The sequence below is a fragment of the Misgurnus anguillicaudatus genome, unplaced genomic scaffold (assembly GCF_027580225.2).
Source record: "Misgurnus anguillicaudatus unplaced genomic scaffold, ASM2758022v2 HiC_scaffold_29, whole genome shotgun sequence".
In the NCBI taxonomy this organism is placed as follows: Eukaryota; Metazoa; Chordata; class Actinopteri; order Cypriniformes; family Cobitidae; genus Misgurnus; species Misgurnus anguillicaudatus.
The window spans coordinates 1185191-1329369 of NW_027395279.1; the positions used below are offsets into that span (position 1 = coordinate 1185191).

At 36.4% G+C, this 144179-nt stretch overlaps 5 protein-coding genes and 1 long non-coding RNA gene across 7 annotated transcripts; 3 read left to right on the plus strand and 3 right to left on the minus strand.

Annotated features, from left to right (window-relative positions):
* Positions 1 to 15884: 15884 nt before the first annotated feature.
* On the minus strand, positions 15885 to 29837 carry LOC129436736 (phosphatidylcholine transfer protein). Its single transcript, XM_055194975.2, has 6 exons — positions 29668 to 29837; positions 29254 to 29371; positions 20316 to 20395; positions 19705 to 19876; positions 18091 to 18158; positions 15885 to 17984 (listed from the first exon to the last, which is right to left on the minus strand). Exons 1-6 carry the CDS (start codon positions 29791 to 29793, stop codon positions 17907 to 17909), a joined length of 642 nt encoding a protein of 213 aa, XP_055050950.2. The 5' UTR covers positions 29794 to 29837; the 3' UTR covers positions 15885 to 17906.
* Positions 29838 to 32389: 2552 nt separating this feature from the next.
* Positions 32390 to 34983, plus strand: LOC141362884 (transmembrane protein 100-like). The gene is made up of 2 exons (XM_073865148.1): positions 32390 to 32547; positions 33484 to 34983. Exon 2 carries the CDS (start codon positions 33537 to 33539, stop codon positions 33993 to 33995), a length of 459 nt encoding a protein of 152 aa, XP_073721249.1. The 5' UTR covers positions 32390 to 32547; positions 33484 to 33536; the 3' UTR covers positions 33996 to 34983.
* Positions 34984 to 56667: 21684 nt separating this feature from the next.
* Positions 56668 to 57233, plus strand: LOC129436734 (small integral membrane protein 36-like). Its single transcript, XM_055194973.2, has one exon. It carries the CDS (start codon positions 56815 to 56817, stop codon positions 57106 to 57108), a length of 294 nt encoding a protein of 97 aa, XP_055050948.1. The 5' UTR covers positions 56668 to 56814; the 3' UTR covers positions 57109 to 57233.
* On the plus strand, positions 57129 to 83557 carry LOC141362881 (monocyte to macrophage differentiation factor-like). Of its 2 annotated transcripts, none has more exons than XM_073865144.1 (7): positions 57129 to 57280; positions 71705 to 71786; positions 72020 to 72180; positions 73825 to 73899; positions 75396 to 75497; positions 75660 to 75729; positions 81925 to 83557. In XM_073865144.1, the coding sequence occupies exons 1-7, from the start codon at positions 57243 to 57245 to the stop codon at positions 82126 to 82128; spliced, it is 732 nt and encodes a 243-aa protein (XP_073721245.1). In that variant the 5' UTR covers positions 57129 to 57242; the 3' UTR covers positions 82129 to 83557. The 2 variants fall into 2 exon arrangements, with proteins under 2 accessions (XP_073721245.1, XP_073721246.1); XM_073865145.1 differs by lacking the exon at positions 57129 to 57280 and adding an exon at positions 65728 to 66088.
* Positions 83558 to 86976: 3419 nt separating this feature from the next.
* Positions 86977 to 104950, minus strand: LOC129436732 (hepatic leukemia factor). Its single transcript, XM_055194970.2, has 4 exons — positions 104626 to 104950; positions 103334 to 103660; positions 89721 to 89935; positions 86977 to 89613 (listed from the first exon to the last, which is right to left on the minus strand). Exons 1-4 carry the CDS (start codon positions 104738 to 104740, stop codon positions 89398 to 89400), a joined length of 873 nt encoding a protein of 290 aa, XP_055050945.1. The 5' UTR covers positions 104741 to 104950; the 3' UTR covers positions 86977 to 89397.
* On the minus strand, positions 99263 to 101699 carry LOC129418259 (uncharacterized). Its single transcript, XR_012368442.1, has 3 exons — positions 101568 to 101699; positions 101118 to 101166; positions 99263 to 99431 (listed from the first exon to the last, which is right to left on the minus strand). It is a non-coding gene; the product is annotated as an uncharacterized lncRNA (long non-coding RNA).
* Positions 104951 to 144179: the final 39229 nt, after the last annotated feature.

Genomic DNA, 144179 nt, shown 5'->3' on the forward strand with positions numbered 1-144179 from the left:
GTTAGGTCGGGAACACAGTTGAATGTAGGCTGTAGGCTTTTGTAGACTGCATACATCATCAAGTCTTATTTTAGAAAATTAACTATTATAAAGTTGACTATTATTCTTAGTTAGTCGTTAATTTTTGTAAAATGCTTATGATTTGCGGATGTAATGCTCAGTTAACTTAAATTAACCAGACGTGATGACTTATGCAGCCTGCATATGCGACCTCCGGAGGCTGCAGCCTTCCGATTGAGGAACGGGCATTGTTGACAGTTGTCAATAATTCTTTACTAGGAATTCTCTTAATACACTTTGTGGTAAGGTATGTCAAGGTTAATATTTGTCAAATTAAATTGTTTAAAACCGGTTTTTAGCAGTAGTTTACTCCACACGTGGCTTTTTGGTTCCTTCTGTTGCCGTGTTGGTTTGTTTCCTGGCTGACAGTAACTAAGTTTAGCATTTTGTAAATTTTGTTAATATAGCATATAGCCTTTCTTGAAATAATTCGGCTACAATCTTAAAGACGTCTTGGTTTCAATTTTGCTAATCCCTTATGTAATATCAAACTCCTGTTCTCAGGTAATTTTAATCCTTTTAAGGTTCCATTTTAATGTGAGGTGGAAATTGGAAAGGCTTGTATAGTTTGGTCTGTTCCTGATTATTTATATTATTTGACTAAATTATCAATAGTTGAAGAACAAAATACTGTTTTATTTGATTATAATCTATAGTTTGGAATAATACCATATAACCCATTATATTTACTATTAATTTAGTAATTTCCCTGGTTTTTCTTCTTTCTTGTAAAGCTGTTTTGAAGCAATGCAACTTTGTAAAAAAAAACCCTATATAAATAAATCTGGCTTGGCTTAACTTAAAATTAAATTTACACCCCATTTAGAAATTACAGATGTGTGTGTGTGTTTGTTTACATTTAATTTACTTAAGATAAGATATTGTGTTCTATATAAATCTGTACTACTTATTTCAGCACACTCTAACAAATGTCTGCATCTAAGCTTACACAAAGGATTAGCTTATTTATTTATTCCTTCAAATTATTGATTCATAAATGAGTTCATTACACATTTCATTCATTCACTCCTGTCTACTGCAATTGCTGATTGAGAAACATGGCATTGACCTTCAGGCCTTGTTCATTAACACAGTATGACAAAAAAAATTCAATATCCTCTTGAACTTGAAATATGAACACAAATTCATCCTTTACTTCAGAGAATTCCCCGCTCAGGACCTTCCAGAGGGCATTTTGTTGATCATCTGTAACACCTGGTCAAGTAAAGATGCAAGTCGTAAAACATATAAAAATTACATGAAATGATATGTAGCGTCTGTCATATCCCTTTTAGGCAAACATCTACATCAGCTGAATGCACCCCCACTCCTAAAAAACACACACAATAAAAAACAAATAACATACCAGTTGTTTGATTGCATATTTGTGTAAAAATCCAGCTTACTTTTATGAATTTGACTGTTAATGACAGTAAGAGCATAAGCTTGTTCAGAGCATAAAGGGAAAATAAAAACAACACTGTAAGACTATCTAACAGCTTTGACATATTAAACCTTCTTGACATTAAGATGTAGACACCACAGGAATGTCTTGTTCATTTAAAAGATACCATAACGCATAATGTGTAATTAAATGATCAGTTCTGTAGTAGGAGACGAGGTAAAACACATTTGTTTTGTCATGTCATAATAAAATGTACCACGTTAGATACAAACTATCTGTAAGCAAATGTCACTACATAACTATAATGGTAGCGAAGACTACTCTGAAGTGTAGGGGGCTAGTTACGAATGAATATAGCAGTGTACCAGGGTGTCTGTCAGAACACAATAGAGAGCGTTGAACCAACTTGAGCTGTTTATTAGGCACACAAGAGAACATACATTAGATAGGAAAGAGCCAGCATTCAGTATTTATGAGGTAGCACACACCGCACAGAACTCTGAATGAGAGGCACAACTTGGATAGCAGAGCAGTCGTTGATGAAGGTAATGGTGAATATTGGTAGTAGTCCTTTAATGAAGCTCTGCACAGGATGAGGGTATGCTCCTTTAAGAGAGATAGACCAGAGCTGTATTTATGAGCTTGGTTGCATGGCATGTGAATGAAGATGCATGAGTGCCTGGCTATATTTGAGAGCTTAGCCAGATCATAGACAGGTGGAGATGTGGTTTCCCTGCAACAGATAACAACAGGATTCCCAAAGTAACACTTATGCTAATAAACATACATAACATTGACAAATTAGCTACAGCTTCTCCCCTCATACGTTATTAAAATAACATAAACAGACGTGTCTCAAATGACACATTTTACACCATTATCAGTGTTTACACAACGTATGTAGTATAACTGACATTATTACAGGATAAACACATTGATGAACAGCAAAAGAAAGTGATTTATATAACGATACAGCGTAGTAGATTCACAGTTTAGCTAATAACATGTTAGCGCTATTAATAACGGAAATTTTAACACAAAAAAAAACATGCAAATTTAACTGTACACTCTTAAAAAAAATGGTTCTATATCGAACCAGAAATGGTTCTATCACCCGCTTCATATATGGAACCCCTAAATGGTTCAATATAGAACCACTTTAATGGGTTCATTAAAAAGAACCCCAAATGGTTCTTTGAATCAAAGTTAGATGGTTCTATTTAGAACCATTAAAGGTTCTTTATTATTATGAGTAATTTATTATTGATAAGAAATTATAACCGATCTAGAAAATTATAAAAGTTTACTATTTATTAATTGTATTATACAGAAATATAAATCTATAATCACATCTCTTTATTCTGTATTAGACAGCAAAACTTTAGTTTACATTTAAAATGTCTCATTACATTCAACCATTTAGTTATTTAATTATTTCCATTAAGCATTTTCACTTTTTAATAAACATACATACGTTTATATATAAATAATATATATAAATAAATTACATCTCTGTATTAAACAGCTAAACTCTTAATTACACTATACATTAAAAATTTTGTTTAAGTTATTTCCCTTACGCATAGATACTGTACAGTATATGCAGTATTAATTTTTAGTAACTTTTACATGTGTCTGAAATGATGAAAAGAAATCACGGTAACACTTTACAATAAGGTTCATTAGTTAACATTAGTTAGCTACATTAGTTAACATGAACTAATAATGAACTGCACTTATACAGCCTTTATTAATCTTTGTTAATGTTAATTTCAACAATTACTTTATTAAAATCTTGTTAACATTAGTTAATGCACTCTGAACTAACATGAACAAGCAATTAAAGCTTAAATTTTTATTAACTAACATTAACAAAGATGAATAAATACTGTAACAAATGTATTGCTTATGGTTTGTTCAATTTGGTAATTACAAAGGAACTTTATTGTAAAGTGTTACCGAAATCACAATGCATTTAAAGACAATTCATGAACAATCTATTAAATAGAATGACAATTTACACAAGTTGATTGTACATTTGTTTTGTACAGGTATTAAAACTTAAGCATATATTTTATAAATTAAAGTCACTGTGTGCTTAATGGCAAAAGGGTATTGAACATTGAGGAGAAAAAAAAACGCAAACAGTTGTCACGGAGTGACTATGCGGGGCGGAACCAAAAGGAGAGTGAAGAGGTTCCGCCCGGACCGGTTTGTACAGACACCGGCACTTCAGGGTTCCCCGGGAATCCCCGCACTCGCTGAAACAAGGCACAGCTGTGTAAGTGACGTGGCGAGCGATGGTTGGGCGAGCCACGCCTGGGAGGAGGATATAAAGAGAGAAGGTAGAAGTTACTGGAAGGGTCGATTTTCGGGCGAGTCAACTTCCGCCTTGGGCAGCACAACGAAGACCAGCCTCCGAAGAGTCCGCAGGCTCTGCTGATCCGGCGACCGCTAGGTAGCGGGCGGAAAGAGTGCGGGGCTGGTCCGGGCGAAAGGACGGCGTGGTTGTGTATAGGAAGTTACTTGTCAGAGTGAAGTTTGATCGCGTTGGATATACGCTGCAGATGCCGGCTGGGTTGTTAGTCCTTCGGGTGCTGAAATACGTAGTTCTGCTACGGCTAGGAGCTGTGGAGAGAGAAGAAACACTGTTCAACAGTCAAGTAAGAACCTCTTGAAACGGAAATACACAAAGCTTTATTGAAGTGTTGTGCTGTGTCCTTGTCGTCCGTACTCACCTTAGGAGGGTCTTGGACCCTTGTGGATGCCATCAGGGGCCGCCGCGACGGTGTGTGCCCAACCCACCCAGATACGCTCTGTAGCGGTGTTCCAGCTGGAGTCACGTGGAAACCCCTCCAACGTCCCTGGCCCCGTAATACTCCCCCTGAGGGCGAGAAGCGAGATTTTTAGATTCCCTTTCCCATTCCCCACTTTAGTTTTAAATAATTTAAATAAAGTTTCTATTTCTATATTTTACTTACCTCTGGTTTGTCTGGTCATTGGGGTGCTTTGGGACCTCCTCGAGGTGGAACTAGGAGGAGCGTGATCCGCGACAGGGGCGGTCCGCTTCTCCGACCTGTGACACAGTCATTCCACAGCCTGTGATGTCAATGTCTTCCACATATTAAGTTCACATTGTCCATTATAAAGTTGATACATTCAGATTTGAAAAGATCAGGAGAGCCGTTGAACACTATGGTTGGTGTGGGACCTTTGGGTTCCTGTAAAACAAACATTTCACCTTTTAAGTGCTTTTTACCAATTAACAGAAGCCATCAAATAGACTTAAAATTATCCCATAATAACACAAATAAAGTATGACAACTAGGCAAGCGACACTCACGAACCAACAAGACTCATAATAATTGATGTAGAGCTGTATGCTATTTAAGGGTAAACAGAGTAATAGTTTTATATTTGCATTGAATGTTACTTTAAATAAAGTGCCTCAAATGCTAACTAAATTACAGAAGACTATACTTACACTATTTACACAGTAAAGGAAGCTGGGATTTTCTTGAAATAATGCTTGCAATAACATAAGTGCAGCATTCCTCACCAGACCTACAAAGATACAAATTATTGTACATTAGGTACAGATATCAATTACAGGGACATTTTACTCAAAAAAAGAAAACTCATTCACTCACTCGTTATTTCAACAATTCACAGCTTTCTTTCTTCAGCAGAACACTAACACAAAAAAGATTTTGAAGAATGTCTGTAACCGAACAACTCTGCTAGCAATTTAATGGACACAAAACCAATGCAGGTCAATGGGCACCATTGTTGTTCGATTACCATACTTTTTCAAAATTTCTTCTGTTGTGTTCTGCTGAAGAAAGTGACGACAATTTTAATTTGTGGGTAAACTTTAACTCTTTCTCAGCCAGCGTCTCTTAATTAACAAGTTTACTCTTCGATGGCAAGGAAAAAGTTTATACTAACATTATTTTCATATTTTCACTTATACAATTTATAGGTGCTAGAACCTTTACATTGACTATGCAAATAAGGCTACTTTACACTGGACAAAGAACAAGCACCTTCTGTGGTTTTCTCTCCAATGAGATTGGCGTAGAGATGTTTTTACTTTCTTCTTTTGCACTCCTGATGATGTTTGGGGCCATTTTATTAAGAGATGTTTCCATGTTCTTCACCAAGTCTGTTCCAAACCACATTGTCATTCCATGCAGCATCTTAAAACAATAAATCTTTATATATACACTTTCAGACAAACAAGTTCCTTAAAGTCTACATTAACTTGAGGTTGCAATTGACTAGTGATGTATTTTTCAAAACACAATGTTCAATAAAAAAATAGTGTGAAATATACAGAATTTAAATTAAATCCTCAAACACTTTACAGTCTTTAATGCTAAATTCTAAATGAAATACATACAGTAAGAATTATCATTAAAGCTACAAAACACAGATTTCTTTTTATTTTCTCTTTAATGAACATTAGTGACGAAGTCTTACAAGGTCCTTTTAAGCACCTTACCTTTTTGCATCAATGGGGTTTATATTTTAAAGCCAGTGACGTGTCTGACCATTTATTAACCATGGTTATCTGTGAGGGAGAGGAAAAAAAATTACACTTCACAAACCAAATACACATAAAAACCTGAACACGTTTGGTTTATAAAACATTTGAATGTTAAATGTAAGTGTCTTAACAGCTACCATCACATTAATTAATTGTGTGCATCACAGAAAACATGCATATCTAGACTTGCGGATACAAACGCTGCACTGCAATCGTGCATTTATAATACAGACCAGCAGAAAGTTCTTAACTGTGGCCAGCAGTTTCCACTTTCCTTCAAGGTTTAGCTCCAACCCTGATAAAACACTCGTGAACAAGCGAAAAATACTCACGGAATATGTGTAAAACTGCGACAAACATTTACATATAATTTCCCTTCCACCGTCTTCCACCCGGTTCCTTTGACCACGCGCTTCATTGAAATAACACCCCTGTCTCGAATTTCGTCTCCTTACAACACAGCTGTCTTATTGAGCTTGGCAATTTAATTGAAAATGACAAAGAAATAAAGCAGGACTGTAACGTAATTCATTAAAACCAGGAACAAAATGTATTTAACTGAGCTTTTATAACTGACGGTTGACGAAGCCCGTCAGTGCTTTAACGTTACCAGCAGTATTTTTTAACTGAGGTAAATATTATAAATGTAGCTTCTAGTATCACTATTTAGCACAAGACCTACTCTAACAAAATAAATATTAACTAATTATACGAAATATTTCAGTAATATCGTTTCAAAAATGTAGAAAGTTTACTTACCTCAGGGTACAAACAAGCAGAAATGACGGTCCGGAGTCCGAACTCCTCAGTTTGAAAAAATAACTGTAAAGCCTCGAGGCTCATCTTCGCGTCTGTTAATAAACAGAGGAATATAAACACACACACATACATAAATAACATGTTTAATATAATAAAGCTTGACGGTGAAAGATTTTATACCCTAAAATTGCCAAGTTTCCCTCAGACATCACACGTAATTGAATTAAACACTATTGGGCGGTTTTCTCGGACAGGACTTATCACTGACTAAAATACTTACATCTGTTAACATATGAGTGCTATTGTTTTGTCTCAAAATGCACACTAGTATTGTATTTTATAAGGTTTGTTTGTAAAAATGTCCCAATTATAATTAAGACGGAGTCGTAAACCCTGTCCGGTATTATCTTAACTAAAATAGCTCCACTTTAACTCGGACACATAACGTAACACACACTTTAAGTCGGTCACATAACATAACACACCTTTATATAACTTATATGTTTACAAAAACGTCGAGTATTTGCGTCTTTGCCAATTAATATAGTCTAAAATTAACATTTATTTACAAACACTTACCTGACGTGACCTTGAGGAAACGGCTGATGACTCGTGTCGTTGTGGGAAACAGTGAGTGATTCCGGCTGTTACATGCGGAATGATCTCAGATGAAATGACCTGTGATTCAGATCCTTCCGAGTTAAGTTAAGACATTTTAAATTAAAAACTCACGCACATACTGTACATACACACGCGCGCGTGAGCGGGTCGCGCGCACGCGCGCGCGCACACGGGTACACACACGGGCATATTTAGAAGTTTTATTTAAGATTGTTATGATATTGGGACTATTTCTCCACCCGCTTCCTCAGCTCTGAAGTTCAAATTCGCATGCAGTCCGGTTATAACAAATGTAAAAGATATGAAACATCACTCAACAGCAATATCAATTAAGTGCAATCCTAAAATATGATTTAAAACATAACCCTTTTATTGTTAAGTATGAGAAATCAAAATGAATTAAATCACATGTTTAAACGCCACAGAGATATCAGAGCCAGCAGTCTGATGGGCTTGCCGAGGAGAGGCTGCGCTGGGCGGGGTGTGAGCGCTTAGTGTCTGTGATTTTCTGGAGCTCATATGGAGCTCATCTACGTCCGAAAGTGTCCGAGCACATTTTTAAATAGACGCTATCTTTATTAACCGACCGCATATTTAAAATTTAAGCACATACATTCACGCCTGAACAACTCTTACAATTACATTTTGTGACCAAATAACAGTAATATTATGAGCATTTTGTTGTCAGGAAACATAGCTGTCATAAGTCCACATATTTACCTGATTTGTCTTAATTAGTTCAGTCAACACTAGCCATTCTGAATTTTGACTGGATTTGAAAATAACCATTCATTTAATATTTTAAACACAGATCTTCTCAACTAGCTCAAACAAAAAAATTGGTTTAACTTATATATTTTTGCCCGTCCAACATTTCATTAGTTGGATTTTTTACAGTGTACACTAAATATTAGTAGCCTATTTGTTGACTCTCTCTTTATTTGACCACAACCTATTGACACAAAAAGGTTTGTGAATGAGTTGTGTAGGTTTGTAAATGAGTTGTGTAGGTCTGCAATTATTGTGTAATCTTTAGTTTACACTTCAGTCACAAAACGTGAATTATAGAACCATTTTAATAAAAATGGTTCTTTGCCTTCCAAGGGATCTATATGGAACCCGTTTTTTGGTAAAAGGTTCTATTGGCCAAGTATAGAACCCCACGGTTCTATATAGAACCTCAAGGAACCTTTTTTTTTTAGAGTGTACTCACTCTAATGACGCACATGAACACACCGCGTAACAATCTGGTGCTATTAATTGTCTCCACAACAACACGATTCATGCCTCACACAGCGAGACACTTGTACAAAACTAGCGCTCTTCCGCCATTGCTTTGAGTGAGCGATACTCGCTGTCATAATAAAAGTCCTCCTCCGTCTGGGTCTTTTGCACAATGTTTCTAGAAAAGACTCTGTGATTGGTTGAAGGGAGATCGTGCCACGATTGGTCAGCACATTGTGCTTGTTGTCTGATTGGCTGGAGTAGACGGTGGGCGGAGTCCACCTATTTGTGGATTCTTGTGCACGTCTTGACGTTAGAAATGTTTCAAATCCACAAATGCACAGAACGCGATCCACAAATGAGTGCAGCAATTCACAAATGCACAGAAAGCGATCCACTAATGTGTGCAGCGAATCACAGATGCACAGAAAGCGATCCACAAATGCGCAGGAAGACATTCACATATAAATAAAATAAAAATATATATTTATAAATATTTTTTCATTTGCAAATCCCATTTTATTTATTTGTGAATTTCCTTCCTTTTTATTAAATGTCTAACATATATTTATGGTTCGCTTATTGTGCATTTGTGGATTTAAAAAATATTTATGAAACTCTCTATATTTATTTGTAGATCATAGTATATTTATTCAGAAATACGAAACAAATCTGACCCCATACTTTTGTAATATTTCAAATACATAAAGTGGGGTCTGAAATTCTGAGACAACTTTAAAAATCTAAATGATAAAAAAGATGCATGATTCTTTGTCCTTTAGACCCCAATGTAATTCAGGAAAATAAGACTGCTATTTCCTAAAGGTATAGTTTATCCAAAAATTCTGTCATGTATTTTTCCTGAAGCTGTTACAAACCTGTATAGATTTCTTTGTTTTGCTGGACTGAAAGGAAGATATTTGTTTTCAAGTGGGAAACAGTAGTAGAATTGACTTCCACAATAGAAAATGTAAATACTATGTGGAAGTCAAAATATCTTCCCCTTTGGTCAGCAGAATAAAGGAAATGTATACAGGTTTTTAACAAGTTGAGGGTTTAATAAATGACGACAGAATTTTTTTATTTTTTTGTGAACTATCGCATGCTGATTTATATTAAAAAAAAGCTGTTTGACTGTAGGGATTGGGATGAAGTGGTGAAACTGTTTGTGAAACAGATGCAGTTATTTAAAACAATGACAATAAAAACTACAGTATATTAAAATAATCCTTTAAGACCCAGGTGTCTATGTTTATAGATCAATCAATCAATTTTATTTATATATAGCACACTTAAAACAACCATGGTTGACCAAGGTGCTTCACAGGTTCAATTTGACCAACAACAAATTACTACTACTACATTTACAACAATAAAACGCACGTAATATACATTAAATAAGATAAAATTCCCAGGAAATTAACAAGCCTAACTCGAAGAAAAAGCCAAAGAAAAATAATGAGTTTTTAACAATGATTTAAAAGATTCCAGAGTTTGGCAAGTTCTAATATGGACTGGCAAGTTGTTCCATAAGTTAGGGGCAGCTACACTGAAGGCTCGATCACCTCTGGTTTTTAGTCTGCTTCTCGGTACATCCAAGAGGGCAAGATTAGCAGATCTTAGCACTCTAGCAGGGATATGGGCGCACAAAAGCTCCGTTAAATATAGTGGAGCCAAGCCATTTAGACATTTAAAAGTCAGAAATAAAATTTTAAAATCGATCCTATAATGAACAGGGAGCCAGAGGAGGTGACGCAACACAGGTGTAATATGGTCCCTCTTTCTCGTTCCTGTCAAAAGACGAGCAGCCGCATTCTGGACTAATTGTAGACGCTGAATCGATGACTTATCTAATCCCACACTCTAAAAAACAAACGGTGCTATATAGAACCAAAACAGTTGCTTTGGATCGTAACGATAGAAGAACCATTTTTAGTGCCATATAGCACCGGTGAAGAACCAGTGAAGCACCAGTGAAGCACCTGGGTAGAACCATATAGTGCTATGTAGAACCATATGTGGTGCTATATGGCCCCTATATGGTTCTACACTGGTGCTTCACTGGTGCTTCACTGGTGCTTTACTGGTTCTTCACCGGTGCTATATGGCACTAAAATGGTTCTTCTATCGTTACGATCCAAAGCAATTGTTTTGGTTCTATATAGCACCGTTTGTTTTTTTAGAGTGCACGTATAGCGAGTTACAGTAGTCAAGGCGAGATGTTATAAGGGCATTTATCACCCTTTCTAGATCTTTAGGATGGAGATATGCCTTTACCTTGGCTATAGTTCTCAACTGGAAAAAACATGATCTGACAGTGGCGGATATTTGTTTATCAAACTTAAAAGCACTATCTAACACAACACCAAGACTCCTCACAGTTGAACGACTGTTTGAAGCCAAGGGGCCAAGATCATTTAAATCAAGAGGTTTAGGGTTTCCAAATACTATAATCTCTGTCTTGTCTCCATTTAAATTTAAAAGTTTAAATTCATCCATGTTTTAATGTCTTTCATACAACCAAACAGAGACTGCAGGTTTTTTACATTCAAGGGCAGATAAATTTGAATGTCGTCAGCATAACAGTGAAAGGAGACCTCGTACCTTTCAAAAATGGAGGCCAGGGGCAGCATATACAAAAAAAATAAAATAGGGCCTAAGACGGAACCTTGAGGGACACCGCATAAAAATGGAGCCGTCTCAGATAAAAAATCACCGAGTTGGACAGAGAAGCTCCTATCGGTTAGATAAGATTCAAACCACCTCAGTGCAGTACCTTTGATTCCCACACAACTCTCCAAACGTGCCAGGAGAATTGAGTGGTCCACGGTGTCAAAGGCCGCAGTAAGGTCAGTAAGGTCTCTCGTTTGATTAGAGAAGTCTTTGATACTGTTTGATACTGTTGGACCGTATATTTTATTATTGATAAATACTTGTCTTGTCTCTGGTCAGGTTCCGTTAGTTTTTAAACATGCTTTTGTGCAACCGCTTTTAAAAAAAGAAAATCTTAATCCTGCTGTTCTTTCAAATTGCAGGCCTATTTCAAAACTGTCCTTCCTTTCTAAAGTTTTAGAGAAAGTAGTTTCTATGCAGCTGCAAACTTTTCTAATTAGTAATAATATTTATGAAAAGTTCCAGTCCGGCTTTAAAAAACTTTTAGGGTTTTTCCAAATGATAAACCTTGGGTAAATAAAGAATTAAAAGTTGCACTGCACAGGAAAAGGAAAGCTTTCGAACAGGGAGACAGGCTTAAAATGAAAGAAATGCAGAAGGAGATTAGACAAATAACAAATGACTGTAAACAGAAATATAAACGGCATATAGAGGCGGAAATGAGGGGGAATAACCTGAAACATGCATGGCAAGGGATGTATACAATGATAGGGAAGGAAGAGAAGAAAAGGCACATAGATACAAAGGGACATGATCAAGCATTTGCAAATGAACTAAATGTTTTTTATTCACGGTTTGAAACATCAGACTTTCTTCTGGAGCGTGATGCTATTAGACAGCAGCTACAGTGTGGTACTCCGCCAATTATTACAGCAGATGAGGTGCGTAGAGTTTTTAATAAAATTGATTTCAAAAAAGCATCGGGCCCTGATCAAATAAGTGGAAGGGTTCTGCAGAAGTGTAGTGAACAACTTAGTACAATTTTCTGCCAACTTTTTCAGAAGTCTTTATGTACACACTATATTCCGAAAGCTTGGAAGTCATCGCTCATAGTGCCAATTCCTAAGGTAGCAAGACCAGTTGATTTGAATGATTATCGTCCAATTGCCCTCACATCAATTGTGATGAAGAGCCTAGAAAAAATAATTCTGAGACATATTCTGCATGATGTGCAATGTAATATTGACCCCTTACAGTTTGCCTATAGAACTAAGCGGAGCACAGATGATGCCCTCCTGTATATGCTCCATAATATCTATTGCCATCTGGATAAGCCTAAACGATATGCACGGGTTCTCTTTATAGACTTTTCATCCGCCTTTAATACAATCAGACCCCACATTATGATGGAGAGGTTGGGGCAGTTAGGGGTGAATCCTAACATGATTAGGTGGGTTGAGTCCTTTTTGACGGAGAGAACACAGTGTGTTAGGGTGAATGAAGCTGTGTCCTCTCCAATTAACACCAATACAGGATCGCCACAAGGCAGTGTCATCTCACCAGTATTATTTACTCTTTACACTAATGAATGTAGAAGTGATACATCTGAGCATCTTACTATAAAATTTGCAGATGACACAGCAATAGTGGGGCTAATACAGAATAATGATGAGACCAACTATAGGGCTTGGGTAGACCGATTCGTAGATTGGTGTAGGTCCAGCTGTCTTCTTCTAAATGTAAACAAAACAAAGGAAATAATAATAGATTACAGAACTGGGAGCCAGTCCCACCAGTGTTTGAGACTAAATGGAGAGGAAGTTGCGATAGTAACTGAGCATAAGTACTTAGGCACAATAGTAGACAATAAGCTGAAATGGAACAGCAATATTGACACCATCTATAAAAAGGGGATGCAAAGGCTGCATTTCATGAGGAGGTTGAGACAATTTAGAGTGGATAGAGAAATTATGCTACTTTTCTACCATTCATTTGTGGAGAGCACGCTACTTTTTTGTTGTGTAGCCTGGTATTTCTCCTTGTCTGTAATCAACAAAAACAGACTGAGGAAGATAGTTAATTTGGCCAGTAAGGTTGCAGGAATAGAATTAGAAAGCATGGCTAGTACCTGTGCAAGAAGGGTGTTGAAGAAAGGTCAAGTAATACATAAAGATGAGTCACATCCCCTATATCAGGCATATGAGATGTTGCCATCAAGGAGGAGATTTAGGCTACCTTATTTTCAAACAAATCGAGCTAGTAAGTCTTTTATACCAACTAGCATTGTATTGATGAATAAGGAGGGGTACCTGGAGGACAGCACTTTACAATAGCACCATGCACTTTCTCCCTTGTGGGACTATCATGGCATGCAAAACTGCACTTTGTCCTTGTTATGTAGTGGGGGTCTTTTGTCCTGATGTTTTGTATATGAGTGAGGGGTTGTTGGGGCGAGGGGAACTCTTTTGTATATTTTGTGTTGTGTTTGTTCTGTTATTTGTTTAATTGTCATTATGTATAGATGTATCAGGCATGCTTTATGGTGCAGAACAAGTTTCCAAAAGGATAAATAAATAAATCTCTCAGCACTAAGACAGCAGAGGCTCCTGAATCAACAGTTAAAATCAAATCATTAAAAACTCTCAACAGTGCAGTTTCAGTACTATGACGGGATCTAAAGCCGGACTGGAACTTTTCATAAATATTATTACTAATTAGAAAAGTTTGCAGCTGCATAGAAACTACTTTCTCTAAAACTTTAGAAAGGAAGGACAGTTTTGAAATAGGCCTGCAATTTGAAAGAACAGCAGGATTAAGATTTTCTTTTTTTAAAAGCGGTTGCACAAAAGCATGTTTAAAAACTAACGGAACCTGACCAGAGACAAGACAAGTATTTATCAATAATAAAATATACGGTCCAACAGTATCAAAGACTTCTCTAATCAAACGAGAGGGGATGCTATCTGAGGGACAATTTGTAGGCCGTAGTTTATGCACCACCTCAGATAGAGATAAGATTGATATGGGCTCAAACTGATCTAGTACCGCAAAGCATACCGGAGGAGCAGAGGGATCAGGATCACAGGATATGATTACAGAAGATCGAAGAACAGAAATCTTCTCAATAAAAAATTCTAAAAAAGAATTACAAAGATCCAGCGTAGGTGTAACAGGAAAGGATTTACGAGGATTTGTAATATTATTAAAAATATTGAACAGAACTTGCGGCTTGTGACGGTTATTTGCAACCAGTTTAGAGAAATAATCAGATTTTGCCAATTTTACAGCACTTTGATAATCAGATAGATGTTGCTGTAGAATTTCATAAGAAACTCTAAGTTGATCTTTTTTCCACCTTCTCTCAGCTTGCCGACATGCACATCTGACCGCTCGGGTAGTGTCATTTAACCAAGGCTCTGAAAACGATTTTATAGATATTTATAACCAAAGGGATTATGAATGTAGGTTTCAATCACCCCAACTTTATTCGCATTTTGAAGTATCGCATAAGAAACGAGTGATGGAAACACCACATTTGAATAACAATACCTTAATTTGCAAAAAAGTTTTTATGCTCACTTGTGGTGTTTTTTGACTGGTGTGATAAAGAGTAAATGCGAATAATGGGAGATGGAAATATATTTGATGATTAAATTTTGACGTAGCTAACATTAAACACAAGTGACTGATCATCTAGCTGTTTCTGCGGTCGTTGTCTTTATCATATATGGGGCTCGACATCATCGTCATGCCCTTGCTGCTAGTGCCTGCATCCAAAATTCTGCATTTCTTCTTCTGTGCACAGCATTTAGTTTGGCAATTACAAGCTGTACTGCTAGTAAATCCATTTTCTAAGCATGCCTTGCTTTATTTATTGTTGGTTACCAATACCACTGTTATTCGCTCTAACAACTTAATGAAAACGCATCTAATTTTTGAAATGTGAACTTTGGAAGACATTTGCACTGCATTAAGCATTCAGGAGCTTGTTCTAGTAGTGATGTGATTATGACGTACCGAGATGGAGGCAGAAATACGAAACAACAATGGAAAAAATCATCATCGCTGTAACACCCGGAGCTGTATGACACATCTTTTTACTTTTATAAGTGAGTGAGGAGGTCGGACAATCTGGTAAGTTAAAAAAAGTTAAAAACGCTCTTTACTCAATTTGAGCTATATACAAACATATTGAGACTAAAGTGCACTCAAAATAATTCAAAATGCACAAGCTTCCAACTATGCATGATTTTTTCACTTCATTTGCGTCTGGTGCAAACACACAATTATTAAAAATTATGTTTTAGAACAAGACAACATCATCAGGTCAACACATGAAAGCCCATCCTCATAAGTATTATTCTGTCAACATACGTCTGTGATCATTTGTTTTTTAATCCTTAAGACTCATTGCTTTGCACATGTTCTCATTTATTTAACAAATGCCGTCATGGATATAATGTGCAGTACTGTGTGTCAAGACCACAACTAAAATCTACAAATGTTGGGTGTCAAATGTCCTACAGACCTGCAGTGGTGACCCAACAGTGAATAACTTTAGTTTATAATCATCTAGATGCTTTTAGTCAAACTAGGTAAACAATCATCTTGAAAGATATTTTAACAGTGATTCGTAACTCATATTCAACGGTCTTAAAAGGCAGAGCGAGTTTTTTATTGCAAGAAAACTTAACGACCAATAATGGACAGTTTGAGGAAAAACATACAAATGATTTTACAGCACTGCAAGTTTAAGAGGTAGATGTCACAAAACCAAAACAAAATGACAGAAAATATGATTAAAACAATCAACATATTTTCAAAACTTAAAAAGAGGTATAAAGAACATCATTGTATAAGTTTCCTATTAAAAATCTTTATTTCCTATAACATATAAACCCACGAAGTGCTGCTTTAAACATATCAACTTCCCACACATCACACATTTATCATCATATCCAGTGTTGCTGCAAAGTGCAATACAAAATTTTTCATTTTGAACATCTGTACTGTAGAAATCAACACATCATTACTCATTCTTAGAAAGGTTTTTAGTAGGGCTGTCAAACGATTAATCGCGATTAATCGCATACAAAATAAAATATTATGTTTGCATAATATATGTATGCGTTGTTTGAGTAATTATTATGTATTTATAAATACACACACATTCATGTATGCATTTAAGAAACATTAACATGTGAATTTATATTAATTTATAGTTTTATATATATTATATATACATGCGATTAATCGCGATTAATCGTTTGACAGCACTAGTTTTTAGCAGTTTTAAAATGCATTACAGGTTTTTTAAATTATTGTGCTGGTGTCCGAGTTTCTTAAACCTCACAATCTATAGGGACAGATTCCCAGATAGGGTTTAGTTTAATCCAGGACTTGGTTACACTAAGACATTTAAGTAATTTTTAGAAACACACCTAACAAAAAACAATACTGGCGTGCATCTTGAGACAAAACAATGGCACTGATGCATGTTAAGATATGTCAGTGCAAGACTTTTTTTAAATTAAGGCAGCTCAAACATGCCGGGATTAAACTAAAACCTGTCTGGAAAACCAACCCTAGTGTTGTAAAATGAAGGTGATAAACTGAAGCGTTTAATAAACTCAGATTTGATCAGTATTGACTTACTGTGCTTGTGATTCATTTGTAAACAGCATGCATTCATGATGCTAACAGGTTCAAAAGTGCATACAGTCATAATATTCTCAGTGACGTTATTTGATTTATGGATTTTCTTGATAGTCACACTACGAAACATAAATTTAGATAAAACAGGCATTAAATCATTGTTTAAATTAATTTTTGACTTTGTTGAGTTTAAAACAGCAGGTAAAAGAGCTCAAGGAGCCCAGACGTCAGATGTAACACATTGGTCGGCTTGATTTAAGATAAATGCATGTGTTCCTACACCCCAAATCATAGGACCATACACATCTCAGCACATTCACCACCAGAGGTCACTAAATGATCACAGTACAAACATCACACATTGTCTACAAACACTCGTGAGAACTGCTGTTTTATGCACAACATCTGACATATCAGTGCATGATTGTATTCAGTTCAAGTTTAACGATGAAAACAAAGAGTTAGAAATAACTTTGCATTAAATTACAAAATACCAAAGCAAACCATCCAATAAATAAGGCTGGAAATTTTCTCACAACTTAATTTTTGCAATGATTACGTCATTTGACTTTAAAGTGATTTGTAGTGCATGTATAAAGTCCATTTTTCATTCACACAGATGTCAAAAGATCATCGTCATCTCATCGAAACTAAATGCTTTAAAAGTGGTTAAAAACTTTCTTTGATATTTTGTTATTTAATACAATAACATTTTTAGTGACTTGAGGTTCTAAATATTTTTAGGGCAACTGCATGTGACCCTACAACAGCTCTGTGATCTCAAGGCTCAATGGTTGCGTGTGATATATAACACATATATAACAAAATCTGGGGAACCTGAAATCATTTGATTCTGTGACTCAAGAGCAGATAAGTAAGATTATTAAGACTGAATGCTCGTGAAGGATTCCTGATGTTGGCCACAATAAAACAGCAATAATTCGACCCACAACCCACCAAATGCCCTTCTGACACCAAACAAAACAATGCAAGAGAAAATGAAAGACGATCATACATGCATCACTTGTTAGTTTTGCAGTAGCTGGAATAGTTGGAGCAGGCTTTCTTCATGTCCGTCAGAAAAGCCGGAACGCCCGTCTGGATAAAAAACACAGATTGATCAACGGAGCATTGCACCACACGCTCGGCTTATCATAGTTTTCCTGATGTAATAATAAATCAAGCACATCCCAAACTCGCTTACCTTTGCCACCCAGTTCACAAGCCATGTTGGAATCATGCCGCCAGGATTATCAAAGTAGTTCAAAAACACTAAAACATAAGATTCACATAAACACACAGTTCATATCGAACGGTCGGCTACTGAGACATAATGAATCTGATGACTCTTGCTGCAGTTGTGTTTGTTTGGTCTATTTAAAATTGGTATGAAGCAAACGGGAGAGAAATCCTATTCAGTTTCTTCATTAAAAAAATATTTTTAATAATATCTTTAAGCTTTCAAAACATGAGGCCATCTAGCCAGAACCACAATTTTCATCCTAATCCTAGCCCCAAACCCAACATTTCAAAGCATTTAGGTCGTAGATGTATCCCATCTAGCCAGAACTGCTGTTTTCATTCTATTCTTACCCCATAACCCAACTTTTCACTGCATGTAGGTCATAGCTGTATCCCATCTAGACAGAACCGCGATTTTTATTCCCAATCCTACCCCAACATTTCACAGCATTTAGGTCGTAGCTGTATCCCATCTAGCCAGAACTGCTGTTTTCACCCTATTCTTAACCCCTAATCCTACCCCCTAACCCAACATTTCACTGCATTTAGGTCATAGCTGTATCCTATCTAGCCAGAACCGTGATTTTAATCCCAATCCCACCCCCTAACCCAACATTTCACAGCATTTAGGTCGTAGCTGTATCCCATCTAGCCAGAACTGCTGTTTTCATCCTAATCCTACCCCCTAACCCAACATTTCACTGCATTTAGGTCATAGCTGTATCCCATCTAGCCAGAACTGCAATTTTAATCCCAATCCTACCCCCTAACCCAACATTTCACGGCATTTAGGTCTTAGCTGTATACCATCTAGCCAGAACCACAATTTTCATCCTAACCCTACCCCCTAACCCAACATTTCACAGCATTTAGGTCGTAGCTGTATCCCATCTAGCCAGAACCACAATTTTCATCCCAATCCTACCCCCTAACCCAACATTTCACTGCATTTAGGTCATAGCTGTATCCCATCTAGCCAGAACTGCGATTTTAATCCCAATCCTACCCCCTAACCCAACATTTCACGGCATTTAGGTCGTAGCTGTATCCCATCTAGCCAGAACTGCTGTTTTCATCCTATTCTTACCCCCTAATCCTACCCCCTAACCCAACATTTCACTGCATTTAGGTCATAGCTGTATCCCATCTAGGCAGAACCACAATTTTCATCCTAATCCTACACCCTAACCCAACATTTCACTGCATTTAGGTCATAGCTGTATCCCATCTAGCCAGAACAGCGGTTTTCATCCCAATCCTACCCCCTAACCCAACATTTCACGGCATTTAGGTCATAGCTGTATCCCATCTAGCCAGAACCCCTTTTTCATCCCAATCCTACCCCCAAACCCAACATTTCACAGCATTTGGGTCGTAGCTGTATCCCATCTAGCCTGAACCGCTGTTTTCATCCTAATCCCAAACCTAACCATAACCCAACATTCTCTAGAGATTTTTGTTTGTTGTGTCCCGTCTAACCAAAACCCATTTCAGCCCCTTATAGCTCCTGTTACAGAGATAAACTCAGGTTTAGATCAAGTTCTTAAACAGTTTGTTATCTGTAATGTGTGTGCACCTTTGGTTCCGCCCGATCCGTCGTTCTCTATGGTCAGAGTCTGTTTGTAATCCTTCACCCGGATCACACCTTTCTTCTCAGGACACTGAGACACAGAAGTGCTCTTGGCTAAAATCACCCAAATTTTACGGCCGTCCTTTTCCAGAACCCGACGTTCCCGCATGTACACATACTGAAGAGAGTTAAGGGCTAACCGTTCTGTGTTTACTGGATCTATAGACACTCAACAATATGTACAATATAAGAATAACTTCAAAACCTTTAAAGAGATGATATGCATGCAAATGACAAGATATTTGTAAAGTTGGTAACAATTTACAATACGATTACATTTATATTTAGGCATTTGGTAAACGCTTTTATACAGTGCATTACAAGGTATACCGTTTTTATCAATGTGTGGTCTTCTGGGTTCAAACCCAAAACCGTTTTGTGCTCAACCACTGAAGCACTATTATTATGATTTTTTTGTTAATAAAAAATACACATTATATGTCTTTTAATATAAAATAATTGTAATTTACAGAATCTAAACAGCACTTGATGAGCATATACTGTATATGAGTCTGTTTCTTCCTGCACATGAGTATGATGTCGATGTTTAAGGATACATCCCTGTTAGAAAGAGGAGTTGGATATTTCACCTCCCAGTAAATCACTTTCTGTCCGCTGAAGTCTTTCTCCTCCAGTTCTGTGTGAGGACCAAACACACAAACACAAACAATGAGTTTCATACACACACAAAGATCCAGGTCAGAGTTCACAACGGACTAATAATGAACATTATGGCTTTTCCAGATGACCATAAAACACTGGAAGAAGATTTATGAGATAAGATATATGCAGGTGTAGGGGGTTATGACAAAAATCATAAATTAAACTAAGTATCTCCTGTACGAATGTATTTAAATAAACTATGTCAAAGTTATTTAATTACATTATGCATTAGATAAATTATTGTTAAACATTTACCTAAATTGACATTAAATCTTCACTTTGACAATTATTTGCTCTATCAAAGCATTTCCGTGTCTATTTTCGACTGCATTTGCACTAAAACTGAGACGCGTCCGTTTTCTCCAGATAAAATCTGAGACGCGTCCATTTTCATCAGATGGAAACTGTGATGCGTCCGTTTTCGTCAGATGGAAACTGTGATGCGTCCGTTTTCGTCAGATGGAAACTGTGAAGCGTCCGTTTTCGTCAGATGGAAACTGTGAAGCGTCCGTTTTCGTCAGATTGAAACTGTGAGGCGTCTGTTTTTGTCAGATTAAAACTGCGAGGCGTCCGTTTTCGTCAGATTAAAACTGCGAGGCGTCCGTTTTCGTCAGACATAAACTGCGAGGCGTCCGTTTTCGTCAGACATAAACTGCGAGGCGTCCGTTTTCGTCAGACATAAACTGCGAGGCGTCCGTTTTCGTCAGACATAAACTGCGAGGCGTCCGTTTTCGACAGACATAAACTGTGAGGCGTCCGTTTTCGTCAGACATAAACTGTGAGGCGTCTGTTTTCGTCAGACATAAACTGTGAGGCGTCCCTTTTCGTCAGACATAAACTGTGAGGCGTCCGTTTTCGTCAGATTAAAACTGTGAGGCGTCCCTTTTCGTCAGATTAAAACTGTGAGGCGTCCGTTTTCGTCAGATTAAAACTGTGACACGTCCGTTTTCGTCAGATATAAGCTGTGACGCGTCCGTTTTCGTCAGATTAAAACTGTGAGGCGTCCGTTTTCGTCAGATATAAGCTGTGACGCGTCCGTTTTCGTCAGATATAAGCTGTGACGCGTCCGTTTTCGTCATATATAATCTGCAAGGCGTCCGTTTTCGTCAGATATAAGCTGCGACGCGTCCGTTTTCTTCAGATATAAACTGGGACGTGTCCGTTTTCGTCAGATATAAGATGCGACGCGTCCGTTTTCGTCAGATATAAGCTGCGACGCGTGCGTTTTCGTCAGATATAAGCTGCGACGCGTCCGTTTTCGTCAGATATAAGCTGCGACGCGTCCGTTTTCGTCAGATATAAGCTGCGACGCGTCCGTTTTCGTCAGATATAAGCTGCGACGCGTCCGTTTTCGTCAGATATAAGCTGCGACGCGTCCGTTTTCGTCAGATATAAGCTGCGACGCGTCCGTTTTCGTCAGATATAAGCTGCGACGCGTCCGTTTTCGTCAGATATAAGCTTTGACGCGTCCGTTTTCGTCAGATAAAAATTAAAATGCATTTTTGCATTAGTGTAAATGCATTTTTGTTTCTGCATTTACACTAAAACTGTGACTTTTCCTCAGTTTTATTCTTTAATTTTTGTCAATATGTAAATATAATTGAATGACAGTAAAGCACATTCAACGCTGTGTAGGGCCATTTGTGATCTGATCGGTACAAACAAATATAAATATCAAATATAAAACAGGCAAATTATTGAGACACCATCAATTTCAGATTTGAAACTCAAACTGAAAGCTTTATTTCAGCACTGGGTGTAAATAAATCCCAAACACAGATGATGTAATAAGTCAGAGGTGATGGCAAATGTGTTGATGTGTGACTGTAATTCTTGTTTTATTCCTGACTGATATAACAATAATAACATTTCAGCTCTCTGGTGGTCCAATACAACGATCATGCCGGGAAAATCACAGCTAACATTACACAACACCATTCTGATGAGATTAAAATGTGTTTCATTTGTTTCCAGCCAGGAACTTCAGAGAGAAGAGAAAAAACTTCTCTGCGTTATTTGGTATTAAATCAAGATGTTCAGATAAAAGAATAAAAACTAGTTTGACTGAACTCTTGTCATCTCTTTAACTTTCTTTGTAAGATGTTGAAGCAACAGTTCACCCATAACTTTAATCACCCTCGTGCAGCGTTTCAAATATCCACAAATGCACATGACATTTTTTTAATGGTAGTTATGGGGATTAATGGATTTATTAATGGGTTTTCAGCCACACAAAGCAGTGTGACACAAATATCTAATTTATCAGATTCGATGTGTTGAATGCTTTATTCTGATTGGTTGAGAAACTTCCTACGGGTGTGCATAATTTTTCAGTAAACGCACACCTATGAAGTAGTTCCAGGTCTGTGAAATGCATTACAGTTCCATATCACTACGCCAAGTTTATTTGATGGGATTTATTTATTTCATGCTCCATTACAATTTACTTATAATAATAAATAAATTGACGACGAGCCATTTAAAGCTTACATAACACAAGCTGTTTGTGCTCATCTCATGTGAGTACCTATAGAGTTGTATTGCATCCTTCATATCTCCAAAGAGTTTTTGTCAGAAAACAGATCATCTTTATGCGATTGTTTCCAGAAAAATCCAGGCATCCAGCGGGAGGGGCGAGTCACAAGCAGGCAACACACAAGATATTATCCCACTTTCTCTGGATAACTTATGATTCACTACATGTCCGTGTCATTTACATTATATGCACTTACACGCCGATTGCCAACAAAACAGACATTTGATGCAGTTTTACTTACCGCCTGCGACCCATTTCAACGAAATCCAACATTTATCAAACACACACGGACAACTCCGGTGCTACCCCAGAAAAACTATATCCATTGTTTCTATACAGGCTGGCTTACTTATAAAGCTGAACAATACAAAAAAGCGTGCAGTGATTTCTACTTGAAGGAAAACTGCTAATGAACGTTCTCATTCTCACTCTGATTGACGCGTGGGCGTGTTTTTCCGGGGGAAGTGCCCATAAAAGGAATATGGGGTCACTGATACGTAACAGCTACCCATGTTCGAAAAAACTTTCTGAAACTTATAGAAAAGAGGCGGCATGAGTTTGACCAAGAAATACTTTGTCACACGCTCAACTGCTTTTTTGACACTTTGCATTTGGTTAGCATGAGAATTACAACTCTTTAACTGCATTAATAATTCAGAATGCACCCCCCGCACCCCTTAAGTATCTAAGGAATAATTGATGGCGGGCCATTGAATTATAAGAAATAATGCACACCCAAGGTGGTACACCTAAATAATTCAAAGGACCAGAGTCAATTATTCTGCTTATACCACGGTTACCACAGACATTGCTCTGCTGCCTATTTTTTAGACATGTAAGAAGTAAGGTGTGCAGTTATCGAAAAATAATGCATACCCGTGAAACATTTCTCAACCAATCAGAATGAAGCATTCAAAAGACCCGTGGTGTAATCGGAAATAAAGCACACATGCGGTGTCATTGCCACTCCCCTTCGTGTCACAGACTGCATTGACACATTGAGTATGCATTATTTCAGAAAAAAAATCAACGGCTGTCGTCAATTAGTTATTACGTTAATCATAACAGAGCATTAATCTCTGCTGTAATTGACGGTCTTAATAAAACATGAAGTTTAGTGTTCATGACAGAGCTCAGAGTTTGGGTGAGAAATCTAAGTGGTTTTGAATGTTGGATGGTGCGGCTGATCGGCTTCAACCCCACCTTCATCCGCACAAACAAACGCCCGGATCAAATATTTAGAAACACCATGAGACGCACGAGAGAACGCTATAGAGAACATAAATCAGACTTCAACCACAAACGCTGTCTGAACCGTGAGGTTCTTTATGAAAGATCTGCTCAAAACACACACATGTACACGTACACATGGGGCCTGACTGGAGCCAAAGTGTGTTTCTAATAAAACACAACTCCACCCACATATACACACACACATAAACACACACATACACATGAACACACACACAAACATACAAAGCTATTCTCAGTCTGTTTGTGTTTGAGGGAAATACACCACCCTACCACCTTATGTCTTAAAACAAGAGAAAAATTAAACATAGTGTGACATCACAGGAAATATGATACTCACATATAAATATAAGACTTACACTTTAACTATTTAACTTTAACTACAGGAAAAAATGAAATGTTGAAGTTTAAAGGAATAGTCTACTCATTTTCAATATTAAAATATGTTATTACCTTAACTAAGAATTGTTGATACATCCCTCTATCATCTGTGTGTGTGCACGTAAGCGCTGGAGCGCGCTGCGACGCTTCGATAGCATTTAGCTTAGCCCCATTCATTCAATGGTACCATTTAGAGATAAAGTTAGAAGTGACCAAACACATCAACGTTTTTCCTATTTAAGACGAGTAGTTATACGAGCAAGTTTGGTGGTACAAAATAAAACGTAGTGCTTTTCTAAGCGGATTTAAAAGAGGAACTATATTTTATGGCGTAATAGCACTTTTGGGAGTACTTCGACTCGCCTGAAAAGTCCGCTCCCCTTCTCACTCTCATAATGGGAGAGGGAGGGTGTTACTGCGCCGAGTCGAAGTACTCACAAAAGTGCTATTACGCCATAAAATATAGTTCCTCTTTTAAATCCGCTTAGAAAAGCGCTACCTTTTATTTTGTACCACCAAACTTGCTCGTATAACTACTCGTCTTAAATAGGAAAAACGTTGATGTGTTTGGTCACTTCTAACTTTATCTCTAAATGGTACCATTGAATGAATGGGGCTAAGCTAAATGCTATCGAATCAAAGCGTCGCAGCGCGCTCCAGCGCTTACGTGCACGCACACAGATGATAGAGATGAACAGAAATATTTATCACTGAAAATGGACTTACATGTGTTTATTTTTGTTTCTGCCATCCTGGAGGGATGTATTAACTCTTCTTAGTTAAGGTAATAACATATTTTATTATTGAAAATGAGTAGACTATTCCTTTAAGACAGAAAAAGACATTTCTACAGTAAGATTTCATTTCATGGACACTCAATTATATTTAGACATTTTAAAAAGGACATATCATGAAAACCTGACTTTTTTATGTTTAATGGCTATAATTGGGTCCCCAGTGCTTCTATTAACCTAGAAATTGTGAAAAATAACCCAATAACTTAGTTTTGGTAAACCATTCTCTGCAAGCATGGGAAAAAGTAACTCATTGAAATTTGGCTCCCCTTGTGATGTCACTATAAAATCTACAGTAAAAAACAGCATATTTGATGATATTTCATACAAGTTATTTGTTTACTCTAAAATTTAGTTTTCCCAGTAATGTACATTAGAGGGGTTTTATGTTACCTTTTGTGCTGTATAATTAATATTTATTTTCATGTGACTTGTGTTACCATGATTGTGTTTTGTGTTTGTGTGAATGACACTATGCCCCAACTATCTCTACACGTTTTGGCAACGATATATGGAAAGGCATCTTGTGATAAGCTTTGGTTTAGTGTAGATCAGCTTCTTGGCGTGGGAGACTTTATAAGCTATACTGTATAAACCACAATACTAACAAACAACATCACGTTCCACACAAACTACTTAATAAATACAACAGCACGCTCTAGATCTACTGGGATTTCATTACGACACATCAGTCCGGTTACCTGCACATCGGAAAGTTTTTCACCATCAGCACATGGAAAATCTTCAGGATTAGAAAAACAAAAACATTTAAATAAAACCCTGTGATGAATAAACATCCTCTACACTGCAAACAACATTCTGTGAGAGAGCAAATCACAACTTCAGCAAGATCCGCGCATAATAAAAACCTATGCAATATAACTGTTTCAATGGATAGAGATGCACCGATTGCCTTGCAATAAATTGAATTTTTGTTTTATTTCGTCCGATCTTTTTCCGCACACAAATAAATGTCTTGAGAAAAGTCTTTATAATTTTACAATATAAGTGTATTGTCTTTACAATATAAGTATATTTGCTGATAAAGCGCTGTTTATTATTGCGTAAAGGTGGTCGCATAACGGGCGAGAAGCGAAGCGCTACATCGCGTGTAAGAAAATTCGCAGGTATTGCACACCGGACGTGCAGATTAAATAGCACTAGCTTAGTCAGACAGAGTCTACTTCAAGATGCAAAATATGCGTTGGCAGCCTATGTTAATCGTTAACAATTTGGGACAAATATGATGTTATTTAATGTTAAACTATGAGAGTGGCACAGCAGGGATTTTATCATCGTCGGGAGTCACAGCAGACAGCCACCGCCATTGTGTGTACTTTCATAGAAAATAATGTGTTATATTTTAGATAGATGGCGCGACATGGCGCTACTTGTCTGGTGCACAACCCCCTTAAGGCTGTGTTGTTTATATGAGTAACAATGGTAACCACTGTATTTCTGCTCTACAAGCGCCATCTACTGTCAAAGAGTGAATTTGCACTTTTATTCAGCCCATCTGGTGTTTTTGTGTTCAGGTGATCTGTTTAATTTAGCTTAATGCTGCGTTTACACCACCCGCGGTAGAGGCGTGAAGCGTGAGTGATTTCATTGTTAAGTCAATGTGAAGACGCGTTGACGCGCGTCTGAGGCGTTTGGCGCGGAAGACGCGTTTCCGCTTCATTCGCGCGTCGCTTTCCGTGCGAATTGAGCGCCTGGCGCGGTATGCAGTAATGGTGCTTATGTGAATTTTGTGTATGACGCGAATTGCCGGCTGACGCCCGAGTTGAAAATTTTGAACTTTGGCGGAATTTCACGCCGCGTTAACCAATCAGGAGCCTGCTTGCTGCTGTGGAGTCACTCATTCAACATGAAGAAATGCTTGATATTGTCCGAAGCAGTCACCCGGAGCTAAATAAAAATGACCTCGCTTGGAAGAGTGTCAGTGAGGACATCGGGCAACCAGGTAAGTTGTAAATACAAATTTCCCTTTTGAGTCACGGGACGTTTATCGACCCGGCGCCATTTATTTTCCCCCTATAGTAAGGTTACAAAATACAAACTGGTAACTCTCTCGATAAATGCACAATCAACATCAGTCATCTTGCAAACAGACAACCGCATAGCACTTGCCCCTCCCACAAGAAACGGATTTTGCCTCGGACGCGCATCAAATGCTTGCTTTTTCCGCGCGTCTACTTCGCTCTACACGCGCGAATGCATCCAAACTGTTCAAACGGCAAACCACGCGCGGTAGACGTGATTTTGAAGCCTCAAACGCAATTGGTGTAAACGCAGCATAACTCCACTATACTGAAGTCAGACCATTAAATCTTGAAATAATAGAACAATTATAGTTATGATATCTATGCATTATAGAACAATTTCTGCATTAAAACAAAAACAACTTCTGATCCAACAAATATATTTGCTTACTTTAACTCTTTCCCTACCATTGACGAGCTATCTCGTCAATTAAGAGAAAACATTTGCATGAAAAAATGTGTTCTAGATGAGTTTTTATGATAATCTGTAATACCACGATTATCCACTACATGGCACACTTACCCAATTTATAAAAAACTAAAGTAAAAAATTACGTTAAAAGCGGAGTCCACGATGTTTGAAAGCCAATGTTGATATTTGAAATCACCTAAACAAACACACCCCTACCCCAATAGAATCTGGACCTTCTGTTGATAGACCCGCCCCACACATACGCAACCCGGCAAGGATGTCGGTTAGTAGACACGCTCCTTACTGCTGATTGGCTATAAGTGTGTTTTGGTAGTCGGCCCGTCTCCTTTTTCAAAGCGTTTTTCAAACATCGTGGACTCCGCCTTTAATTACTAATTTTAAACTCTGTTTGTATTATTAATGGTTCTGATTCTGATCTCTAACCAAATTTCTTCACAAAAATGCAATTATTTCAGCTTTTTGCTAAAAAATATATTTTTTAAAGAAAAATACCCATATTTAAAAGTTTATAAGAATAAAAAATAAAGATAGGATGAAACTTTTTTCCTATTTTGTTTGTTTGTTTATTTGAAAGCAGAGGGTCTGTTCTTTCATTTGTTATATTTGTATGTTTATATATTTTTAGAAGAAAATTTTCCCAGAAGGCATTTTGTGAAAATCACAAAAATGCTGTCGGGCAACTTAAAAAAGAAGCTGTCGGGGAATAAGTTAAGATGCAGTTTTTGTCTCTTATTTAAAATAGCTAGAATTTTTGTTTGTTTGTTTAAGACCAGTTTGACCTGTTAACAAGCAATTTAACTACTTGTTTATCTTTCTCGTCTGTTGCTTAACCGATTGGCCCATTTCCTTCTGCAATTGGAATAAACCTTGACAAATCCTAATCTGTGCATCAAACAAATCCAAATTCATCAGTGCCCATACTGTATCATATGAAGAGCTCAAATGCAAAACCCTTAGTGGTCTGACATGTTTTCTGAATGGTCTGAGGCCGATATTAAGCATATTTTAAGTGAAAGTATAAAATACTTGATTTTTGACGGAGGCGGCGTTTAGTGGGTTTTGCATCTGAGCTACTCGAATGTCATTTTCAATTATTTCATTTACAGAAGTAGTTAAACAGACACAAATGGATCAGTTGGTGTAAATACAGTGTTTTACAGCAAACAAATCAAGTACAGCCTGTTTGAGGAGTTATTGAATATGTGAATCACCCATAACATCTACATTGAGGACTAACACCCTAACACATTTCTGCATTAAACCTGTAGTACTGGTAATACTGGGGTTTTAAGTACAACTCCACAACTAGTTTACTGTAGCTTAACACAGTGACATTAAGAATCAAAGTGCTTTCTAAAATAAGTTTGAGACGATGTTTGATTTCATTATTATTACCTTTGACATAACTGTCCCACTGTTTCCTGTAGTTCAGATCCATGTAAACATCTGCACAGATTTCAGAAGAGCAGCCGGTCAGGGAGCCAAATGCTTTATATTCATACAGACCGGAATCCTGTTAAACATCACAGTACAAATAAATTTAAAGATAACTGCTACACACATAGTTAGCTTTTACTGATGTTATTATATTATAACATATAGGGTTAAATGCACAGATACATGCAAACAGATCCCAATGCATAAAAACAACAGACCCAAGACGACATTTCAAACCAAAATGTCACTTACAGGACTATGTTATGGTACATAACATTTATGTTATATAAACTATAAGAAACATACTGTTCATTGAACTCCACACACCTTACATTTTGCATTGTTTGAGCATGCGCATGATGTATTGTTTACCTTATGATACAGTCGGTATACTTTGACGCCCATGGTCTCAGTAAAGAAGTCCCAGCCGTCCAGCCGCGGCTCGTCCAGTTCGATCCACGCCAGCTGGAACTCATCATCACTGAACACCACCGCCATCGCGCTTCTGGATCCACAGTCGTCACGTGATCAAAGGAGAACAGCAGCTGATCAGGGCGCCACGTGATCCCGCGCGAGACGTCACTAGAGGCTTGTTCGATTTCATGCCGCGCCGCAAGAACTGGCATGCAGATGACGTGGAAGTACCGCGAACGCGATTGGAGAAATCATATGGAGAAATCTAATTTCGACTCGCTCTCGCGGTACTTTGACGTCATCTGCCTGTCAGTTCTAGCAGCGCCTCATGAACTCGAACAAGCCTACTGACAACGTACAAACGTGTTCGATTTCACGCAGCGCTGCGCAGACCAATTGGAAAGTATCGCGAGAGCTATTCAAAAGCTGTGACGTGAAAGTGCGCGGTTTTTATCATTAAAAAAAAAAAACATTACCAAATTCAAGAATGCTCTTTTGGTAATAGCAGTGAGGAGTCTTTATGTCATTTGGTTTTTGATTGCCAAAATGTACAGGGCAGGCATTTTGGAAAGATTGTTTTTCTGTATTTTCATCTAAAATTAGTTCATTTATAACATTTAATGTGACAGATGTTATTTTAAGTATGATGATAAAACTATTTACAATTTGGTCATTTTCTTTATCTTGTATAGCAATTTTTTATTCATAAATGTAGATTGTTAAAATCACCTCCTTTACACAAGGTTTTCTTAAAAGAAATTACTATTTTAATGAAGTCTCTAAACGTTTTGAAAAATGTAAAAGGTACATTTCTTACATTTTTTTATATTTTATATAATTTTATATGTTATTTTATATTATTATATTTTATTTTATTTTATTTCATTTTATATTTTATTTTATATTATATTTCATTTCATTTTATTTTATATTTAATTTTATTTTATATTTTTTATTTTATTTTATATATATTTTTATTTTATTTTATTCTTTAATTTTTGAAGTTTCTGTGTTTGATGCCTGTTTTCCTGTAACAATGTTTATATGTTCTCTAATAAAAAAAATTGCTAAATTATTCATCTCATCCAAATATCTTCTGGATATCTGCACAATGCACAGTATTTTACAGTATTTGCATAATGTAAAGTGAACAAACATTTCATCTGGTTAATGTTTAATACCCCTCAAATCCTGTGTTTCTAATTAACCTATAAAATCAGCGTATATTGTTTTGTTCAACTCTGTTTTTGAGGCAATTTGTCTTAGAGGATTGTGTGTCTGTTATTGAAACTTAACTCCATAAGCTTTGTCACCAGATACCAACAGCATAACAGTAGTGTAAACTGTTCCCAGACCAGCTGAAATATTTATACTCATATATAACATATTCATACCAATATCAATTATTCAGGCGTGATAGTCTGTGTGATAATGGTCTGAGATAATGTATAACTTTGCAATAAGAATCAGAAAGAAGTTACAGCATACTGTCATAAGAAAGCTTTTTATACCCTTTTCTATATCATTTATCTGTATTTTTAAAATCTATTAAAAAGGCAGAAGTCTTGGTGCACTATAAAAATAATTAATTAACAAATTAAGTTAAATAATTTCAACTTGTTTATGTCAACTATACTAGTCAAAACCTAAAATAGTAGGTTCAATTGACTTGCGTAACCAATGTAATTAAACAAGCATGCAGCATTGCACCATCTTTTATAGTGTGTCAGTCAGAGAGATCTGAGCGATGTTGCCTCACTGTTTGGCTCGTTTCGAGAAAGATTTCCTCTGGGAAGGAAGACTGTCGACAACACCCTGTATCACATTACAAGTCAAGCGCAGGGAAGAAACCGGGCTGGATGTTGGAGTCTCTTATGGATGCATTCGATGGGCAGAGTGTGATTAAGCAAATCTTTACGCACAATTCAAATCACACATTTAGATTCAATTAAACATATTTCAATTGGGTTTCGCAAACAGGCGGGCAGAGTTTGTGAGTGGTTTAAAAACAGCTGCTAGACACATGTGAAGATCTTTGTGTTTGTAAGTGTTTATGGTGATTGTATGTGGATGATGTTTATGTGATTTTATTTGACTGTAGATTTTTAAATAGTATTACTTTTATTTTGTACAATGTTGAATTTCAATGTTGAATGTTTAAATTTTGAAAAAAAAAAACACAAAACACTGCTTTCAGGAAATATGTGAAATACAATTTCTGAGAAATCTTGACACTGTAAAAAATACTTTGCTGCCTTAAAATTTTTTTGTTAAATCAACTCAGATTTACAAGTCATGTCAACAGAGATGAGTTGTCACAACTTATAAAATATAGTTGAGAAAAGTCAACCTAATTTTATAAGTTATAACAACTCACCTGTAATTATAATAACTCATCTCTAGTCAAGATAAATAATAGTAAGTTGAAATGACTTGTAAATCCGAGTTGATTCAACAAAAAAATGTAAAGTATTTTTTACAGTGTACCAACCATAATCAGAAATAGAAAAGTAAGTGTATATATTATAATAAAATAAAATAATAAAATAATATATAATAAATATTAAACTTCGTCTGCAAAACTAACTTTAGAACAAATGTGAGACTGGGGAACTGGGGAAACCTGTATCTATATTTCACTCCACCCCCAGACACACACATTTAGTGAATGAGACACGCTCAGTGAGAGAGCGAGTGAGCGAGCGATAGAGAGAGAGAGAGAGAGAGACTCTCCATGTGTCACTGGCAGACCTTATTCACTCTGGATCATTGCTAAACCTTAAAGTCTTTGGTTTTACACAGAAGATCTTGGAGTTGAAGATGAAGCACAAATGTGAGGTAAAAAACTTTAAACCATCTCACTTTATCTTTTTATATGACTAAAATACGCATCAGTGTTCTTATGTTTATCATGCATGATTAGTTTCATAATATTTTGCATGATATACTAATAAATAACATTTTTATAGTGGCACTACATTTGGTGAAATACAACTTGTTTTTTTGTTTGTTATATAAAAATACTTTTAGTTTTCATAGAATGCATAGAATCAAACTGCATGCATTTTTAAACATAAAAAGTTTAAAAGAAAAATGCATAAAAATAATATTTATTAAATTTATTAATTGTAAAACAGGGTATTGATATCCTAATACGAGTATCATGTTTAATATATTCATATAGTAAATATAAACAATACATATTCACATTTATATCTGTTGCCAGTGCATTAATGTGTCAAATTTATGTCTAATGTCTTATTTAAACACTCAAATCATACATAACTATAATATAAGACTGATTTTTTTTATACATTTATGAGACTTACATATTAAACATCCATTTTTTCAATAAAATGACTGATGATGAGATATTACTTTTATACTGACATCATAGAGCGCCATGGGACCTCAAAGAGAAATGATTTCAACATGAGGGTTACAAAGCGAGCTGAACTTTGCAGATGTAGTGTTTAGCGGTCAGAGAGAAGTGCCTCGGGCGTTTGGCAGTTGTCCTCATAAGAACAAGCCCCCTGTGAAACGACTGTTAATTTATATAGCGCTCGGGTTTCGTGCCGGGGTTTGTAATGTCATATCCCGAGCTCTCCAGGGAATGTGGCAGCTCTCTCTGCGTCATTCAGGCGGTGGTCAGTCTCATAAACTAGATCAAGGGGCTCTTCCCATCTGAAAAACCAAAACAACTCCTGCCCTGCTGTCTGTAAAATGCACATGACTTTAGTGAGTTTTCATGCATATACATTTCTTTATTTTTAGGTGTGGAGGGTCTGTAAGCAGATGCTGTAGAGAAACGAGCCACGCTGTGGCTGATGCCCCGAAACAATCTGACCCTTGACCCTGCAATGCCCGGCGAGCCTGTTAAAGACATCATGACGATCCCCGGAAGCCCACAGCGTATCTCGATCGATAAAACCAACAACAACGAAGCTCCTCGGCCACCTCCACCAGCAACAGAGATCACCGTTCCTCTGGTCAATGAGGTGCAGCTGACGGCGGCCACCGGCGGGGCCGAGTTGTCCTGCTACCGCTGCACCGTGCCGTTCGGCGTAGTGGTTCTGATCGCCGGGATCGTTGTGACCGCCGTCGCCTACAGCTTCAACTCTCACGGCTCCACCATCTCGTACTTCGGACTGGTGTTGCTCTCGGCCGGCCTGGTGCTGCTCGCCCTGAGCGCCGTTTGCTGGAAAGTACGGATGGAGAGGAAGAAAGAAAGGAGGAGAGAGAGTCAAACGGCTCTCATGGCGCACCAGAGGAGCATCTTCGCTTGAAAAAGGAGATCCAATTTTGACGAGGCCAATCGCTGATCCCCAAACGTGCGATTTCTGTGAATAAGGCGCAATTTATACCAATCCTAAGTTGCATGGAAATGAAATGCACTTTTGCACAATATAGCATCTGGTTAGTGAAGAATAAGAGTTTTGCATAACTCAAGCGTCACCCTACCCGCGTTTCAAACAGAAAATCTCATGCAGCTGCATGGGTCCAGATGTCGAGACACAGCTGGGACAACGTCTACACTTTTGTTGACCTTTACTGCAAACACTCACAGTTAGTGATGGACAGACCGCAAACTTTAAAGTGGCTCGTAAGCGCTTTCTATCTTTCTTTCTCTTTGTTTTCTTCTCCGTCTCTGGGATGTGAGCCAAGAGGAACGCATCAATATGAAGACAAGTGACCGCGGTCACGGGGTGCTCACCCAAAGACAGGAAGTGTTGTATTAATCCACGGCTGCTTCCTGTCCCGTAGGATTAATGGAAAGACGGTTCGAGACATAAAGGAAAAGGGCGGAAAAGAGGAAATAAAGGACAAGGATTTTTCCTCATTGACACTCAGCTACTTATATGTCAGTAAATGATATACGTATAACTGCACGGTACTTATATTACTTGTATTATGATATATAGACACCACATGGCTGGAAAACCAGATACATTTATTGATTTATATTTGTTATACTGTACTTGGATTAAGAGGACAGACATACGACACGCTCTTATTTGAGTCGTGGTTTTTATTAATTATTCATCACATACATGAGAGTATAAAACTGATGGTTGTGTATTCAAGCACTTTCAACTCAAGCATTTGAATGAAATGCAAACAGTAATGAATTGTTGATGTTTGTAGCTGCTTAGAAGGTAAAATGAATGTCTTAATGCAGATTTATGATGATGTAATCGTCTTATAGTTCTGTTTGTGACAATGTTATCCATAAGCTGCTGAACAAAACATTTTTAATAAACTCATGTGAAATGATGAATGCTTTATGTCGTGGCATTTCTTGGAAGGTTTAGAAAACTTGGAGGTTGAATTATGAAAAGATACCTGATAGTCTTGTATAGTACCACCCTGCTGAAGTTTATTTTTCAATAATCCCTATCTTAGCAAAGAAAGTATCAGATTATTTAGGAAATAAATAAATACATGCATATGAAATATTGAATTGAAATGAATTCATTGTGTTTTAGCTTCGTTATAAAACCATTTGATTGTGTTTGATCAGATCACGGGGTTTTGGGGTCTGTCATTGGTTAAAGCAGACTGGTTTTGATTATTTCTCCAGTCACTCATGCTGTGTGTGTTTGAAGTGAAGTTTGGGTTGGGTACGTAAGGAACTCTCTCATGTGAGTTGCTGTGATTAAAACCATTCAGTAATGAATGGAAGGAAATGTTGATTTTCGTTCACAGTGCGTTGTGTGGCGCCGTGTCTGCACTTGTGTGCATGCGAACGCAGAGTCCCTAGATGAGTTTGGACTGTACGGCACGTGTGGTTTGAAGTGCAGATCTGCCCTAGATTTCGTTTAAATGAGTTCAACATTTTAAAAGCCAAGGGAATTTCTATGGTTAACAGAAAAACAAAAATGCATTTTCTTTACATAAAAGAGAAATGAATGGGTCTTAAAGCAAGCCTCAATACTGTGAAATTTAGAGTAAGTGATTTCTACAAACACATTACTTATAAAAAAATGTTTTTGATGAAGTAGGATTTATTTATTTCATCTGGTGTTGCTTAAAACATATTACTTACATTAAAAACCAGAGCAGTATTTAGTGAACAAAATATCTATTTATTATAGAAAAACTACTCAGAACATGCTAAAATACCAAGAACAGCATAGCAACCACACAAAACCCTAGCAACCATCTAGTGCCGTCAATCAGTATACCCTGGCAATTGCAAAGCAACATGATATAACCACTAAGAACACCCTAGCGCCCACTTGGCACCCGAATGCCCTAACAACCACCAAGAGCACCTTGGCAACTGCACAGGAACACAGTAACACAAAAACACCCTAGCAACCACCCAACAAATTAGCAACCATATCAACCTCCAAGAACACCCTGCCAATCCTACACCAACATGATAAAACCACTAAGAACACCCTAGCAACCACTTGGCACCCTTCAAATGCCCTAACAACCACCAAGAGCACCTTGGCATCTGCACAGGAACACAGTAACACTAAAAACACCCTAGCAACCACCCAACAAATTAGCAACCATATCAACCTCCAAGAACACCCTGCCAATCCTATACCAATATGATAAAACCCCTAGGAACACCCTAGCAACCACTTGGCACCCTTCAAATGCCCTAACAACCACCAAGAGCACCTTGGCATCTGCACAGGAACACAGTAACACTAAAAACACCCTAGCAACCACCCAACAAATTAGCAACCATCTGAACCTCCAAGAACACCCAGGCAATCGTATACCAACATGATAAAACCATCTAGTAACCACTCAGCACCTTACCAATGCCCTAGAAACCACCCAGAGCACCTTAGCAACTGCACAGTAACACACCAAAACACTCAAACTCCCTAGCAACCACTAAAAACCATAGCAACCACTCAGCACTTTAGCAACCACTTAGAAATGCCGTAGCAACCTCCTAGAATACTCTGGCAATTGCACAGCAACATGATTAAAACAAATAGAACACCATATCAACCACTCACAATCTTACAATCTTAATCACCTAGCACTGCCTTAGCAATCAACCAAAACAAACTAGCAACCATCCAGAACACCCTGGCAATTAGACAGTAACATGCTAAAAACACACTCAAAACACCATAGAAACCACATAGTGATGCCCTAGTAACTCCCAAACACTTCAAAACTGCATAGCAACATGCTAAAAGCACTCAGAACTCCCTAGCAACCACCTAGACATGCTCTAGCACTTAACCAAAACACCCTAGCCTAGCAACCAACAAGAACACCCTGGCAATCCCTTACGAAAATTAACCACGGTTTTATTGTGGTAAAAGTGTAGTAACCATGTTTTTTGGTGTATTGATTACTATCAGCAAAACCATTGTTTAACTACACTAACCATGGTTTAACTATGGTTTTTGAAAACCATGGTTGTCATAACCATGGTTATTTTGTGGTTACCATGGTTTTACTACAGTAACCATGGTTTTTTGGTTTTAACTGTAGTAAAACCATGGTTAATTTTCGTAAGGGATTGCATAGCAAGATGGTACAGTAAAACAATTAAGAACACCATAGCAACAATTCAGCACTTTAGCAACCACCCAGATAACCCGGGCAATTGCATAGCAACATGATAAAAACAAACAGAACCCCTTAGCAACCACTCCTAATCTTAACAATCTCTTAGCACTGTTCTAACAATCAAACAAAACAACCTAGCAACCATCTAGAACACCCTGGCAGCTGCATAGCAACGTGCCCAAAACACTTCAAACACCTTAGAAACTACCCGACACCATAGCAACCAATTAAAAATGCCCTAGCAACCCCCAAACACTCCAAAACTGCATAGCAACATGTTAAAATCACTCAAAACTCCCTAACAATCACCCCAAACCTTACAAATCACCTAGCACTGCTCTAGCACTCAACCAAAACACCATAGCAACAATCCAGAACACCCGGGCAATTGCATAGCTACATGATAAAAAACACCCTAGGAACCACCCAACACCATAGAACTCACCAAAGCAACACCAGCTACCCCCTGGCATCCCCCAAGCACTCTAAAAACTGCATAGCAACATGCTAAAGCACTTAGAACTCCCAAACAACCACCTAGCATTGCTCTAGCACTCAACCAAAACACCCTAGCCTAGCAACCAACAAGAACGCATAATGGTACAGTAAAACAACTAAAAACACCTTAGCAACCACCCGGCACCATAGCAACAGCTTATTGTCCTAACAATCGCATAACAACTACTCAGAACATCGTAGCAACCTCACATGAATGCCATAGCAACGGCCAAGTATAAGGCAACCTGGAGAACTGTTCTAGATCACAAAAGTCAACACAGTAAACATTACAGCTGTAACCCCCTCGATCGGAGCTGTGCTAATTCTCCATAGGTGATAGTTGTGGCCTTGAACTGCTTGCTTCACCGTGCCGGTTTAAAATAGCCGGACTTAGAGTTGTATTTATAGGCAGCATTTGCGTCGCTATGCGTTTCCCTGACACCAGACACTACAACTCAACGGTTTGTTTGCGTCAGAGGAGCATCCACGACACGTCAGATTTGATGGCCTCACGGCCGAATGGAGAGAGTCAGAAAGAGCTTCACACCTGACACACAGATCAGATGTTTGTCGCGCAGTAAGACGTCTCCTCCGATGGTGGCGGGACAGAGCAGGAAGTGGACGTGGAATATGACAGGTGCCGTATGACGGGTCTGTGTGAACCTGCAACCTCAACGCACGTCATCTGCGTTCACTTATATAAGCCAGACATATAGAATGGAAACACTTTCCTGGAGCATATTGGGTTTTTGTAATTAAATTAGAAGTGATGGAATAGTTTTATAAGCTGTTAATTGGCTGTTGACCTTCAAAGTGATTTATTTGTGAAGTCATGCAAACTCATCATGCACTGCTGCCAACTCCTAAAGCAATTGAATTAAGAAAAGACTCTGCAAAACATGTGGTTTAACTTTAAAATATCTGTTTTTCAATTTAATCTGATTTAACTGACTCATACAACATGGGAGCATCAGGGGGTCTCTAAATATTACCCGGGGTCTCTTTGTGTTGAAAGATCACCGCTGTTCAGATTGAACTGTAGTAATGCTGAGGACACAATGTACATGTGCACAGCTAGAAGTGATTGCGTTCCTGTGTAAAGTCATTAGTCTTAGTCATCTCAGTCACAACAGAGTAAAGGGAAGTGTACACCAAAGTGTTTAAACATGGCTGAAAATGCCGACTGTAGCCAGCTGTGATACTTCTGCTTTGTTTATCAGTCGGTGAACGACGCGCCAGTTGTTTGTTGTGATATTTGCCGCAACCCTCATCCACTGTGATTGTCTGGCTAAGTGACATTGACGAGCTGAGCATTTCATCCAAAGTTGAAAATTTTTCAACTCCGCTCATTGCAGACAAATCCCACCAGCTGGCATTTTTGAAAAGTGTGACGCTTCCATTAGCCTGACTACGTCAGACTTCGTACTTCCGCTAAATTTCATTACGCTTCTGTACTCAGTCTGAGATACCTCCCATTCAAACCGTTTTCCTCCGGTCTCAAAACGACCGTCCAATCAACGAACAGAGGGCGGGCTGAGAGCGTGACGTAGACGCTAAACCGTGACATGGAGGCACAGAAAGCTATTTGGTCTGTTGTGGAGAACCGGCACTTGCCAACTTAAACCCGAACAAGAAAAGTGTTTGTTAAACATTTGAATGGAGATTATGTTGTTGCCCTACTCCCGACAAGTTTTTGGAAAAGTTTAATTTATCAACTTTACCGATCGTCAGCGAGAAACTGTGTGCAGCACAGCTTGACGTGCACAACGATCGAGAAATCATGGAAGGGAATTATATTCACAGTTAATGGTGGAGGACGCGTGGGCAAGCATTCTTTGGTGACATTCCTGATTAACCAGAAAATAAGGTAGGGAGATTTAATTTACATATGGTTATGGTTGTCTGGTGGAAGAGTTTGAGAGGAGAGAGGGGCGTTCCTCCCGTTAGACGTGAGTGGAAAGCCACCGTAAGGATAGTGTTCAACTAGCTCTGGCCCGATTTACTTTACATAATCTGCAAAAGTCGTTCATAGCCATGTTAACTATTTCGCTCGATGGGTTTGTTTTCACATCCTACGTGTATTTTACAGCAGAGATTCGATGCGGCTGATCCGGCGCATAAAGCACATCATATCCAAATGTTATGTGTGATTGGCTTACGTTTAGACCAATGATTTTAAACTTCAGACAAGCCCCTCCCAGGAGAAGGAAAACGATTGTCAATTATGCCCAGCCAGACTCTGTCTATGAAGCGAAGCAAAATAGCAGAGGATTGTATTACCAGGCTACGCTTCCATTGGAAACAATTGAAAAAGTAAGCGGGCGTAAATGCATTTGGTGTGCATGCCCCCTTATTGTGCGTGTACACCACCAGCGACTTTGTTGCCGAGTGTCGCTAGTCTCTTTCAATGAGGTCAATCGTAGGTTGTCCTAATTCTGGTTGTCATAGTAACAACAGTCCTCTCAGTAAATGACAAAAGATAGATAACGTCCATTTAAATAAATAAATGAGATTGTGTCGCTCCGCCATTGCTGCCGGTGTGCACACAGCTTTAGGCAATGTTAACTGAACAACAATGTAATAAATAATGAAAATAGTTGTCCTTTTGGGAAAATTACGACATATGACAACATTATCAATAGGGCTGGGATGATTAAATGCGCTGAAAAAAACAAAAACACAAAAAATCCCTGTCTGCATCATTTTTGATTGGCAAAGGCGATATTATGCACAACTCTTTCATGTACTACGGCTCTTTGATCCTTATCGATCTAAATTCACTGTTAGTTTGAGTCGTTTATAACATGCATTTAACAAAGCAACACTCGTCAAACATAATCATTATAAATATTCTTTATTATTATGAAAATAATAAAGAATTTAAGAACAGTGATATAAATATGCTTATATCAAAAAAATTATACTTCTTCATATTAAGTTTTTGCACAACAGCACCCTCTGGCTTTTAGATGTAGCGACATTTCAGTATTATTCAGTGACCACGTTTACATGCACCCTCATAATGCGATTATAATGGGAATTTGGTAATACCTCATGTAAACACAATACTTCGATAAAAATAATGCGATTAGGCTCATAATCGCAGTAATCGTATTAAAAGAGGTAGTGTATGCCGTTTTTAGTATGCATCCATGTAAACGCATTTTTAACCGCATGTACAACTGAAGTGCGTGTCTGTTTTAGTCACACAGCTTAAGCACAAATTCGTTTTTAACTTAGGAAGTTTTTTTAATCGTCCCAGCACTAGTTGATCCACGTTTACACAGATCCACAAAAATAACTAAATATGTTGTATGCGTACCAGGCCAGTAGATGGCAATGTTATCTTGTAAAGAAACACTAAATGCGCATTCTATAAAATGATAAATCCAAAAATCAAGACGCAATTGTGTAATTTTGTTTAGACAGATGATGAGGTAGGTTTATTACTACAAGTGACCCAGGACATTAAAGCAACAACATTTTTAAACTTTGTCCAAAAGCGCTAATAAACTTAAACCCGTCTTCAAAAGTTAGCGTTTTCAGGTCCTGCACTGCAAAAAAATATTTTCAAGAAAAACATTTCTTAGTACTTTTTTCTCGTTTTCAGTAAAAATCTCAAAAAATTCTTAAATTAAGATGCTTTTTCTTGATGAGCATAACGACCCAAGAAAATAAGTCAAAAATATCCAATTTAAGTGATTTTGTGCATAAAACAAACAAAAAAATCTGGCAATGGGTTAAGTAAAAAAGTCTTGAATTTTTTTTTTAAACACTAAATTCAAAAAGAATTTGCTTACTCCATTGGCTGATTTTTTTGCTTGTTTTATGCACAAAATCACTTAAATTGGATATTTTTGGTCTAAAAACTAGACTTATTTTCTCGGGTCGTTTTCAGATCTTAATTTAAGAATTTTTAGATATTTTTACTGAAAACAAGACAAAAATACTAAGAAAATGTTTTCTGGAAAATAATTTTTTGCAGTGTGATAAACAATCAGCCAAAACCTATAAAAAAGTCCTGTTTTGGCTGAAAATTGTGTTGTGTAAACGGCCCCTAAATCACAAACCTAATCGAGCGAAATCTGGCCGCCATTTGAATGCAGTGGAAAAGACCTTTAGAAACAGTGCTGGCCTTTAGGGATGAAATACACAGCATCAAACCCCCCCCGCAGCGACTCTGGTCTTTAAACGTGAAAGCGTGAATCTGTTTTTAGTGAAGACACTTTTTGTTCTCGATAAACCTGGCCAAAAACAAAAACATATCCGTCTTTCAGCAGTATTGTGTTTCTAACAGACCAAAGCATCTCCAAAGCTGCAATTCAATGCATGTAACCCAAGAAAACCAGAAATGTGTTTGAAACTCGCAAAATTAAACAGGAAGAGTTTGGTTATATGTCAGCTTCAGTGTTTCACAAAGAGACAAACTGAGCAATTAATGCTGATAAACGCTGGCAGGTCTTTAGGGATGCGAGATCTCAGCGTGGAGCTGATGTTCATCTGTGCCAGACGGGGATGTCAGCCGGTAACGGGGAGGAACTTGACTTTTAAGCATCGTGCATGTAAAGCACAGCTGAGACATCTCAGTAAAACCATCAGCTCATCTGTTCCACTTCATTTCCACTGACAAGTTAACTCCCAAACTTCCCCTCGGTTTAAAAGTGAATAGCGAAGAGCAGGAAGAAATAAGATGGGTGAAGGGTGAAGTTTTCATTATGATGTGCAGGAAGAAATTCAAGCAAAAGCCCTTTGACTTTGCAGTGCTATGAACTCTTTGTGTTGCAACAGTGATATGCATTTCAAAAGAAGAGTTGGCAAGAGTTTGTGTGGATCTGGATCACAGCTGAACAAAGACAATCAAACCCTGTTTATAAAAAAGACCATTACAACAAACACATCAATGCAAGATTCAGGAGGTCACTTTACATCTGCTCAGATTTCTAGAGTTATGAAAAAAACAGTATTCTTAAACACGTTTCCTTCTATGATCAGATTTTTACAGGAAGCTAATAATTATGAGCGATGTCAAAGTCTGATCAGACATCATATCAAAAAGCCAAGTACCAGAAAGCAATTTTGCATTTAAAAGACGTTTAATAGACGTCCAAACACAATCAAGATGTCAAAGCTAAGCACGACAAAATTTGGGCTGTCAGTGAAAATGAAATAGATGTCTAACCATAGCCCAAAAATAAATAAAATAAAAGTAAATCAGCAAATAAAAGCAAATACTTTGCACTCACTGTTGACTTTGCCTACATGATGGAATATCTCACAATTTATTTTAGGCAAAACTACATATAACCAAATTCAAGTTTATTTTGGCTAGAAGGGGGTTATCAGGTTTATAGTTAAAGGGATAGTTTACCCAAAGATGAAAATAACCCCACGATTTACTCACTCTTAACCTGATAAGAGTGAGGCTGCATTACGTCATTGTAACATTGAAGCATTAAATCTTCAAAATATACGGTCGTGCAGCACATCGTTTTAAAGCTTAGACTTTCGGGATTCCATTAAGCGCACACACAAAGCATAATATGATTTTTAGCAGTTATAAAACTGTAATCTAGTTGTTAGTTACCTGAACCGGGCGGCGCCGATTTAGGATATTTCCTTACCTTCAAAATCTTCCCTTTATCCGCTTCGGTGAAATTGTCCAAAACAGATTGTTCATAAATCCCCAAAAGTCCAAGGAAATGGAATATCTAAGCCTTTTAATACAAAACGATTTGTTTATCTCACAATCTTGACGTTTCTGACAATATTACGATATAAATAGTGTACACAATTAGTTCACTAACAGACATTCGTTCGAATCTTACTTTTCATTCACGGTTTATAATGAATATATTGGATGTCACGTTTATTGTGCAATGTCTAAGGAACAAATGAAGAGTTTGGTTCCAAAACGCGATAAACGCCATTTTTGAAAAAAAATGAGTTACTGCCAAAATCAGTATTATATCAGGTCAGTAGTTAAAAGTAAATTCTTAATTTTACGCAAAATCCAATATCCGCCGTGTTATTCTGTCATCTTTTCTCCCTTTTTTCCCAAAATGCGATAAACGCCACTCCTCCTTTTTTACAGAACGCAATAAATCCATTTCTGATATTACAGCCCACCAGTCACGCAATGTAAACAAACAATGGCGGACGCGCTGAGTACACGGAGTCCTAGTTTTCCTCATTTACTTTGTACTTCGTGATCAACAAACAAAACAAAATAATACTTTAATTGCATTGATAAACCTGTGATGGTTTTCTGTGATGGGAAAAAAACGTAAGCCATCAGCATCTAATAATTTCCCTGAGAGGCACTCAGGAGACGGGTGCTTGTTCTCCCGACAGCATCAAGCTTCTCATGCTAACACATTGACATCAGAGGATCTTATGAAAAACTTTACATAATTTTACTCAAAGTCAACGAAAATCGAGCAGGACCAAAAACATTTTACAGCTGATCTCTGTGAAAGACGTTAAGCGAGGACGTCAAGAATAACCGCAATGACAGTGATCTTAATATGACAAAGTAAGTGTTTTGATTAATGACATTAATGTTTATATTTTTAATTAGTGTGTACAACTAGTCAACTAAATGAATATAACATGGCAAAGATGAATGCACATTTATATAGGCTATTGATTCAATAGATTTATAGCCTTTTTAATAAAAACTTGTCATGGATTTATTGCATTTTGTGGAAAAAATAATCCGTTTTTATAATAAATCTTTGAAAATCAAGTTATGGATTTGAATTTTTTATGTTTTTATAACCTAAAGATGCTATGTGAAAGTTTGTAACAGAAAATAGTTGTTTTCATCTTGTCACTTTCTTGGTATAGAAAACACGTTTTTACCAAAATTTGTCAAAATGGATTTATTGCGTTTTGGAACCAAACTCTTCAAATACGCCCCCTTGTGGAATTTCAGCCGTTCCATAAGGGGCTACAAGGTTAGAAATATAAATAAGGTCATTAATGACTCTCATGTCGTTCCAAACCCGTAAGACCTCCGTTCATCTTTGAAAACACAGTTTAAGATGAGCTTGTTGAGCCTGCATTGAAAATCTATGTACGGTTTACTATACCATGTCCAGAAAGGTAATATAAACATCATCAAAGTAGTCCATGTGACATTAGTGGGTCAGTTACAATGTGTTGAAGCATCGAAAATACATTTTGGTCCCAAAATAACGACTTTATTCAGCATTGTCTTCTCTTCCGGTTCTGTTGTAAACGGCGTGCACAAGATTAAAGTCACGTGACTGCAGTGACGCGGATGACGTGTTATCCTCAGAAATGTTTACAAAGTTGTTGTTATTTCAAACTTACAGCATGCGTCTCCCTCAGACTGTAAACGAAGCTCGTGCGCACAAAAAAACAAACAGCTGGGGCGCACCAGATAACACGTCAGCCGTGTCGTACGTCATCTGCGTCACTGCAGTCACGTGACTTTAGTCTCGCGCATGCGCTTCACAACAGACACGGAAGAGAAGACAATGCCGAATAAAGTCGTAATTTTTGTTATTTTTGCACCAAAATGTATTTTCGATGCTTCAACAAATTCTAACTGACCCACTGATGTCACATGGACTACTTTGATGATTTTTTTATTACCTTTCTGGACATGGACAGTAGGACTGTAAAGATTACTTGTGCAAATGCACGTTTTCTCAATGAATGAATTTTAATGAATTACAGTGAAATCCCGACACATCCCAAAGCCAGGGGGCACTCTCGTGCAGAAACTCCCTTTGTGCCACAGAAGAAGTAGCATTACAAACACTATTTCATGGTAATAGAGGGTATGTATTGACGTCAATTTTCCACGTGACTCGCCCCGTCGAGTGGCAAACGTTCAACAAAATGTCTGGTTTTCATAGCGGCTGCGGCGCAAATGCTAGTAAAACTGACTATTATCAGCTTAAATTGAATTTGTTGGACTTGATAGCAGAGGTGGACAATACTTAGTTACATTTGTTACATTTTCCAAGCATTTGTGCTTTATTAGGATGTTTGTATTGGGAAAAATTTTACTTCACTACATTCTAAAGCATATAATCATACTGTGTATTCTTTAATATTGCATATTAAAATTTATTTAATACCTAATTACATTTAAATTGTGTACTTTTACTTGAGTAAAAGTACGTTAATATACTTAAATAGTATATTTCTGCTTATAAACTTTCAACCAAAAATTTTTTTTTGCAATAAGCTGAAATAATTGCATTTTTGTGAAGGAATTTTGGTAGAGATCAGATTCAGAATGATTATTAAAACATACACTTTATAATTACTAAATAATTTTTTTGCTTCAGTTTTTTTCGGTAGTACAGATTGACATAAAACCTCATCAGGAACACAGTTTTTAATGCAAATGTTTTCTCTTAATTGACGAGATAACTCGTCAATGGCGGGGAAAGAGTTTACCACCTGGAGCACCATTTATTGCCATTACAGGACATTTTCTAATATAACTGATTGCATTTCATGCTGATTGCATGAAAAAAGACATCTTGGATGGCTTGAGGGTGAGTAAATCATGGGCTAATTTTCATTTGGGTGAACTATCCCTTTAACCTAGCAGTGAAATGATGCCTATTGCTTGCTGGGCATTATAATGCCAAACAACAGACATGAAAATATTGTGGATAGTTAAGTGCCATTACTTAACTAATTCACTACCTAGTATTTAATTTCCATACCCAGTGTCCATGTTTACATTAATATTTGGGATATGGAAAAGACTTTAGGTCTGTAGAGCAAACTTACAGCATGTTTTAAATGACTAAAAGTAGTCAGCTGCTTATGTCATTATTGGTGTGTGTGTGTTTCTGTCTTGGTCCATGCAGACATTATGAAGTTATTGTGTGCTTGCTGGAAGGTGGTGAAGCTCTTCTGAAACAATAGCTTTTTGTTTTTTAATGATTTCCATCAATTCTCAAGAGCATTTCTCTGGAAGGTTAAAACAATCGGCTCATTTCAGCAGCAAGCGAGCGAGCGATAAATCCCGACCGGCCACGGTGACGCAATGCTGTGCCGCGGAGATTGGCCGCCGCTGATCGATCGCCCTGTTGCTGCAATCCACCCGCCCTGATCTGTACAACACACACACTTCCTAATGAAACCCAGGAGTGTTGCACTCGCCCTTTGTTAAACTTTCCTCATCAAGAGATCGTTCAGATTTGTGAAGCCACGTGCATTGGCCCTTAGACACAGAAGACAGACGTATCCCACAATGCACCAGGGAAGGAAAGACGTCAAGACCCCCACAAAGGAAACCGCAGTTTAATGTTTTATTGATGCCTTTGTCACAGTGTGAGGAAACAGCGGTTGTACACTCAGTGATTCATTTCTTCATCAGGGTTTCAGTGAAAGTGAACAGCACATATGAGAAGCATCTGAGGTTTCATTCAAAGCAATGTATAAATAAATACAAATGATATAGGCCTGTGTGATGCATTGAATGTATACGCAAGAGACAACGATACTCATAGTACCGCAATGCGGGGGTCTACATCAGTGTCTCTTTTATTTGGGTTGGGTCACACTATTAAAACAAATTCAAAGGACATTTTATTAGACTATCAAGACCACAAAATAACAAAGCACTTTTACATGGAAAGTCTCCGTGGATTGGCATGACTGTGTTTTTCCCAGGATAAACAGAGTGAATAGTTGAGATGGTTTGTGCAGGAAGTGCGAGGGTGTGACCCTCACAGCAGCTGGTGAGGTCAGGAGGTATTTAACTGTGACGTCATGAGTGTTACGCTCTTTACGGCAAAATGGTTCCTTTTATCTCACCCCGGCATGCTGTGAGAAAAAACTCAGTCCATCCGTCGACCACACAAGACGCGTGAGAAATCAATGCAAAACACAAACATCTGTTTCATTTAGAAAAACTTTAACTATTGTGCGTAAATTAAAAATCTGTTTGTTTTCCCTTTAACCTAAACCCAGAGGAAAGAAATTATTTAAAGTTTTAATAATCTAAACATGCAATTTTTTTACAAAAGTATTATGGATAGTAACATTTGATATTCCACTACAATCAGTACGGATTAAGCAAAACTACCATTGTGCATCATTAAAATAGTACTTTACAAATTTACATTTATGCATATGGCAGATGATTTTATTTAAAGCAACTTAAGCTCAGAGTATAGTTTTTATTAGAAATGCACATATAATAATTTTTTCCCATATCCGATACCTGATTATTCAGTCTGATATTTGTTATATCTCCTGTTTTTAAACGATTGGCCAGTAGCATGCTTTTATCGTCCGATACCAATTATTGGCCAATATATCGGTGCATGTCTAGTTTTTAAACATGTCTGTGAATGTACTTGCAAAGCATAGTTTATTTGACTCGTACGTGTACACAGATGTTTGACGCATGCACATTGCGACAAAATAAAATGAATCTCCTTTGCTAAATACTACATTGTACTGTTGCATGCACAACCTACATGTAAAAAGTATGCGCGGTAAAAAAATTCGCAGCGAGTACAAAGCATGCGTACTATTCTGATAACGAATGATGCGTGCACTATACACAGACGCTCGCATTTGCATTAAAACAGAACCATACTTCTAGCTTTAAGCTCGGAGTATAGTCTGTTTTTTACGTGTACGCGAACGTACGCACACGATCGAACACACAGCCTTGCATAGTATAATTAATTGACTTTTAACGCATGTGGGTTGCGACAAAATGCAATGCATCATGTGGGCTACATAATACATTCTCCTGTAGGCGCATGCGCGACCTACGCAGAATGACAAAATTGCGTAACGCTCACTTTATGCGGACCCACGCATGTGCGTAAAACGGGACTATACTTCGGCCTTTACAATGCATTACAAGGCATACGTGTTTTTATCAGTATGTGTGTTTCCTGGATCCGAACCCATGACCTTTTGCGCTGTTAACGCAATGCTGAGCTATACAGGAGCAAATAAAATAGTACTACATCATTACCTTTGTTTCATACTTTTGAAGTAACCTAATTGAAATCATTACAATGTTATATCAATTCCAATACAATCATGAATCGATGAAAAATCGAATAGCATTAAATTTTGTTAAATTATAATTTGTTCATTTGTATTTTGGGTTTATTGTTCTGTAGGTTTTGGAACTGTTAAAAAGAGATTTTATGTAATTATGTAAGTGTTATTTGACAGACAGCTGTGAACAATCAATGCGATACTCACAAGACACTAACTAAACACTTAAATCTTATTACACATGAGTTTATGCGAGTACTGTATCTGGCAAACGTGAGCTTCTCTTTTATCATAAACCTTTCTGACGCATTTGCAGCAAGCGTATTTTGACATGACGCACAATGCACATAGGTTTACATGACGCTACGAACACATATTTTGACATGAAGAGCCACACACGAAGGGCTACATACCTGTTTTGACAGGTTACCTATTCGTGACTCCATGGAAGAGATCTCGCAGCACGCCACTGATATTTTGTTAGATTCGTTACATCAATTTGCTGGAAATGAAGACAAAAACCTTGAGCCCAACTTATAAAATTACCTCTTATAAAATGATATCTGTGTAGACATTTTTTTTATTATTTTGTAAATGTTATCCAGCAGCATATTTGTCTCCATCTATTAAGCCAGTGTATGTATACGTTGTGATGTAGTGATACTGCGGAGAGGTCTGAGGTTCAGCCGGACAGGCCTTGACTTGAGGAAGTCCAGGGAGGAGCGGGTTCCCACACCCAGAAGAAGGGCTTTCTGCTGGGTTAACACAAACACTGTAGCCCTCAGGAAGGAAAGCATTCCCAGACACCTCCACAGACCCAACACCGGTCGAGACCCGATCGCTCGGAGCCGTCTGGACACATCAAACTGAGATATGCACATTAATGTGTGTTTGCATACACACCGGCAGCATGAATTAAATGTACTGCACAAAGATAATGATGACTATTGCTCATATATACGGTTAAGGATTTTAACCCATAACTCATTCTGCACTGTAGGAATGATATTAATGAAGCTGTTTAAGTAAACTTGTGCTGTTAGTTTTCTAAGTGAAGTCCCATTAGATTTACATTAGGTGGGATCTGAGCCTAGATCAACATATCATTGAAACTTTTGTCTGGGACACACTGGACGATTTTTATATCTTACAGTGGGCAACCACAGACGTAAGGACAGTTTGATGTGATTTTAAACCGCATAATTGTAATAAAGAGTACGAAATTACACACGTGATGACTGTAGTAACAATTTCAAAGTGACGCGAGATCTCACAGAAATGCGAGATCAAATGTGACAAATTTTGTGATAGTTCTTGCATGGGACAATATAAAAGCACTTATTGTTGTCCAAAGTGTTGTCCAAGTTGATAAAGCTCGTTTTAAATGAGCAAATTCTGCGCATAATCAATTACCGGAGATCGCACCGAAATGCATGCCGGTTAGAAAAGTGTAATCATAATAATACCATACACTAAAGTTTTTTTTCCGGCTGCAATAAAACACTAAGTTCCCTTTCGATCACAGAGGTTGCAAATCGGTCTTAAAATCTTCACGTGTGTGGTCGGCCTTAAAGGTGACATAGAATGATTGAACGGAGTACTTATCCTTGTTCTGTGATGTGACATGTAGACAAAATTTGAGTGACTTTGCTGCCACTCAAAAAATGTAGCCAATTATTTTAAAGTGGATGGGCAGTTAGATGCCTGTGATGTCATAAGCATCAGTTTTTCAGATTGGGCTGTTTTCTGACTGACATTTCTAAAAGAGGAATTTCTATGAGACTGAGATGTTTAGCATGTTTTGCACTTTTTGTATGTTTGTGAATGTGGGTAGACTACCATTATTCAACAAGGACAAGGTAAAAATGGTTTTTCATTCTCTGTCCCCTTTAAGAAGATTAGTAAGCATCCACATAAAAAAGCACTTCCAAATGACCCTAGCAAGTGTATAGCGGCATGCTAAAACACTTTTTAATATCACCGTTTACATTAATAAAAGTCACACAGGAAATGTTGAAATCGAGATTATATCGGCAAATGTTTTACAATTATTGCATGACAAAAACTAGATGAGCTACACAGACACACATTGTGTACTTGCAGATGTGTCAGGTTTTTATGGTAGCATAAAATTCTGTTTGGGTAGATAATCGAATACGTCTCGCTGGCCGTGTCTAATCGAACTGTCTCCACAGTCCTGAATAAATGGGGAGGAACAGCAGGTCACACAACAAACACACACACACACACACACACACACACAAAATCTGCAATGCCACAAAACCACAGACACTACTGTTTCACTTCTTTCTCACAGATATCACACAGGAAACTGTAAGTTTCATAACTTTGGTTTATTTGAATTACAGCTAGAGAAAGCTACAAACTTTCTGTCCGTCAGACCACTTTTAATATGGTATGAAATCACAGACACAACTTGAACTCTGCACTGTTAGACTCCTGACAGAGAAATTGAGAAAGTCATTTTTTTTTGACAACAGTTCACTACAGATTTACCTTCAAGGTTTAATAGTCTTTTTTGCATTACCGACAGTGATGTTCTCCAATGCACCGAACTCTACAACAAGGTTTTCAAACGTTTTGTCAGCCAAACTCCCTTTCTCTAAATTATTTACCTATAGTTCCCCTTTAAGATTTTAAGTAAAAAAAATATTAATTTAATAGCACATTTATTTATTTATTTATTTATTTAACTTTAAATTTCAACCATTTAAAAGTTTTTATACATCGTATTTTACTTAATTAATGCTATTATTACTTCCACCTGGTCATATTTTGTAGTGTTGTGTAATGGTTGGCACATGACATGCAGATTAAACAAATGATATATATATATATATATTGTTAGTAATAATCTGCTTTTCTAATAAGTGCTATATTTAGATTTTTTTATTTAAAAATAATTTTTTGGCATCTTTTGATTTAATTGTAAGTAATCAACCTCTTAACTGCTGCAGCCCTTTTTGAATGTTGGGGGGATGAAAAGATGATGTACACTTTAAAATACAACTCTTTTTTGGTCTAGAAGCCTTGTAAAGTTTTTCTCTAAAGTGTCTGGAGGTGAAAATATTATTTTTTTATAGCAGTTTAAATTTATTGTAAAAAATAATGCAACAAGGTATATATTTTATACATAAAATAATCACAAAAAATGTGGTTTGTGTTACAGTGCGTTTACATCAGTCGTGGTAGAGGCTGCAAAAACGAGCTATTCGCGCGTAGTTGGACGCTTGAACATTTGAGTTCACTCGCTTCATTCTCGCGTGAATCCGCACGTGAAGTTCTAGTCATTCAAGAAATTCACGCGGAAATTCACGTCATGAGAGGGGCTTCTGCGACTCCGCTGAGACTCCGCTCACTTTCTATCACTACGTCACTACTACAGCAAGGTCCTGATTGGTTAACGCGGCACGGACATCCGCCAAAGTTCAGATTTTTGAACTTTTGCGTTTCCCGCGGCAAAGCTCAATCCGCGCGTACCGCGTCACAGAATGCCTAATCGCATCTTTGCATTGACTTAACATGTAAATCATCCGCACTTGCCGCATCTACCGCGGCTGGTGTAAACGCAGCATGACACTTTTAGTTGTTTACCAACAATGGCCACTAGGTGTCAGCATTTTTTAGAATACTCTTGTCACAAATTTATAAATTACTGTCACTGCATTATTATTACTGCTAAAATGTTTTGAAATATGACAACCACATTCATAAACCTTTCCAATGATATAGTTTGTTGTGATAGATTAAAAGTTACATGCAAAATATTAAAGTAAACTTTGGTGTCCCACAGGACAGCGCCAGTTAAGGTAAACATTTTTCATCAACTCACAACCCCCCCCCCCCTGCAATTCCCTCAAACCCCAGTTTGGGAAACCCTGCTCTACAGCATCATGTGCCGGTCAATAGTGGATTACAGTCAGTTATTGCAGGATCGTCCACATGATATGACATTCAGAAATAATCCTATTTTAAACATTCTAGAATACTAAATCCAATATTTAATGCAAGCTTTTATTTCTTTTGGAATACTCTTAAAACTATGAAATGGACTTAAATATGTACCTGTCTTATGCTTTTGATGTGAGGACTCATGACAGTTTGGTGTAAAACATGCAGTGAATCACGTCAGTGGCCGGCCGAAAGTTTATCAACCAGAAAATAAAAACAAATCAGGGGACTGCAAGAAGAAAAGTTCTAGTAAGTAGATCAAATGTTATCTTTAGCATCTCATAATTTAAAATATTTTTTTTTTTTAACAAATCAGGACAGGTACAGCAACATTTATGCATTGGGTTCGATCCCATGACCCCAATGCTCTACCACTGAGCTACTTGTATAAGAAAAATACCTGAGATTTTACTAGACATGAAATAAACCCAGAGGTTTATGTGACCGGAAATGGAATTGTGGGTCCTGACATGGAGGTGGACGGCTTTGTTTAAGTGTCAGACAAATAATGTCAGAATTTTGTGGTTATCACGTATAATCCCGGAAATAAAAGGTCAAAGGTTCTTCCTCCGTCTCTGTCTCTCTTTCTGAATTGGCATGGCACCATTAATGAATCCACCCAGACATGACAAACTCCACCCGAGTCTCTCAATACACAAACTCATAACCGCTCCAACAATATTGGAAAATATTTCAAATGACTGATTAGTGATGATAATATGTGCAAAACATCCCAGCATATGAAACATGCTCAGATATGATAGTGCTGTTATATCAGATGTCAGTTTCATCATTTCAGCAGAATAAATGATTGAAACAATCTGTTCTTCAAAATAAAAAACAGAGCTGCATAAAAAAAATAATGAAGCACTGTTGTTCCAGCATTACTCCATACAAAATATAAAAAAAATATTTGTACTCAAATATATTTTGAAAATGTATTTTTCACTAATATTTGGTTATTTTGGTTATCCAAAATTTGATTCTCAAAGATTTATTATAAAAACTGTTTTTTTTCCCACAAAATGCAATAAATCCATGACAAGTTTTTTTTTCCAAAATGCTATAAATCTATTGAATCAATATATAAATGTGCATTCATCTTTGCCATGATATATTCATTTAGTTGACTAGTGGTATACACTGATTAAAAAATTAAACATTAATGGCATTAACAAAACACTTACTTTGTCATTTTAAGATCACTGTCATTGCTGCTGTTATACTCCGTCGTCGCTGAACTTTTTTTTGACCGCGATCAGCTGTAAATGTTTTGGTCCTGCTCGATTTTCGTTGACTTCGATTAAAATAATGGAACGTTTTTCATAAGATCCCCTAGTGTTCAATGTGTTTGCATGAGAGAAGCTAAATGCTGTCGGGAGAACAAGCAACAGCCGGCATTTTTCCTTTGCCCGAGTGCCTCTCACATAAATTATTCGATTTTGATGGCTTAAGTTTAATCAGAACTTAAAACCACCACAGGTTTATCAATGCCATCGAAAGTATTATTTTGTTTTTTTTTTGTTTGTTAATCACGAAGTACAAAGAAGATGAGAAAAACTAGGATTCTGTGTGTATTCAACGTGCCGCCATTGTTGTTTACAATGCGTTGAATGGTGCGCTGTGATTTGTTGAGCGGATTTATTGCATTCTGTAGAAAAGGAGGAGTGACGTTTATCGCGTTTTGGGAAAAAGGGAGAAAAGATGACAGAATAACACGGCAGATATTGGATTTTGCGTAAAATTAAGAATTTACTTTTAAATACTGACTTGATACAATACTGATATTGGCAGAAACTATTTTTTTTAATGCCGTTGATCGCGTTTTGCAACCAAACTCTTCATATGTTGATATATGAAGGTTAAAACTAAATATGTTTTCAAATTCAAAAATATATTTAATTAAGCTTACTTTCTACTAAATAAATTTAGTATATATTTAAAACATATTTTTTGGCCAAATATTTTTTTTTTGCCATATGGGTATTATTGCTCAATATTGCTCAAAAAGCAATTTAAACAAATCAGCAAAGAATAAATAAATGTTATGTGTTGCAAACTACGAACAAATAGCCGAAGTGTCCGCCCTGGCAAGCCCTGTAAGCATAACTGAAGCAAATATCAAAGATGGCGGCACCCATTACAACGTCAGTAGCCGTTTCGCAATGTCAAGGATACTTCCTTGGCAGGACTAGTCCTTACAAGTCACTTCCTTGAGAGGCGAGGCGAGGCTCCTTTTAAGCATTCGGAGAACACGTTAAATGGAACAGGCTAGCAAGTGCACGTCATTACGTCATTACGTGATTGAAAGGTGTGCTTTCGGTGCTGCGCGCAGAGGATTGTGGGTGATTTCAGCGCGTGAAGAGCGCGAAGGATACAAATTTGCATCCTTTCCTGTATATGGGATATTTGTCGAACGAAGGACTCAGTCCTTGGCTGAAATTTCGACATTGGAACAGTCCTTCGACGGACGTCGATGACGTAGCATCCTCGAAATTCTAGCTTCCGAGGATCCTTCCTTGACATTGGGAAACGGCTAGTAAATTGGTAGGCGCGACTTCATGCTTGACATCATAATCACCAACAGTGGCTGTTTATTGTACAAAATCCCACTATTTATTAGATAAGTACGGACTAAAGTGGAAAAAAACATAACTCAGATGATACGGAGCTCTTACCTGCACATGAAAACACGCGACATGCACGTGTGCACAGGCGAGTTACATTACGCGCTGAAGTGCCGATTCGTCAATCGCTAATCGTGTAGCATTAACAACTATTCAAAACTGTATTTTGTTGCTTTGTAAATGTAAGTTTAAGTTTTTGACTTGTGCTGGTATCCAACTACCTTGCAACAGCCTGGAAACACCCTAGCAACTGCACTGTCATGTACTATAAACATGCCCATACGAAAAAAAAAATATTTCAAAATATACAAAAAATGGCCAAAAATATATTTTTAAATATGTTAATAAAAAGGTATTTTTCACCAAAATATTTTTGGCCGTTTTTGTATATTTAAAATTGAGTATATTTAACGCATTTCTATTCACGTCGCGTTGACGCACTTATTATTTTATATTTTGTACATTTTATATTTTATAAAAAATTTTATATTTTGGCCAGGACTTTTTTTGCCATATGGGTTATAAAATCAAAAATGTATTTGTGGCCATTGAAATACATTTTGAAATATATGTTAAAATGTTAATATTATTTTCAAATTCAAAAATATATTTAATTTGCTTTACCTTTAAACAAAATGTAATGTACAACATATTTTTGGCCAAATAAATTTATTTTTCTGCCATATTGGCGTTTACATACTGAATGCCCTAGTCAGTGTTAATATACAATTTCATCTCCACTGTTTGTTTAATCCTTTTTTATGTTTTTTTTTTATTATTTTACTTTATTCACAACACGATAATAATGAAAGATAGCCATTTTCTAAGCTAATCTCTAAAACAAATGTTTGTATGTGTGAAAGTTATAAGGTTTGTGCTTGTGTTTAGTGCTGTACACTGCTGCCATCTGCTGGTCTAAACACATCATGCTGGTCATGATCAGACGTCGTCGTTTTTTGTTTTTTTTACTGAGACAATATAATTTAACTTTAATGAATTGCATTACATAGCAGCACAAGAATTGTTTTATTTAATTTTTTTCCTAACAATGCTGCTTTACTTTGGTAAAAGTAGCCTATACCACACAGCTTAGGACTGTTTTTTATTATTATTATTATTATTATCTTCTTTGAAATAAATGTCACTTTTGCATTCATTGCAATAGTATCCTGACATTTTTAGGTGTGATCTATGTACTCTTTTCTGCTTGATTTCTACCATTAAGATTCTCCTATTGGCTCATACTGTATAGGCCTATTAAGTGAGGTTTATTTATAGAGAAAGAGGGATTTGTTGGTGAGCACCAGATCTAATCCCTCTCATCTCATCTCATCTGTGTGAGCGTGTGTTTGTTAAAGGGTTTGTTGTCAGACAAGACTAAAGGTCTGACTGTTCTGCATTGTCGCTTTGGTCCTCTGGACCCCATTAAACCGCAACCATGAGTTTCATCGCAGACGATGTTGAGATAGACCCGGTCACCCTCAACCTCATCATCCTCATCGCCAGCTATGTCATTCTTCTCCTCGTCTTCCTCATCTCCTGCATCCTCTACGACTGCCAGGGAAAAGACCCCACGAAGGAGTACGCACCTGACCCCATGCCCAACCTTAACCCCGCTCCCATACGGCTGGTGGTCATGCAAAGCTCGCCCGCCAACGCCCGGTGGGACCAGAACAAGATGGTGACCACCTACGAACCTCCAGGCGTAGAGAAAAAGAGCACTTTAGTTTGACAGGTGTAGTGGACTGATAACAGCAGATGGATGAACTTTGCACCCATCATCTTTTCTATCTACTGTACATACAAGCTACTGTACTTTTCATTTTGTGTAATTCACCTTTATTTAGTCATCATTTGTAACTTAAAATGTTGGAATTGGATTTTCAGAAGACCTCCTTAAAACGGTGAGTAAAAAGTTTATCAACTTATTAGGATATCTCAAATGCTAAGACAGTTTTAAGACCAAGTGTAAAACTTTAAAAAGTAAGTTGAATTGATTTGCATATTTCAGCTGCATTTTTTACAGTGCATTTATTCATTTTGTTAGTGTTTTATATCAAAACCATGATAGAGGATAAACAGTATTTGTTTTGTACATAATAAGCAGCATCAATGTGTTTGGGTGTGTAATATTGAGACTTTGAGTCATTGGTTTTAGTAGAGTCCTGACCTCATTAGCTGGTGATCTCTCTGTCATATTGTTTCAGATTGTTTTACCAACTATTTTTATAATTTAGTTACTTGAAGCATTTAACTTTAAAATGTATCAAAACAGAAACAAAATGGCATATAGATTCTTAATGTTATACGCTTTGCGCGTATTATGAAGTGTATTTTATGATTATTTTATTGATTGAATGATGTAGCAGTATGTGTTTTATGGTTATTATAACTATTGTTATCAGTAAGACGGTTTACACAATCTGTGTCAGAGATTCTGCTCAACCAGACTTTCTGGCTTTAAATATGTATTTATGTAATGATGAAATGATGCACCACCCAGATGTTAGATGGTGTTGGTATATGCCATCTTGTCATAATCAGACTTGTATATCTGAAAACGTTTATTGTTTACATACACATAACCTGTTTCAAAGGTTGGGTGAGATAACAGAGGAAATATTTAACCTAGCGATAAGTAAAGACAACTCTGTATCACTGTTAAACATGCACAGACACTACACACATAATATCTTGTAGATTAGACATACTAGACATAGTTTCAATTTCAGTCTCTACTCAAGAACAATTATGCAAAAATAAATTAACAGATCTTGTTGACATCTTGTTAACAAGTCTTTATCTTTACAAAATAAAACTAAAATAACAGCCTCATGCAAAGCATTCTGGGAACCAAAATCTGAATGCTTTGCATGAGGCTGTTATTTTATAGTTTTATTCTGTAAAGATAAAACCTTGTTAATGTTTAATGTTCATTTAACTTTGAACAAACTGTTGCTAGTAAATAACATCAATGTAAATCTACAGTAAGTTACTGGCGAACAGCTGAATAATGACAGCAAATATTTTATAAAATGATCTGAAGATGAAATAATAATCCCTCCTTATTATATCTTCAGCCTGTTGTTAGCAATATAGGTAATAGTGAGCGTTCTTCACACATATACTCACATGAACTGACATCTATAGGGGATAAATTCATCCACTGAAAAAAAATCTGATCTGATGTCAGTGATCAGAGTGAATTTTGGTATGTTTTGATGTGGGATCTCCTTGTCACTGCGGTTTCTTCCCTTACTGTCTATGAAAGAGTAATGAGAGACTCGGTCCTCTGGGACAACACCGTGAAAGTTATCTGGGTCTGATTTCATTTAGTGAAGTCCCACTGGATGTACACTAGGAGAAAGATTAAGGGTTTTGACCTGGTTTTTGTATGTGTGAAATGTACCTGATTTAGAATGAACCTGTTTTTTTATGATATGTTAACAAGGACATGAGAGCGTCTGGCCTTGTAAGCCCAGACAAATTGAACTTAAACTTAAAGTAATTGCTGCCTGAAAAATGTCCATTTTACCTTTTTAAACAAACAAGTAATTTTAAGTTAAATCTATTTAAAACTGGCAATTTAAATTTGTCTTTACTGAACTTAAAGCGTCTTGTTCCAGCAATATATTAACAAAATATTTCCTATTCTACAAATAGTCAACAATATGAGAAACTTTATTTCACACATCTTAAAATATAGTTTTATTAAACCATTAATGTTAAGAGAACTGCAATATTTGCCTCTCAGAAAAGAGGCCACTTTCCAAAGCAATAACAAGTAAAGCAAGGTTTCAACTTCACACAGAGACCTCAACACATAAGTCTCAAAAATGGTGACAGTAACAAATCTCATGAAGTTAAAATACGAGCTATTAAGATAAGAAACAATGATAACAACTGCAGTAAAGACAAAACAACACTCATATAACAGTAGCAGTTCATTTATGCATGCTGCAATGCATGATGGGTAACACTTTAAATCCAGAGATTTAGATAAGCTAAAATAAATTGATTCAACTCAAAATGTCTTGTTCAATGAGAGAAATCATGCAATTCGTGCATGTGTACTTATTTATTTGGGTTAAAGGGGACATTTCACAAGATTGCATGATGTAAAATAAATCTTTGGTGTCCACAGAGTACATATGTGAAGTTTTAGCTCAAAATATCATATAGATAATTTATTATAACATGTTGAAATTGACACTTTGTAGGTCCTGTTTTGGGGTGTCCTTTAAAATGCAAATAAGTTGATCTCTGCACTAAATGGCAGGGCCGTTGTTGGATAGTGCAGATTAAGGGGCGGTATTATTCAACACATCCTCACCCCATGTCGTCAATATTTGACGACTTGACCATTCGTCAATGGGGCTTTTTACACCTGGTCACTTCATGCGTTTTCTCTGATCGGATAGCTATCTGATCGTAAAAAGACCAGGTGTAAATGCCCTCTGAAACGACTTCGAGACGGATTTAAATCCGATCGCTCAAACCACTTCAGGAGGTGGTCTGGGACGCATTTCAGAGAAGTGTAAATGCATCTGGTTGATGAAACCACATACGTCGTGCCTAACTCCTCCCAAACGTAAACACGTCACTCGCAAGTAAGCTGGAAGAGCGCCAAACAAACCAAGATGACACGCCTATTGCTTTATGGAGTGATGACATCGGGTAAAAAAGCTTCCTAGAATCAATAAAAGAGTTTAATGATAAACACAAATGATATTAAACAAAGAAATAAAACTTTAAGAGAGAGTTTTGTGAATGCTTTTCTCGTCATGGACCTGCATTAAATCATCGCGCTGTCACTCTCCTGCTGTGGTGTACTGCGTGCTTCAGCTCATGCCGAGCAAGGAGACGCGCGTCCCCTGCCCAACATACAGTAAAACATACAATAAGTGCTGCATATTGTTGCGTAAACGTCATCTTAAGTTTTTTTAAGGCGGAGTAATAAATAGTGTATTTGCATTTTGGGTGGGGGTAAAAGATCGGATTCATATCCGTTTTGCCAAGACGCATTTATGTGGCCAAATGTAAATGGAACAGTTTTAACAAATCAGATAGCTATCCGATCAGAGAAAACACATGAAGTGACAAGGTGTAAAAAGGCAATATGTGACGGGGAGGGTATACCTTTCGCGTCATTTTTTGACGAACTGGGGACTTCAATACTATTACGTCCGTTGCATTCTCTTTCCTATTTTCTTACCATTTTCGCGTCGGTTTAGGGTTAGATTACGCAAAATTAAACAGTGTACGCGAAATTAAACAGTTGTCACCTGGCGTTGGGGTTAGAGTTAGGTTTGGGTAGGGATGTCATTATGTAAATCTAACCCTAAACCGACGCGAAAATGGTAAGAAAATAGGAAAGAGAATGCAACGGACGTAATAGTATTGAAGTTCCCAGTTCGTCAAAAAATGACGCGAAAGGTATACCCTCCCCGTCACATATTGACGAATGGTCAAGTGTCGTCAAATATTGACGACATGGGGTGAGGATGATAAGATCCCCTTCTGACATCACATGGAGAGACAAATTTCAATGAGCTATTTTTTCACATGCTTGCAGAGAATGGTTAACCAAAACTAAGTTACTTGATCTTTTTCACATTTTCTAGGTTGATAAAAGCACTGGGGGCCCAATTATAACACGTAAACATGGAAAAAGTCAGATTTTCATACCCTTTAAAACTAAAAGAGGGCTAACAGTGAACCCAACATTCACTTTACTATGTCAAATGTAAAGCTTTATTTTATATTCACTTTCCTATACAAAAAAATTCACATCTTATCAACCAATCATATTTCAGAGTTAGTATTAGTGATGTAGGTATGGTTATGGTTAGGATTAGCAGGTGGCTAGTGAAAGGTTTGGGGCTTTAAATGAAATGAATAAAGCTGGCACAGGAATATGTCGTCTTTTGTAAGGCTCCAGATAACCTTAATCTTACTTGACTAAAGTCAGACCAACCCAGTCTTATAAACAATCTCCAATACTTAGCTGCTAAAACTTTAATTTTTTCTTTGACTGCAGAACACTTCTGACATCTTTCTGAAGGGGCGGTTTTTAAATGAATGATATTCATCAAAATAATGAATGATAATGATTGATAAAATGTCTGTAAGCTTCATCACTAAAACAATACTAACTGTTTCATACATAGAATATTAATATAAAATATCTTAAAATGATAAGAAGCTTAAAGCATCATGTCTATGATGACTGTGCTTACCACAGTAAATCTCAGTATGTGCTCTGTCTTTTCATTACATGCTGGGTCACATTTTTCTTTGACCCTGTTGGGATACAGACATTCAAAAACACACAATACAATCAAGTCTTTTTGTTTTAATACTAGATTTAATAATTTATTTTCCCAGCTATGTCTGATCACTTGTTTAAATGTATGCATTTGGCATAACTGAAGGTGTACATTTTTATCAATATGTGTGTTATCTGGGTTCAAACCCATGACCTTTGCTGCTGCTTACGCAATGTTCTGACCGGTGCCAGCTGAGCACTGATCTGACGATCGATCATTTGCTTTCCCTATCGGTACATCAGATGAGCTCTAAAGTTTTATTCATTAAATCAACCGAACAGTGTTGTTATGTCAGCGCTTCATGATGTAAAGCATACAGTAGGCTATAATCTCCACAGACAGGATCAGATGATTCGATTGTAGGAAAATACGTCATGCAGAAGAAGGAAGAGCTGGATCAGTCTTACTGTAATTCCTCAGGTTTATTTAGATGTACTTCCTCTAACTGCGACATAGGAGCGAGTCTGTCGACTTTATCACTGTTTTGACAGCCACACAAAGGCTTTAAATCTTGTTGGTTTCCATGAAAGCACGTGGTGTCTAGATCCCATCTTTGTTTGGGTTAAAGAAGAACCTGCAGATTAATCCTGCATTTACTTAAGGTACTAAAGCAAAAGTTTAACAGCAATAACCAACCAGTTTTACATTCAGAAGTGGATGACCTGATGTTTGGTATTATATTTTATACCACAGGGCTGTTGAATGATTCTGATTGAGAAATGTTCCACGAGTATGCATTATTTTTTGATAAACTCACAACTAACTTGTATGTGTGTGTAAGGAATAATAGACGACGGGCCGTTGAATTATTCGAAAATCAAGTGCTGTTAATTGACGACGGGTGTGCATGTGTGCATTATTTTAAATCATTCAAAGGACCGGAGTCGATTATTCCACTTATACCACAGTTACCACAGACATTGGTGGTTATTTAAAGACATTTGACAGGTCAGGTGTGTGGTTATCAAAAAATAATGCACACCGTGGAACATTTCTAAACCAATCAGAAGCATTCGTGGTAAGGAATAAATGATGACTGGCTGTTGAATTATATGAAAGGTGGTAATGCAGCACAAGTTTATAAATAAATTATTGCATTATTTTCAATAATATTATTAAATATATATATATATATATATTTTTTTTTTTTTTTAATTCACAAAAATGTAATGTTTCATTGATGAAAAATATTTGAAAGTGGGAGGGATCACATAGTATTTTTCTTAAATGCACGTTGGCCACAATTATTGCAGACCTCCTTTATTATTTTAAGCTTTCTGCAAGATTCAACAGATTTCTGAAGTTGTCCATCTGTGATCCTTGGAGAGATCCTTGAGATCCCTGGACAACATCATGTTTCTAGTCACCTTAAGAAAATCTTAATATCAATGGGAATGGGAATATTTTACTATTTGTATATTTTTTAAATTTCTAGGTGGACAATAATTGTGTCCCATGTGCATTAAAGAAAAACATTTATTTTGTAGTGTAACCCCCGCCTACACACACACTTTCAATTGTTTAAAACATCATATTTTTGTGTTTTTTTTTTTATTTAAGCTCAAAATAATAAACGTGGATTTATTTGGCAGCTTTCTTTGCTCATATTTACCAAGGGAGCTAATCTTTTTGTCCACAACTGTACTTTAAAAAATGTGGCGTGGCACAACCCTAAAATTAATTCTGTAATGTAGGCAACATACAGTTGCGATTAAAACTTTACACACAACTTGTAAAATGCTGAAACTTTTGCTGAAATAAAGGTTTGTTTTAAATTTAGTCCTGCCCTGAACAATCAAGAGACTCATACAGTAGATACAAGTCAATACATCATACATGAACTGACTTTTAATTAAATATTTATGTAAACCTTTGGACAGGGTGACCAATGTATATTGTCATTGTTTTAGTTAAATATCTTATTTTTTTATGTAATAATGCACTTCAGAAACTATAAAATTCCCCAAAAGACAACATAAAAACAATTTACACCAATTATTATTTTCAAATGTGGCTTTTCGTGAATCGTGCTGACTTCTTAAGTATCGCTGAATGTTTATATCTACTGTAATAGTTGAGAATGAGTCTCTTAATTGTCCTCAATGTGAAAAGATGAATCTCAAAAGGCACCTATTATGCAAAATCCAATTTTACATAATGTGTGTTAAGCCGTTTCTCAATGTTAAGGATACTTCCTTGGCAGGACTAGTCCTTACAAGTCACTTCCTTCAGTGGCTAGGCGAGGCTTCTTTTAAGCATTCGGAGAACACGTTAAATGGAACAGGCTAGCAAGTGCACGTCATTGCGTGATTGAAAGGTGTGCTTTCGGTGCTGCGCGCATAGGATTGTGGGTAATTTCAGCGCGTGAAGAGCGCGAAGGATACACATATGCATCCTTTCCTGTATATGGGATATTTCTCAAACAAAGGACTCAGTCCTTGGTTGAAATTTCGAGGATCCTCTACATTGGACGGACGTCGATGACGTAGCATCCTCAAAATTCTGGCTTCCGAGGATCCTTCCTTAACATTGAGAAACGGCTATAGACTGTAAAAAAAGATGGACGACGTGACGTCGCCTCCCTCCATTGTAATGAATTGAAGCCAAAAATGTCCGACCATGGTCGCCGCAATGTTACGTAAAAACGTTTAGTTTGGAGCCAAGGCATGCGCAGAAGGAATCGTCCGTGGAGCCAGAGGCGGAGCCGCGGTAATCAAACTTCCGCCCAAACGGTTGCGCACCCAATTCAACCACGCCAATCATAACGACACGCCCCGTTTCTATAACATCAAATTACTAGCTAAAATGAAACTTATCACAAAAATGAACACTTGAACATAAATCAGCGTGATAAAAACTACTTAAAAGGACCAAAACCATCTTTCGAAAACTTTTATTGGAAGTGTAAATATTTTTTTTTATTTAGAGCAGAGTCCCATTCGTTTAAATGGAGAGTGTGGGGTTTATGACTTGTACTGCAGCCAGCCACCAGGGGGCGATCAAAGAGCCAGCGGCTTCACTTTTCAAGACATGAGGCACACCCGGTGTGAATACAACCACCCTACGATGAAAAAAATCCACCAGCTCCTTGTTTTTTGATCCCCATTAAACCAAAGCAGCCTCATTAGACAAGCCATTTTGATTCTCTTATCAATGTGAGGTCACATTGATAAAGCCCCGCCCACTTACAGTCCATACTTTCTACCCTCAGTGAGTCGTACTCTGTAGATATTATTGTCTTAGACTATATTAATCAGATCTATTTGAACTGAAAGCGCTCACTGTCTGTTTGTAAGGGAGTGAGGAGCTGTAGCTCATTTGCATTTAAAGGTACAGACAGTGTGTTTTTGCTCCCACCCAAATAGGGGCATTTTGGACATGATATAATAAATGATCTGTTGGGTATTTTGAGCTGAAACTTCACAGACACATTCTGGACACACCTGTGACTTATATTACATCTTGTAAAAATGTCATGGAATGTGAATGAAGCTCATGGCTACAAACATTCCTCAAAATATCTTCCTTCGTGTTTATCAGAACAGAGAAATGTATACAGATTTGTAACAACATGAGAGCGAGAAAATTGTGACAGAATTTTCATTTTTGGGTGAACTATCCCTTTAACATCATACAGTCACTCGTGAACAGGGTTTAAGGGCACAGGACAAACCAGAAACCCATAAACAAAATCGCATAACATCAAAACTGTCATTGATTGTCTAGGTAATATCGTGCGTATGTACATTTTTGAACTGGGTTATTTTTAGAAATTCTGTATTTATTCTGTGTTGTAAGCGTTCTGTAAACATTTCTCGCGACAGCGAGTGATGTATAAATAGCACCGCATGTACGTCATTTGTCCTTTTCGGTGTTCCCTATGAGTATGAATAAAGCAGAACACCATTCAAACAGGTATGGCAACCTACGCCCCGCCTTTTATTGTTACGTCAAACAAAAGTAGCGCCGCCGGTTGGCCGGATCCGCCGACCGCCTCATGTGAACCGCGCTTCTATTGGCTGGCAGCCCCGTCAGTCAAATTCGCCGGAAAAAATGCATACGATTTGCCTCCGGTGAAATAAAGGAGGGATAAAGAAAGAGAAAGGGATAGTGATCGGACGCATGGAGGTCTGATGTGATGAACTGATCTTATATGAGTGATTACAGGTTGTTTCGAGCAGTTATGGTGTCACGGACGCGTTTGAAAGGGATCGTGTCATTTCGGCGTGTGATTAATGTTTCTGAATGAGAGTTTTCTCACAGGCCTCAGATATCAAACTCATTTTCAGCATCAGACACCAGAGGGTTTATTTTTCGATCTCGCATCTGTCCCTAAGTTATCTGTGAAGTTTTGGAGATGAAGAGGGTGAATAGTTTCCAGAGGTGAGTCTGAGCTTTAGCTGTCCGGCTAACTGTCCGATCACGAGCTGTGTATAATCTGATTTCTCTGTTTCATCTTCATTATTTTCCAGCTGGTTTGATTCTTTGTTATTATACATCACGTATCTTCACTGAGCTGTAAGCTGCATTCAGAGATCAGACTATGCATGCAGAGTACAGATCAAACATCACACACCGATTCTCTTCTGTATTGAGATCAGACTATGGGCTTGTCCTGTGTCTGATCATGTATTCATTTTAAGTCTTCATGGTGCATTGACTCTACAGTATGTATTCAGTGATCAGACCTTGCATCTTTACTCTATTTAAGTTAATAAGGATGAGACCTCATTCTTTGGTCTGATAATAAGTTAATGTCTTTATTGACTGTATGATTTGTTAGACATCACACTACAGATCTCAAACCATGGATATTTCTTTACTTTCCTCTGTATTGAGATCAGACCCTGTATTGGGTGTAAACTAATGACTTATCCTGTGGTCTGATCATCATGGATTCATTTCAGGTCATTGTGTCTCTGCAGTCCGTATTGAGAGATCAGACCATGCATCTTTACTGCAAGTAATAATGAGATCAGCCCATACATTGAGATCAGACTACATTTTGTTGTCTGATAATAAGCAAAGGTCTTTATTGACTATGATGTGTTTAGACATCAGACCATGTACAGATCTCAAATAATGGATATTTCTTTATTTTCTTCTGTATTGAGATCAGACTCTGTTTATCCTATGGTCTGATCTTCATGGATTCATTTCAGATCATTGTGAATTGTCTCTATGGTCTGTAGTGAGAGATCAGACCTTGCATTTTTAATGCAAGTAATGATGAGATCAGACCATACATACACTGAGATCAGATTTTATTTTGTTGTCTGATAATAAGCAAAGGTCTTTATTGACTTTATGATGTGTTTAGACATCAGACCATGTACAGATCTCAAATCATGGATATTTCTTTATTTTCTTCTGTACTGAGATCAGACATTGTATTGGGTTTAAACTATGGGCTCATCCTGTGGTCTGATCATGTAATAATTTCAGGTCATTGTGTATTGTCTATGCAGTCTGTAGTGATAGATCAGACCATGCATCTTTACCGCAAGTAACGAAGAGATCAGACCATACACTGACAGACTTCATTGTTGTCTGATCATAAGCAAAGGTCTTTATTGACTGTATGATGTGTAGACATCACGATACAGATCTCAAATCATGGATATTTCTTTACTTTCCTCTGTATTGAGATCAGACTCTGTATTGGGTGTAAACTAATGACTTATCCTGTGGTCTGATCATCATGGATTCATTTCAGGTCGTGTATTGTCTCTGCAGTCTGTAGTGAGAGATCAGACCATGCATCTTTACTGCACATAATGATGAGATCTGACCATACACTGAGATCAGACTTTATTTTGTTTGATAATAAACAAAAGGACTTTATTTGACTTCATGATGTGTTTAGACATCAGATCAGACCATGTACAGATCTCAAATCATGGATATTTCTTTATTTTCTTCTGTACTGAGATCAGACATTGTATTGGGTTTAATCTATGGGCTCATCCTGTGTTCTGATCACATAATCATTTCAGGTCATTGTGTATTGTCTCTGCAGTCTGTAGTGAGAGATCAAACCATCCATCTTTACTGCAAGTAATGATAAGATCAGACCATACACTCACTGAGATCAGACTTCATTTTGTTGTCTAATAATAAGCAAATGTCTTTATTGACTTTATAATGTGTTTAGACTTCAGACCATGTACAGATCTCAAATCATGGATATTTCTTTATTTTCTTGTATATTGACATCAGACTCTGTATTGGGTATAATGGCTTATCATGTGGTCTGATAATGCATTCTTTTCAGGTCTTGGTGTATTGTCTCTACAGTCTGAAGTAAGAGATCAGACCATGCATCTTCACTGCACGTAATGATGAGATCAGACCATACATTGAGATCAGACTTCATTTTGTTGTCTGATAATAAGCAATGTCTTTATTGACTGTCTGATGTGTTTAGACATCAGACCTTGCACAGATCTCAAATCATGGATATTTCTTTATTTTCTTGTATTTCTTGTGTACTGGGTTTAAACTATGAGAGATCAGACCATGCATCTTTACTCCATTTTAGTTAAAAAGGATTAGATCAGACCATATACGGAGATCAAACTTCATTCTGTGGTCTGATTATGAGTAAAGGTTTTCATTGACATTATGATGTGTTTAGACATCAGACCATGTACGCATCTCAAATCAGATATTTTATAATTTTCTTCTGTATTGAGATCAGACTATGGGCTTGTCCTGTGTCTGATCATGCATTCATTTTAAGTCTTCATGGTGCATTGACTCTACAGTATGTATTCAGTGATCAGACCTTGCATCTTTACTCTATTTAAGTTAATAAGGATGAGACCTCATTCTTTGGTCTGATAATAAGTAAATGTCTTTATTGACTGTATGATTTGTTAGACATCACACTACAGATCTCAAATCATGGATATTTCTTTACTTTCCTCTGTATTGAGATCAGACCCTGTATTGGGTGTAAACTAATGACTTATCCTGTGGTCTGATCATCATGGATTCATTTCAGGTCATTGTGTCTCTGCAGTCCGTATTGAGAGATCAGACCATGCATCTTTACTGCAAGTAATAATGAGATCAGCCCATACATTGAGATCAGACTACATTTTGTTGTCTGATAATAAGCAAAGGTCTTTATTGACTATGATGTGTTTAGACATCAGACCATGTACAGATCTCAAATAATGGATATTTCTTTATTTTCTTCTGTATTGAGATCAGACTCTGTTTATCCTATGGTCTGATCTTCATGGATTCATTTCAGATCATTGTGAATTGTCTCTACGGTCTGTAGTGAGAGATCAGACCTTGCATTTTTAATGCAAGTAATGATGAGATCAGACCATACATACACTGAGATCAGATTTTATTTTGTTGTCTGATAATAAGCAAAGGTCTTTATTGACTTTATGATGTGTTTAGACATCAGACCATGTACAGATCTCAAATCATGGATATATCTTTATTTTCTTCTGTACTGAGATCAGGCATTGTATTGGGTTTAAACTATGGGCTCATCCTGTGGTCTGATCATGTAATAATTTCAGGTCATTGTGTATTGTCTCTGCAGTCTGTAGTGATAGATCAGACCATGCATCTTTACCGCAAGTAACGAAGAGATTAGACAAAGGTCTTTATTGACTGTATGATGTGTAGACATCACGAGACATATCTCAAATCATGGATATTTCTTTACTTCCTTCTGTATGGAGATCAGACTCTGTATTGGGTGTAAACTAATGACTTATCCTGTTGTCTGATCATCATGGATTCATTTCAGGTCATTGTGTATTGTCTCTGCAGTCTGTAGTGAGAGATCAGACCATGCATCTTTACTGCACATAATGATGAGATCTGGCCATACACTGAGATCAGATTTGATTTTGTTTGATAATAAGCAAAGGAATTTATTTACTGTATGATATGTTTAGACATCAGACTATGTACTGATCTTAAATCATGGATATTTCTTTATTTTCTTCTGTATTGAGATCAGACTCTGTTTATCCTGTGGTCTGGTCATCATGGATTCATTTTAGATCATTGTGAATTGTCTCTACGGTCTGTAGTGAGAGATCAGACCTTGCATTTTAATGCAAGTAATGATGAGATCAGACCATACATACACTGAGATCAGATTTTATTTTGTTGTCTGATAATAAGCAAAGGTCTTAATTGACTTTATCGTGTGTTTAGACATCAGACCATGTACAGATCTCAAATCATGGATATTTCTTTATTTTCTTCTGTACTGAGATCAGACATTGTATTGGGTTTAAACTATGGGCTCATACTGTGGTCTGATCATGTATTAATTTCAGGTCATTGTGTATTGTCTCTGCAGTCTGTAGTGATAGATCACACCATGCATCTTTATTGCAAGTAATGATGAGATCAGACCATACACTCACTGAGATCAGACTTCATTTTGTTGTCTAATAATAAGCAAATGTCTTTATTGGCCTTATAATGTTTTTAGACTTCAGACCATGTACAGTTCTCAAATCATGGATATTTCTTTATTTTCTTGTATATTGAGATCAGACTCTGTATTGGGTATAATGGCTTATCATGTGGTCTGATAATGCATTCATTTCAGGTCTTGGTGTATTGTCTCTACAGTCTGAAGTGAGAGATCAGACCATGCATCTTCACTGCACGTAATGATGAGATCAGACCATACACTGAGATCAGACTTCATTTTGTTGTCGGATAATAAGCAATGGTCTTTAGTGACTTTATGATGTGCTTAGACATCAGACCATGTACAGATCTCTAATCATGGATATTTCTTTATTTTCTTGTATTTCTTGTATACTGGGTTTAAACTATGAGAGATCAGACCATGCATCTTTACTCCATTTTAGTTAAAAAGGATTAGATCAGACCATATACGGAGATCAAACTTCATTCTGTGGTCTGATTATGAGTAAAGGTTTTCATTGACATTATGATGTGTTTAGACATCAGACCATATACGTATCTCAAATCAGATATTTCATAATTTTCTTCTGTATTGAGATCAGACTATGGGCTCATCCTGTGCTCTGATCATGCATTTATTTCAGCTCATGGTGCATTGACTCTACTGTCCGCAGTAAGAGATCAGACTATGCATCTTTACGCTATTTCAGTTAATAAAGATGAGATCAGACCATATACGGAGATCAGACTTCATTCTGTGGTCTGATAATGAGTAAAGGTCTTCATTAACTGTATGTTTTATTCAAACATCAGACCCTGTACAGATGTCAAATCCTGCAAATTTTGCCATTTTCTGTATTGGGTATAAACTATGGGCTCATCCTGTGGTCTGATTATGCATTCATTTCAGGTCATTGTGTATTGTCTCTACAGTCTGTAGTGAGAGATCAGACCATGCATCTTCACTGCACGTAATGATGAGATCAGACCATAGTTCAAGTGTTCAAACATCAGACCATGTACAGATCTCAAATACCATCATGCAACGCTATGGTCTGATCTGATCATACTTTTATCATAAAGCATGGTCTGATATCTCCTCTCCAGACATCAGCAGCAGGGGATTTGATTTTTGCACTAGAGAGAGAGAGAGCGAGCGAGAGATGTAATGCAGTACAGATGCAGATGTGTGTTGTGTGCAGCGCGTGTGTGTTTTAGCAAGCATGCACCACTGCATCAGACGTCACACTTGTTCATCAGATGAGCGGCAGTGTAAGATTTAAACGCACATGCTGGACCAAAGCAAAAGCTCCTCCTCCTTACATCAGACTGCAGGATCTCCTCTGCAGACTATAGACGCTTTACTGATGCACTCAGCAAATGTGCAAAAAAATATTAAAAGTAACCCAGGATTTATTTCATGTTCAAGTTATTTACTTTGATGACATTTATAAGATTATGTGATTAGCTCTTAAGGCAGTGCATTTATTCAGAGTAGGTGTGTCGTGTGTTTCACTGGAAATAGATCAGATCATCTTGTGTCTCATTAAATATGAATGTGTGTTTGTTGTGTTTCAGGTTTATGAACAGCCGTGCGGCTGCGAACAGCCGTTACAAACCAACATGTTATGAGCACGCCGCCAACTGCTACACCCATGCTGTAAGAAAACATACAATGTTCAGTTAAACCCATTCACCCGAGGTCATGACTTCATGTGTCACTCCCACATATTGTCATATTGTACTTGTGTAGCATATTGTTCTTGTTTTCTGAAGTATAATAATGATGTGAGTCAATGTTTATTTATCCTTAAATAGTCACCATTAGAACATGTTTCTTTTATTTTACATTGTTTGTGTCTGTTTCGTTTTTCTCTCTCAATGTCTCGGTAGCTCTTGATCGTCCCAGCGTTCGTGGGCATGGCTCTGTTGCACCGGCTCTCTGATGATCGCTGGGAACGGATCACGGCTTGGATTTACGGCATGGGCCTGATCGGCCTGTTCCTTGTCTCCACCGTCTTTCACATCATCGCATGGAAAAAGAGTCACATGAGGTCTGTTTTCATTAAACGCGGCCATATGGGCCGGTAAACATTAAAATGACACATCACAAGGTCATGCTGTATGTTGTGTTGAGATCATTAAAAACGTCAGTGTTTCGGCAAGGCCTGAAATAAATACATGGACATTGGATATTGATTGGTGTCTAAATGTTATTATACAAGAAGAGTTGACATGAAACCAGCATAAAGGAAATCACTTCAGCTGATGTTTTTTTTTTTTTTTTGTCTAAATATTTCACAGTGATTTACAAGTAAAAATTATTCGTCCACAACAGATTTTGTCAGTTTATTAGGGGTCTTCGTTAAATTACGGCTGCGTCCGAAAACTCAAGGCGGTGACGCGTTGCCTCACTGCCTCATAAGGAAATGACTTCGGAGGCATGAAGGCAGCTCAGAGAAACTCTTTCGGACACGCTTTAAAGGCAGCGTGTTTGAAATATAAACAGAGAGCGCCTTTGTCATAACTAATCACATATTTGAAAACTACAATACTAATTTCTCGCTAGAAATGCAATTAAAAGGTGTAAAAGTGAAAATCTACCTTTATTTACACTAAATTTGTGCTCCAGTCGCTTCCTTGGCCGCCATTTTATTTTTTCGAACTCGACCAGGCTCGACCAATCACATTCTTATTGTACGCCCACGCATAGGTATCTCAGGAGACAGGAAGTAAACTTAACATTAAATTCGGACATGCCTTGATGGCTTCCTGCCTCGGAAAGCTGCCTCAGAAGGCAGCAATTTAGAGTTTTCAGACGCAGCCTACATCACACTATTTAGCATATTTAGCAAATTTATGATGTCAACGCGTCTATATGCTGAGATTTTGACTGTATTACAGTGCGTTTGGGTAACAAACTATGTGCATGTTTGTCGAAACGGTTAAATTAAATAGTTTAAACAGAGAAGCAAACAATATACAAGTGAAAAGTGCTTGAGGCTTTGTTTTGTACTTGTTCACTGCTAAAGCTAACGTTTATCCCAAAAGATACTATATTTAAAAAGTCGCTAAATCTAGTGACAAAGACTACATTGGAAACACAGTTTTACGCGTGTATGACATGTGATGTGTCGGGGGGCGGAGTCTAACTGACTATGAGTGACAGTTGCTTTACCAAAACACTACAATCGTAATGTTATTGTGAAAAGTGTGAAAAATATTTGTTTTTATACTATGACGAGACAAATTAGACCGTGGTGGGCTGCCACGATTAATAGGAAACACCGCAGTACCAATCCATTGCATTTCGGTTGTTTTAGAGCCCGATTGATGTGACATTGATGTACAGTGTGAATAGCAAAATTGGGTCATGTGGTGTTGCTCGGTAACCATGCAGGAATGTCCTGTCAAGTAAATTATTAATGTTATTTACAAGTGTTTGGCCCTCTTAATAACATAAATACATTATTTGTCTGTTGTTTAGCACATATATGTTTAATTTTCCACATGCATGTCATTCTGTATGTTCACATCTTCTAATCATTAAATATTTTTATCATGTATTTATCCGCTTTGGGTTTGATTTAGTTAAATTTGTGAATAAGAAATGTGTTCTCCTGTGTGAATGTGAAGTGAACAACAGACTATGTGATGGTGTTTATATTGTGTCTGAAGTTTTAATTGTTTTGTTTCAGGAGCATGGAGCACTGTTTCCACATGTGTGATCGAGTCGTCATTTACTTCTTCATAGCTGCCTCATATACACCATGGTAAAGTTTCTTTATACTTCTGTTAAATATTAATATGAAAACAGGAAATACATTTGAAAAGGGAACCATGGTACCACTATGTTTTACTGTATTTTAAACTTAAAGGGATAGTCCACCCGAAAATAAAACTTTTGTCATCGTTTACTCACTCTCAGATGTTACAAACCTGTATAAATGTCTAATGAACACAAATGAAGATATTTTGTGGAATGTTTGAAATTAAACTGATCAGAAGCCCCATTGACTTTCATAGTAGGATAAAAGAGTAACATGGAAGTCAATGGGGCTTCGGATCAGTTTGGTGACAATAATGATAGACATTTTAGTTTTTGGGTAAACTCTCCCTTTAAGACGTACCTTAGTGTAACTTTCATGGTGTATATCTTAAGTACCATGGTATTATTCACCGTTTTTGAACCTTTACTGTATTTGATGTATTTTTCTGGCTTTAACAGTTGCTTCTTTGAGATGAAAGGTCACAAAACTATTTTTTTCCAGTGACGCAATCCTTTATTTACACAAAGTGTGTCACTGTGTAAAAATAAATTTGTTTGTGTCATTTGATCAAAGATTAGTTTAATAATAGGTTATTATCTGATAATTGTGATGAAGCGGTTTTGAAACGCCTTGTGATGATGGAAAATGTTTGGCTGAAGCGGCCGTACTGTTTGTTCACTTTCCTCTCAGTGTTTAAATAATTCAGTGTGTCGAAGGTCTCTGTTAAAGACGTAAAGACAAAAGTGAAGTGATATTTAACTCCTGTAACCGAGAGTCTTTATTTAACACCACTAGAGAGACTTAATCCTTGTCACACGAAGAGTAAAATTTCCTAATGTAAAGAAACTTGTGCTAGTGAACCTGATTACTCGGTAGAAAAATAGTTTATTGCAATGAATTATTATTAATAATAAAGATAATTATTTACTGGGAATTCATGTTTGTAAATGTACTTAATGTTATTGTTTATTTTACACAGTATCATTACATTGTATCTCAAAGCAGATAAATTGTGTCTTGTAAATGTTTTAAGTAGAGCTGTCAAAAGATTAATCGTGATTAATTGCATACAAATTAAAAGTTTTTGTTTGCATAAAATTTGTTTGTACACTGTGTATAATTATTATGTATATATAAATACACACATGCATGTATTAAATGTTTCTTAAATACATGCATGCATGTGTGTATTTATATATACAAAGTAATTACACCCAGTGCACACAAAAATATTATGCATAAACAAACTTTTATTTTGTATGCGACTAATCGCGTACAATTTCAACAGCTCTAGTTGTAAGTGTGTAATATTATTATTCTCAACATAACCCTTAAACCTGAAGCTGTACATACTGTACGTATGAGTCAAGGTGTGTTTTTCCAGTGATATATGTGTGTGTTATTCATGATATTGAAAGTGTTTTCAGAATTGACGATGAGATTGATGAAGGGTGTGTTTGGTATGGGTTCTGATTATGGGCGTGTATTTGTTCCTGCAGGCTGAATTTACGTGAACTCGGTCCTCTGGCAGCTCACATGAGATGGTTTGTGTGGTTGATGGCGGCGGCGGGAACAATCTATGTATTCAACTACCATGAAAAGTATGTTTCACATCACACTTCTATTGCATGCTTTTTCACTATTTGATTTGTAGTAAAGCCCCAAAAAAGTCAAGAAACCTTAAAAGAAAGTTTAAGCGAGGCAAAATGTTTTTTTTTTTGCACTGATGTATTTTGTTGATGAAGTTTTGTGTATGTGTGCAGGTATAAGTTAGTTGAATTGGCCTTTTACCTGACCATGGGATTTTTCCCTGCTCTGGTGGTGACATCAATGGTGAGTGTATGAGCTCATTTCCTGTTGATCTTAACACGTTAATCTGATTCTTGAGCTATACATGAAGGACAAATCCTCTACTTAACTAGACAACGTAATGGTGTAGAAATAAACCAGGGATGTGTTACTCTACTTCTTTCTCTATGTTACTCTTGTAGTATCAGTAGGTTTCAGTGATTTCTTCAATATTCTCTGAATATACTGTATTTGTGCTCATTTCATTGGCGATCTGAAGTAAAGCCACACCATAAATACTGCAATCATTTTAATGTGCTTATTAGTATTGGGCGTTTGGTTCCAAAATGCAATAAATCCATTTTGACTAATTTGCTTAAAAATTTGCTTTCTAGAACAAGAAAGTGAAAAGATGAAAAAACACTATTTTCTGTTACAAATTTTCACATAGTATCTTAAGGTTATAAAAACATAATTTGATTTTCAAAGATTTATTATAAAAACTGATTGTTTTTTTCCGCAAAATGCAATAAATTCAAAACAAAATCAAAAAACGAGCTTTTTTTCCAAAGTGCTATAAATCTATTGAATCAAATGTGCATCAGCTTAAGTTGATTAGTGGTATACACTGATTTAAAAAATAAACATGAATGGCATAATCAAAACACTTACTTTGTCATATTAAGAACACTGTCATTGCTGCTGTCATACTTGGGACATCATCGCTCACATTTTTTGACAGCGATCAGCTGTAAAATGTTTTGGTCCTGCTCGATTTTCGTTGGCTGCGAGTAAAATAATGTAAAGTTTTTCATATGATCCTCTGGCGTCAATGTGTTTGCATGAGAGAAGCTTGATGCTGTCGTGTGGGAACAAGCAACAGCCGGCATTTTTCCTTCGGCCGAGTGCCTCTCACGTAAAGTATTCGATTTTGATAGCTTACGTTGATGGAAAACCACCACAGGTTTATCAATGCCATCAAAATTATTATTTTGTTTTTGTTTGTTTGTTGCTCACGAAGTACAAGATGAGGAAAACTAGGATTCTGTGTGTATTCAACATGCCACCATTGTTGTTTACAATGCGTTGAATGGTACGCTGTGATTGGTTGAGTGGATTTATTGCGTTCTGCAGAGAAGGAGGTCTGGCGTTTGTCAAGGTTTGAAAAAAAAAACGGGAGAAAAGATGACAGAATAACACGGCAGATATCGTATTTTGCGTAAAATAAAGAATTTATTTTTTAATACTGACCTGATACAATACTGATTTTGGCAGTAACTTAAAAAAACGGTGTTTATTGCGTTTTGGAACCAAACTCTTCAAATACTTCATTTTGGGGAAAACATGTATTTTTTGTCCAGCCCTATTTATGAGATTTTAGAAGTCATGTCTGATTTGAGGAGTTAGGGGTCAATCACACCAAAAGCGTTTATGGCAGTTGCAGGTTCCCTTTTTTGAATGATATTCTATGGACAGGGAGCGTTTGCGCGCTGTTTATGCGCACCGAGTGCCTTGCGGTTTTTGCCGCCAGCCGCAGCACGCGCTTTTGGAGCGCTAAGAGCAGAGAAGCCGTAGTTCATGTACAAGCTGAGCATAGGTTATCCCAAGGCCTTTTATAAGTGAACTTCTAGCGAAATACTAACAGCCTCTTACTTACCAATCGAAAAGAAATGTTGTCATTTCGGAGTCAAACCTCATTTCTTTCATGTCCATTAGTTGTCTCCAGCGATGAAAAGCAGTGCCAGTATTTACTCTGGTTCGGTTCCTTTATTTATCAGATTTTATTTGTGATTCCGAGCGCGTTGTTCCCTGCAGCGAATGGTTGTGGTAGCGGTAAATGTCTCTTGCTTCAGCCATTCTTCCGCTCTCTTCCCTGAACTGAAATACGTCCGAAAACCCTATTGCAAGGCAGGAAGGCATGTCCGAATCCATGGCTGTCCGAATTGCATTTCTCTGAGCTGCCTTCATGTCAACAAGTCAGCTGCCTTAGTTTTCGGACGCAGCGGTAGTAGTAGAGGGCTGTACTCCCACACATGCGACTTATTCGTGTATTGCAGTTTGGCTGGCGGTTATGTACGTGGCCCGCATACCGCCTCCCATGGTCGAAACTGGTATTACGACACCTGTCGGGCTGTAGCTAGTAATTTAGCATGCTAATTCAGATTGATATCTCTGCAGCACTATACCTTGTCATTTTTTTAATGGCATCTTTGCCCTTATTTCTTCTCATTCTTTTGATGCGTGTAGCTCATGTTTTAAAATCTTTTAACTCAATTATTACAAATGGCACCTTTAGGTAAATGAGGTCATCTTTACCTTTGACACGATTTCTAACAAAACCTCAGTCGGAAAATGTTCAGTGTCAGCTCTTTCAGATGTTGAAAATCAGTCACACCCATCAGATCAGTGTACAGTAGGGGTGGAACAATACATGTATTCGTTTCGAACCGAATCGGTACGGGGGTCACGGTTCGGTGCATGAATTTAAACGGAGAATACACGGTATGAAAATAAAAAAACTTGCGTGCAAAATAATTAATGTAATGCGGAACTACTGTTAGATACGCGGGTTCTTTATGGACAGCTAATCTGTTGCCCCGCTTTAGCTCTGAAGCTCTGATTGGCACCGATGCATCCGAGCTCCGCCTATGTATGCGCTCTATCAGAGCCCGTCTACATTCTGGCACTCTGCAGTTTTTTGTCACGTCGACCCCGGTCCAGTCAGTGAATGAGCAGCGAATGGCAAGTGGTGTTCCATAAGAGTTAGAGGCTCCGCCAGCCATCGCAAGTTTGGCAAAACTTCAGTTTTCAAGTCAGTTACAATAGTACAGGCGAGAGAGTGGTGGAAAAGACGAGGACTTTGCATCGGCATTGTTCAGCAATTGTTAGGTATGTGAGTGGAAATGCATCTAATCAGGGCTCTCAAGTCTCACGCATTCACCTTGACAAACACGCATTTCAGTCAGTTCAAACGCCACACTTTGTATTTCTCACGCTGAGAAGTAGGAGATAAATTGTCCTGCTATGTACAACAGGCATACGCAGGGCAGTTATGTCGAGTTCAGCTGCTTTCAGTTTTTTAAGCGTGCTCAACTTTACGCAGCGCCATCAGCGTCAGAGTACCGCGAGAAATCTTGCGGAGGAGGCTGATTTCAATTCGCTCTCGCGTTACTCTGACGTCATCCACTTGTCGTTTCTTGCAGCGCCTCGTGAAGTCGAACACACCTATTAATTCATCTTACAAGCCTATTTTTTGTTCTTTAGTACATTAATATGAAATAAGGCCAAAATGTAATTTTAAAATGTATTTAGGTAACACTTGTAATACATTTGAACCCCTATTTGTATGAAAGATGAGTACAAGATTACTTAAAGTGGTATACATTTTTGAAATACGAGATAGTATGTTAAATGCATTTCAGTTCATATTCATGACATCTCAAAATAACACTGATAAGGACACCTATGTTTTTAAGATTAGCTTAAGTTCTAAAAAAAATCTTTAATTTTTGTTTTGCTTTTCCCTCCATTGTACCGAAAGTGAATCGAACCGTGGCGCCTGAACCGAGGTACGAACCGAACCGGGACTTCTGTGTACCGTTCCACCCCTAGTGTACAGTTCATAAGTTTTTAAGTGAATAGAGGCTAAATATGATCACATGACCCTTTTGATGGAAACAAAGAATATATATATATATATATATATATATATATATATATATATATATATATATATATATATATATATATATATATATATATATATATATATATATATAAACCTGGCTATTCTGTGCATGCACAAAGTCTATCTCCCAAAGGATTCAGATTGAGGATTGGCTCTTTTTACTGGGAAGCGGGACATGGAAATGGTATTCTTTAAAAGCGGATAGGGCAATTACATGCAAATGTCAGCCTTATTATGAAAAGTAGTTTTTAGCCATACTGAAATCTCAGATGTAAATATGTGGTTGTTTAAATATCCATGCAAAGCATCCGTTTTATTTTCCATAGTTTCGTAAGTGCACATTTCATAACAGAGAAATGTCACACTCATAACTTTCTTATTTATTAATCATAAACGTGCATACAAAAATGTAAATAAAATAAATATTAAGAGCTTTCCTTTCACCATTTGTTAGGTATTATTGCTTCTGGTTTGTGCATTTTAATACACAGAATTCCTAAAAAGTATGTCCTTAAAACTTGTCCTTTTTTGTCACATCCATAACACATGCATTTAAATGCAAAATAATCGTTTTGCTCATCTTAAATAGAAAACTTGTAAATAGTATACAGATATTTTTCTGATGTCTGGACTATCATCAGGGGTTTTGGAGATCTCTAAACATCAAATCTAGTTTGTGTAATCTAATATCTTTCCTTTTGGTGTAATAGTCAGTGTAGTAGAATAATAATATTATGAAGTCAATTATTTCAAATGCGCGTTACCTTAGATACAAGCAGATTTCATTGGCTTTGAAAAAATCGTTCAGTAAGTGAACCTAACAATATTGTTCCTTGTATCTTTATCGTTATACAGTCAGGGTTCCCACAGGTCCTTGAAAGTTTGTGAATCTGGGTGGAAAAATTCAAGGTCCTGGAAAGTTTTTAGATACAGGTCATTGAAAGTGCTTGAATCTATTTTATGCAAGAAGTTTTCTGGAAAAAAATCCATATTATTCCCTGTGTAGTGTAGGATAATATCATAAAAATTCTAGCCTTTTTAAGCACACGTGCTAAACTGTTCACTTTAAATGCTTATATCTTCTGTATGCGAATGTTGATTCATACCAAAATGCTTTTTTGTTGTGTTTGACACATGAAAACGTCTCTGGTTACGTATGTAACTGTTGTTCCCTGAGAAGGGAACGAGACGCTGCGCCTCCCTTGACATACTTCCTGCGTCCCTGTAATGCCGTCTTTGGCAATATTACAGATAGCGATATACTTCCTGGCTCCCGCGTCACCGCGTTTGTCGTTAAGCCTCACCATTGGTTGAATTTGATATACACAGTCAGACCCACTTACCCCTGGAGGCGTCCCCAAAGTGTCACCGCAGTGACTCAGTGCAAGTTCCCTCGAAAGGAAACTGTAACAATGTGTCTTAAAAGGTAACACGATGTAACCTTACTCTCACTTGCAATGTGTCCCCACATTTAGTCCTTGAATTTGAGTGTATTGGACCTTGAAAGTCCTTAAAGGTCCTTGAATTTGAAGTTAACTAAGGTGTGGGAACCCTGTACAGTAGTTGTTATGCGACCTTCTCTTTAAATAAAAATATTTTGTATAGTTGTTATAGTCCTGTGGGTCTATGCTTTATTGTAGTAGACACAAGTAGGTTGACTGCTGGTCTGAGCAATGGTTCACAGTGTTTTCTCTAACGCCCCCTTGTGGCTGTTGCCTTAAATTGCTGCTTATGTTTGTAAGTTAATGGCAGGCACAATTTGCTGGAAGATAAATGTTATGGAGGACCACAAGAACAGTCATGCAAAATGTAATAAAGGACTTCAATATTTAATAACTACCTGAACAATAAAAATAGCAATTAATAGATTTGTTTAAAAATTCATTAATTAATCCAGTGGTTTTCAAACTGGGGGGGCCGCGACATGGTGCCAGGGGGGGGCCCAGTTTTACGACATTTTATGAAATACATTCATTTATCATGAATTATGTGTAATTAAACCTAAAAAAATAAGGCTACTAACCAAAAGCACTACTTTTTGTATAATTTTATGTTTTTTTTTTTTTTATTAAAATGTTGAGTTTTAGAACAACTTTTTGTCACAAATTTTCTTTGGGGGGCCGCAAAGGAATGCACCGTTTACAAGGGGGGCCGCACACTGAAAAAGTTTGGGAACCACTGAATTAATCTATAAATAAATAGACAAAAAATCATTATGTAACATTTTAATAAATAGTTCAAATTATTGGTTCTCCTTATTCTTTTCGCTATTTGATTTGCTTTTCGTTATAGCCTCTCTATTTAGCTTTTAATTGCTATTTTTATTGTCCAGGTAGTTATTAAATATTGAAGTCCTTTATTACATTTTGCATGACTCTTTTTGTGGTCCTCCATTAAATGTAACATTTTTGTTGTGTAGATATATGAGAACAACAGACTCATGACTCATAGTGTGTATTTGTTATGTGATGCAATTTGTCTCTTATTTATTTAAGTTTATATTTTATTGATATATTTTACTAAATGCTGTATTGTATTCTTGTTTTGAACAGAGCAACACAGATGGATTGTATGAGCTGGCATTCGGAGGCTTCATCTACTGTCTGGGTGTCGTCTTCTTCAAATCGGACGGCGTGATACCGTTCGCTCACGCCATCTGGCACGTTTTTGTGGCGCTTGCTGCCGCCGTCCACTACTACGCCATCTGGAAATACCTGTACCGTAGCCCCACGGCAGACGAAATCAGGGATGCCTGACCGCTTCCCAAGCCTCCTCCTTAAACTTGAGCTCTTACACATCATTTCCATTCATTTGCATTTTTCACGCCCTATCTGTCACTCAATTGATCCAAAAAATCCACCGGGAACATCAGCTAGACATGTTTACCAGTACGACCATGCAATGTTTACAGTTTTCTAACAAACTCGGAGCAGTATGTATGTATGCGTTTCGATTTCATCAGTATTGTGTAAATATTGAAATCCAAGCATAGATATATGAATAACTTTGATTTTTGTGCATTCTGACACACACACATAACAAATGTAGTGAATTACTTGATATATTCATCTTTCTGTCTTAATTCCATGCTTTGGTATTGATAAAAAATATATTTTTACATCTAAACTTGCTCACTTTTACCTCAGATACTTCAGTCTGTTGTTGTGGTTTCCTAAATCTTTCCTTCATATTCTGCTCATTCGGCAGATTTTAAAAAGTGTTACGTCGAGGTTTCTCCGCTACACTTTTCTAACCACATGTGGAAGAACCGCATATATTTTGTATTTTATTTTTATCCTTGAATTGTGTTGGTGAGAAACTGAGGGAGATATTTAACAACTATTTCAATGTTGCCAGCTGTTTTACAGGTTTTTAACACTTTACAACGTTTTTCTTGCTGTTTCTCAAATGCAGCACAAATCATTCAGTCGACTCTGGACGGTTAGGATTTAAAGATTAGAAAGATTAAGATATAAATGTGTCCAGGTTTATCCACAGTTATCACGGAAAAGAAGCCGTTTTTAATTTTCCATAACGTTTTTATGAATCGCTATTCGATATTGATCTACGATATGATTTGAGCATGATGATGAAGTTTGTCTTCAAACTTTAAAGAGAAGATTTACAAGACTTCACTTTCCGTCATCTGTGTCTAGTGGTTTATAGCAGAAGAGGATCATGAGATATTGAGTTAAATGGTAATCCTTCAGGTCTCATCATCTTCATTCCAGACTTTCAATTGCATTTCTGCAGAAAACATTTCCGACACTGTGAATAAACATTGAAAGCGGTTGGATTGCAGTTCAGATGAATGTAAGCCTGATGTGAGATCCCAGTCTGGAGGCTCAGAGATTGTTAAATTTCTCAGCTCTGATTGGACTGTGACGTTGTCTGTATTGGTGTTATTTTAATGTTCAAAGACTAAAGTGTGTGATATTTCATTGTGGTTGATTAACACAATTCTGTCATTTGAACTTTAGTGTTTGGATTGGATGAACGTGGTGTTCATGAATTGTACTCTGGGACAAACTGACTTTTGTAAAACTTTATACATCTTGTTGTGGCACATAATACTGCACTGTCTGATGCTTCTGCTGTTTTCATCACACATGATGTTTTGGTGCTGGTGTCGCAGTACTGTACATGTCTGATATTTAAGTTTTAATAAAGACAGCATTAACAGTACTTGTTTGTGTGTTTGATCTGAAATTTACATTTATTTGCATATCGATTGTCTACATGAATCATGCAAGATAATTCAATGTTGGTTTTATGGTGACACAAGCCACATATACATAATCTCTTCATAGGACTCTAAAATGAACTCACATTTTAGTTACAAAAATATGCTAATTATTATATTGTCATAATATACACGCCAGAAGTTGACTTTTATCTCACGAAATTTCTTCAATTTTAAAAACACTGATATTCAACTAGAAGAAAATAAAAAACAGACAATATAAACAGTCATTTACATTAATCTGGTTACATGCATTTTTACAACTTCTAATGTTGCCTATAAATACAAACATTTGAAAGGCAGATGTGAATGAGTTAAATGTAGTATCTGTAAATAATTCATTTGATTAAACAAAGCTCACACAACACACGTTGTTTCTGCTCAACTTATGTTAATCTTTGAGTACCTATTGAGCAGTATTACATCCTTCATATCTCCAGAGTCGAGCACTCTGTCTTTCAAGGTGGCAGCCTCAGAAGTCCGCAAAGAAATCTGAAATGAATTTGTGTCACCTGCTGCACGTGCCCATCGCCCCAGTCAACTGGGCACAGCGGAGACATTTCTGACTTAAATTTAAAATAAATAATTTATTTTAGAAAAAATAAGAACGCATTTCGAAGCTTGATTCTTAGCATCCTTTGAATTGTGTGTGCCCTATTTTGGTTAAAGTGCCCATATAAGGACTTCTACTGTACTTCCTGCAGAAACTTTTGTGCATTCAACAAAAATACTCTTTCATACGTCCAAATGTTTTTTTAACTGTTTGCCTATGTTTAGCATGAGGAATCCAACTCTTAAACAGTGTTAATAAGTCAGAATGCATGAAATGGCTTAAAACCCCTTTAATATGTAAAGATATCTTCCAGAATAAACAGAAATTAAGATCAACCGCATTGCTGGCATAATGTTGCTTACCCAAAACATTTTAAAATAGTAACCAGTAATAACCAGTAAGTAGGCAGCATTTTTCCAATGTTAAGTCTATGACAACTACCGTATTTATTTATTCTCCATCACTGCATTCACAAACCCTAACTGTTTTAACTAATATTACCATTTCAAGATAAATTGTTCCTTACACACCATTAACACAAATATATTTTACAATGGGTCATTCCATAATAAAATTATATTCAATTCACTTAAAAGGCATAACACGGGCCCAAAATAACATTGCATCATAATAATAATAGTAGTAACGTTAAGTCTAACGTCGCGAGTTACCCGCAAAGTTTACCTCAAGAATAAAACAATAAAGTATGAAAAACTTAATATAAAAGCGCTACAGCAATAAAAAAGTAGAAACCGTTATGCAAAATGATAATGAATAAATAAATTTCAGCTTACCTTGACATCACAGTTGCCGTTGTTGTTAACTTTCTCGTGTTTTCGAGCCAAATGGCGCGCATGCGCAGTGTTCCGATTCCTCCAGTCCACCTATGGTTTCCACACAGCAAACGTCACGGTTTGATATCGACTGAATGCAATGTATGTTGATGAATCCTCCTTTCTGCGGTAAAAAAAAAAATATTTTCAATCTAATACTGTTCTGTGAAAACGTCCAAATAAATGCTGAGTGTAACTTTCATTGGATGTGTTCGACAGGCTGTGGCGGGTGACATCAAAGTACCGCGAGAACAGTCCAAAAGCATACTGCGTAGTCTACGCTTCAATCGCTCTCGCGGTACTCTGATGTCATCCGCCTGTGGATTTTTGAGGCGCTGCGTGAAGTCGAACACAGTCGATGTCACTTTGCTATCTCAACTATTAAGATTGAATGCGATTGAATTGTGCTTTATTATTTTTTTTAAAGCATAGAAAACACAACCAGGCTGCCACTGAGTGTGATAAATGAGAGAGAAGCCGAAAGAACTTTGAGAGAAAAAACGCAGACTTTATTTGACACAAGTATTCAGCAGGTGGCAGCAGAGATCAAGCTCTGCTTCAAATGACACACAAAATCAAACATCTCATCTCTTACAAGACTTTCTGTAGGTGTTGCCTTCGATACAGCGGTTCCTACCCAACTGCCAGCGAGAACCCTAAACGTATGAGATAATCTCAGTACTTCACTGGTAGGCTACTGTCTGAATATTTAAGAATGTGTAAAATGAGTAAGGGTTGGGATTTTTGGGTCAGATCATCAGAGCAGCGTTGCGAGCCCTTTCACACCAGATCAGTTTAATATAGTTCAACTTTAAAATAAGTTTGGGATCATTAAAGGCACTGTACTAAAATCAGGTTAAATTGTTTTCCTTTCCTGTCTAGATTAAGGTAGTGATACGTCGTATAAGGAACATGTCACTGTGTTTCCCATAGTTTTACTGGTGTATAGCCTTCCAAAGATAGTATAAGGAGATTATACACAGCTACAACATAACTAATAGTCTATCATTAGAATTAAAGATAACTTTAAATACATTTGGTTTTGGGTTTTAACTAGTTTAAACCAGTCCTGTCAAGGTCTCCCATATGGCAATTTTATTTTTAAAGGTGCAGTGTGTAATTTTTAGAAGGATCTCTTGATAGAAATGCAAAATAATATACAAAACTACATTATCAGGGGTGTATAAAGACCTTTGATAATAAACCGTTAAGTGTTTATTACCTTAGAACAAGACCTTTTATCTACATACACCGGGGGTCCCCTTACATGGAAGTCGCCATTTTGTGCCGCCATTTTTCTACAGAAGCCCTTAACAGACAATTTTTTTACCAAGTTGTCTCCGACGATTACATGTTTCTCTGGTGGCGGCTACTGTAGCTTCTCTATGTGTTTCAAAAGTGAGGGGGACTAAGCCTAAGTTGCAATTAACAACCTCACCACTAGATGCCGCTAAAATTTACACACTGCACCTTTAAATATAATTTTAAATATACAAAAATGGTCAAAAAAATATATGTACTGAAATGTTTTTCGAAATATGTTTACAATTTTTTTTCACTTATATATTATATTTTTGTATATTTTGAAAACATTTATATATCACGTCACATCGGAAGAAAAACTTTGTATTAAAGTTAAACATATCTTAAACTCCAAAAAATATTTTTAATTTTATACATATTTTTATATTTTGGCCAAGAAAATATATATTCTTTGCTGTATGGGTTGTAAAGTTAGAAATGTATTTGTAGCCCCTGAAATACATTTTGAAATGTTTATAGGTAAAGGCTAAAACTAAATATATTTAAAAAAAATTAATTAAGCTTTACATTCTACAAAATGTATTTATCATATATTTTTGGCTTTCTATGGGGTCTCTTTTTTATCTTAGATGATCATATCGTTGAAAACTTGTCCGTCCCTTTCTCTCATTCTCAGGGAGGTATTTAGGGGTCCAGTATTCACAAGAAGTGGTTTGGCTTCATCCTGGGTTTATTTCAGTTTTGTACAGATGGAAACAGTCATGTTGTGAACTACAAAGGGCTTTATGCACACACGCAACTTGCTCTACAGACTTCGTACATCTGCAATTATGCAACAAACAAATAAACAAGAAAATAAAGGAACATTTAAAGAACACACAAGACAAAAATTACAACAGCGCCATTTCTGCCCAGACGATCCTTAACAAAAACACAAAAAGTGTGCACATCAAAAACTTTGGCCTAAATGAGGGCAGACTTTCAGATTCACTGTTGCACTGTAAAAAATGCAGCGTTTTTGTCAAATCAACAAATTAAGTTAAACTTTTTTATAAGTTATTTCTTTTTTATGTCAAAACTTAAAATAGGAGATTAAATTGATCTGCAATACCAAGTTCATGCTGCATTTTATTTACAGTCTGGCAATGAAGATTTAACCCCAGACCTAAGGTCCTGCATAAACTGATCGTAGATCAGAGGAACTGCCACAACCAGTTAAGGGGAAATGTTATTGTTTATTAGTTCCATATAAACTATATTAAGTGGCAGACATGAAATATCAGCTTCCTACTGTATATACTGAACTAGTAGTGTGTATATAGCACAGTAGTATGTGATTTTAAACACAACCAGTGACTCCATCGACAACAAGACTTCTTTTAACATTCAAAGCAAGCGAAAGCTTTCTAAGCTGCCTTACATTCATTACCAACATGGGCCGTGTCAGCGACTCAATAAAGTAGACTTAAAGCATAGCCTTTAGATTTCCATTCAAAGAACAAATAGCAATACTATAAGAAAGCACTGAATGTGAGTTATACTGACATCATTGTGGTGAAAAAAATAAACACCTTACTGTAAGAGGAACTGCATTTAGTCATGTACAAAAGTATTTATTTCACGTGAATTTTAGTGTGTGAGGTCCGGTTGCTAAAGTTCCCTGAGACAGAATACTAAAGGCTATTTTAATACAAGGGTGCAGAATATATATTTAATGCCCAGATAACCAAAAATATCTCGCCTTACCTTATATAACACTACATTAGATGTATAGCTATGCTTTTACTTTCACTATGCATTTGTGCCTTGAAAATATTCAGACAGTATTATATTGGAAAAATACTGTACAAAAGCAAATTTATATAGTTTTCATATATATATAGAACATTAAAACTCTGTTTTATCAATATATCTTCTTGTGTGCTGTATCATTTGGTCTGTAGTAAACAAACTTAACCACAGTATTTGAGACAACACCGTTCTGCTGAACCGACAGCTTAAAACCTTTTACACATTCAATACAGTCATACAGACAGACGCAAAGCTAAATCACTACAAAATCTCTCTGTCGTGACTTCAAAACAAACTAAATCTAAAACATGCTCTGGGTAAAAAAATACAAGAAAAAATTTAAGGAGGAATAATAAACGAAATTACTCATTTACAAATAGCTCGAGTCATGCTAAAACAATAAGCCATTAGGAAAATTACCGTAGAGCCATAACAATAACAGCCAGAACAATAGTAATAATTAACAGCTGAATATTTCTGAAAAAAAAAATCTTTCATTCAAAAAAAAAACAAAAGTCATAAATATATCAGGCAGATTATATTGTAGGTAGAAACATTGCACCGGATCAGATTGTGAGAGACGCTTTAGTGCAGGGGTTAGAGACACAAAGAGAGAGAGAAAAGAGACGACTACTATGTATTCAGCATTTAAGGAAAGTTTCCGCATTACAGCAAAAATGAAGTACAAGATGGTCTTCATCATCCAGACACGGCGCTAATATGTGAAGAAACTTCAGACGATCTAGCTTACATTTGACTTTTTGCCCTCTAAAGAGATTATTGCTCCGTGGACAATGTAGGAAAGATAAAAACGTCAACGCTGGTGTTGGTTTAAAAGAAATAATAACCAAAACTGACAAACATAAGAAAGAAATTAAATATAAACATACCCGGACACTAGCTAGTGTTATAAACACTTTACATAAAGAAATCTGCATACAGCTGCTCAACTAAAATACATTAATATACATAAAATGAACTCTCTCGTGTGACGTAGTGGGCGGAGCCTCTGGGGAAATAGGGAGGGGCAAAGCGGATGATTGACAGACGCGAAGGATCAGTTCTTAGTCCATATTACAGGTGTATAAAACACTCCAGAGAAAAATTAGATGTAGAATCATTTCCAAATAAATGATTCGTTGTTGGTGAAAAAAATAACAGATACAGAGACGTACGGTGAATGAGTTGAGAAAGACAAATATCGACATCAAAAGAAGTTTTGTACAGAGAAAGAAAGAAAATGGAGAGGTGAAATTGGTGCCTCTCAACATGGGCACACAAGTCCCTGGAAAGTGGTGGTGGTGGGTGGGGCTATTCATGGTGATTGGCGAAAGCTCGGGGTTCACAGAGGGCCGTGCCGCGCTTCGTATTTGGCCAGAATGTTCTTGCAGCGGCCGAGCTCCTTTCGTAACTCGGCCACTTCCTGTCTGAGCGCCGTGTTCTCTTTTTCCAGGAACCCGGCCCGGATGGCGATCTGGTTCTCTTTGAGCCGACGAGCATCCCGGGAACGTTTTGCCGCAAAGTTGTTCTTTTTGCGCCGTGCCCAGTATTTTTCATCCTGTGTGGAAACGGAAAGAGATCCACTTTTATGATATACGTGGCACAAACACGCCTCCTGTTATGCAAATTAGGCAGTGGTGTTAAATCAATGCAATGAAGGTTTACCTTCAGGTCTTCAGGAATAAAGACTTTGCGTGCCTTCTTGATCATGGGCTGTGGCTTTAGCTCCTCTGCGGAGAATTTACGTTTGCGGGGGTCAAAGATCTCCTGGCCGGGGACGCTGGATAGGGCGAGGTCGGCAGGGTCGGGCTCATACCCGACTGGAACCTGAATTGAGTCTGGATCTATTGGACTGGGTGTGTCACGTGAGCTGGGAGGAACTGGAAGAGAAAAAGAGAGAGAAGAAAATACTTTAACTTTCAAAGATTAAAATATTTCTGTGTGGACTTTATCCATTTAGGATGAATGCATTGTGATTGATGTTTATATATGTTCATTCTTATTATCTCTTCCATTATAAGGAGGGTTTAGTGGTAGATCTTCCACTAAAAATCACATGAGAGTGTGTGCACTTCTGTGTTTTGACCAGCAGAGGGCAGTTGAATCACATTTACACAAATGTATTTAAAAAATTTACTAAAATTATAACAAAAAAATAAGTGATGCTTATTATTTAACAAACATAAAATAAAACGCTGCAATCTTCTCTCACTTAATAGGTTGAGATGTCAAATATAAGAATGATAGTATGTGTTGGAAACAGTAGAGTCTGTTTTTCTCATCATTAGTGAAGGATTAGAGGATCAAATTAAACCCTTGACGGATTTAAGGGTCATTAAACAGGACCTGAGACTGTAGTTAGTAGTCGACAATTAGTAGATCTCTCACATTTATTTATTTTTTCTTCTACATACATATTTTTCTTCTTTTAACATGTAAGATGTGAAGACAAATCTAGCTTAATAGGACGCATGTTATTTATCATATTTATTGATAAAATGTCCGATAGTTGAAGAAAAAGTGTACATTTGCTGTAAAAAAATTCCGTAGAAATTGCAGCTGGGTTGCCGGTAACTTACCGTAAATTTAAATGAATGTTATTTACTGGCAACATTTTGTTCAAAGTTAAATGAACATTAAACATTTACAAGTCTTTGTCTTTACAGAGTAAAACTAAAAAAACTGCATCAAGCTAAACATTCTGGGAAACAAAATCTGAAGCAAAAAACAGAAAAAGGTTGATGATGACTTCTGGTTCCCAGAATGCTTTGCATGAGGCTGTTATTGTATAGTTTTATTCTGTAAAAATAAAGACTTGTTAATATTTAAAATTTATTTAACTTTGAACAAACTCTTGCCAGTAAATAACATAAATTAAAATATACGGTAAATTACCGGCAACCCAGCTGCAATAACATTGAAATTTCTACAGAATTTTTTTGTATAGTGTAGTTATGCGGCAGTTTGCTGTAACTTACTGTAGATTTATATTTATCTAATTTATTGGCAATAGTTTGTTCAAAGAAAAATGAACATTAAACATTAACAAGCCTTTGTCTTTACAGAATAAAAACAGCCTCATTCAAAGCATTCAGGGAACCAGAAATCATCATCAACCTTTTTCATTTTTTTCTGGTTTTGTTTCCCAGAATGCTTTGCATAATGCTGTACTTTTTTTCTTGTAAAGATAAAGTCTTGTTAATGTTTAATCTTGCAAGTAAATAATATAAATTTAAATCTACAGTAAGTTACTGTCAATTAGCTGCCAGTAATACTGTAATTAATTTCCTTAAATTATAATCTATTTATTAAAAATACCATATATTCTACTTTATATACAGTATCATTAATCATTTATTTATTTTTTCTTGTTCATATAAAGCTGATTTGAAACAATGCAACTGAAAAATGCGCTATATATATAAAGAGTGTCGTTGCAAAAACTACAGCCAAGTAGCACCATAAAACAAAATCATAACATGATAATAATAAACATGTTTTGACAAAAATGTTAAAAACAGTTTGCAACAAAACTCTTCATATATACAATATATACAAATTTTCTTGACATTTATTTGGGCAAGTGTACATTAGATGGTTTCATCGGATGCACGTGATACACGTCTGGATCTGAACTTTACTTCTGGTTTCGTTTTTTAATGGTCTGACTAGTTGCTTACCTGATCTCTTGAACAAATCCCTCGTCAAAAATAACAAATGTTTTTGTGTCCTATGTGTTTTTTCCTTGTTATATAAATAAACTACGTTTAAAGTACTTTGTTGTTATTTATTCATAGCGGAGTTTACCGGAAGTTACGTGTGGACCACGACAGCCGCTTGTTTATATTGTTACTGCTGAAAATGTCTATATGTACATACACAATCTGATCTATCTGGATGCACGAAGTGATTCAATGTAAACAGCACCTAAAATACACTTCCAACACGAAAATCAAACACAAGTCAACCACAGCAACAGTCAAACACATTCAAAACATTCACTCGCACAATCCTAACACAAACTAACGCCAACGGCGGCAGTACAAGATGATTACTAAACATTACAGACCCGATTTGAGCCAAACCTCATTCAATAAACATCATCATCAAACTTGAATTATTTATATACACAGGTCAAAGAGGATAAATACTGACTAAGTGCACATACATCACGGCCAAGAATTTCTCATTAAGCTGTGTGTGTGTGTGTAAATACACAAACTACTGAGTAAATCATGAATCTCTATCCCAAAGTCGACCCGACCTTGTTTTTACACAGCCAGAATGACTCAGGAGTTTTTAATCTGTAAATCTTTTAATCTGAGCCATAAATAATGTTTACCTTTATTGTGTCTGTAAATGATCTTTTAGTGCATTTGTACATTTAATATCTCATCTACAGCAGAAACTATTAGTACAGAATAAGAAATACATATATTGTCTAAAACTTAAATGCTACAATTAAACAATAAATGCCATATTTGGTCAGAAAGCAACAGAAAGCAAACAGTAACTTGATAAACAAAGTAATCATGTTTGTTTAAAGTCTATCCAGACACATTACTGTATAACACGTCTGAACATAACACAAGTCATATGTTTGACCAGCTATCAGAATAATCTTTCATGCATATGGCGAGCAGGTGTCTTCAGTCTGGGTGCCGTTTAAGACCCTGAGTATGCCGACCAATTGAAGTGCTGTGACAGCTATGGTGGGCGGAGCTTAAAAACAGCAGTGAGCTCCACCCACTAAAAGTATTAATTAATGTGTTTATGTGTTGTGCATTGAGGGTTGCGAATCTGATCGTTCTCTGAACTCAATACAGGGGATGTCACTACTTCCACACACACAGGGAAGGGAGGCGTCGACGGTCGGGGAAGTGGTTGGATGCAGGAAAAAGACGCCCTAACAAACTCTATTTTAACTTGCGAGTCTCGATAGAGCTGATAAAAGTCAAACGAAGCGTGAGATGCAAACATAAGGCGAACACAAACAAACATCAGCCATGGAAATACAATACAGTGGCCCAAAAAGTCATTGACACAGATAAAAACTGATGCTTGTGGTTTACTTTTGTAAGCATTTCTGAAATGTCTTTCAGCCAAAGGTGACTTCTTTTATTCAAAGTAATACAAAACAATTACTGAGTTCACTGAATGTTTAAACAAGTTGTAACAAAGTACAACTGCAGATAATAGACAGAAAATTACATTTTAATGATTTCTGAACTTTCCTGAAAAGATCAAATATCTCCAGCGATGTGTAATCCCACACAATGGACTTGAAGAGACTGATTTTTTAGCAAAATGGTTCATTCAAACTCAGTTAAGAAACGTTAAAGTTTAAACGTTAAGTTCACTTGACTAATTTGAGTCAAAACCAAAGAGTATTGTTGTAGTTAAGACGACCTAAACCGAGACAAAGACAAGACTAAGACCAAAAACAGTTGTGACCGAGACACAACCAAGACCATCTTGGATATTGTGGGCCTTTGTATTACTGTTGTTGACAGATTTTTATTTTTTTTGGACAATCTCGCATTCATTTCTTACCGGCACAACAAAAGAAAACAATCAAGAAATAAGTCATTAATTGCTTTTAAAGCCAGAAGTTTTATCCAATATAATGATGTTAACACATAAATGCAGCAGCAATTTAGTGTAATTCCTGCAATTGTGGTCTTAACCGGTCTTGAAATAAAATCCGCTTTTGTCCAAAGCGACTTACAAATTAGGTAAACAATAGAAGCAATTATAGCAACACAAGAACAGAAATACATAAGTGCACTGGAAATAAGTCTCATCAAGTCCAACACAGAATACATAGCCAAGGGTTGGTTAGTAATTTTTTAAGTGTTGACCAATAAGTCTGAGACCGAGACGAGACAGAGACCAAAGACAGTCGAGATCAAGACAAGACCAAGTCCGAACCTCTCAGGTAGGTCATTCAGAGTATCCTGGAGAGGTGATGTCTCCAAACCCCAATGTCTCAGTACTGGGGTACCTCAAGGCTCAGTGCTTGGACCACTGCTCTTTTTGATTTACATGACATCCCTGGGTTCAAAAGCATCTGCTAAATGACTAAATGTAAAATCTAAATGTAGGTCGTTAGCATTCCTGTAGCTCAATTGGTAGAGCATCGCATAGAGACAGAGCGCCGTTATGCAAATTTGAAAACCACGCTCACCGGGGGGGAAATCAATCCAATCGTCTCCATTGACTTTGTATTGCGAGAAGCCGCCTCCTTGTCATTTCTGGCTTATAACAAAAAACTGAATAATGCCTAAAAGCTGCTGTGTGACAATATGTACAGCTAACAAGCCAAAGAACACAGAAATAAGTTTTTATAAGCTGTCGAGCCGTAAAACCCAGCCTTTAAGGAGAATAAAGTGGATCGCCGACTACGTTTCCCCCTAGTGGACGCAGTTCTACTAATAGAAGTACTATGAAAAGTTGCCTGTATCCATTTTTGTGTCTTTAAACGCTCGTTTTTTGGGGTCGACAGCTTATAAAAACTTATTTACAGATTAAACTTAAAAACAGAATAATACCTAAAAGCTGCTGTGTGACAAGGTGTACATCTAACACGCCAAAAAATAAATAAATAATTTTTTATAAGCTGTCGACTTCAAAAAACGAGCGTTTAGACACAGAAATGGAAACAGGCAACTTTTCATAGTACTTCTATTAGTAGAACTGCGTCCACTAGCGGGAAACGTAATCGGCGATCCACTTTATTCTCCTTAAAGACTGGGTTTTACGGCTCGACAGCTTATAAAAACTTATTTCTGTGTTCTTTGGCTTGTTAGCTGTACATATTGTCCCAAAGCAGCTTTTAGGCATTATTCAGTTTTTTGTTATAAGCCAGAAATGACAAGGAGGCGGCCTTTTGCAATACAAAGTCAATGGAGACTGTTGGATTGCTTTCCCCCCCGGTGGGCGTGGTTTTCAGGTTGTGACGCGCTGCGCTCTGTCTCTATTAGCAACAAAAATGTCATGAACTCAATCCCTGGTAAGTCGCTTTGGATAAAAGCATTTGCCAAATGCATAAATGTCTATAACAACTGGAAAATCTGTTAAATTTCCAATTCATCTTATTGCGGTTAAAGTACACGACTTGTGTGATGTCATCAGTTCATGAGCACTTAAGTTTTGACCTGACTTTTGATCCAATCACCTGAGCTGTAAACATCATGTGACTAATCACTCTAAAGTCTGAGCACTATAATGTCCACTCTTATTGGCTGACACAAGAACAGTCCATATAATAATAAATATCTTTTATGCTGCTCATAAAAACATATCGTTTAAAATGACAGGTAATAGAGATATGTTTAGGTGTATTTGTGGCATCTATCAGTGGGGACTAACTGCAAAAAACACTGATGTCTAATAAACAACAGAGGCAAAGACACTGACCTCAGATCAGGAGTTTTGGGGACGACAGGATATAATTTCTGACTTCAGTATTCTCCTGTATCTGTTATCTACCGGCACCGACCGCCAATATCTCTAATCCAAAACCACACAATGTTTTCTCCCTGTCTACTGCCGACAGCTCACAAACTCAATGCCAAAACATGTGTTAACACAGTCCGTTGACTAAAACGCACAAAGTTTGGTGTGATAATGCACGTGTTTGTCTTTATGTATGTGAAATAGACATTTTAGAATTCATGCATCTCGATCGTTAAAAGTGTTTGTTAAATGCATAATGTAAATGCTTTTGCTTACGCATGAACTGATAAAACGTTTATCACGAATGCACTAAAATTAAACAATAATGCAAATCATATATTTATCATGACATCATTTGGCCACCCCTTTAAAATGGTGTGCTTGTAGTTTCAGGGCAGCGCTGACACATTCATCACTGCACTGTTATTTACAGGTCGCTTAAAGGTGGCGTGTCTACACGGCTGCACGTGAGGGAGACACGATGCTGGCAATGTGATTTTCACTGAGAACATACTGTGCTTCAGGCGCACACAACAACACAGAGAGAGAGAGAGAGAGGGCGGGAAGGACAGGGGGTGTGCTCTGGGAGGGGTGTGGCTAGATGGGTGGAGCCTAAGAAAGAGTGGTGGAAAGAAAACAGAAGCTGGGGAATAACATGTCTCTCTCTCTCTCTCTCTCTCTCTCTCTCTCTCAGCACAGGGAGGCCGCATGTGTGTATCACATGGCCACGCACGCTGTTCCGAGTGCTCGCTGTCTTCACGTGAGTGGAAATGTGCGGAGCCTGGCTAGACGGTGTAGACTGAACACGTGTGCATGTAAATGCTCATGCAGAAATATAAACATACACAAAAACAATGCAAAACACACACATGCACACACTGCATGAACCCTGTGCTGTGAGATACGCAGGAGATCTGACGTGCTAAACTGCACGAAGTCATCATCATCATCTGAGCAGGGGTGAGACAGCGGTCGAATTTTATGAATAGCTTCTATAATGGTGACCCTTTACTGAAGGTTTTACAAGATCTGAAAGGATTGCCAGACAATAAAAAACACTTGTAATGATAATTGCATGAACCTGTCTAATAAAACAGGATTACTGTGCAGCCGATTCACTTGTATTGTAGTTGACTGTAATTTTTTTTACATTTGACAGTTTAATGTTAAATTATAATTATATGCGCTCACCTCGTATGCACCATTTTTAATGCATCCACTATAAATGTCAATCAACATGTTCATTAACTGGTTACTGTTATAAATCTGTCAGATGTGAGAGAATATGAGAAAATGAAATCTATTATAAGGACCATTTTTGCAACTACGCAATAATGTTTCGATGCATTCCAGTAGAAGCAAAAAATTTATAATTTTCATGAAATTAAAATCACAAATGTACTGTTCATGACTTTAAAAGCAGTGGGGGTGGCTAATGGTATTTCATGCACTTATTAACACAGTTAAAGGCAAAGTGTCAAAAAAGCAGTTGAGCGTGTCAAACTCACTCCTCTTTCCTACAAGTTTCAGAACGTTTTTTTCAAACATGGTTAACTGTTATGTATCATAGACCCCTTATTCCTTTTATGGGCACTTCCCCTGGAAAACCACACCCACACATACAAAAGAAATAGTGAGAGCGAGAATGCTCCTCATTAGCGTTGTTTCTTTTAGTAGAAGTCACAAACATCACTGCACGCGACAACTTTGTTATAAATCAAGAATCAACAATGGCGCAACGAAAGAAGTGTGTTTGTGGAAGTAAAATCTGTCAGCTTTCCAAGTAACTCTGTCTTACTGTGGGTTTACACCAAACGCAAAGCGTGCATTCGCGTTGCTCGCTCTAGATTACTCGCGGGATTTAACTTCGTGTCATGCGAACTTTTCGCTCGAGTTGAATATTTTCAACTTGGGCGAAGACGCGTTTGAGGCGATTAGCTGCCCATATCACTTCATTCGCATAGCCCCACGCGAGGACGCGTCTGATCGCGTCTTTGCATTGACTTTGTATGTAATCTACTTGCGCAAATCGTTGAACTCGCATCTGGTGTAAACCTACAGTTAATACAACAGTGGATGCTGTTTGCTTTTTCACGGACGGCAAGCTAATTGCGAATGGGTTTATGTTTGTTACCTGCATTTTCGGAGTAAATTAAAATCTGATCTCAAGTGTTTTGTTTGCAGTCAGTGCATAAATGCATATAATATAAACAACGTGAACATATAGCTGTGCTGTACTTGTAACTCTTTATCTCCTCCCACAAAACGCTTTTAAGAGTTTTTTTTTTTTTGGAAAAACAGAAAGGCTGTTCTGTATTTTATAAATCGGACAATACAAAAGACTTTTTGGACATATAAAGGATACAATACTACTCTATAGGTACCCAAGATTAACATGAGATAACTGTGTGTGTTATGGGAGCTTTAACTTCTATGAATATAGAAAATATATAAAGAGCCGCTCAAACGCAAAAGCCGCTAAACGCCACCTCCATCAAAAATTAGATGATGATATTAACCGAATGCTCTCGGAAACTATTATACATTCATCAAATCCTTTTGGGTCACACTTTAATTTACGGTATCAATGTTACAGTGTAATTATACATTTAAGTACTAAGTAATAATCATTAACAACATGTACTTACTAGAGGGTTGGGGTTAGGGTTTGGTTTAGGGTTAGTTGCATGTAATTATGCATAATTAACTGGTATTACTATAATAATTACATGTAGCATGCTTAACAAAGACACCGTAAAATAAAGTGTTATCTACTTTTGTTTCAAATTTGCTTAATCACAGGTCATTCAGAAAGCTTTGTTGGTCGAATCCATTAAACACCACAACAATTTTTCAGCAAAGTCCTCTAAGTGCATGCAAGACGAATTGGATGCACGCCGTGTACGTCAAGGTGCAAGAATTTTTTAGCCGGTTAAAGGACTTTTACAGAATATTTTAGGATATTTACTGAATGTTTAAGCCTTTTACTTTCATTCAGAAATTGCAGTAAAGAGTGACTGCAGACTTTTTTTACAAGTGGAGATTTTTGCATGCACTTAGAGGGTTTTGAAACGAAAGACAGTCAAATTTGTTAAATACCCCCTGGTGAAAAAATAGTATGCTAAATATATTTAATTTTGATATACTTAAGTATACTTGCAGTCACACTAATGACCAGTATACTTAAAGTGTGCTATTGATTAGTTTATTTAAAGAGTGCTATTTTGGAACAATTAATTTTGTACTTAATATATTTTAGTTGTATATAAATTGTAACAAAGTACAACTTTAAGTGTATTTAGTGTACTTTTGTGTGCTAAAGTGGAACAACTTTAAGTGTATTTAGTACAATTTAAGTACATGACTGTTTTTGTGCTGAATTCATGCTTGATAAGCGGATTTAGAGTGTGTTTTATTTATGTTAGGAGTACATTACAAATGTATTATGAGTGTCTTGCAAACATACAATCAGTATATCTTAAATAGACTGTTTGCATACATTCTATATATTTTTGGCCAATCCAAAATTCTAAAAACTGCCCTGGTGAAAAATGAATATGCCAAGTACATTACATTTTGTATACTTTTACATACCTGCAGCTAGATTAGTAATGAGTATACTTCAAGTGCGTTAATAATTAGTTAACTTAAAGAGTGCTATTTTGGGAATAGATTACTTGCTGGTAACATAACCAAAATAATTTTTTCCAAATAAATAAAAGCTGATTAAAACAGTCAAAAACAATTCATTTTAAATATATTTAAAATATAGTTTTATTCACAGCATTCAAAGTGTACAGTATTTGCCTAAAAATTGAACAATTACTCATTGAAGAATGTCAAGATGATTAAGTTTACAACGTCTTTCTCTCCCAAATTAACTTTAGTCTGGCAGGTTTTGGTTCAGCCTTAGGAAATCTGAAAAAGATAGACAATAAGCTCAATTAAAAAGTGTTTAATATTAAAACATTACATTTATTTAAGACTTACTGTATTAAATCTATAGTTTACTGGCAGAGATTGTATAGCAGATATATTTTTACCTAAACTAGAGCTTGACTAAAATGTCATCATATATATTAAAGGGATAGTTCGGCCAAAAACGATATTAAACCCATGATTTACTCACGCCCAAGCTGTCCAAGTTGCATATGTCCATCGTTTTTCAGACAAACACATTTTCGGATATTTTAGAAAATATTTTAGATCTTTCTGTTCATTAAATGTAATGTTACGGGGTCCAGCAATAGTCCACGACCTTCAAGTCCAAAAAAGTGCGTCCATCCTTCACAAATTAAATCCAAACGGCTCCAGGATGATAAACAAAGGTCTTCTGTGGGTAATCCGTGCGGTGTTGTTGTAGAAATATCCATATTTAAAATGTTATTAACGTTATAAACTACCTTCCGGTAGCGCCGCCATCTTAGACTCAGGAGCGAGTATTAGCGTAGTGTACGCACTTTTCTTAGTGACGTATGACAAATTCGGAGGGCGGGGGCATAGAGCAGCAGCAGAGAAACTCTGTACGCTGCGTAAGCTCTCATCCTGAATGCGCATCACTCCAAAATGGCGGCGCTACCGGAAGGTAGTTTATAACGTTAATAACATTTTAAATATGGATATTTCTACAACAACACCGCACGGATTACCCTCAGAAGACCTTTGTTTATCATCCTGGAGTCGTTTGGATTTAATTTGTAAAGGATGGACGCACTTTTTTGGACTTGAAGGTCGTGGACTATTGCTGGACCCCGTAACATTACATTTAATGAACAGAAAGATCTAAAATATTTTCTAAAATATCCGAAAATGCGTTTGTCTGAAAAACGATGGACATATGCAACTCGGACAGCTTGGGGGTGAGTAAATCATGGGTTTAATATCGTTTTTGGCCGAACTATCCCTTTAAGGGGCGGTTTCCCAGAAAGGAATTAGACTAGTCCTAGACTAAAATAAATGTAAGAGCTGTCCAAACTGAAAACAACTTGCTCTGACATATCTTAAAATACATCAGTGCCCTTTGTTTTACATCGTAATGCACATAAGTAATGTTTTTAGTAAGGCATGTTTGTTAAAACTATCCTAATTAAACTAAGGTCTAGTCCTGGATAAAGCTAATCCCTGTCCGGGAAACCACCACAGAGTTTTCATTATAATGACTTGCCTATATGGACTGCAAAATCCTCCATACATAAAATACTTCAGCTCCTAAAGAAATATTTTATTGTATTAAATTTAAATGTAAAACTTGTCAGAAAGAAAATGCAACAAGCAGACAATTGGGTGGTTTCCTGTAAAGGGATTAGCTTAAACCAGGACTAGGCCTTAGTTTAATTAAGAAATATAACTAGTTTCAAAAAACATGCCTTAATAAAAACATTACCTGTGTGCATTTTGAGGCAAAACAAAGGACACTGGTGTATTTTAAGATATGTCAGTGCAAGTTGTTTTCAGTTTGGACAGCTCTTACATTTATTTTAGTCTAGGACCAGTCTAATACCTGTCCGGGAAACCGCCTCAATATGTATATAACGTTATCTAAACTGAAGCTTGATTTACTACTACGAATGAATTATTATATCTTAAGAGTTTAAAATGACTTACCATTAGCTGCAAAGTCCTCCCTACAAATGTCTTTGAAAAACTTTAGCTTCTGAGGAAAGAATGAAGCATCATTAATACTAAATACAGTTAAGTTAGGTAAAAGCCTTACAACCACTAAACAGTCAATAAAGGGTTAACTTTCACGCTACATTAAAAAAACAGATTTTCTGACGCTACCTTTTTTCATTAACATATACATACACACCAATACATATATTTAACAAAACAATCGGGTGTACTAATTCGATATAACAGGCTAACAGTGCTATCTTTCAAACCTTTAACATTAGCTATAAGCTAAGCTAAGCTACACAGCAGTTTATCACTAATAGCGAGTTAGACACCGCGTTATTGACAACATTTCGCATTCGAAATATGATAGTCTACTGATAAACTTCAGAATGGTCAAACGATAATCAAATATATTAATTTTAAGATATTTTAACGTACCTTGGGACTGAATCCGTCTGTCTTGAACGACTGGTAAAAATCAAAATACGTGCGTCGTGACGTCATCCCACACGTCAGATGCATTATTCAAATCTCAGAAATCAAAAAAAAAAAAAAAAAATCTCAGAATTCACTTTTCTCTGAAATGCATTTACGAAAACTGTAATTTACGAAAAAGTTAATTAATGTGTACAGCTAAAAGCGGTATGCAATTGACTCAAAAACTACAAAAAAACAAACACTCATATTCCCCTTACGAAAATGAATGTTTTTTTTTGTGGTAAAAGTTTAGTAACCATGTTTTTTTTTTGGTGTATTGATTATTATTAGCAAAACCATGGTTATTTTGTGGTAAAACACAGTTCATTGGTTTATCCAATGCTTGACTATAGTGAAGTTAAAGTGTACCTTATTATGTTAATAGTATATTACAAATGTATACATCTACAATATAAAATGTAACAGAACATACTGCTCTCTCGTAATTTTAAGCCCACGTTATTTCTCCATAAAATAATATACATTTGTACACCCCATATACTTTCAAAATGTGCTTAAAATATACTGTTTCTAAAGAATACTAAATAATGTATTTTAGAAATATACTGTCAGTGCATTATTATAATGATAACTTAAAGCATACCGATAAAGTATACCTAAAATACATTTTAAAATAAGTTTAAATTTAGTATACTTTAAAAATTGCACAAAACTTTAACTTTAAGTATATTTTTCTAAAGTATACTTTTAGAAAATATACTAAAGTATAATTATTTTGAAGTATGTTAAAAGTTTAATTGTAAAAAATACGCGCAAATATGTTGTAAACATACTTTAAATATGTTTAAAGAAAGTACATTCCTTTGTAAGTATATTTGTAATGTACTATTGCAAAGTTAAATATACTTGAAATACAATAAAGTATATTTGTTTTTCACCAGGGCCAATAAAATTACTAAAGTGACATTTGAAAAAATAGAGCATTTCAATTACTGACCAATAACCTTTATCATTGACATTACAGTGAAATGACTAAATCTAAACATTAAAAGAGAAAACATGTCAGATGTACTTTTGCATCTGAGCTTATATACAATAAATATATTACCAAGTTTTTAAAATCATATTTTAAGTATTTTAGTTAACTTTTGCATTTTTAGGATCAATTCAAAAATGTAAGTGTTGTCAAAAGTGAAATGCTGCCTTTATTTTTCTCTGAGGTTTACACCTACATCAGCCCTTAATCACACACCACTGATACAGTCATTATCTTTTGAAGTAAATTAAAGGTGTAGTTTGCACCTCGCACACGCTGGCTTTTTAATTTCATCTGGCAGGTTTAATAGCTATTTTACGCTGCTCAGCATCTAAGGTATCCGTGAAAGCGACGCGTGAACCCCGAAGCGAATCATAACTGAACAACATTGGTTAGAATTTGAAGGTTCATCAAGTGTGTTTTCTGTAGGGCTGTAAGTCGTGTTTGGCCAGACAGGTTAGATTGAATTACTAAGCGAACATCAAGCATTTGCAGAGATAAATATTGCATTACAGTAAACATCATCATCACCCGATATCTGCCACCTGCAGCAAAACCATGACAATATGAACTTTAACCAGCAATAAACTTAATGCATCAGGTGTTTTCTACACTTCATAAAACTCTTGGATATGCTTGGGGTTCAGGAGTGGGACACAACCAACCAAAAAAGATCTGAGTTTTGTGCATGTGTGCTTGGCTTTGGGGATGAGCGTGTTTGGGTCGGTACCTGCTCTATTTGGGCTCGGATGGCAGTTCTGGGCGACTATCGCGGAGTGAACAGAAGTAGTTGCTCTGCTACTGAGATCCACCACAGTAGGTGTGGGTGGGGTGGAGGGAGGCTGCGGGGAAGGTTGGTTCTCGCTTTGATTGTTGGCAGGAATACCGTTCTCTGACAGGAATTCCTCTAAATCCATGTATTCCAGCTGGAAGTTATCACCGTCGTACGACAGGGTCTTGTCCCACAGCGTTGGGCCCAGAAAGGCGGACTGAGGGCTGGTGAGATTGTTTCCATCATCCTCCAACTTCTTCTCCTTCTCTTTGTCTTTCCCAAAGCCTGCAGCAACGAGACAAATGTGTCAAAGTAAATTAACCTTTACTTTTAACATCGCATTGTGATGTCAAGGATTGTGATCGATTAATATACCTGATAATGATAACTAACAAATCCACATTTAGGGGTGACTTAAATAAAACTCTTATAGTACTTTTTATTGTAGTTTTGGAGATTTGTAGCCCTACAGTTTCATTATTTCCCCCTCGGGCAAAGAGTGACATTTGTGCACATTTTTTTAAACAAGTAAAGCACCATATATTTGGTGCACACTATGTGTGCAAGATAAAAATCTTATTTAACTTGCTATTGCATATTTTGCCAGATGCATACAACGATACGAATACATTTTATGGTTAGCAAATTATCTGAACTGATGCAGAATAAATGATAACAGAATATCATGTTTTGGGTGAACTATTCCTTAACAAGTCTAAAGCAATAAACTGCAGAATGTGTCATACGACCTTAAATATTGCCAATGCATTTTCCATCCGAATTTTTACAAATTACAGGACAGATTTATAACAAAAACAAATGATCAGCAAATAATCCTGCAAGAGCCAGAGAAGCGCGCAATGACGCCCTCTATAGCGAACTATGAGTTAAACCTTCTGCGTTGCGTGCGAACTTTATCCACAGAAATAAAGTACGATCGCATAAAAGGTGTATTTTAATCATTACTTGTAAATTTAAACGATAATGTGAATATATGCAAATTGATAAAGTCATGCATTCTGGCTTGATTCACCGCGCACAGGATTTTATAGCTGTGCAATGCGTTTAAAAACAATGAAACTTTAATTTTAAATGACAGTCGTGATAAATAAATCATTTTGAGTCAAGCATGCATACACGCGCAATGAATGTTTAAAATGAAAGCAAGACGCAGGTTGCGTCTGTCCTCCCATACAGAGGAACATTTACAGTAAACCCCCCAACCTGCCCGATCTGTCATATCCACTTACCGTCATCATGGTGAAATGGCAGTTTCATGGGGTTCTCCAGCAGGGATTTCAGGACACCGTGGGTCGGAGGTAGGAAAGTTGGGTTTACAGGAAGAGGTCGAGACATCTTTTCCATCGCGCAAAGGAATAATATATTAACCTTCCCAAAGAGACGAAGTTACAAAAGGCAATTTATTAAAAAAAATACAAAAAGAGATCTGCGATACACCAGCTGCGTGTTGGAATAAAACCCTCGGCCCGTGCGCAGGCACCGATGCGCGGCGACTGGTTGTGCGCGTCCGAGTGTTGTGCTGGCTGGAGCGCAAAAGCGCAACTGACTCCCAATTCCATGTGCGCAGTCTGACGCCCGTGACGTCAATGAAGAGGGCGGACTGTTGAATAGAAAGGGGCGTGGCCTCGGAATCATGACTGGATACATTGTTGCACATTCACGATTTCATTTTTTTCTTGTTGATTGTTGGCCACTGAAGATTAATGTTTGTTTTGATGCGCATTGAGAAATTAAATTTTGAGAAGTAATATGCATCAAAACCGACTTATTATTCTAATCAGAACTATTATTTAAATTCTATTCTGTTTTTATTTATTATTATTATTATTTTTTAAGCAAATTGTGCATTTTACTGACGCGTTCTGTGCATTTAATTTAACTAACTTGCAAATCATTTTTCAAAAAGCTGCGTCTGTATTCCAAATATATTTAGATTATTTTATGTTCACTCTTGCATTGCACAACTAACTAAGATTAACTACAAACTTACAACACTCATTTGCGTAAATTGTATAATTTTAATATTGTACATTGAATTAAACGTTTGATTAAATTCAGAAATATATTATAGTGTGTTTTGATAAACAAAAATATATATTTCAAGTATTTAGGTATCTTAATGTACTGATATGTTGGACTTTAAATTCACATTTAATGCAAAATAGTAGCCTACTGACCAAATTTATTTTCATTACTCCCTCTCGCGTAAACTACACACCTCGAAACACAACATCAATGTCTGGCAAAGGCCAAAGCTCCCTGACTGCACAGTAACAGTAAGTGCTTGTTACCAGCGCTGATCAGAGACACAGCGCGGTCGCGTTTGATTGGCTGCGCAGGTCAATGGACTCAATAACTGTTCAGCTACTGCGCAAAGCGATGAATTGCGGAACATCGGGTTGCGCTGAGCCCTCGGCTGGCGTTGACCTACTTTTGTCCAATAGCAGCAGTGAGTCGATAATTCCAGTGAGATGAGTGCGGCACATTGACTGTCATGTGTTCACGTCCCCGTACAGTCACTCACTGTGTGTATGAAAACAACACTCCAACATACACTACATTGCATATGCATCACAAGAACTAAATTAGGATATAAATTAGCTTTTTAAAACTTATTATTGGAGGATAAATACCCTACGTCACTTTGTTTTGATGCAGTTTTTCCCAAGTGCGCACCGATACATGAGCGCGCAGAGAGGTGTGCGCCGGGTGCGCGTTCAGCCGACTGTTGGTGCGTGCGAGTAAAGTGCTCGACGTCTCGCGTGTGAATGTGTGTCATGGTAACGCCGGTTGCCACAGCAAACGCGTATTGTGGCGACGTATGCATAATAGTAGGGCACGCACAAAGAGAAAATAAAGAAAGTGACAATGACCACAACACAGCAAAAAAACAACCCAATATTTGTGCACATTGGTATTTGGGTATGAAAGTGCATGTATTTGTATGCAAGGTAGGCTACTGTATGTGAAAATATTCAAGTAGGCTACACCAACAACAAGTCCAATGTTCATAAGTTCAGACCTTTCCACCTTTACCACATTAACATTTGTGCATTTGGCTAAACTTGCAATGCACCACCACTTGAGCTACGGGAAAGCTTCCTATCTGCAATCTTGTGTTGAGGTTGAATGATGATGCTGGTACAGGAAGAGTGCTGCAGATTTTACCCTGAGAAATAAAATATGATCTGCATGCGGAGGTGGACCCTGCCGAGAGCTTTCAGATGTCACAGAGAAGAGTCACCATCATAAAAACACAGTGTTTTATTTCCTGATGTACTTCAAAGCAGATATAGTCTGGAGGATAGTTGTATCAGTAGCGGTGTCTATATATAACACGATGTAAATCAGGATGTTTGTTGTGTTCAGCCCACCTGCTGTACCCACAGGTCCACGACCCTCACCCACAGTTATCACACACACCTGCTTCTCACCTCAATGCTTCCTGGTTTATTTATCACACGTCTCCTCCAGGTCTGTATGAATCACACGGCACAAAAGTCATTTATGAAAGAGAAATGTTTCGTGGGAGTTACATTAATTCATTCAAGCTGGGATATTTGCAGCATGCATATTCTGTAAAAAAATAAAGTGTTATTTTATATATTATAATAATATATATAATAAAATAACATTAATCAAGTTTAAATTGACTGCAAAAATTTTTTTAGATAAATGTTTCAAATTAAAAAGCTGAAAGATGGACAGAAAGCCTCATGCTTATTGTTATGCAGAAAAATATTTTGACAAAGCAGCAGGCTAATCTGCATGTTTTCTAAAACTTTTTTAAACTTAAGACTTTCCCCGAATTTACTTCATTGATATTTTATTTCCTCTTCTGTTCTTAAACTCTTCCTTGAGCTCCAGTCATTTCAACAACAAAACACCTTTGGGTGTTTTTTACGGGACCTAAATTAAATGTTTGAGCTGTCTTAACAGAAAACAGCTTATCGACCCTGTACCGGGTCCAAAATTAATTATTATGACTTAATATAAAATATTCCTTTAATTTTTAATGGTCTATCATGGAACCAGTACCACATATGAGATACTGTTTGAAAGCTTAGACTCTCTACTTTCTGCAGATATGCATCACTTTGAGATATATTTTACTGTAAGAAAGTTATTTACACTTAATTTACACGATCACCCCCCCCATATTTTTTATATAATTTAATATTCACATATTTCATATTTTTCAAGTATGACAAACATGGGCAAGTCTTATATCAAATGAAAGCTCTCACTCTCAGGAATACATCATTATTTTTGTTCTATTATCACATATCCAAAAATCGTTGAATGAATTATGAGGTTAAATATCGTATTTTGTAAACGTATGTGAAACTTGAGTGTGGACTGCCTCAGATAGCACAGATAGCCACATATGCTACACCATCTTTTCTCTTAGGTCCTACTCTAAAAAATGAGTCCATTCACAGTATTTTCTTTGGTTGTGTGCATGAATAATCCCTTGCTATTTATTATATGTGCAAAACAAAATAAAGTACTTTTATATGAAAATATATATTTTTCCACACACTTCAGTAAAATAAGAATAAGTTTTGACTGCTACATGCGATAGAGTTCATTCTTTTTTGGGTGTTTACTGTCTGCTGCTTGTAACAACCAGAACTGTCTGCAGTCTGCTAGAGCACCCAGAACCAGAATTATACACTATCAAAGACAGTGTTTACAACATAAAAAAGGACAATTTGGTGTTTTATCATATGAAAAACAACATAAATAACAATATTTGTCACAAACAGCAGCTTTTTATGTAACTTCTGCTAGAGCACCCAGAACCAGAGTTATACACTATCAAAGACAGTGTTTACAACATAAAAAAGGACAATTTGGTGTTTTATCATATGAAAAACAACATAAATAACAATATTTGTCACAAACAGCAGCTTTTTATGTAACTTCAAAGGGTTTTCTGTAAAATGATATGTTGCAACCTATTTCCGTGGCATAGTCACGGAATTTTGTGCTCATTTTTCCGTGACATTCTCACGGATCTCCGCATATTTCCGTGGCCCTGCCACGGACTTTCTTTTCCGTGGCATTCTCACGGATTGGTTACTCAACTGTTTTGTCCTATTTTCTTACCATTGTCGCTTCGGTTTAGGGTTAGATTTACATAAAATGACATCCCTACCCAAACCCAACTCTAACCCCAATGCCAGGTGACAATTGATTAAAGTTTAGAAAATATAAAAGAATACATCAGAAAAAATTGTATAAACCAATACTTACAGTGACAAAGTAATGCAAGCACCAAATCTAACCCTAAACCGAAGCGACAATGGTTTGAAAATAGGAAAAAGCAGTTGAGTAACCAATCCGTGAGAATGCCACGGAAAAGAAAGTCCGTGGCAGGGCCACGGAAATATGCGGAGATCCGTGAGAATGTCACGGAAAAATGAGCACAAAATTCCGTGACTATGCCACGGAACTTTGTGAGATCATGTTGATATAAAGATATTGCATTTATTCCACTGTATGTGGTTATGGGAGCACTTCAAATATTTTTAGGCGGAAATTAAATACAAAATGGGTATTATTCTTCCCATCAGTTGGAGTAAAATAACTTTTGCATTTATTATGATAGAGAAAAAAAATTCCTTTTTCATCTGTAAGCTGACAATTGCTGGAATCAAACAAAACTGTCCGCAGGTAGCTGGAGCACTCAGGGCCAGAGTTATACACTTTTAAATACAGACTTTAGAAAAACAAAACATCAAAAAGCGCCTATTTATTTTTGTGTTTATTAGAGGACTGACATCACATACAACCATGTTTAGCACTTTCAACAGTGTTTTATGACATTCCAAAGGGTTTCTTGTAAAATGATACCAAACTTTTGTATGTACACCTCTGCATGTGGGTATGGGAAGCTTTTGAAATTGGGTAGGCCAAATCCAGGCGGAAATCCCCAAAATAGCCTCAGAGTGTAAGAAGTTAAAATATAGGCCTATCGGCTGCTGTCGTTTTGTCTGGAGATGCACACCAGTACTGTTTTTGTATGGTGTTTGAAAAAAAATAACTACAGCCTATTCCTGGCTTAATCTAAACCCAGTCCGGGAAACCACCCCTTTCAGTTTAAGTCGCCTTCAAGTGCATGTGATATATTCAGGTAGTTCACTAGTGAGACGTCACGCATTCAAATCAATGCACGTCACAATGTAAACTCTGGTTTGTCATGAATGGATAATAAACACGCCTGCGTCTCACCTTTACACAGCCTACATCATTCATTCACACATTTGTGTGATTTACTGCTTTCAACATAAAATACATCATCTATCGTGTGAAAATATAACCTGATATCTTTAATACTGACTGAGTAAGATCGTGTCAAAGATTGATATCAATGAGACTTTAGTCTGGATTTCGCATATTCAACTAGTAGTTGCCTAAAGAAATCTGTTATATGCAATATGCACATTATAAATTAATAATACTTTACTCGACTCGGCATCTCAGTGTATGTGATGTTTATCTCCAGAAATACGTAAATGAAAACTAAACTTAGAGACAAGAGACGACTACTAGTAGCTGTTGATTTCATAATTTACTGACATCTTAACTGATTATAGTATGGAATTTGAATTATGTCATGAAATGATGAAATAATTACTGAGCGTTTCTATTTATGTGTATGATGAATGATTGGAATGAGAGGTAACCGGTTAGAGCTCAGTTAACCTCTTCAACTCTTAGTGAACCAATCAAATATTATAGATGTCAACATAATCTCAAATAAACCTAAAGTCACTATAGACATGATTTATTGATGATATCCAGTAGATGTGATGGTATTTTGGTGTCTTTGTCTCTCTCTGGGGATGACAGCGGCAGGGTGGATCACTTCCTGAGAGACATCCGAGACCCACGGAGAACACAAAACAAAAACAACACCACACACACCTGACCCGAAACATTCAAGAATGTCTTTAAAATGATAAATCTGATTTATCAAGCTGAGTATTTAAATGCATATTGTTTCTTAAAGTAGTTGGATCTGTGATGTTGTCTGGTATATTTATTGTTGGAGAAATAAACGTCATCTGAAAGAGTCTGTACTGTATATGGCCACAGTTCGAGTCAGCCCACAACTGCTGTTATGTAATATAATCCAGCGCTCTGCTGCGTTTACATGAACTCATGATGTGATAATGGATGCAAAAATCTGTGTTGATTTTGATGTCAAACCACCCCGCAGAACGGAAATATCACAAATGCAATTTCTTTAATGTCTTTTAATTTTATCATAGATGAAAATGACATCTATTAGAAACTTTTGCTAAAAGTTTCCTGCTCATTTTTGTCTTCATGTGAAAATAAATCAAGTAAATGTGCATGCATTGAAACCTTAATATGTATTCACAGTACGACCAATGCAATCTTATAGCGAGGTGGCTAATTCGTATTAATTTTTACGAACACATTCGCACATTTTTGTATGATTTGCACTGAAAAAAATGATTCATTGAATTGAATCAATTTTTTTAAGGTAAGTGGTTGCAATCAATTTATTTAAGCTACATTTAAACAAAAAAGATTAGTAAAGTAAAATAAAATATAAAACTTTTGTTTAAATGTAGCTTAAATAAATTGATTGCAACCACTTTTCTTAAAAAAATTTATTCAATTCAATGAATCATTTTTTCAGTGTGCTTTTGAGCCTTGAGCACAAATGTCTTTTTCGTGTCACTCAGCACAAATTTCTATAAATAGTTTTTCCGTGTCCGTGGCACGACTTTCTTTTTCATGTCATTTTGTTGTTGTTTTCTCTATTTTTAAATCATTCACTGAAAAAAATGATTCATTGAATTGAATCAAATTTTTTAAGGTAAGTGGTTGCAATCAATTTATTTAAGCTACATTTAAACAAAAAATGTATATTTTATTTTACTTTACTTATCTTTTTTGTTTAAATGTAGCTTAAATAAATTGATTGCAACCACTTACCTTAAAAAATTAATTAAATTCAATGAATCATTTTATTCAGTGTGCTTTTGCTCCAGTGACGTTGACGTTGGGGCGAGGTTTCGCTATTGTTTTATGATAATTGCATGTTTTTGTATAATTTACTTCATACGAATGTACATATTCCAACATGATCTCAAGTCGTGTTATAGTCACGGAAAATTGGATTAATTTATTCGTGTCCATTGCACGAAATTCAGCTTTTTTCGTGCCTTGAGCACGAATGTCTTTTCGTGTGACTCAGCACAAATTTCTATAAATAGTTTTTTCGTGTCCGTGGCACGACTTTCTTTTTCATGTCATTTTATGTATTGTTTTCTCTATTTTTAAATTATTTACTGAAAAAAATTATTCATTGAATTGAATAAAAATTTTTAAGGTAAGTGGTTGCAATCAATTTATTTAAGCTACACATTTAAACAAAAGTTTTATATTTTATTTTACTTTACTAATCTTTTTTGTTTAAATGTAGCTTAAATAAATTGATTGCAACCACTTACCTTAAAAAAATGGATTCAATTCAATTAATTATTTTTTTCAGTGTTGTCGCATGGGGTTGGGTTTAGATTTGGGGTTTGGGTAGACGTACTTTTATGTATTGGTTTCTACATGTTTTTCTTCCGCTTTTAAAACTATTCTCACCTGGAGATGGTTCAATTTGGGTTTTTAAAGTGATTTTAACCCCAACCCCAAGCGACAATACACTGAAAAAAATGATTCATTGAATTTAATAAATTTTTTTAAGGTAAGTGGTTGCAATCAATTTATTTAAGCTACATTTAAACAAAAAAAATTGTAAAGTAAAATAAAATATAAAACTTTTGTTTAAATGTAGCTTAAATAAATTGATTGCAACCACTTACCTTAAAAAAATTTATTAAATTCAATGAATCATTTTTTTCAGTGTAGTTAGAAAATAGGAAAAAAAAGGAGAAAATACATAAAATGACATGAATAAAAGAAAGTCGTGCCACAGACATGAAAAACTATTTATAGAAATACGAGCAAGTGACACGAAAAAGACATTTGTGCTCAAGGCATGAAAAAAGCTGAATTTCATTCCATGGACACAAAAAATTTAATATGTTTTTTTGTGACTACAACACCACTTTCTGTGAGATCAGTCTGCGTATTCACATGTGCTCCTGTGTAGCTTTAGTAGATCATTGCATTATCAGCGCAAAAGGTCATGGGTTCAAACACATGAAACACAGATACTGTTAAAAAAATGTATACCTGCACTGTAAGTCGCTTTGGATAAAAGTGTCTGCCAAATGCATAAATGCAATGTGAATTAGCCAACTTGTAAAATATACATTTCGAGTGAGATCTGGGGCCTCATTTATAAAGCGTTTTTACGCACAGATTTGATCTTCCCATGCATCGATTTTAATATTAAACATCTATAAATCCAAATGAATCCATATGGAATATATTCCGACAGTTTATGATACGATCTTTTTAAAGTCGAAAATATCTTATTTTTACACCGCCGCGCAGGAGGCGTGGCAAACTGAAACAAAACTTTAAAGACAAATATTACGTTTACGTGTAAATCTATATTTAAATGAAACCCGTGAATTGAAAGGTCCACTAATAGCGTAATCGCCTTGACTCGAGTGATGTCAATAAAGTTTCCATGTTAGAATTTAGAAATAATAAAAACTTTATTTTAAAAAAAAATATTAGCAAACGACAACAAATATGTTTTCTCACCCCTCGCCATTGTAGCAGTCAGAGAATTTGGCCTTTGATAATTAAATATTTATATGCTAATGAATTAAATTAGGGGTGTTTGGCTGCGCACATACTTTTTTTTGTTATGTTTTTGGCCATTTTTGCCTTTTATTTGAAAGTGATTAAGGAAAAAACAGGAAAGTACAGGGAGGAGAGAGGGGTATGGGATCGGCAAATGACCACGTGCCGGGTATCCAACTCGGGTCACCGAAAGTGCGAAAGCACCACATGTTGGAGCACTGCCCACTACATCACAGACTACATCGCACAAAAGTTAATAACTGGGTATGCTGCTCCACACCTGCATGAGCTTCGGGAAAACAAAGCGCGAAATTGGCATTATGGTCTTAGAAACAAGTCTTTTTGAGTTGCTGCGCATTTCTCAAGTGTGTTTTTATAAATCGTATGCTTTCCCGCTGCAACTGAGTCGTCTAACTTCTGAAATTTGTATGCACATTCTTGTCTTCATGCAGGAGCTGAACCACACGCACAGTGTATGTGTATATTTGTTGTCGTTTGCTAATATTTTTTTTAAATAAAGTTTTTATTATTTCTAAATTCTAACATGGAAACTTTATTGCAGGGCCGGCCCGAGTCATAAGCGAACTAAGCAGCCGCTTGGGGCCCCGTGGCCACCAAGGGGGCCCCCAATCGTTTTTTTACAATTAAATAACTTAAACAAGTAATATAAATGAATGAATATGTATGAATGAACAAATACAAATGAATAATTCAAGACAAAAAAATCTGATTTGCAGACAACTAGCTAGCGTTTGAGACTCATGCGCAATATAGACACCTCGCATGCATTGACAATTCGCGCCGGTGTGCAAGTGCGCGTAACTGTAATAAATGATAAGCCATGTCACAGAAAAGTATGTATCCCTCTGGTGCCGAAAAGAGAAAGAAGAAAAGGACATTGCGGATTAATATGATAATTTAAATAGGGAAAGTTTATCATTTCACGTGTTTAAAGGGCTTGGAAATGTTAACATTTCAAGTGATTTTAAACCATTTAACCCGCAAAAAGGCACTAAAGTAAGAAGCTTTCTGGACACACATGCGTTTGTATGTTATGATTAATTTAATTTGATTTCTGTACCTAATGCTAATTTTAGCCCTTACTTAATGTGCGACTTTGTTCTTTTAATAAATGTTTGTAATTTCTTTATTTTTAAATAAAGAAATTGGTGATGGGGCACCCAAACAAATTCTGCTTAGGGCCCCTAAGATGCTCGGACCGGCATTGCTTTATTGACATCACTCGAGTCAAGGCGAGTAGGCTATTAGTGGACCTTTCAATTCACGGGTTTCATTTAAATATAGATTTACACGTAAACGTAATATTTGTGTCTTTAAAGTTTTGTTTCAGTTTGCCATGCCTCCTGCGCAGCGGTGTAAAAATAAGATATTTTCGACTTTAAAAAGATCGTATCATAAACTGTCGGAATATATTCCATATGGATTCATTTGAATTTATAGATGTTTAACATTAAAGGAACACGCCCACATTTTGGGAATTTAGCTTATTCACCGTATCCCCCAGAGTTAGATAAGTCCATACATACCTCTCTCATCTCCGTGCGTGCTGTAACTCTGTCTGACGCAGCCCCCGCTAGCTTAGCTTAGCACAAAGACTGGAAATGCATGGCTCCAGCTAGTATACTGCTCCCAATAAGTGACAAAGTAACGCGATCATTTTCCTATTTATGTGTTGTGATTTGTATAGTCAAACCGTGTACAAATAACAAGGTGATATGAGAGACAGCCATCTTTTAACAATGTACATACTGAGAACTATATTCTCTGAAGACGAAGCACTGCTACATGGGCGGAGTGATCTGCTCGCAGCACACGAGAAGCCCCTGGTGAGGAGCAGAGAGTTCGGTCAGAGTTGTGCAAATCACTCCGCCCATGCGGCAGTGCTTCGTCTTCAGTGAATATAGTTCTCAGTATGTATACTGTTAAAAGATCGCTGTGTCTCATATCACCTTGTTATTTGTACATGGTTTGACTATACAAATCACAACACATAAATAGGAAAATGATCGCGTTATTTTGTCACTTATTGGGAGCAGTATGCTAGCTGGAGCCATGCATTTCCAGTCTTTGTGCTAAGCTAAGCTAGCGGGGGCTGCGTCAGACAGAGTTACAGCACGCACGGAGATGAGAAAGGTATGTATGGACTTATCTAACTCTGGGGGATATGGTGAATAAGCTAAATTCCCAAAATGTGGGCGTGTTCCTTTAAAATCGATGCATGGGAAGATCAAATCTGTGCGTAAAAATGCTTTATAAATGAGGCCCCACATCTCACTTGAAATTTATATTTGAAGAGTTTCGTTGCAAAACGAGATAAATCCATTTTTTAACATTTTTGTCAAAACATGTTTATTATTATGTTATGATGTTATTATTTTGTTTTATGGTGCTACTTAGCTGTATTTTTAAGTTATGACGGTTTAAATCAAAACAAACCAACTGCAGTTGCATTGAAATGAATTGGAATGCACAACCAAAAATCACGATTTCTGAACAATTAACAAAACGGTGGTTATCTCATTTTGCAACGAAACTCTTCATATATTTTACGAGTGTATGTGTGCGCGCGAGCGACCGAACGAGAGAGAGAGGCTTCTGATATCGTTGTCATTTTCTAGTTTGTTTCATCATCTCCGATTTTAAGGAGTACTCGGCATGTACTCAAGATTTTTTTAAACTCCTCAAAAAATGGAGTAATGGTGACAGCCCTAAATTCAACGTAGAGATATATGCAGTATAGTCCTAACACACATTTAAAGTGTTATTAAAAAATGAAATGTTTTTAGCAGGTAGATCTTGTCGGCTGTATCATTTTAAAAGTAGATCACCACACAAAAAAGTCTGGACACCCCTGTTGTAGGATATGTAGTATAGTTCCTACATCGCACTTTTATAAATTAGGCCCCAGGTTTGATTGAAAGTTTCCAAAGAACACAACGTGTGGCACTCATTTGCTTACATTTGCTTAGGGACCTAAAAATAACACATTTAAAGCATCGCTTTGTTTATTCACCTCAACCAATCAGAGGCAGATACGGTGGCTCAACCAGGCGTTCACTTGCAGAAGGACTAGCAGTTTGTCGGACCAATGGCAGCTGATGGGGAAATCATTATTAAACCTGTTTAAAAACTACAATCCTTAGTCACTAAATTTCGTTAAGTGCTGACAATGATACAGACATTTCACAGATCAATATTATTAATATTATTCATTTCATGCCATCATGCTTCTGATCAACCTCTAAGAAATATTGATCAAGTTGACCATATATATGTATGCATAAATAAAAGAGAGCGAGAGAATCAGATTTGAGTTTTTGAAAGCTTGATGAGTTGGGAAATGGTTTGGAAAATGGGCTATTTTGGGATTTCCTTGGACTCTTCAGCAGTGAGATCTGAGATCAAAGAGCAAATCAAAGAGATAATCCAGATTACTAAAAATATCACACATACAAAAGCACACACATGCACTCAGACACATACAGCATACTCAGTATTATTACAAAATCTGACAAATGTTCTGCTTTTTATTGTTTTGTACCAATATTTACTCTACAGGGTGAAACGATGTTACTGACCTCTCACCATGTTAAAAATACTCACTAATTGGATTAAAGTGACAAAGTTAGAAAGTCATTCATGTTACTTGAGCTGCACTCACAAGAATCACACACATGCACACACATGCACGCACAAACATAGTAAACATAACCATATCATTTGATTTCTTTATGTCTTCTCTACAGTAGAAAGGACGGGAATAAGTAACAATAATTTCTGAGGGTTTCTTGAGGAATCAATGAAGGGTTTCAGTTCAGATCATCTGGTGAAAGTCTGTGGGCCCTATTTTAACGATCTACGCGTATTGTCTAAAGTGCACGGTCTAAATGGGCGTGTCCGGTGCCACTTTTGCTAATTTAATGATGGGAAAAATGGTTTGTGCACCAAACGCATGGTTGAAAAGGGTTGTACCTATTTTAGTAATGAGTAATGGGTGTTTTGGGCGTAACCTGTAATAAACCAATGAGAGTCTCAGCTCTCATCCCCTTTAAAAGACAGTTGCGCTGGCGCTGTGCCTAATCCCTATTTAGATGACGGACTTTGTAAACTGAAAAACTAAGCGGAGGAAGAAAAACCCCAGTTTAAGAATAATTGTTCATTTTTATTGATTTTTTAATTAAAACTTTTAAAAGACGTTTTCTTTTAGTCATAGAAGTACAAATAGCAGGCTTTTAATTGCTGTAAATGTATTGATATCCTACATAATCAATTATTTTTTTTAAAGCATTACTTAAAATGTTTCTCATCTCACCATATCCACAGGTACAGAGTCATCATATACAATAAATCCGTGAGGTAGCTTTAAATAAAAACTTTTATAAACAGATGCATTTGTTTAAAGCAAAGCTTTTATGTACTTACCAGGCTACAGGTGAAGCAACTCTTTACTCCTTCTAACGTCTCATAATTAGTCCTCATTTATGTCCAAGAGACTCAATAATAATATTTTACATTCAATCCTTTAATCTTTCATATTTAAAAGCATTTTTGTGCTGCTGTGCATTCATGTATGTGATAAGCAAACCCGCGTTGTCGTCCCGTTTATAGGCACATATTACTAATGCGCTCTTTAAATAACAAAAAACATATTGTGCCATTGAGTTTAGACTTTAGAGCAGGTTTTTGTTGGTCAATGGCGTAGTCTATTTTAGTTGCCTCAAAATAGCAACGCGCCAACAATGCGCCTGAACACACCTCGTTTTTTAGACCAGAACACCCATGGGCGCATTGGGCGCAAATGCATTTGCTATTTAAACAACGTAGCGCTAAACGTGAAAATGATTATTGCGCCGGGTCGAAACTAGCAAAATACACTTGTCGCGCTTTGCGTTGCATTGCGCCGAGTGTATGATAGAGCCCTGAAAGTGCACATTGATATATATATATATTCTCCTGCTGTTTTACCCACAATGCCTTATGATTTAAAAAGTTTACGGTATGTTTACTGTAAAATGTGCAAATAATAAAATAAAAGTTATCAGATGGAAAATAGTTTCCAGTGCTATTGTGTCTGTCCTTGTCTCTCCAATGTAAGACTATATTCAAAATGTAAATACATAAGTTACATTGAATATGAGAATAAATAGACAAAATTTCTTTTTTGGGTTTCCTCCTATTTTCTTCAAATAAATAAGTGATTACTGATCTAATGGGCGTGTGACACCTTCTGTGGCAGCTGTGAGTGTCTAGTTCACTTTCAATAGGAGATGTGCGGAAATCGACAAAATGAAAGTGGTTACAGAGGTGGAAAGTCACAAAATGAAGGCATGCACCCAAAAATCCTGTCTCTTCCGTCGGACACGGCTCTTCATGTTGAAGATAAACATATTTGAACTAAACTCTTCCAGTACATGAGAAAAGCTGTAGCCGCAAAACGCCTATAAGTGATTTGGGTGATTGTAATGTTTCAGTGGTGTATAATGCTGACAGGATGTTGAGCTCAGTGTTTTAGTGTTGGGTTTTCTCGCTCTGTGTGAGAGATGAGCTGTGAAATTACCACACATTATTGACAGCCAACAACAATCACACACGCACAGAGCATACAGACGGCTAAACGACCCACTTCAGATATCAAAATGCTTTCAGAGATTTCTTTATCATTTCTCTATCAAAACAAGATTTAAATGTTTTGAAAAAACAAAACAAAAATATTATAAGAATACATTATAAGAAACATAACTCAAACTTATCTTCATCATTATGACTTCAGTATATTGGCCTGTTTTGATATGCATCAATTTATATTATCATAACAAAAAAAGTATATTTACATAAAACACAGTTTGAAGTCTTAAAGGTCCAGTAACATCCTTTTTACCTCTAAAAGGTCAAAATATGTTTTAAATTAATATATGCTAAATTCATTTTGTAGAAAGTAAAGCTTAATTTAATATATTTTTGAATTTGAAAACATATTTAGTTTTAACCTTCATATATTTCACATAAATTTCAAATTCTACTTTTACAACCTATAAGGCAAAAAAAGTGGGGCTATCAAAATTAACACGTTAACTTAAATGTATTTTAACGACACACAATTTATTAATGTGCGATTAATGCAACACACAATTTCTGTTTGACCCTTGGCCTAGCACGTTGTTGGATAAATTGAGACGCAGCCTTAGACAGTAAATAGTTATCAAACATCAAAAATGATCTTTATTTGTATGTTTTCTGAGAGGTGTACCATCCTTAATGCTTAACTAATACAAAGATGTGTGTTCATTTGCACGACTGAGATTTTGGTTTTAAAATATGCAGGAATGAGAAAATAAAGTGCAGCAGGACTTGATGTTAAAATAGTTATTTAGAGAGATAATGTTTGTCACCTAATTGATGTTTAAAGAGTTATTAAGAGCGACAAGACTCAAAAACGATCTTCCTAGTGCTGACTGACGCATGCACACAACACATCTACACAGAATTAAAGTTTCAAAAATATCTGTTTTGACAAGAATTCACACATATATAATCTGTTATGTCTTAAGGTAAATACAGAACAGATAAAATATGCAATTAAGTTGCGATTAATCATGAGTTAACTCTTGACAATCATGCGATTAATCTAAATATTTTAGTTAATAAACAGCCCTAAAAATATATGTTTTTTTCCTGGCCAAAATATAAAAGTTATGTATAAAATACATATATAGTATAATATAAGTTGTAATGTATAAGTATGTATAAAAGATAAAATCATAAGTATATAATTATAAATAAGTATATATTTAATCTTTTCAAACCTGTTATGTTTACAGGTTTGTTATGTAAAATACACCATTTTTCTTTCAATGCAAGTTAATATAATTGTTTTAAAAAATATACAAAAATATATTGGTGAAAAATAATTTTTTCAGGCATTTTTTGTATATTTCAAAATATTTTTTGTCAATGTTGCCTACTCATAAATATGTTGTATTAAAATAAAACAAAAAGCTAAATAGAGAGACTAAAACGAAAAGCAAATCGAATAGCGAAAAGAATAAGGAGAACCATCGGGAAATGAACAGAAATGTTAAACGGAAATGCCCTTTTAAATGCCTAATTTAAACCTGTATTTTTAGTTCAATTTATAAATCCAGTTATTTATTTCTCTTTTTAAATCGCTTTTTGAAATACATTTTGAAATTCCATTATTTAATTAAGAATTTTTAAATGCAATTTAAAATGATGAACTTATTAAGTGTTTTATGTTGTTTTTGTAAATTGTTATATTAATTTGAACTATTTATTAATGGATTAATTTCTACTTTTTATTGCCTAATAAAATGTTACATAATGATTTTTTTGTAACTTTGTCTATTTATTCATAGATTAATTAATGCATTTTTAAACAAATGTATTAATTGCTATTTTTTTGTCCAGGTAGTTATTAAATATTGAAGTTCTTTATTACATTTTGCATGACTCTTGTGGTCCTCCATAGAAACCATGCACTCTAAAAAAACAAACGGTTCTATATAGCACCAAAACTGTTGCTTTCAATCGTAACGATAGAAGAACCATTTTTAGTGCCATATAGCACCGGTGAAGAACCAGTGAAGCACCAGTGAAGAACCAGTGAAGCACCAGTGAAGCACCAGTGTAGAACCATATAGGGGCCATATAGCACCACATATGGTTCTACATAGCACTATATGGTTCTACACAGGTGCTTCACTGGTGCTTCACTGGTTCTTCACTGGTGCTATATGGCACTAAAAATGGTTCTTCTATCGTTACGATCCAAAGCAACAGTTTTGGTGCTATATAGAACCTTTTTTTTTAGAGTGTGCTTCACTGTCAAAAATAATAATGAAATGCCAAAAATGATGAATGAATGAATGATTTAAAATTGACACTTCACTTCTTTCTTTATGCATTATCAATTTGTTTATTTTGTGTAAAATATGAGCTAGACATGTTTTTTTTTTAGAATAACCTTCAGACACTCAATGATGTCCACAGGTGACACAAAAGATGAAGTGTCAGGTGTTGGTTGCCAAAGTTACAGTGTGTCCACCTGTGCAAATATCAGTTTCTTTCTCACACGCACGCACGCACGCACGCACGCACGCACGCACGCACGCACACACACACACACACACACACAGTGTCAGTCAGCATCTCTTTCACACAAGACGTCTCGTTGCAAAGTTGCCATGGTGATGTGTGCACTAATAGTTTCTGTATGGAGCAGTGAAGTAAATGGGGTTGGCAGGATGCGGAGAAAATGAGTCCCATTATCAGAACCAATACGAACGTCTGAGTAGTTTTCATTTTTGTCATTTTCAATAAGCAACGGTGTACTTACTTCATAAAATGGGAAAATGAGAGACACACAGAGTTCAACAAGTATAAGAGCTTTAAATCACAGCTGTTTCTTGAGCCTGTTGTGTTTCATTATACATCATCGACCGTCGACAGCTAATCAACTGATTGATGAAAGTTGACAAGCTGCCTGTATGACCTCTGATACTTACGAGCTGAAGGTCAAGAGGAACAGATAATAGATACAAAGCAGCTAAAGGGTTTTCCCCACGCTTTTAACAGTGATTCAATTTGTATCACCGAAAGAGTGGTCAGAAAAATATTCATGACACAATTAAAATGGCCTCATGACAGCCAATATCAAAACCAACCACAGTTTAATGTAATGTTAACTCATAAAGCTAGGTACTTTCTTAAGTTTGATAATTAATCTGCTATGTCATGTTTTATGACAGATTTATGACAAGTAATGATGTATTGGTTTATCTCAAGTTGTCATAACAAAGACATTTTAAACAATGCCATCTTTGCATTAAAAATGACATCATTGAGTAAACGTCACTTAATTACAGATGTAATAAACGTGCATAAAATCTCTGACACATGTCATGTTAGTCTTATAAACACCCCTTCAAGTAAAGTGTTGTCTCTGGTCTTTATTTTTCTAAACACTTGATTGTTATTAAATGTTTTTAATAGCTGTTGATGTTATGTATGAATCTGTCCTGTGAACTCTGCTTATCTCACAGTGTTTGATGTTAAACGTTCATAGTTCATTTATAGATAAATCTTTATTGATAGTGCACATGCTGTGCAAGCTGTTAAATAAAGACCTTTTAAACCGGCATTCATGCTTAAATTATATAAAGTATATAAACATTTTATATATATAAAAGCTTTTCAATTAACTTTATATATATATATATATATATATATATATATATATGTGTGTGTGTGTGTTGGGGTATGCATTACAAGTAAAGTGCATTACATAATAATATTACTTTTCTGAAGTAACGAGTAAAGTAACGCATTATTTTATAAATGTACACATTAATATTTGAGTTACTTTTAAAAAAGTAATACAAGTTACTTTCAGTTTAATTAATTTGATAAAAAATAATGTACTGAATTAAACTAAACATAGTCACATTATGCACTTCTATGTGTACATGCCGGTGTGGGAACAGTTTGAGTCAGAAACTGAGATGGCAACCAGAGCTCAACATTTTTATGATGAAATATGCAATTTCTGAATGCAGAAAGTCTCAGTAATAAAAAAACTGGAAGCCCTAAAAGAGATCAAGCCTCAGACAAGAAAAAGTAACGCAAAAGTAACTAAAAAGCAACGTAAGCATTACTTTCCATGAAAAGTAACTAAGTAATGCAATTAGTTACTTTTTTGGGAGTAACTTAATATTGTAATGCATTACTTTTAAAAGTAACTTTCCCCAACACTGTGTGTGACCCTGGAAAACACAACTGTGCTGTCATAAGCGTCAATTGCTTAAAACTGAGATGTATACATCATACATACATACATACTAAATATAAGTAAATAAGCTGTCCATTGATATATGTTTTTTAGTATAAGACAATATTTGACTGCAATACAACTATTTGAAAATCTAGAATCTGAGGGTGCAAAAAATAAAATAATATATTGAGAAAATCGCCTTTTATTGTCCAAATGAAGTCCTTGGCAACACACATTACTGACTACATTTTTCATATGTTTACAATAGGAAATGTACTAAATATCTACATGGGACATGATCTTTACTTGATATCCTAATGCAGTGTTTCCCAACCAGGGGGCTGGGGCCCACAGGGGGGCCTCTGCAGATTTCCAAGGGGGCGTCAAGATGACTTAAAATGATTCAAAATGAGACAAAAAAAGCATTAAAATAAGCTAAAACAAGCAAAAATCAAGATGTTTCTTATGTTTTTGGCCATTTTAGTAGGGAATCTGTCTAGTCATTCTAAGCTCTTGTTAATTTTATTTGGAAAAAAACGAGTGAGTGGGGGCTTTTAAATATTGTTGTGGGCAACTAGGGGGCCTTGAATTGAAAAAGGTTGGGAACCAGTGTCCTATTGATGTATTAACCCATACAGTACAATGTATTGTTGACTATTAATACCAACATACCCGTATGACTTATGACTGGTTTTGTGGTCCAGGGTTACATTAATATATTTCTCAATTTCAAGACAAAAAAGCTTTCTTTTGGTAGACTTTTTAATTAATTTTAGTAAATTAGCAGGGGACCAATTATTCTCTCAGTCTCAATTCAAATGAATTACATCTTGGATAAAAATCATTTACTGTAACATTATTTTCCAGTCATTGCGTTGGGACATCACTTGCACACTTTATAACCTGCTTACAAACAAACTGTATTACCATTTTTTCTTTTGGTCCAGTTACTATGGAAATAACATGTTTTTGACATGTAACATCATGCTATGATTCAGTACCAGGATAATAAACTGTGTGCAAAACATCTATTCAAAACAGTAAATCTGTAATCCTCATGTAAATTATTGCGATTTTGTTAGAAAAAATGAAAGGTGAGTGTTGCTTGTCACTCTGTGCTCACCTTGTTATCATGGTGACGGGATGTTGTAAGTGGTTGCCAAGGCATCACTATGCAGTTTTTGTGATCAGATGTGATGTGTTGGATCGATGCTCTGCAGATCTCCAGCAGCAGGACTGACTTCTGTAAAAGTTTAATATTTGACTTTAATACTTGAGTAACAATAAATAGTGCAGTGTGTAAAAAAAGTACAAAAGCTGTCACTGGTGCGGTAACTTTTAAAAAGCACACCTTTGTACCGGGTGCATACAGTATTAGTACCTCAAAGGTACCTAAAATGTACATATAAGTGTACCGTCCCAGTGAGATCATCCAACAGGGGTTTTGCCAAAACATCACACATTTTCACAGCTAAATGAATGAGCCGTCACATGCCTACAATACCACACACACACACACACACGCATGCATGCACGCACACACATTTTATTCCACATGATCCACATACTTTCCTTCTGTTCACTTGTATCATGTGATCATGTAGCCTTTTAATCTCTATTTCTCTCTATGTTCTGAAAAAGACAGACCGGCAGACAGACACATCATACATCTTGTAACACAGTGATTGATTGAATGATTGATGTTGTAAATGATCAGCTTAAAGTTAACATAACCTTTCTTATGGCATAACCAAGGGTGAAATTAACTACAGCAGCCTACTTTTCATGTGTCAATCAAACTGTGAAGACTTTGTAATGTTTCAAAGGTCATTTAAGCAAGTTGTTAAATGAAGACGATAGCCTGTTAAATGCATCTTGTCTGCAGTATCAGGTCTGATGATGATGATGATGTGCTGTCTATTGAAGGTCAAAGACGTTTCTCTGGTTTCTAAGCAACATCATCAGGACCTGATGGATGGAGCAATTCAAGAAGTGTTTAGGAGAACATGATGCTTTACACTTGCAAATACACACATTGCATATGCATAAATACATACAGGGCCGGGTTTCCCAAAAGCATCGTAAGGCTAAGTAGATCGTAAAAACGATCGTACGAATCATCTTTACGAATTACGGGCTGTTTCCCAAAAGCTTCGTAACTTAAGTTGCACTTGAAAATCATCGTAGATCTACGAGTGCTCTGGAGTAATCGTTCATTCATAAGTGCATCGTAAGACAACAGAGTTACAAGGTCACCTACAGGACAACCAGCAAATTGCACTCCTGCAATGACGATAATGTAATGTTTTAAATGTATATTTATTTATTGGGTTTTTCTTTGTTTATTTTATATTAAATATATAATATAATATATTTAAAATTGAAATGAGAAATCAAATTGAAATGACTAAACATAAATTAATAAAGAAGGAAAACGTATTTTGTACAAGTTGGTAAAAGTTTTTTGTATTTTGGTAAAAGTTGGTATAGCAAATTGATAAATGGTTCATACCGATTGCTGCTATAATTCATCTAAACATTGATTTGAAGGGAAATGGCATCTAATTAAAGAAACCAAATAAATATTTACGGTACAATGCAATAATCCATAATAATAAATAAACATGGATAATAAACAACAAATAATAATAATAATCTAAACTATAATAGAAACGCAGAAGGCATTTCGCAGTGGGACGAGTCCTAACTAAATACGGAAAAGAATATTTAATAAATTATTAAAACATTTAAAAAGTCATTGAACAATAATGAAAATATATTATTGAAAATATTAGTGCACATCGGCTGAAGATCATTAGCCTAAACAAGCTTCTGCTACAAATTCGAGTCATTCTATTGGTGACATTTCAGCACTTGACAAATAGATAGCGACTCGTAAGTAGCACTTAAAACCCAGCTGCGAATGATTGTTTTACGTGCATCTTTGGGAAACGCACGTAAATGAACAACGAATGTTCGTTAAGTAGCTCGTAGAAAGCGCTCTTAAGTGCTAAGTTCAATCGTTATCGGGAAACCCAGCCCAGTACTGTGCAAAAGTCTTAAGCCACCACCACCAGACTTGTTGTTTTAGAAGTTTTAATGTCCATCCATATTTATTTTTTAATCTATTTTATTAAGATACAAAAAGAAAATACGGGAAATATGTACACAAAAATAAAAAAAAAGTTTTCAGGACTACATGTCGTCTTTAGACATCATCTTTAGTGTGACCTCTCTTGGCACGAAACACATCTTGAGCAGAATGAAGTAAAAAGACTAATTTCTTTAAAATTATAAATTAGGATTTAATTTTATTTAGGTTTAAGAGATCCTGCAGTTTCCTGCTACTGCTCAAGTGGAAGTGGAGTTTACCCTAAAAACGTAATAATAATATATAAATAATAAATAAATTATAAATAATCAAAAGATTTTCAGGTGCAAAGTATTTATTGTGACTTTGGTATTGATTATTTCAACCCCTTAGCATTACTAAAAAGCTAAAAATGCCTAAAAAGGAAACTAATTGTACCTGCTGTGTTGATTGTATCTTAAAAGGATTTACATAATTCGAATCTCAGCTTGTGAAAGATAAGCTTTTGGTTTTTGAATTGTTGTATGTCATGAAGTTTTCTATCAAATAATGCAGTGTTGCTCCCAGGGTTCATTGGAACGTTGCACTTAAATGTTTTAGTTTAGGGTTTTTGTACATTAATAAGTTAAATTGACTAAGATTGTTAAGTTATGGATCCAAAATACAACGTTTTACGTAATGTTTAGTCATGATTACTTGATGTTTTAAGTACAAACAACATTAGGGCTTTCTGTGTTAGTTAAGAACTGACTATGGTCAGGGCCGGCGCTACCTATAGGCAAATGTCTAGGGCCTCAGGCTTGGAGTCGGATCTCCATATCCACTAGTCCAGCAATCACTACCGACAGCAAAAGACAAAGTTATAAGGTGAGTTTAACTCACTTAACGCCACAAGAACCGCAGGTGGATGACATCAAAGTAACGCAAGAATGATTGATAAGCAGACTCCTCTGTATGATTTCTCAAATCGCTCTTGCGGTAATTTGATGTCATCCGCTTGTCGGTTCTTGCAGCACTGCATAAAGGTAAAGAAGCCTTACCTACAATATATACTCTATACCAGTAATTCTTAAAGTGTGGTCCGCGGACCACTAGTGGTCCGCCAAACCCCCCTCCCAGTGGTCCGCCAAAAGATGCCCTAAACTAGGCAAGTGTTTATACAATCGTCACTTATTTAAGTAGATTTTTAACTCTTTCGCCGCCATTGACGAGATATCTCGTCAATCAAGAGAAAACGCTTCCCCGCCAATGACGAGTATTTCCGTCTTTCCGCAACACCGCTATTAGCCACCAGGTGGCACCCTTCCGCAACTTTTAAAACCCGGAAGTATTGCCCTATGGCAAGCTGCTGCATGTCCGTGTCTGTTTTAAAGATCGCTCTGAATGGGATCTCTATCAAAAGTTCGTCACAAAAATGGAATTATCTCTGCTTTTTGCTCAAAATGTGGTGTTTTTGCAGAAACCTACACATATTCAAAAGCTGATTACAAAAGAACCACTGAAGGTAGGATGAAACGTTTTTTTTTTTTTTTTGAAAGCAGAGGTTCTGTTCTTTCATTGGATATATTGTATGTTTATATATTTAAAGAAGAACATTTTCTGGAAAGCATTAAACTTTTGTGAAAATCATGAAAAACGCTGACGCTGGCTGGCAACTCTTTTTAAAACGCTGGCGGTGAAAGAGTTAATTCACTTGCGAAACTGTGATATCAGTTCTTGCCATTCTGTTTTAATAACGTAAAAATGTATCAGTGGCTAAAACAAAGAGGAGTCAAAAGAAAAGATCAAGCATCAACTGAAAGCAGCTAAAATCCACAGATCTATTAGTTTTGTAATGTACTAGTTTTTGTTTCATGTGTAAAATCCCTGTAATTTCAGTGATTTTGGAGATTAAGGGGAACATTTTTTCAGTATTTTATTGTTACCATAGTTGCAATCATAGACTCCCTATACCAACCACCTCAGATTTAAACTAAATGTCTCTTTGGAATGACATTAAGTTGGACTTAGGCTGTTACAGTATGTTTAATTGCAGTTTTTTTTCACATGTGCAGTTTGTTGTTCATATTAAGCTGTAACTAATTTCACATTTACTTTTTCAAATGAAATAAAATTCATATAATAATTTCTGAACATAGCATTGCATTTGTGTTTAAAAAAATTAGTTTTGGACTTGAAACAGTTTAGCTTATCCTTCCTATTTTGTTGTTTTTGGGGGGCATGTTAGAGTGGGATTGTGTTAGGTGGTCCTCAGAAAAAAATGGAAGATAAAGTGGTCCTTGGGCTAAAAAAGTTGAGAAACACTGATCTATACAGTATACTCTTTTTGAGTGACCTATGGCTAAGCCACACCCCCTCCACTCACTCGGACAAACAATCAACATTTGGTGATAGGCACTATGTCAGCTGTCACGGTAGGAGACATTACACAGGAGGAAATTGATGATTTTTGGAGACAGAAAGACTATATATCATCTCGAAGTCACCAAAAGGGCCTTAACCATGCATTGGAGGGTTATGTTAATAATTTTATTGTTAAGAAGGTTGATGAAAAGCTTCAGCTCCAGGCAAAAATGTACAGGTCACAGTGTAAACGTGATAAATCGCATCTTGTTCCATCATGAATTACATTAAATATGTACAGGTCTAAGTTGCAAACGTTTCCAGGACAAGCCTTTTTACCATCTTTACCAAGAGTACCTCTCCGTTACAGTATTTAAATGAATCATTCAACACAACATTGCTATTTCAAATAACATTTGTTATCTGGGTTATTTACAGATACGTTAATGAAGCTAAGTGCCATGATGTACAACGCAGCTAGAAGCTAACGTTAACGTTTCTAATGTTAGGCTAATGTTAGGTTAGAGATGTTAACTCTTTCGCCGCCATTGACGAGATATCTCGTCAATTAAGAGAAAACGCTTCCCCGCCAATGACGAGATTTTCCGTCTTTCCGCAATACCGCTATAATCCACCAGGTGGCCACTTCTGCAACTTATACAACCCGGAAGTAGCGCCTCACGTGAAAGAGAAAGAACTCCGTGTATGTTTTAAAGATCGCTCTGCATCTGATCTCTATCAAAAGTCCTTCGCAAAAATGGAATTATCTCAGCTTTTTGCTTAAAATTGGGTGTTTTTGAAGAAACCTACTCATATTTGAGAGGTGATTACAAGAGAACTAATGAAGGTAGGATGAAACTTTTTTTTGTTTGAAAGCAGAAGGTCTGTTCTTTCATCTGATATATTGTTTGTTTATATATTTAAAGAAGAACATTTTCTGGAAGGCATTAAACTTTTGTAAAAATCATGAAAAATGCTGGTGCTGGCTTGCAACTTTTTTTTTAAACGCTGGCGGGGAAAGAGTTAAAGATAATAGGTTGTTGACTTAGCTTAGAACAGATGTAGACATCCTTGTTTAATTTATCCACGTTTAGTTGGTGTTGTGGTCAAGCGCATAACTGAAACCAGAGAAGACACTTAACGTTATCTCGGTTGAGATGTGGCTTGGGAAAGGGTTAAAAATACACAACGTTGCCCATAGGGTGGCCATTCGTGCCAGTTCCGCCAGACATGTCCCGAACATGTTTTCGGGTTCATTCTCTGGAAGTTGCGTTGCTCGACCACGTATGTCATTGAGGTTCTCACATTTCAGTTAAATACATTAGAAAATTAAGATTTAATTCTTTTAAGACATACAATTATTGTAGTTTCATTCTTACTTTGAAATGTAACGGTTGCTTTTCTGAAATTAAACCCGAAATATTAAACCTTGATGACGTATGCGGTCGACCAACGTGACTTCCGGAGAACGAACCCGAAAACATGTTCGGGACGTGTCTGGGGGAACTGGCACGAATGGCCACCCTAGTCGCCCAGCCTCTCGGGATACGTGGGTGATTCTCACGAAACCATTGAAACACCACGGCACTAATGATTTTAGCTTTAAAATGTGTAATATAGTAACATTAAAAAGCATCAGAATTAACACAATACTGTGTTCTACCTTGCACAATGTGTGATTTCAACATAAGAATTTATAATTGGAAATTTTATCTCATTTTCTGCTGAAATTCTCATTACCGCAATGTGTCCGGCTGTGTTTGAACATGCGTTATGTTGTAATTTAATCAAATTAACACAAAAACATTAGGAAAAAAATAAATGGATGTTTTGCTAGACTACTTTAGATGACAGAAAAAATATTAACTGAATATTCATGTATAATAATAATGAAGAAAAATTAGGAAATGATGTGTCCATGCCTGATGTTCTCATCCTCCGCAACACTTTTTGAGAACAGTTTAAACTCACATACAGAATTTTAATAAAGTTTGATTTTGAGTGAGCAAGCACATGGACCAGTTACTTCAAGATGGCTACCAGGTAAGATCATTTTTTACAGTTAATTTGAAATATTGTCTTGTCAGAATGCTTACACGACATTTTGATTATCATTACCGCAACAGATGCTTATTAAATGTTAATTTAATGAATAGAAGCATAATACTTTGATTTTAAATGCATGTGCAGAATCTCCAAATTATGTTCTTTCAGGTTTGTCATGTCATTTTGAAAATATGTCAGTGTTGATGTTTTCTGACTGTTGCGGTAATGAGATGTTTTAGGACTTATTTTTTTTATTATGTTACAAAAAGTGTTAAATGATAAGTAAAAGTTTTTAAATTAATGTTCCCATTTACTCCAGACGTTTTTCAATGTCTGGTGGGAAAAAAAGTAAATTTAAGCAAATTTTTACAAGTTTTCCTGAGAATCACCCACCTAGTGTCGGAGTTGCATGTACCCCATGCACACCGTTTGACCATTTTAAACTTAAAATGACAAGAAAAAACATATAAAAACAAATCAAAACTGACTAACTGCAATGCATTTCAATGGACGTGGAAGCAGAGAATGTCCGAGTGTATTGGGTTAGCTATGCGCACTGTGATTGGCTCATCACGTTTAGGGCGTGGCTTAGCCATAGGTCAATTGACGCTGAAAGCTGCAATCGCATCCTTTGTTTTCTGTTTAGTGGAACAGGCATGCAAAGACAGCGTAGCACATGACGCAGGTATTTTAAAATGATTGTAATGCATTGTAAAAATAAACTTGGCTTTGTTCTGTGTATCATCATCAGATGAAACTTGAGCGCTGTTGACTCTGTTTAGACACTTTGACACTTTCTCACATTATTCTGAAAATTAGAGCGGTGCGAGGGTCCTCCAACATGAATGTTGCCTAGGGCCTCCAAATTTCTAAAACCAGCCCTGACTATGAATAACCCACTTCATAGCCAAAATAAACTTACATTTTGCCAAAATAAAAAGGTGTTTGCTCTCTTATTTCTTTTTTTGGGCAATTGTGGTCTATAAAATTTTTACTGACAGCCCTAGACGTCTAGGCTGTGTTGGGCGTCTATTAGATGTCTTTTAAACAAAATATTGCTTGCTGGAGTATGAAACTTGTCCTCATTTCATCCTATTGATTTTTAGAAGAAACAATTGCGATATTAATGAGATCTCAAGGGCAACTGCTCATTTTCCGCCACAAACTGTTAGGTATTTGTTGGATGAATATGCTGGCAGATGGCAGGTCCAGGGTGAGACAGCGGACACACGGTGCTATGACGTATAAAGACACATAAGGACACACGCGCACACACTTTACATTCTCTGAACATAAAACCAGCAACTGGAAACAACCCTGGAGTGTGCGTGACCTCTCGTCCTACCGGTGAGTCAATATTGTGCGAATGTGCGTGTCGAGGTGGTACAGGTCTTTGCCGAGAGGTTCTTCACCCACCTCAATCCCAGAATGCATCGCTGCTAATGTCTTTCTTGCACACTTTCACAGTCAGAATGAAGAGGCCGATTCAATCTCTCTAAAAATACTGGCGTTCTGCTGCTCATATCCTTACAGTGTGCCTGCCAATAAAAACCTGTGCATCTATATACACACACAAGACTGTGTGTATGTGCTTCCTTTTAGATATTTTAGTCTATAGCAGCAATGTTTTTTAGATCCTTTGAGTCCATGTGCCTACGCCACCCCCTCAGAGAGAAAGAGAGACAGCATGTTTATATGAGAGAGAGAGACAGTCAGTAAGTATGTGTGAGACATAAAGAGAGATAGCAAGAGTGTGCGTGAGAGCATAAGTGAGAGAGAGAGAGAACGGCAGAAGTCTGATGTAGTTTAGATCAGACTTTTCTTTATCCTGCATGCTTTTTTTGGTGTGGTTGTCAGGTGAGATACAGTGACATGTCACGCAACCTGTGCATGCTGGTATCTACCTACTGTAGTTTGGCATCCACCAAGACATGACGTTGTGCCAAAATACTCTAGAGTTTGATCTGATGAAGTGTTTCCGCCCTTTGAAAAGTTACAGCTTTTTATTTTGTTGTTCTCAATGATGAACGTCTTGCTTTTATTCTGCTATCATCTCTCTGAACTTGATTGAAACATCCCACATTGTTCATTTTAAAATAGTCTAAAATACAATCACAACACATAACAAAGAGATTTATCTTGATCTTCAGCATGTCAAACTGTATTTTTGTATAAAGTTTCATTCTATTGACAGCAGTCGACAGCAGGCCAGATCTGCGCCGAAGTCAACCGTTCCGGTGCAGATCCGTTGCGAATGTGGACCAGAGTCGTCTGCTGTCTGGGAAAAAGAGGATTTAAAAATATTTCATATTTACATCTTTTAGATTATCATTATCAAAAATTATCATTACCGCAACATGATACTACATTAAATATATGCATTTACAAACTCATGTTTCGGTAATGAGATCTAAAAAGTTGTCTAGATACTATGACAAACAAAATTTCAACTTTTATCTGGAAAGAAAAAATAAAAGCTATGATATAAACAATGATATAAAATTATTGCGGAGGATGAGAAAATTGGCTTGGACACATTTATATTCCTTATTATTATTGTCTCTACATTAAAAAAACTGATTTCAGACCCAATGACAGCATGAGGTCACATCTGATGATACACTTTTAGAAAGGATGTGTTAATTTTTTACACATCTTTTTGTGTTAATCTTTTAACATATTATGTGTAATTTAATTTTGTGTTGATTTTGTGTTAAAATAAACACAAGATGTGTTAAAAGTAACACAAAATGTGTTGTTTCAATAATAACGCAGAGATGGGTGGATTCTGGGACAACGCATTTAGTTTGTTGTCCCAGAATCAACACTAATGAGTCATTTCCGCGAAATTAGACTTATGAGGTGTCATGAAACGAAAAGTAAATGATATCAAAATAAGAAGCATATAGTTACAAACATCTATTCATGTACTATTTTACAAACCAATTTAGTTTTTTTCCACATTTAAGGGGAAAATTTTCATTACCGCAACGTGTCCATGACTGGATTTGGGTTCTTTGACATGGAAATATTTATAATTAAAAAATCTAAAAAATAAAAGCTTCAGTGCATGTTATACTCTAAACATTTACAGTAAAGAAACATGTGCTATTTGGTGATCATTGGTTAAATGTAGAGACAATAATAAGGAATATAAATGTGTCCAAGACCAATTTTCTCATCCTCTGCAACAATTTTCAATCATTGTTTAAGCCCTCAAGGAACTAACATTTAAAAAATAAAAATAATAATTGACTGTGACACTCAAGATGACTACCAGGTAAGCAGTTCTTATTTTTTCTTTCCAGATAAAAGTTAAAATTTTGTTTGTCATAGTACCTAGACAACTTTTTATAGTTCTCATTACCGAAACATGAGTTTGTAAATGCATATATTTAATGTAATATCATGTTGCGGTAATGATAATTTTTGATAATGATAATCTAAAAAATTAGAATAATTCTATAGAAAATGTTTTTTAAATCCTTTTAAGTTCAGACCTTAATCTTATATGTGCAAAAAGATTTAAAGACTTAAAAATTCTGATGCTGGACACCTTCTAAATCTGGATTTTGTGAGAATCACCCTAATGTGTTGTTTTAAACACATCCCTTATACATTAAGAGTGATGAAACAACCTCAAGCCAACTTTACAAACTACACAACAATCTTAAACTGCCTATAAACTCATTCATACAGTATATCATCATTTCCTCACCCACATGTTGTATAATGTGGAATGAAAAGCTTCCTGTAAAATATAAATAGATGTGAATGAGAGTCAGATGAGTCAATCGACATACAGCAGCAAGATTACGAGATATGATATGAATGCAAATACCTCGGATCACTTGGTATTGAAAGAATTCGATGAGAAGTGTGAACGTTATGAAGACATCACATTGCATGTCAAGCAAATATGAGCACAATTTTACACATGGCAGAGATTTGATCTCCCCTACGTCTCGTCTACAAGATACAATAAAGATATTAAAGCCATTTCATTACATTTCAAGGATCGTATTAATACTCAGTTGCACTTTTTATAGTTCATGAGATTAAAATATTTCTCAGTTATTATTTTATTATCAACTTCGATTTACATGTTTCCTTAGGATACAAAAGACTCAAATAACTTGACTCACATAAGAATCAATTAAATGAATTGAAACAGCAAAAATTTGGAAAAGAATCAGATAATTTTGTAAAGACTAGAGGATACATATCTCAATATGTCCACCATTTAATCTCATTGCTGTCTCAGTGAAAGATTTGAGATGTATGAAAGCACCCCATTATTGAGCTGGCTGCATCGCTGAAGGTCTGGTGATGGGTTGCCATGGGTAACGGAAAAGGTACGTCTGATTTTTTTCTGCTTTGCATAAATCATTTCAATCATGGTAATTGATCTACATGGAGAAAAAATCTGAAGGCCATCTGACTCACTCTCCTGCAAACTCTTTAAACTCTGAAATGCTTTCAAATTTTCCAGTAGCCTTCACATGATACAACCCACATTGTTCATTTTAAAATGACGTTGATAGTCAGAAAACAACTTCATTGAAATGGAAATGTCATTGTTTTGTACCATTACAGCACAAATAAAGAGATTTATCTGTCAAACTGTATTTTGTGTGGAGTTTTATTCTATTACCCAGACAGTAGACGACTCCGGGCCATATCCGCGCCGAAGTCAACCGTTCCGGTGCGGATCTGGCCCGGAGTCATCTGCCGTCTGGGTTAAAACTGATTTCAGACACAATGACAGCATGAGCTCACATATGATGATACGAAACAACCTCAAGCGAACTTTACAAACTACACAACAATCTTAAACTGCCTCTAGATGGTTTCATCGGACACACGTTGGTTAGCAAAAGACGAGAAGAGACAGCAAGCATGGATCATAACTGTGTGGGGAGGTTTGGGAGCCAGCAAGAATTTAAGGATCTGTAGCGAACATTGCATACATTAATTTTACACTGTAATGTAATCAACATGATCTCACGGAAAGTCGTGTTATAGTCACGAAAAATGTGATTTATTTATTCGTGTCCATGGCACAAATGTCTTTTTCATGTCATTCAGCACGAATTTCTATAAAAAAAAAATTGTGTCGGTGGCACGACTTTCTTTTTCGTTTCATTTCTGTATTGGTTTCTCATTTTTTCCCTATTTTTAAATCAACCTGATCTCACAAATTTCCGTGAAATAGTCACGCATTTTTTTTTTTGCTCAGTTTTCCGTGCCCATTACATGCATTTCTTTTCCGTGTCAGTTTCACGTATTGGTTACTCAACTGTTTTTCCTATTTTTAAACAATTGTCACTTCGGTTTGGGGTTAGATTTGCTCTTTGTCACTTTAAGTATTGGTTTACACTATTTTTTCGTATGCTTTTTAAACCATTGTCGCCTGACGTTATGGTTAGAGTTGGGTTTGGGTAAGGATGTCATTTAATGTAACAGAAAGTTGTTCTTCTAACCCCAAACCGAAGAGACAATTGTAAAAACCAATACGTAGAGCTTCATCATCAGGGTCATCTGAATGGAATTTGCTTTTGTGATATTGTCATGAATTTCCGCTTTTTTCGTGATCGTATCACGAATTTTTGTTTATGTGTAAATGTCACGTATTGGTTACTCAACTGTTTTGTCCTATTTTCTTACCATTGTCGCTTCGGTTTAGGGTTAGATTTACATAAAATGACATCCTTACCCAAACCCAACTCTAACCCTAACGCCAGGCGACAATGGTTTAAAAATCAGAAAATATAAAAAAATTATTGCAATTTTTTTTTATAAACCAATACTTAAAGTGACATCCAAATCTAAACCTAAATTGACGCACCGATGCTTTGAAAATAAACAGAAATTCGTGATACGATCATGAAAAAATGTGGAAATTCGTGACAATATCACGAAAAAAGAATCAAAAAGTTACGTGACTATATCACTAAATTTCGTGAGACTAGGCTGGGAATATACTAGCAAACAATCCCTTGATGCATCTGGACCATTTGAACTCAACTGCATGAGTATTACAGTTTTTCTCAGTCGAATCATTTGCAAAATTATAAATGCATTTCTCAGAACAACTTGTACAAACTGCACAACATCATGGATGTCCCTATAACATGTTCAAAATTATTTGTTTATCTTTAAGTATCCTTAAGTCAATTTTTTATATCAGTGAACATGTCAGTCCCATCAAAGTGACCAGTCAGTGTGTCATTGTTCATGAACAAGACAGTCAAAATGTTTATCCATCTTGTCAATAAACATTGTAATTTTGAAAAACAAAATCATATTTTACAGCACAAATAAAAACATTATAAAATTTCAAAATTCACTTGACAGCAATTGACAGTTCACATTTACAAAAGACAAAAAAAAACTCATGGCAAATATGCTTACAGTAACAGATTATGACACAAAGGTCAACAATTTAGCATGCACATAATCATCTACATGATTGGACCAAAGCATTTGCAATTTGTCCAAAACAATGAGAATTGACTTTATTTTGTGCACAACTGACTTTAGGATGTGGACGTTGAAAAATATATTTCTAATTTGAGAAATGCTCCAAAGCCACAGAGAAAAACTACAGTAACAATATTACAACCTGGATGTTAAAGGATTAGTCTATTTTCTTAAAAAAATCCAGATAATTTATTCACCACAATGTCATCCAAAATGTTGATGTCTTGTTTTATTCAGTCAAGAAGAAATCATGTTTTTTGAGGAAAACATTTCAGGATTTTTCTCATTTTAATAGACTTTAATGGACACCAACACTTTCAATGTAGTTTAAAATTGCAGTTTCAAAGGACTCTAAACGATCCCAAACGAGGCATAAGGGTTTTATCTAGTGAAACAATTGTCATTTTTTACAAGAAAAATAAAAAATATGCACTTTTAAACCACAACTTCTCACCTTCCACCGGCCCTGTGACGCGCCAGCATCGACCTCACGTAATACGTCATCACGTCAAGAGGTCACGGATGACGTGTCGAAACTCCGCCCCAGTGTTTACAAATGTGGAGAAAGAGGAACGTTTCGACGTTTTTGTATGTCTAATAAAACTAATTAATGCCTTTGTGTCAGTTTATATTGTATAAAATGGTCTGCAAATGTGCGTTTCTTACATGTAACACGTGACCTTTCCACGTCATTACGTAAAGAGGTCGCGCTGGCTCATCACACAGCCAGAGATAGACGAAAAGTTGTAGTTTAAAAGTACATATTTTTTATTTTTCTTGGCAAAAATAACAATCGTTTGGCTAGATAAGACCCTTATGCCTCTTTGGGATCGTTTAGAGTCCTTTGAAACTGCAATTTTAAACTACATTGAAAGTGTTGGGGTCCATTAAAGGAATATTCAATTTTCTTAAAAGAAAAATCCAGATAATTTACTCACCACCATGTCATCCAAAATGTTGATGTCTTTCTTTGTTCAGTCAAGAAGAAATTATGTTTTTTGAGGAAAACATTGCAGGATTTTTCTCATTTTAATGGACTTTAATAGACACCAACAATTAACACTTAACTAACAGTTTTTTTCAACGGAGTTTCAAAGGACTCTAAACGATCCCAAACGAGGCATAAGGGTCTTATCTAGCAAAACGATTGTCATTTTTGACAAGAAAAATAACAAATATACACTTTTAAAGCACAACTTCTCGTCTAGATCCGGTCGTGATGCACCAGGTGACCTCACGCAATACGTCATGACGTCAAGCGGTCACAGAGGACGAACGCGAAACTCCGCCCAAGTGTCTTGAAAGAGGACCGTTCCTATGTTGTTGTATGTCGTATGATACAAATTAATGTCTTTGTGTCAGTTTATTGTTTACAATGGTCCGCAAATGTGCGTTTTATATATGTAACACGTGACCTCCCTACGTCACTACGCATTTACGTTAGGTCGCGCTGGACCGGACCTAGACGAAAAGTTGTGGTTTAAAAGAGCATATTTTTTATTTTTCTTGTCAAAAATGACAATCGTTTCGCTAGATAAGACTCTTATGCCTCGTTTGGGATCGTTTATAGTCCTTTGAAACTCCGTTAAGTTAAAACTGTTAAGTGTTGAGTTAAGTATTAAATGTTGGGTTCTATTAAAGTCCATTAAAATGAGAAAAATCCTGCAATGTTTTCCTCAAAAAACATAATTTCTTCTCGACTGAACAAAGAAAGACATCAACATTTTGGATGACATAGTGGTGAGTAAATTATCTGGATTTTTTTTACTTTTTTATTAAGAAAACGGACTAATCTTTAAGAAAATCTTTTCATTTATTCTCATTTGTCAATGAACTGAAAAATCAAGTCCTTTATAAATAGATTTAGGATTACAGGTTGAGACACAAACAATGTTTCGGTCATGCAGGACCTTCCTCATTGTTCTCCAGAAGGTTCTGTATCACCAAAATCTCTCTCTCTCTCTCTCTCTCTCTCTCTCTCTCTCTCTCTCTCATGTATGTTGCCTTTGCTCACTACTGGAACACTTTCTAATGGACTTTTGCCAATATCAATCTCAAGCAAACAATCTTTCGCAGGTCATCTGAGGTTTTATTTACTACTACAGGTTGGTAAAAACTACTTTACAAGCACAACTTATAACATCAAATACTCAGTTTATAGCACATAGACACATCAACACAGTAGAGAGACACACGTGTCAGAAACTGTGGTTAGACACAAAGAGGAAATAAATCTCTTAACCTATCTCTGACCTGTGCTGGTTGATTCACACATACACTGCGGTTAAACAGTTAGCTGCTACTTATACTTCTGTAGAAGTTTAACCAGGGCAACCCAAAACATAACACAACACATCAAAGCAGAAAAATTTACTGTACAACTTTGTGTCTAGAATGTTCATACAAATCTACACTGTCAGTATTTATTCAGTGTTTGAAAGACAGTACAGGTTAGTGATTTAAACCATAAATATTATAGACCTGAAATATTATAAAGACCTAACTGAGACCAATAAGAAACCTCTTGCAATGCCTTTACACCCTATGCTATTGCATTACTAAACCAATTGCACATTGACTGTTAGATACACAAACATTTTCTTTGCAAAATATAGTTTTCATTGCACAAACTGAACACTGAACGTCATAGTTCTTTCGTATTTATTTGTTCACATTTTTCCCGCTGTCAGTAATTCAGGGTTTGGTCTCCTGGAGGTCTTTCCTGCATCGGCTTCCTCTGAAGGAAAGAACATTGGGTCATTATCACAGGGAATAAAGCCACCGGGCGAGAGACACAAACAGCGAGAGAGGAGGGACTGTTGGGAATGCTTTTCCCGGTCTCTGGAATGCAGGTGTGATTTAAGCTGACAATATTCAGTCTGACGGCTGCATATGAGACACAGGCTGGCATGAGCTTGCAAAACTGAAATGAGCGTGCATCCCCGAGATCGCATTAAAGGTCTCTCTCTCTCTCTCTCTCTCCAATCAGTCCAGTTGCTGAATAATACAACGAAAACACTGACCTACTTTTACACACTGGGAACATGCAAGAAGGAAAACTCGGAGTGGAACATGAGGGGAGCTGGATGGGAAAGACGGAGGCGAGACTTACAGCAGGGTGGATGAAAGACAGAAGACTGGATGAGGAATCTCTGTGACAGATCTGCATACAAAATAGGGTGACCACCTGCTAATAAGCCCAAGGGGGGACAAGGGGTGTGTTTCTGAGGGACAATGTGGGACACTCCCTGGCCCGGCGGTGCACCCGACCCACGGGCCGACTTATTGATAGTGCTTTACCCATTTCTAGCACATACCACCATACAAACCGATTTTCTAGAAAAAAAATCTTGTATTTTTGTCTTGTTTTCAGTAAAAATATCTAAAAATTCTTAAATGAAGATGTTTTTTCTTTATGAGCAAAACGACCCAAGAAAATAAGTCTAGTTTTTAGACCAAAAATATCAAATTTAAGTGATTTTGTGCACAAAACAAAAAAAATCTGCCAATGAGGTAAGCAAAAAAATCTTGAACATTTTTCTAAAACACTAAATTTAAGATTTATTCCTTGTTTTATGCACAAAATCACTTAAATTTGATATTTTTGGTCTAAAAACTAGACTTATTTTCTTGGGTCGTTTTGCTCCTTAAGAAAAAGCATCTTAATTTAAGAATTTTTTTAGATATTTTTACTGAAAACAAGACAAAAATAACAAGACATTTTTTTCTTGAAAATAATTTTTTGCAGTGTACATGGCATATTAATAATGCCCTATTCCCCTAAACATGATGTATGCTCATGAATAGGCCAACCAATGTGTATTTTTTTTAAATAAAGATTCATAATATTTTGAACATTCAATGATTGACAGATGCACTTTCACTTACGATGTTCTTTAGCTATTTAATTTATTTTTCATTATAATTTAGTCACTGTAAATAAATTGTAATATAAAATTATAGAATTAACAGGAATTGAAGTTGCTCAACAACACAGAAACAGTTAAAAAAAGTCTTAACTCACATCTCCAGGGGTTCACGGAACGAGAAGAGGGAGGAAGGATGGTGAACTTGCAAGTTAGTAAAGGCAGGCGCAGGAAAAAAACTGTTCAGTGTTCTGGAAACATCTTTAGGACTTTCAGCCACAAATATTTATTTTCCCAGTCTTTCTTGTACCCACACCTTCTCTTTTTAATTGATGATGGCGGTGCAGAGTCAGTCTCTTTCTCCATTTTTCGAATTGCAAAGCGCGCATCTATAAGGTATGCACGTGCGTGGCGGCGTGCGGACTGCGCTGTCATGACAACAACGAAAAGTTGACAACAATCTAGTCAGCAGTTCAACTGAGGCGCAACAGTAGCGTGCGAGTGGCGAGCGAGCCTGAACTGTCTAGTAATGTTCGATTGGCTGCATGAGGCTCAAAAATATAGAGCGACCAACTTTTTTTAAGCAAGCATTGATTATGCGTGACACGGTCTCAATTTGCGGGACGCATGAATTGGGCTTCAAACGCTGTGCGTTCACGCGCTACGCGGGACGGGTGGTCACCCTAATACAAAACCATGCTTACTGATGACACTTAAAACATCATTACATCTTTACAAGCTTATTTTAATGTATAGTAAGAAAATGAAATACTGCTCACAAGTCTGTATAGAGACAGAAAGAGAGTGCAGCAAAAATTATTACAATGCAGAAACACTTTATCATTTACATTTCTGCGTAGGAGGAAAGACCAAACGTGGTAAAAAAATCCTCTTATATATTTTTAATCAGATGTATTGAAATATTTTAGTGTATCTGGATACTGATTATGTATTATGTCACTGATTGTGATTGTGAGTTTTTTTTTATTTGCTCTTTATATCCGATGAAGGTCATGGGACCAATACGTTGTGATTAGGGTTAGGGTTTCCTCAAAATATATATTTAATATAACCTAATTTCTCAGAGATCCCCGAATGATTGACGCAAAGCCATTCAAAGATTCAGTCTGTCAAAACCACGCCTACTCTGCTCTGATTGGTCCACTGACACGGTCAGTTTTGATTGCTTTCTCAGCACACTAAACAATAGTGCAACATGCATTAAAGGTGCAGTGTGTAAATTTTAGCAGCATCTAGTGGTGAGGTTGTAAATTGCAACCGACGGCTCAGTCCATGCTCACCCCTCGCTTTTGAAACGCATAGAGAAGCTACAGTAGCTGCCACCGGAAAAACATGTCGTTGACGGAGACAATTTAGTAAAAAAGTTTGTCCGTTAATGACTTCTGTAGATTCATGGCGGCACAAAATGGCGACTTCCACGTAAGGGGTCCCACAGTGTATGTAGATAAAAACGTCTCTAAGGTTATAAAAACATAACAGTTCGTTATAAAAAAGGTCTTTGTACACCCCTGATAATATAGTTTTGTATATTATTTAGCATTTCTGTCAACAGATCCTTTTAAAAATGACACACTGCACCTTTAACCTAGTGCTAACGTGACTTACTGATAAGACATTAGAGTTTGAAAAAATGACACTTCGTTTATCATTAATCCAAGTAATAAGAATGACAACAGACACTTACATGTTTAAATTCAAGTAAGAATGTATGTAAACGTACTGGGGCCACGGCTAAACATTATACAATAGTGCAACTGCAACATACGTTAGCCGAGTGCTAGCGTGACTTACTAATAAGATATTAGAGTTGGAAAACCGACATTGTTTATCATTAATCCAAGTAATAATAACGACGACAGACATGAACATTTTTAAATTAACGTAAGCATGCTTGTTAAACATACTGGGCCCATGGCTAAACATTAAACAATAGTGCAACTGCAATATATGTTAGCCGAGGGCTAGCGCAACTCAATTATAAGCTATTATTACATGGCTCTCTGGAATGCTTGATTCTGATTGGTCAGTTGAGACATTTGCAGGTTCGTTCTTTTCAAATAATAACCGCTCCAAAGTAATAACGCATAGCCGGACTTGTATGTTTTAAATCCCTCCGCGCCAACAAAGATTACTGTTTGGCGCCATCTTGTGACAAACACTCGACAACCACAATTAAGAATGAAAATTTTGACATTCATTTTAACATGTACGGAAAAAAACAAAACATTTAAACAGTGGATAGAAGAAAGAACAACGACAAGACACAGAGAGCTTACTGAGACTGAACTTGACAAAATAGAGCATGACAGCTACGAAGCCAACACAAAAAAATACAGAATGGGCATTAAAACTTCTCAAAGACTGGCTAAAAGAGAAAAAAATGGAGACAGACAAGTATGAAGCAGAGGATCTTAATAAGGTATTACGATCATTTTATGCATCTGTGCAAAGTTTCGCGGAAGGATAAAAATGTTAATTTAAAACAAATATGCCAATAAAATGTTTCAAATTCATATTCATGTCCAGTTTTTTTTCTTATGTGGCAAGTAGCCGTGTAATAAGCGGGATAATGTAGAGGCAGCCGGTAGTTATTGGGAAATAAGCCCCTTCAGTGTGATACAAGACCCTCCGCTACGCGTCGGGTCCTGATCACACTGTCGGGGCTTATTTCCCAATAACTACCGGCTGCCTCTACATTATCCCTTACTTACATTACACTAGACACAACACATTTGGGGAAAAATAAACACATAACATAATAATCAAACTTTTTAAAAAAAAAGATTGTGGTCAGGAGACGGCACATGTTGGTCCAAATAAAGTGGGTACTGAACCATTTTTCATGGCCAAACGTTTAGCAAATACCGCCTTGAACTTGCAGAGATTGGAGAAGCAATCGTCAGTAAAATGGCGGGAACACAACAAAATGGTTTTATTAGAACGTTACTGCTGTGGTATTGTGGAAAAAAAATCCTGACAGGAAAACACTGAGGGTTTTTTTTTTGTGATTGTTGCAGGCAGATATCCTTCATCTTGCGGCACGTTTTCTTAAAAAATGCGATGGAATATGCAGGATATTTAGGCAATTTCATGCGATAAAAAATTTTGGGAACTTGCAAAAATGGTTTGCAGCTCTTTAATAATAATAATAATAATTTGTTACATTTATATAGCGCTTTTCTGCAGCACTCAAAGCGCTTTACATATGAATGGGGGAATCTCCTCAACCACCACCAATGATGTTCACGTAACATAATTACATCACTTCATAATGTTCCCATGGCAACAGGGGACATGGCTGCGCTTGTGTAAACTAAATGCAAAATATTTTCAACTTTCTGCTAAGATATATGTGATTTTTTTCTACGAAAT

Bases quoted from the DNA above. Each gene is read 5' to 3' on its own strand.
- LOC129436736 (XM_055194975.2), bottom strand. From the start codon at position 29,793: ATGGCGGTGGTGTTCAGTGATGATGAGTTCCAGCTGGCGTGGATCGAA. The intron at 20,396-29,253 runs GTAATAATAATG...GTCCTCACACAG, and splicing joins GTGGGACAGTTATGTCAAAG to AACTGGAGGAGAAAGACTTC. The intron at 19,877-20,315 runs GTATCCTTAAAC...AACTCTCTTCAG, and splicing joins CTCCTCTTTCTAACAGGGAT to TATGTGTACATGCGGGAACG.
- LOC141362884 (XM_073865148.1), top strand. From the start codon at position 33,537: ATGCCCCGAAACAATCTGACCCTTGACCCTGCAATGCCCGGCGAGCCT.
- LOC129436734 (XM_055194973.2), top strand. From the start codon at position 56,815: ATGAGTTTCATCGCAGACGATGTTGAGATAGACCCGGTCACCCTCAAC.
- LOC141362881 (XM_073865144.1), top strand. From the start codon at position 57,243: ATGTTGGAATTGGATTTTCAGAAGACCTCCTTAAAACG. The intron at 72,181-73,824 runs GTCTGTTTTCAT...GTTTTGTTTCAG, and splicing joins TGGAAAAAGAGTCACATGAG to GAGCATGGAGCACTGTTTCC. The intron at 75,730-81,924 runs GTGAGTGTATGA...TGTTTTGAACAG, and splicing joins CTCTGGTGGTGACATCAATG to AGCAACACAGATGGATTGTA.
- LOC129436732 (XM_055194970.2), bottom strand. From the start codon at position 104,740: ATGGAAAAGATGTCTCGACCTCTTCCTGTAAACCCAACTTTCCTACCT. The intron at 103,661-104,625 runs GTAAGTGGATAT...TCGTTGCTGCAG, and splicing joins GCCATTTCACCATGATGACG to GCTTTGGGAAAGACAAAGAG. The intron at 89,614-89,720 runs GTAAACCTTCAT...GTTTCCACACAG, and splicing joins TTATTCCTGAAGACCTGAAG to GATGAAAAATACTGGGCACG.